A 121,896-nucleotide genomic window follows, 5' to 3' on the forward strand; every position below is an offset into this window, starting at 1 on the left:
TTCAAGCTGGAAACTAGTCATATTTTTGATGTGAAAAGCAAGTGTTTTTGTCTTCTCCTTAAGTCATTTAATTTAATTATACAAATAGAATGGCCTCAAAATGTAATACATCTCCAAGCCGAATGCGAAAGATGATCACTGGATAGTAATAACTTCGCCCTCGCCTGCTTGGGAGACTTAACACCACCCAGAAAGCTTGAACAGTTTTGGGAGAGGCCGTCATTTTGCAAAATGTGCTTTTTGTTCCTTGGCCTATGTGTAGGGCCTTTTAGGGAGTAGCCGTGTTTGCACAGTACGTTTTTTTGTGGAAAGTTGTTTTTGCAAGAGACACTCATTTAGTGTTTTCACATTACTGCATCCCTGTTGGCAGCAAGATGAAATGCCATTAGAAGGTGAAAGTTACCAACTACAGCTATGTGCCAGGAGCTTCAGTGTTAAATCCTAAAAAGGACCAGTACTAATACTGCTCAATTCAAGACACTGCTGCAGACCATGTGTTTTTGTTCCGTGGGATCCAAGAGGATGCTACTGAGGTTATCTTCTTGCTTCCCTAGTGGATCAAGGGAACATCCATGGAGCTGCTTTTCCTCTGCATGTTCCTCCTTTAATTGTCATTCATGTGTGGATCAATCAATTAATTTAAAAACATTCATTAAGCACTCATGTGCAAGGCCTCATCAACACTTTCTTCTGGGCATGGATAGTATAAGAGCCAGGGGTAGGAAGGGTGAGGGATGGGGGTGGAGGGAAGAGAAAGGTTATGAGTCATGCTGAGTGGCTGAAAGGAATGTGCAAACGCAGGATGACCTTTCAGGAAAAGGCCTGAGGAGGGCTGCAGCCTGTGGACAGGTCAGTACCCTTCACCCTCACCTTGAACTGAGTTCTAGGGTGTATCCTCACCCCTGCTGCTTCCTTCCTCTCTCACCGCACCTCCTCTCCCCCGTCTTCTCCACCTCCAGCTCCTTTGGGTGCAGTGGAAAGACTCAGGGTATTGAGTTGTCTTAGCTGTCCCTGAGCCCGTGATGTGACTTTGGCCAAGCTACTCCGCTGCTCTGGTTGGTGGTTTCTTTTTATGTAAAAGAAGGCACCTGACCAGTGGGGCTTTAGGGTTCCTCCTAGTTCCGAGAGTCCTCAGTTCTAGGCTTATGTATGACGTTGGCACATTTTTCAGCTCTCCTACATAACTGTGTGCACTGAAACAAGTGATGTTGGACTTAGCCTGTGTCACTCTCTAAAAATAAGCCAGTCTGTAGATAAAATGAATATCTGAAAGCTTTCTGGGATTGTGTTCAGTTTCTGCAAAATTCCTAGGACTCCTTTTATACTTTTGCAGTGGTTGGGGGAGGCCAGCATCATGATTAAGGGCAGGTTGCCTGGGCCGAATCCCAGCTCAGCTTCTTCCCAGTTGCGTGAATTTAGGCAAGTTATTTAATGTCTTTTGCCTCAGTTTCTTCATGTGTAAAACAGGCAAAATGAGAGTCTCAACATTTTAGAGCTGTTGTGAAGATTAAATTAATTAATATGTATAAAGTTCTTGGTGTGATGCTTGGCAGTGCATGAATGTTCTGTGAATGCTTGCTCTGTTTACTATTATTTCATTCTTATTTGCAGAGGCAAATAGGGCATGGGTAGGAACACTAAGCTGGCAAATCCAAAAGGGAATGTTCAGTGGGACGTAGCCAGTTATAGAGGACATGGTGATTCATTACTTAGATCCCCTTTTTCTTAATCTTCAGATGTTTCTGATCATAGCCAGGCTATCTGTCTTCACCTCCTTACTTCTCGCTCATCCTTGGCAGATGTCCCTGTAGCCTTTTGCTGACACTGCTCCACGGAACTGTCCCTCATGAAAGTGGCCAGCAACCTAGTTGGTAAAGCCTGTGGCTTCTACTCACCCTTCATCTTGGGGTGTCACCTGATCCTTCTCTTAAGTTCTAATGTTCATTTCCTACTCCTGCCAAAAAGCAAATCTCCATGTCTCTTAACAACTCTGTTTCAGTAGAGCCAAAATTGAAGTTACCTTCCTCCTAAACATCTCCTCCACTGTGATCTCTGCTTTGGTTTGGAATGCTCCTATCAGCTCCATCACTGGGCTCAAAATCCCAATGCCACTTTTGTCCTCTTCTCACCTCTTCCCTGAGCTCTTGCTCAGACGATCCCCGCTCCCTCTCCTACCACCCACTGTGCGGGCTGCCACCAGGAGGATCTCCTGACCCACAGCTCTGACTGGCCATTCTGAAAAACATCCCATGACTTCACATTATCTACTGAATACAAAGCCCAAACTCCTTATGTTAGTACCGAAGCCTCCCCCAGCATCTCCCCCTCAAAAAAACTGACCCCAAACCCCAATCTTTCTGTGCAACCTCATTTCTTGCTATATTCCTGCCCTTACCCTGCACTCCAGATAAATTGAAGAGCCATGTTCAATTATGTGTGCTGCGTGGTACTTGATGCCCAGAACACAGTAAATATTTGTTGAACAGGAAAGAAATAGGATGTATAGTCAAATAGCAACTATGGCAAGCGCTAAAATTCACGAGGAAGAAACTTCCTAAATATTTGTTCTCCCCTGCAGAGGCCAAGATGATGACTTTTCCTTTAGTGCTTGGAAGATAAAGAAATTAGCGCATGTACTCTCACTGCAAAGTTGAAGCTTTCACTTGAAAGGAGAAATTATTCCAGGTTGCTGGGCAGAGGGTACTTTCATAATTACAAAAACATTTGACAGACATTAAAGTGTAATGTTTCTTTATAGGAGAGCAATGAAACAATAAATTATAAGGACCATTTGATGATTGGAGGGAAAATTCTTTTTGTTTTTTTTTACTCATCAGATTTCTCTAATAAAAACTCAATTTTCATGTGAGGCAAGTTCTTTTGGGCACTTTCCCAATACAATTCCAATTTATTTTTCCATTAGGTGGGAGCAGTTCTTATATTTTTTCATTATAAGCCCATGGGGCCAAATCCACATCTTGCTAGAAGTTTCAGAGTCCAACTCATCAATATTTCTGAATATCACCCTCTCTTTTATTACTAAATGGCAACATAAATGTGGCCAATGAGGTAGGATTCAGGTTGGAAAATTAGAAAACTGATAAAAAATAATAGCACACAGGCAGTTCCAATGAATGTTGGAATACAAGAGGATTTGTCTGTGTGGTCTCATGTTTAGGGTTTTGGGGAAAGGAATGGAAAAGGAAAATGATGATAATCACTATTAGAAATAGATCATTTTTGCCCTCTGTATGGTGGTTTTAGACTCTGTATCAATTATTCACACATTTAGCAAACTTTGGCCTTGTTGGATCTCTGGCTGCCTTGATGAGATTTGGAAGCTTGGCCTCTCTACTCCTTCAATCCATGCCCAGTTGTCTTAAATTCAAGCTTCACAATGAAAATAAGTATAATTATCTACTTCTTTTTTCAACTAATGGGTGACAGGAGTATGGAATAATAGAGTGCATAATATAAACCGTGGATAATCCAAAAAACCTGGGTATGTCTTTGATTCCAGAATATTTTAGGTTTTGCATTTGAATCTGCATGTGTGATCTTGTAAGAGCTCCCAGCCCTTTGCAGACACAATCAAGTCCTATTTACGAAGACCTGGCAGCCTTCCTCAAACCCCTGACTCCTCTGCTCTGCGCTTCATACAGGGTCGTGTGAGGGCTAAGTTTTGAGGAGAGCAGGAATCCAAACCCGCAGCCTGAGGGACATGTTCAGGTCTGTCTGTCCCTGTCCTGCCAGCAGCAGACACTCCCGTCGTCCCGCAGCAGCTCAGCCCCAAGGGCAGCTCTAGCAACCGCAGCACTGGAGCCTCAACCACTCAGTTTCTGCTTCTCCCTCCGTGTGCTGCTTCTAACAGGTTCATGGACTCACTTCTCTTCTCTCTTCTTTCCTCTCTACCTTTTGGCTTCCTCTTTGCTTGTGGCTTCTGCCTGCTCCATCTTGTCTTTCTGCTTCTGCCCTGACGCTGAATGAGACTGCACCTCTGTTTCAAAGGCCTTCAAAGAAGAGATTTGATGAGTGCTGTTGGTCTCAGTCCAGATTAAATCACCCCTATAGGGCAGGGTCCAAGTGTTAGGGCCCTGCATCCTGTGACACCAGCAAGTCTGTAAAAAGCTCGTATCTTTGAGCGGCCATCTCGTTGTGAATCAGAACTTCTGTCTGTCTGAATATTTATGTATCATTTAATGAATAGTAGGAAAATGATTACTCAACACATTTAGCTTGTTTGGTGTATAAAAGTTTTAGATAACATGGCGTCCTTAAGGGGAAAACCAACAGGAACAAAAGGTTCTCAGTGATGAACGGCTGGCGTTGGTGCAAGAAGTCAACGTCTGAGGAAAGGGGGCTGGCTGGCTGGAAGATGGCTCATGGCTATGGGCCAGGCCTGGGGACCCAGGGGAAAAGGAACAGGAACCCAGCTGGCACAAGACTTGAGTTCCTCTAGAATGAGGCTCTGTGTTTGCAACTCAGCTGTGTTCAGGTTTTTTGCACCTCTCTTAGAATTGTTCTCTTGCCTCCTAACCTGGGAAGGACTTGCTGACATCCCCTCACCTCCAGGATAAGATTTGAACTCCATTCCCTTCCCACACAGAACCAGAGGCAGGTCATTCTCACAATGTGTACCCTCAGTAAGCATTTGTTAAGTACACAAAGCAAATTTCTGTCCAAAAACTTACAAAATTAATTTTACAAAGCACTCTGTAGAGATTGTCTTGGAATATCTTATGGATACTTCCATGCACCAAGATTTTGTATTCAGAGGACATTCTTGATTTCTTATGCTGTTTCTACCTTCCCAATCTCCTTATATAGAGGCTGACAAACAATTCTATTGAATGGAGTGTTCAGAATTCTGGAAGATTCTTTTCTCTGAAGAGACACCTTAGTTCTCACTACAGTTCATTTCTGAAGTGATATGGCATTTCCAGTTGCATCTGAGACACTAAGATTAGAACGTCCATTCACTGAAGAGAACTATCCTTCTAGTCTCTCCTTCATCTTAAGCCTTGTGATTTTGACTACAGACCAATGTAAATTTAAAGTAGGAAGCGAAACCAAAGCAATGGGTAAATATTTACTAAGCGCCTCTAGTAGAGGCATGTAGATGGAGCACATAGTAGCAGCTCAGTAAATATTTGTTTGATGATCATATGACCCATTTTTTTTTCATTCAGGTAAAAATATTACAGCAACTCTTTAGCTGGTATCAATGACAAAAGGACTCCTCTACCCTTGAATATTCGTTATAACATTGCTTTTATATTCAGAAATCTTCAGTGCTTTCCTCTTACCAGAGGCTGGGGTTCAAACTCTCCTGCAGTTTCCATGACCTGCCATATTTCCCATGATGCCTCTGTTCACTCCCTCCTGCCCAGGTGCCATAAACACTGAGTGTGCACTGCCTCCTTTGTGTGTGTGCTCCTTCTCTTATAATGCTTATTTCCTTTTCCCTGCACCTGCCCAAATCCTGCACCTGTCCTTCAAGGCTCAGAGCAACTGCGTCCTCTTCCACAAAGCTGTCCTTCATGCTGTCAACGAATGCTTGCAGAGTGGCTCCCATGTTTCTGCCATACATTGATGAATAAGATGGTCCCTGCCTTCAAGCAGCACAACAGCTGAGTGAATGAGGCAGATAAGTTAGCAATTATATTGGTGCTGCCCAGCTTTTTTCACTTAATAAAACACAGCCCAGGCTGCTTGTTGCTGGAGGGTTCCACCTGCCCCAGTTCTGACCCTTTGCCAAAGCTTGCCCTTCCTCTAACACCAGCTTGGAAACTCAGAGTAATGCTACAGTGTGATAAATCCACTGGAAGGAGTAGGGACAGAGTGCAGTGGGTCCCTCTCCCAGGCTTGGGGGTAAGGGAAAGCTTCCAGGGTAAGTGGTATCAAGCTGAATCTTAAGGGATGATTGTTAGTTAAAGAGGGCTGTGGAGTAGGGATGGGGAGTGAGTTGCCAGAGGCAACTGCATGTGCCACTTTGTGGAAGGGAGGGGGTGGTTCAGGATGGCATGGCTCTTGGCTTGAGGGGCAGAGGCTAGAATGTGGCTCTAGTGGCGAGCAGGCAAGAGATGAGGAGTGTCTTGGGTGTTCCTAAAACCAGACTGAAAACTCCTTGAGTTGAGACCACATTTTACAATTCTGTCTCTTCTAAACTGCTGATTACATAACAGCTCAATACAGCATCATTGTTTGATAGAAAAGTCTTTCTTTACTAGAGGCAGTGTTGTGATGGCTGCCACGAGATATGTGAACAGTCTCTCTTAAGAACGATGTGAATGTGAAAGGTGTTTTCTAGAGTTGGTATAAGCCCACTGGAGTGGAAAGATCTGACAGGCTTACAGTTCTCCATTGCCTCATGTTTCCAGGACAAGCCTCTGGTTTTGCTGTAAAGAACGCCTACCATGGTTTTTTATTCTGACACGGGGTTGGTTATTTACCCCTTGTCTCTAGCCTCACACGCGTTGGCTTTCTCTCCTCTGCTCTGTGATGCTAGAGCTGGGAGTGAGCTAGCTACAGTTCCTGGGCTTCTTGGAGCTGGCTTTCTGTTAGCATCTGCCAGTAGGAGACACTGGTAGGAGATCAGAAGGCAGAAAAAGGGGAGAAGCTTCCTGCTCCTGCCTCTAACAGTGTGGCAGTTGCTGGAGGTTGTTGGCAATAGCTTACAAGAGCAGTGTGGGTGGGTGATTCCTGTCTCCAACCACCCAGAGTGAGGCAGCACCTTTTTGGGGTTCCAGAACCAATAGCAACAGTTCTCCAACAGTGCATCAGCAGATGCAAGCTTGAGGTGTCCACCCCAGGGGCATTGGCAGCCTCTGACCCTTGAGTAACCATCCTGCTTCCTCTTTTCTCTTCATCCCTCTTCTTTCTTCATTCTGCCCTTCCAACACTTTTGCAACCAATCTCCTGTATAATGTTCCCGCTGTCCAAAATACTGAGAATAGTTTCTTTTTTCTTCTCTTTTCTGACTGGACCCTGGCTGATATAGACATCTACTTGTAGGGGCGAGTTCGGTTGCTATAAAAGACAGTAAAGAAACACAGGGGCTATGAAAAAGGTGACATAGATTCTGTTGTCCAGATACGCCTAACTCCAAATGGCCTACTGTTTGTCAGTCATGATCCTGGGTGTATTACTCAAGTAAAGGTTTTTATCCTATCCGAAATGTATTGATAGAGTAGCACAACTGAACTGCCAACTGGTTTTATGCATGGATGGATTTCAGATGCAGGGCTGTTGATCCAGCATCTTTTACATGTACCAAACTCACAGAGGAAGAAAAAGAAAGTAAAAAATCTCCAAAGCTCTGTAAATCTCTGGCACATGGTTCCCTTCTACCGTGCCTTCTGAGTATACATCAAACACAATAAAACCAGTGAGTCAGCTTTAATGGTGTGGCTAAGTCACTTAGAAGAGAAGAGTGAGCCCTCCAAACCTCCTAAATACTCATGGCAGGGACTTTTGCTGCCAAGAGGCATTGCTGATTTTTCTAACAATGCCTGGAAGGGAGCCTGTTCCCAGTAAGACGGTCGGATTATCTTTTGTTTTGAAAAATTTTAGCAATGTCTTGTACACATAATTAGACACCACTGGCCACAACACTTAAGTATGGTAAGGTCTTATATTAGATTTCCATAATTATGTAGCCACAGCAGCCGGGCTTTTGTCTGAATAACCTGATAGGCACATCTACCCGAACAGTGTGAATGTGAATGAATAGGAAAGGCATCTTTCAAGGGTACTCTCACATAGAGATGAGCAAAGGTGTGGAGAGGAAGTGTAAAAATAAAAATAATTTAGTTCTCTGCTGTCTGTCATCTGGATGAACCTTAATGTCCACCTAGAGTTGAACATTAAATGTGATCAGTGGTTCTATTTGTATTCTCTCATTAATTTCTTGGGCCTCATGTGCCTGTCTGTTTACACAACAGGAATAGTGTGTACACTGTGTCTGAAACACTCTGCAGCTAACAAAGAATTAATAAGCTTTTACTGCCCATCCTGGTCCTAGTTCTGCTATATCTTCTAGACTAGAGTTATAGAGCACATGTTTATCAAATAAAATGAGAGGGCCCCTAACACCTCTATAGAAGCCATTTAAAAAGTCCAGGAAGAACCTCCTGATGTGATTCCTCTTGAAGCCTTTACATGTGAAAACAGATCCCATTTGAGCTAGTAGCCAAGAAACGAGACTCACGACATTTATAAGCACTTATAAGTGAAAAGTTTGATTGTTAATGCATGGAGGGGACTGGAGTAGAAGAGAACTAAAGATCTTGTGCTTGATTTCTTAGAAGTTGATGTAGGCATGGCACCACCACCAACTGCTCACTACTAAAGCGATAAAAGGAAAAGATTAGCTTCCTGTGTGTACTCTGCTTTTAGCTCAGATAGATGTCATCTCCAGGAAGGCTTCCCTACCCCAAGAATCTGATTGAGGGCCCCATCCTATCTTCTGTCCTAGTACCTTGAGCTTGTGGCACTGTCTTGTGGTTTAACTCCTTACCTACCTCTCCCATTAGTCTGTGAGCACCCAGTGCGGAGGCCCCAGCTCCTCTGCACATCATCAGCACTCAGAACATGTTTGTGGAAAGGACAACCAGCACATAGCAGTTTTGTTGGGAACAGAATATAGAATGGTGAAGTTACAGGCAGAACTTCTTGCCTAAGCACTTCCCCCATTTCCACTGACTGCGAGAGCTAAAGGCCTGGAGAAGGCAAAAAAAGTCATTGCGGAGTAGAGAAGAAACAAAAAAGGAATGATAGAGAAGGAGAATCATGAAGGAAAAGAAAAAAAGAGAAAAAGAAATAGGACTCAGTAGGGTTTGGAATGACTGCCTTTGATTGTTTATTGAACAGATACCCTAGACATAGTTGGAAAATCCAGGATCGTATACTCTGCAAAGTTAGGATGAATGATCAACTAGTTCTAACCCACACCTTGGAGGTGTATTCTCCATGCCATTCCAATTTCTTAGGACAACGAGCTGAAATCCAGACTTTCTTGAGCTGAAATGTGAAGGGTTTGTGACAAGTGTAACTGTATCGCCAGATTTCTTCTAAAACCTGCCCTTCTCTGCAATAAACAAAAAATTAAAAAAAAAAAAAAAAGAAAGAAAGAAATTTCCCCCCCCAAAAAACAAAAAAACCTGCCCTTCTTCTGCCACATGGAGTAGCAACAAACTCTCAAAAAGGCCCCAAAAGGGAAGCAGTTGTATTTTTTCTGTTTGCTTTTTGTCTTCTGCTGTGGGTTTCCCCAATAACCAGCGTCCAGGGGGAATTCCTGCTGTCTTCCTGAATAAGCCCAGTGAGTCTATAACTGAAGCTTGTCCTTCCTGGCTTTCCTTTCTCCTCTGACATATGCCTCTGCTTATGGAATGTTTGTGAATGCTTTCATTTCCTTCCCTCAACAAGACAAAAGAAAAAAAAATAGAGAAAATGGAGAGAAACATCTTTTTAAATATTCATCCATTCAACAAAACTTTGTCAACTGCTGAGGCATGAGCAGACAGGTAGTGTGGTGGGATGGTTTAGTGGCTCTGGAATCAAACATATCTGGATTTGAATTCTGGTTTGATCATTTACTAGCTGCCTAAATGACTATTTGTGTCTGCCAAATTCATCTCTCAGAGCCTCAGTTTCTTCCTCTGTAAAACAGGGATACCTGTGCAATTTGGTCTTTTGGCCAGTCTTGTGGACAAGGCTTGGTGGCTTTGTCCATCATTTGTCAAATGACAGTGCTTTCTTCACCTGCAAAAAGGAATTTGCTTGTCTGTCGTTAAGAGCATTGTATAACAAGGCCTAGGATTGTCCATTCCCAAGAGATATTTTAGGCAAGATATATCAGTGTATCAAAGGAGGTATTCCAGAATGGTCTCAGTCTTTATTGCTTACATCTGGTCATGAAATCTGTTGCCAACTTGCTACTAGGAAATGTCTTTGTCATAGAATACAGGAAATCTGGTTCTCAGTCCCTCAAAGCAGAAAGAAGTTATCATTTGACATCCTGGCTGTCATGCCTAAGTCATGTTCACGGTCCTGGATAGGGGACAAACCTCTTTTTGTCTGCTGCTCCTAAATCAGTGGGGGACCATGGGAGGAGGGGAATTGGGAATTGTGTATCTCTTCCTGAAACTTTAAAACTGTTCAATAGTCGTGGAGCGAAATCTCACCATGCTGAGAAACCCATGCATGTCATAGCTGATTATTAATTACTGTTATCTTGAGACAAAAATTAAGGAATTTTGCAGAGAAAAAACCCATTCTTATTGATGTTTGTCTCTTATTAGAGTTTTGAATCTTTGAATTACTGTTTCAAAAAAGGAACATATTTATTACTTGGGGAGCTAGGCAGGAACAAGGGTGTCTTCCTGACCTTTGGCCTCCAATTCCCTGTAAATATGATCTTGCAGATTGTCATGAGGATTATTGCAGTGGTTAAAATAACACATCTCTGATGTTTGAATCCAGACCCACCGCTAACCAGCTGTGTGACCTTGGGCAAATTCTTTAACCTCTTTGAGCTCCAGTTTCCTCATGAAAAATGGGGATTAAAATGAGATGATGCAATTAAAATCTTAGCACCTTGCCTGGTATATGCTAAGTACCCAAAAGATGGTGTGCCCTATGGTAGCCACTATTAACGCAAGTCACAGGACCTATGGACACTAAGAAAAACAGGGGCAGAAACCTCAGGCTTTCTATAGATGATTATCTATTTGGTTCTGAAGTTAACCTCAAACCTTACAAAATGCTGATAATTAAGGACACGGGGCACAGGAGAAAGGGGCAGGGCAGCGTGGTGTAGTGGAAAAATCAGAGACTTGAGCACTCAAACGATCTGATTTAAATCCTAGTTATAGTTCTTCTTTCTAGTTGCTTAAGCCAGTCCTTCTCCAGTCCTTTGCCCCGAGTCCCAGTCTCCTCATCGGTAAATTAAATTGGGGATAACGACGCCTATCGCTGGGGATGTCGCGACGGTGAGACACAGTGAGGTGTCCGGAACCGCGGGGCCTCGGAAGCTATTGTCAGATTAGGGCGGGAGCCGCCCCCGGGACCTGTCACCAGGAATACTACCCAGGCAGGACGTGCAGGGAACGGGACCCGCAGCTGGGGGAAGGGGCCGGGCCGGGGCAGTCCGGGGCGGTCGGGTCGCGCGCCCGGGCGGAGGCCGAGGGCTCCCCGGGGCCTTTTGCTGGCAGTCTGAGCTGCCTCTGCACACGTCAGGGAGTATTAAAGCCAGATGCGGCGGCAGAGGGACGCCAAGCTCTCAGAGCCTAGGACCGGAGACGAAGACGCCGCTCCAGACCCCGCGGTGACATTAAACGAAGGGGAGGAGATCTCACGAGAGTTATATAGGCTGCGAGACGGCGCCCCTAAATGACAGCCGGGCGGGCCACTGACGGGAGCGGCTCGGCCGCGTGGGGGCGCCCAGTGGACGGCGCGCGGCACCGGCGGCCAATGGCTGGCGGGGTCGCGGGCGGGGCCGGGGGCGGGGCGGCCGCGGCGCTCCAGTGGCGGGGGCGGAGCCGCGGCGGGGAGGCGGGGCGCCCGGCAGCGACGGCCACAGCAGCCTTGGCGGCGGCCGCGGCAGGACTGGCAGCGCCGGCGGCGGGTGAGGGGCTCGCGGCGGCGGCGGCGGCGCGTGGGCGGCGTCGAGGTGGGGGCGCAGGGCGGCCGCGCGGAGGGGCGCTGGACTGAGGGGCGGCGGCGGCCGCCCGGCTCTGAGGCGGTGGGGGCGCGGGAGATCCACCTGCTGGTAACGGAGCCGCCCGCATCTCGGCCCGTCCGGGAGCTCACGCGCCCCCGGCTGCTGCGGGGTCGGCTCGGGGCGCGGGCCGGGCCTCGGGGCGGGGCGCGGGCCGGGCGCCCTGGCCGCGCCATCACCCCGGCTCCGCCGCCGCCCCTCGGTGCTGCGCGCTCTCCCGGTGGCCCTCCGGGCGCCTGGTGCGTTCTCGGCGTTCCCCCGCGCAGCGGGGCTCATCGACTTTGGGGCAAAGTGGAGGAAAGTGTGCGTTTGGGGGGTGCGGAGAGGGAGGGAGAGTTCCCCGCGGGACCCGGCTGCCGAGGGCCCACGCCCGTCCCGGAGTCGGCGCCCCCAGGGGGCCCAGGGGATCACCGGGCAGGTGGGGCCCGGGCGCGGCGGCCCCGGGCGCAGAGGCAGCGGCGGCTCCGGCCGAGGCGGAGAGGGCGTGCAGCCGTTGTGGCGAATTTTCCTAAGTGAAGACCTGGTGGTCCGGTGTGAAAGTGCACCCCCATCCCCCCAGGCCTCGGTCCCCCCTTAATGAGGAAGCTGCAGGTGGGACCCTTGGGTTGGGTCTAGGTGATTGCACTAAGTCCCAGGTGACATCCCGGAGGCGTGTTTTATGAGCTGGCAGTCATACCACTCTTCGGAGTCCGCTTTTATTTCTCACAGCGTGTGTTTCTCTGAGCCCGTTCATTGCTTAGAATCCAAATTGCGAAATATAAACAGGCACAATGTATGTTTTTAATCCTTCCCATATATTTTACTGTTGTGCTTTTGCTGTCGTACGAATTCTGATAAAAAATAATGACAGCGTCGTTCGTTTGAATTTAGATCTAAATTTAGAATCAAATAATATGCATTTTGTGGTTTGTTTCTTTTTCTGAATGTTTAGAAAGAATAGTTTTATGAACAGGTTATCGTGGCATAGGTTTCTTCAGCCCACACGTGTCAATCCGAAAACGCACTGCAAGATGGAATTATGTAAGCTGTATTAAAAGAAAATTAATCCTTTTATAAATGTAAAATAATAGAATTTTAATATAGTTGCAATGTATAAAGTTATATAGCTTATGTCGTGGATTTCATGATTGTACCTTTCATGCTTTAGGCACCTCTGTCCTGTCTGTGGGATGGTAATTAAGAAATATGCCAAATGTGCAGCAGAGTGTTCTCAGCCAGGGAACATATTGAATATTTCAAAGAACACTTTAAAATAAAGGTTTTCTATCTAATAATGAAATATGGGACTACAGCCCTTAAAGGACTGTTAATAAGACAGATTTTTCAGTCTGAGATCTAGAGTTGAAAGTTCCATTCATCTTTGTCAGGACAGAAAAGATGACTAGTAATTTTAGCCACTACCTTTTTTGTTGTTCAAGATTCAGATGTATTACGTGATAGTCTCAGAGAGTATTAAGGGGTTAGATTAAAATTTTTGCAAATGTGGACACTGATAAAAATATGAAAAATGATAAAAAATCAAAAAAACACATCATTTTGTCTCTTGCTTAGGGAGTCAATCAGTCTAGTCTGTTAACTGCCTCTTCTGGTTTAAGAGCATGGAGATCATTAGTTTTGCTCTTGTCTGGAGTCTTCACTTGTAATGTGCAGTTAAAGTTCATTAGTTTGGAAACCTTAATTTTAAATGTATGACTACATTTTTACTGAGTAAAATGTGTTCATATTTCTCTTGAGGAATTTTTAGGTCTTATTTGTTAGTAGAATTCAAGATAAGTATTTTCTTCAAACCAGAGCTGAATAATCCAATACTTAATGTTCCTTATATTTTTCGTGTGTTATCAATAGTGTATCCATAGTCTACCTTGATTTTAGAGTTCATTCACTTTTTTTTTTTTTTTGGTGAGGAGGATTGGCCCTGAGGTGACATCTGTTGCCAGTCTTCCTCTTTTTGCTTGAGGAAGATTGTCCCTGAGCTAACATCTGTGCCCATCTTCCTCTAGTTTGTATGTGGGACGCAGCCACAGCATGGCTTGATGAGTGGTGTATAGGTCCACGCCCAGGATCCAAACCTGTGAACCCTGGGCCACTGAAGTGGAGCGCATGAACCCACCCACTACCTGGCTGGGCTGGTGCCGAGAGTTCATACTGAATTTTGTCATATGGGCTTTATTTGTATTTAATAAAACTGTATTTTAAAATATTCTTTATTGTATGATTATCTGCTTCTCTGCTTCCCCATGATTATTAATTGAATGTTTACGCTAATAACCTGTATACTTTTAGATTTTTTACTAGACAGAATCTTTCCTGAAGTAAGGTAGGGCTAAGTATATAGCAATAGAAAGTTATATGCGTTTTTATCTAATGCCATAGCAGGATTAAATTCCAAGTTATATAATTCACTGAGTTATCACTTCTTTTTTAATAATCAGAACTCATTATTGGGTGCTTATTAATATCAGACAATATATTAGGCACTTTCTGGAATTTAGTTGAAATTATAGGATTTCACCATGAAGATTTTGAATTGTAGACATGGCATGTTTGATATCAACTTTTCTTAACTATAAAAGGTAAATAACTTTGGTTTTAGAAAACAATGATGATAACTTGTAAGTGAGAATATCTTTGGAGTTCCTTGTTTTCAGATAGTAAGAGGAAGCAAGGAAGTAGGGGAGTTCATTGCTTCTAGAATATTATACCACAGTTAGAGCTGCTGGGCCCGGAGGGTTAACAGGCATGCGTTGGGGGTGTGTGTGGGGAAGAGGAAGCCTTAGCTAAAGGCCACAGGAAGTGAGAAATTTAAGTTAAAACTTTGAAATTTCCTGTGAATTTTGCAGCTTATTCCATAATAGATCCGTGTTCGTTATAGAATATAACATTTTGAAAAATTTACATTTAAACTATTGGGTAGAGTTAACACCCCGGGAAGATTCTCCAGGGTAACCTGAGACTTGGAGAATTCCTGGCCCTTTTCTTCATACTGCCACAGTGCAGGTGGCCTAGTTTGCGAGGCAAAGGGTGGTCGGTAGGAGCTTGGACTTTGAAGTCCAACAAATTAGGGTTATCTGTTTGGGTTCATTTCCTTGTAATGCCTGCCTCGTAGGATTTTGTGAAGATTTAATAACATGTAGTGGACCCAGCACATAGGAAACCCTCAGTGAGTTGTATGTCTGGCATTGTTATTATTAATGCTATGTCCTAATGATCTTTGTTCACTAGGGGAGATTTCTAGTAATGTTCAGTTTTACAAAGTAGCTGAGATGGTTGTTTCTGAATTGCCCACAAATGGCTGCTTTAATTAGCAGTATTCTTCTACTGAGGGAATTGTCCCTTGGGCTTGTTAGGCGTTTCTGGAGGTGCATTAACTCACCCTGCTAGAGTGTCATTTAGTATATTGTGGTCCCCTTGAGGCCACCAGGAATCAGTGCACATCTCAGAGTGCCTGACATGCCCCCAGGGAAGAAGACCCGCTGTGCTTAGAGTGCACTCAACCAGTGGCTGGCTGCAGTTTTTTTGTTTGGTTTTACTTTTTAATACAATTAACATTTATTGAGAATCTGTTATATGCTAGGTGACTGTACTTAAGTACTTCTAATTACTTCATTTCATTCCATTTTCTCAAGAGCTTTATTAGATGGGTGGTGATCTGGATATCCTGAGCTAAAGCAATGCTAAGTGATGGGTCCTAAGTCATACCATATCCTGCATTTTCTAAATGCCTAAATAGTCCCAATTTACACGCTGGGAGTAAGTTAATCACTGGAAAAACTGCGTTCATTCTATGATGATGATAAATAGCAATAATAACTGTAACCTTTTTGTTATTTATGATGACATGTGAAAGAGGAGCCAGGTCAGGGTGTTTTCTCATTTTGTGGCTGAAACCTACGTAAGTGACATACTGGAAGTCATGTAAGTAATGGTGGAGCAGGATCTAGGACCCGGGTCTTTTGACCCTTATATATTGTAGTCTGTCAGTTTTCTTAAAAATTTTTAAACACTGTTATTGTGCAATAGGAAAACTGAGGAGAGTAAAGATTATGTTACTCAGGAACCCTTGTGTGATCATTAGAGTTCTCAGCTTGGAATCTGTGGCTTACTATATGTTTAATGAGTCCCACAACTTCTCCCTTTAAATAAGTAACCATAACTTTCTTTTCACAGACAAAAGAACCAACGAGGAGGGGATATAGTTTGAAGCTTTTTTCCCTGGCAGAGAAGAACCATATAATTCTAGTATATTAAATGACTGGTTTAGATATGGGGATAATCTTTATAGATGCAGTTTAGCCCAGCCAAAAGTCTGTTTATAATGGTGACTGATAAATGCAGAAACCAATATTTTGCATTACTGAACAAGTTTTTCTTTCTCTTTTCCTCTTGAATAGGATGAAAACTTGAGACATCAACCTATGAAGACTGTGAAGACAATCCTGAATAGTAATTGTGAATGGTGTTGCTGCTAGACTGGTTCTGCAGAGCATCTGAAATGAACCTCTCTTATTGATTCTTTTTATTGGCCCAGAGCTAGGAGTACTGCGTTCAGTTGACTTCAGGGTAAAAAGAAAACAATCTTGGTTGTCATCATAAACATATGAACCAGTGTGATGGTGAAATGAGATGAGGCTCCGAAATGGAACTGTAGCCACTGTTGTAGCATTTATCACTTCGTTCCTTACTTTATCTTGGTATACTACATGGCAAAATGGGAAAGGTAAGGAAAATATTTCCAGAAATATGTATAAAACGTAGTAGGCTTTTTGCTTTATAAATGGTGTATAAATGCTTAGAATAAATATCCCAACAATCTGCATGTTGCATGCTGTCTGCTGGTGGCCTGGCAGTTTCTTTCTGATGCAAAAGTGAAACCATTCTTGGACAGAGAAGACAGAGAATTTCTGATTTGAATGGGATTTGTTTTCGAGTTCTTATAATTGCACTTGGAGAAACAGATACTGATCAGCTGTTTATATTATACGTGACAGCCAAGTTGAATAATATTAAAGACTTTTGTTTTGGCGTTTTGTTTTTATTATTAAACATCATAAATGTTTGATAAGCTTCTTGTACTGGATATTATATAAAACGCCTAAAAGGACACAATCAGCGCCTTTATGAAATTTGCATGTTGATTGTACTAATGATTTGGTGCTGTGTAGTTAATGATTTAAACTGCCTGTGTTGACAGATTGCTCTTTAGGCAAAAGTGTTTATGAAGTGGGTGAGGAGAAATTCTGATTAGAAAATTTAAATTTTTAAAAAAAATTAGCTGTGTTTAGACTGTTGAAATGTGTTTTTAAGGAAGGTTATTTGTTCAGTGATTGGAACAATATTCAGGGATAATGCAGTTTTTTGCTTTTTTTGAAGAGAAAATATTTGGAGTAAATTCCTACACATACTTTTTACCTATCTCCTTTCCTTATCTAAGAAATGTTGATGGCAGGGAGGATGGAGGTGTTGAGGGGAGTGCATCTTGGGTTTGTTAGAGTCAAGTTAGTCATCGTCACCTGGTTACTTGAAGATGCAATTGCTGGCATTATTTCATTGACTCCTATGAAGATAACTGAAGAGGTGGATTCATGACTCAACTTTTCTCTGTGTGTGTATGGATATGTATATATAGATATGTATATATCTGAGGACATATATGTGTAAAATAAGCTGATATAAGTGAAAAACATATGCTATGTGCTTTGAGCAAGTATAGTATTCTTTTTCTCTTTCTCTGAGTTGGGCTCTAATTTTAGGGGGAACTCTTTGGGGAAAAATGAATGAAAAACTTTTTGAAGACCTTTCTTCTTTGTGGGCAAATATGTCTACATTTTAGATTTCATTTTTTAATTATACCAAAGGGAGAAGACTTACTTAGGAAGAACTTTGAATATTAATGTAATCAAACTATTGATTGTCCCTGACATGAACAAAACAAATGACTGCCCTGAAAAGTCTACTTATGAAATAAGAGAATTTGGATTGTATGAATTTTTTTTTTTTTTCTTATCAAGAGGTTTTTCTATTCAGAGAGTTATAGTAATGGAGAAGCTTGACACTTCTTCTCACTGCGTCTTATTTAAGGGATTAAAAGTTTTGGAATCTCCATTCCATTTATCCTCTTTTCTTTTTTTTTTTTGAGGAAGATTGGCCCTGAGCTAACATCTGTTGCTAATCTTCCTCCTTTTTTTCCTTTTTTCTCCCCAAAGCCCCAGTAGATAGTTGTATGTCATAGTCATACATCCTTCTAGTTGCCGTATGTGGGATGCCTCCTCAGCATAGCTTGATGAGCAGCACGTAGGTCTATGCCCAGGATCCGAACTGGCAAACCCCAGGCCACCGAAGCAGAGCACGCAAACCCAACCACTGTGCCACCGGCCTGGCCCCTATCCTCTTTTTTATGTAAAGTCATTATAAGCATTATTTTTTTTTATATTAAGCTGTCTTTATAATCAAAGTAATGTAAAAAATATAAAGGTTCTTTCACCATGTAGTATTAGATACATACACCAAAAGTCTGCTCTCTGATTATCCCTCTTTGAACAGCTCTGTAATCCTTTCATGCATACTCCTCTGCTCTCTTTTTCTGCTTTATGTTTTGTCCAGACTCTTTCAGGTATCAACAGAGGTCTCCTGTTATGGTTTATGTAAAATCCTTTGTGCTTTAATACTATCATTTATGTAACCACTCTAACTGCTGAGCCTTTGGATTCTTTCTAGATCATTCTGGCAATCAAACATCTTGGATTTTCCAGAGAAGGCCTGATTTCAGATATTCAGTTCTAGTAAACATGTAAACCATGTGCTCTGATTTATATTTTGAAAGCATGATTTCCATAATCATTGACGTTGCTGGACTAATAGTTTTTATTTTTCATTCATTCATTGGTCCCTTTCATGTACCTGTCCTGTGCCTAGCACTGTATTATATGCTATGAATACGAAAAGGAATAAGAAACGTCACACCTTTGAGAAGCTTAGGGACCAGTAGGGGAAGATGCATGTAAACAAATATGATGCCATCAGAAATATTGAGATAGAAGCAATAAAAGAGTGCAGGGCTTATGCTGTTATAAGCATATTACATGTTATATATTCTCTCATTTAATCCTCATAACAACCCTGGGAAGTATTATTACCCCTTTCTATAGATGAGGAAACCAAGGCAAGTGGAGACAGAATCTACTAATTCTTGAGTCACTTCACAGAGGAAGAATAAATGTGAAGGCAATGCCAGGCAGAGTAGGGGACAGTGGGCATGTCAGGTAGAGGGAGCTGCATATGCAGCCAGAGTTCTGAAAGGGTGTAGAGTATTTGTGCTTTGGAATTATGAGGTGCTCATTGTGATTGGCACGTAGTCAGTCCTAGACCGTCTCAAGGTTTAGCTGATAATCACAGTGCAGCTCCTATCATATTTGTCATAAGTCTTCATTTACCACTTGGAAGAATACATGAGCTGGTCTATAGTATTGGCATAAGTTGGGGAGGATGTCAGGAAACCACCTAGGAAGCCAGAGTTTGGGCCAGGATACCAGTTTCAGCAAAATACACAGGATTCTCACATAAAAATGAGAATTCCAATTCTGTGGAATAAACAAGTTGGGAAAGTTGTAAGTGAGTGTTGTGAGAGTGGGACAAAAGTAATTACATGTCTCACTTGTAGGTAGGGTTCTCCTAAATGAACCTTCTGCTTTGGTCAGGCACAATCCAGAAACTGGGCAATACTGAGCAAGCAGTCATAGATCTCTCTCTATAGGGACGTATAACATTCATGTACATGTTTCTGTGTGGACATATGTTTTTGTTTCTCTTGGGTATTTACCTAGGAGTGGAATGGCTGGGTCATATGGTAACTCTACATTTAATCATTAGAGGAGCTGCCAGACTGTTTTCCAAAGCAGCTGGACCATTATGCATTCCCTCCAGCAGGGTATGAGGGTTCCAATTTCTTCACCTTCTTGACAACACTTATCTGGCTTTTTTTTTTTTTTTTTTTTTTTTTTTTTTGTGAGGAGATCAGCCCTGTGCTAACATCCGCCAATCCTCCTCTTTTTTTGCTGAGGAAGACGGCCCTGGGCTAACATCTGTGCCCATCTTCCTCCACTTTACATGGGACGCCGCCACAGCATGGCTTGCCAAGCAGTGCATCGGTGCGCGCCCAGGATCCGAACCAGCGAACCCCGGGCCGCCGCAGCGGAGCGCGCGCACTTAACCGCTTGCGCCACCGGGCCGGCCCCAACTTATCTGGCTTTTTGATTCTACTAATCCTAGTGATAGTGAAGTAGTATTTCATTGTGGTTTTGATTTGCAGTTCTCTGATGGCCAGTGATGTCTAGCATCTTTTTATGTACTTATTAGCCATTTGTGTATCTTCTTTGGAAAAATGGCTATTCTGATCCTTTGCCTATTTTAAAAAATGTATTATTTGTCTTCTTATTATTAAGTTGTAAGAGTTCTTTATATATTCTAGATACAAGTTCCTTATCAGATATATGATTTGCAAATTTTTTCTCCCATTCCGTGGGTTGTCTTTATAGTGTCCTATGAAGCACAAAAGTTGTTAATTTTGATGAAGTCCAGTTTACTTTTTGCTGTTGCTTGTGCTTTTGGTGTCATAGATATCTAAGAATCCATTGCCAGATCATGAAGATTCTCCTGTGTTTTCTTCTAAGAGTTTTATAGTTTTTACTCTTACTTTTAGGTCTTTGATCCATTTTAAGTGAATTTTTGTATGTGGTGTGAAGTAAAGGTCCAGCTTCATTCTTTTGCATGTGGCAAGGCTATTCAGTTGTCCTTTCACCATTTGTTGAAATGACTGTTTTTTTCCCCATTGAATGGTCTTGGCATTCTTGTTGAAAATTAGTTGATCCTAGCTGTTTGGATTTATTTCTGGACTCTCAATTCTATTCCATCGATCTTCCTTGTGCTCATACCACACTGTCTTGATTATCGTTGCTTTGTAGTAAGATTTGAAATTGGGAAGTGTTAAGTCCTGCTACCTTATTCTTTTTCAGGATTGTTTTGGCTATTTTGCGTCCTTTGCAATTCTATATGAATTTTAGAATCAGCTTGTCAATTTGCTTTAAAGTCAACTGAGATTATAACAGGGATTGCATTGAATCTATTGATCAGGTTGCGTAGTATTGCCATCTTAACAATGTTAGGTCTTCCAGTGCTTGAACATGGGATGTTTTTCGATTTATTTAGATTTCTAATTTCTTTCAACAGTTTTTTTGTGTGTTTACATAGTATAAGTTTTATGCTTTTATTAAATTTATACCTAAGTATTTTATACTTTGTGATGGTATTTTGAATGGAGTTGTTTTCTTAATTTCATTTGTCAGTTTTTCATTGCAAGTGTATAGAAATACAATTCATTTTTGTGTATTGATCTTGTATTCTGCAACCTTGCTGAACAGATTAGTTCTAACAGGTTTTAGTAGATTCCTTAGGATTTTCTGTAAATAAGATTGTGCCATCTGTGAATAGAAATAATTTTATTTCTTCCTTTCCAATCTGGATGCCTTTTACGTCTTTTTCCCTGGCTAGAACCTCCATTGCAGTGTTGAATAGAAGTGGTGCAAGTCAACATCCTTGTCTTGTTCCTAATCTTAACGAGAAAGCAGCCAGTCTTTCGCATTTAAGTCTGATGTTATCTGTGGTTTTTAAGTAGATGCCTTTTTTCAAGTTAAGGAAGTTGCCTTCTATTCATAGTTTGCTGAGTGTTTTCATCATGAAAGAGCTGGATTTGGTCTAATTGTTTTCCTGCATCTATTGAGTGATTTTTGTTTTGTATTCTATTGGTAAGATATATTATATTAATTGATTTTTAGATGTTCCACCAACCCTTCATCCTTAGGATAAATAACACTTGGTCATGGTGTATAATTCTTTTTATTATGTTGCTGGATTTGGTTTGCTAGTATTTTGGGGGGATTTTGCATCCATATTCTTAAGGGATATTGGCCTGTACTTTTCTTGTAATGTGTTTGTCAGATTTTTTTTTTTTTTTTTTGTGAGGAGATCAGCCCTGAGCTAACATCCGCCAATCCTCCTCTTTTTTTTGCTGAGGAAGACGGCCCTGGGCTAACATCTGTGCCTATCTTCCTCCACTTTATATGGGACGCCGCCACAGCATGGCTTACCAAGCAGTGCGTCGGTGCGCGCCTGGGATCCGAACCAGCGAACCCCGGGCTGCTGCAGCGGAGCGCGCGCACTTAACCGCTTGCGCCACCGGGCCGGCCCCTGTCAGATTTTGATATCAGGGTAATATTAGCCTCATAGAATGATAGAGGAAGTGTTCCTCCTCTTCTGTTTTTTGAAAGAGTTTGTGGAAAATTGGTGTTAATTCTTCTTTGAATGGTTGGTAGAATCAGCAGTGAGGTCATCTGGGCCTGGGCTTTTCTTTGTGGGTAGTGTTTTGATGACTGATTCAACTTCACTTGTTGGAGGTCCTTTCAGATTGTATATTTCTTCGCTAGTCAATTTCTGTAGTTCCTGTTTTTCTAGGAATTTGTCCATTTCATCTAAGTTTTCTAATTTGTTGTACAATTGTTCCTAGTATTCCTTTATAATCCTTTCTATTTTTGTAAGATCACTAGTAGTGTCCCCTCTTTCATCTCTATTCTAGTAGTTTTCTAGTACTTTTTTTTCTTGATCAAACTAGCTAGAAGTTTGTCAAAGAACCAGCTTCTGGTTTCTTGATTTTCTGTATTTCTCTGTTCTCTATTTTATTACTTTCTGCTCTAATCTTGATCATTTCCTTCCTTCCTCTTGTTTTAGGCTTAGTTTGCTCTTCCTTTCCTAGTGTCTTAAGGTAGAAGGTAAGATTATGGGTTTGAGATCTTTCTTCTTTCATAATATAAGTGTTTACAGCTATAAATTTCCCTCTAAGCACTGCGTTAGTTGCACCCTGTAAGTTTTGGTATGTTGTTTTGATTTTCATTCATTTCAAAGTATTTTATGATTTCCTTTTTGATTTTTTCTTATGCCAGTTGGTTATTTAGGAGAGTGTTGTTTGATTTCCACATATTTGAGTTTCACAAATTTTTCCCTATTATTGATTCCTAATTCCATTCCATTGTGGTCAGAAGACATACTTTGTATCATTTCTATCCTTTTAAATTTATTTAGATTTGTTTTATGACCTAGCATATGGTGTATCGTATGGAATGTCCCACGCGCACTTGAGAAGAATGTGTCTTCTGTTGTTGTTGGGTGGAGTATTCTATAGATGTCTGTCAGGTCCAGCTGGTTTGTAGTGCTCTTCATGTCTTCTATTTCCTTGTTGACCTTCTGTCTATTATTGAAAGTGGAGTATTGAAGTTTCCAACTATTTTTGTAGAATTGTCTATTTCTTCCTTCATTTCTGTTAATTTTTGCTTCATGTATTTTGGTATTCTGTTATTGGATGTATATATGTTTATAATTATTAAATCTTCCCTCTTTATCTCTAGTAACATTTTTTGTTTTAAAATCTATTTTGTCTGATATTAGTATAGCCACTCCAGCTTTCCTGTGGTTTCTGTTTGTATGGTATGTCTTATTCAATGTTTTTACTTTAATATATTTGTGTGTTTAAATCTACAGTGTGTTACCTGTAAACAACATACAGTTTTTTAAATCCAATCTGACAGTGTCTGCCTTTTGATTGGACTGTTTGTCCATTCATGTCTAATGTTATTGGTATAGTGGATTTACATCTGCCATTTTACTTTTTGTTTTTCATATGTCTCATGTCTTTTTTGTTCCTCTTTTCCTCCTTTACTTTGTTTTTGGAATTAATTGAATATTTTCTAATGTTGCATTTTCATTTCATTAATAACTCTTTTCACTATTTTTTGGGTATATTTTAGTTGTTGTTCTAGCGTTTACCATGTACATCTCAACTTACCAGAATCAGCTTCAGGTTTATACTATCTTAATTCCAGTAACATGTAGAAATGTTACTCTTATATAACTACTCCCTTTCTCCCTTTTTTAATGGTATTATTGTTACACACATTATATCTGTTAATGTTACAAACCCAACGATATATTGTTGTAATTATTATTTTACCATCTGTTATTATTTTCTTAACACAGTACGGCTTTATTCTCACCTGCCTTCTTTGTGCTATTATTGGCAAATATATTACATTTCCACGGGTAATAGACTCTACAATACATTATGTATATTTTATACAATTTCTTTTTAAGTCAATTGAGAGAAAGGAGAAAAAATATGCATTAATAGTGTCTATTATAATTACATAATTACTGGTTCCTTTTGTGTGGATTTGAATCACCACCGTCTAGGCTCGCTTGCTTACAGCCTGATGAACTTCCTTTAGTATTTGTTGTAAGGTAAGTCTCCTAGCAATGAATTCTCTCAATTTTTCTTTATCTTGGAGTGTGTGTGTTTTACCTTCATTTTTGAAAGATAGCTCTGCTGGATGATAAGATTCCTGGTTGACAGGCTTTCTGTTTTTGTTTTTTGAGCTCCTTGTGTTATCCCACTGCCTTCTGGCCTCCTTTATTTCTGATGAGAGGTCAGCTGTTAATTTTATTGGGGTTCCTTTATAAGTGATGCACCATTTTTCTTTTGTTTCTTTTTAGATTTTGTTGTGTTGACTTTTATCATATTTACATGATGTGTCTGTTTGTAGGTCTTGTTTCCTAGATATGTAGGTTATTGTTTTTCAGTAACTTTGGGAAGTATTTAGTCGTTATTTCTTTGATTTTCTTTGTTCACCTTTCTCTCCTCTCCTGCTAGTATTCCCATTACATATATGATGATATGCTTAATGGTATCCCAAATTTCTTTTGTTAATTTTTCTTCATTCTTTTTTCTCTTTCTTCATGTTACATAATCTCTTGATCTCTTTTCAAGTTTGATGATTCTTTCTTTTGCTAGTTCAAATCTATTGTTGAGGCCCTCTAGTGAATTTTTCATTTCTGTTATTGTACTTTTCAACTCCAGAAGTTCCATTTGGTTCTTTCTTAAAATTTCCATCTCTTTATTGATATTCTTTATTTGATGCAACCTTGTCATACCTTCTTTTACTTCTTTAGTGAAGCTTCCCTTTAGTTTTGTGAGTGTATTTATAATGACTGCTTTACCTGTTAAATCCTATAACTAGTCACACTCACAGGCAATTTCTGCTGTCTGCTTTTTTTCTGGTGTATGGGTTATACTTCCCTATTTGCATGTTTCATAATTTTTCGTTGGAAATTGGACACTGTAGATAATATATTTTAGCAACACTGGGTGCTTCTTCCTCCCCAGGGGGCTTGTTATTATTTGCTTGTTTATTTGTTTAGTGACTGGCTGGATTATTTTAGTGAAGTCTGTGTTTCCTGTCACACCGCCCCCTAAGGTTAAGTCTCTGTTGTTGCTCCTCAGGGAGGAACAGTTTTGGATATGCCCACAGTCATCCTGGGATGACCATTGTTACTGGTAGGGTTCTCTTCCACTCTTTCAGTGACCACTACACTAATTGCTGGCTGATTATTCTGTTGTTTACAACAGTGCACTGGAGCATGAATTCTGCTACAAACTAATCTAATCAAATTGTGGTTCATTTGAAGAAATTGTTTCAGAATTCAGCGTTTGATATTTATTCTGACTCCAGGAAGGCTCCTCCTCGCTGTCACTTTCCCCAGTTCTCTCTTGCAAACTAGTCGCAAATGCCTGCAGCCTAGCCTGTATCTTCATTAGATCCACAGTTCTCCCAGTTCCCTTCGCCACAGCCTCCGCTGTTTTTGAAAGGGCTCTTAGTTTAAACTCCTCCATGCTCTGTTGCCAATGAAGCTACTTCCTTTGGGAAGAGATTAGGAACTATACATTTTATGGCCCACTTTTCCCGAGGCTCAATTTCTGAGCCAGGGCTCTGGAGGTGGGGGTGGGGACAATGACAGGCTTCTCTCTGAGTGGTACCCTTGCTGCTCTAGGAGCTGAGCCCTGGATGATGGGAGGGGGCTGGTAGCTGAGGTTCTCTTGGCTCTCCCTCTCCTGGTGTGGAACCATTGCCTCACTAGCCAGTGGAAGGGCCGTTGGGGCCCCAGTATTCTCAGAACGCTGTACCCAAGGTAGAGCTTTGGTGCGTGAAAAGATCGGATGTCATATCCTGTGAGGTGTAAAAATATAGACACCAAATAAAGCATTTTATTTAAAACTATGGCTGTTATTTGTAAACAAAAATAGTGAACAAAAGTTTTTAGATTTTTTAGTTTTTCTTTATGGAATAAGCAAAGCTCCTTTCAAACAGGATATAAGGAAAATTAATAGTCAATTTAGGATTTGGAGTATGCTGTCATGGTTCTCGCTCACAGAATTGTATAATTGTGTTTGTTGAGTGCTTTCTGTATGTTAGGCACCGTTGGAGGTTTGAATTACATTAGTGAACATATCAGAGCACAATCCCTGCTCTAGTGTGGGAGAGGAGGAAGGGAGATAGCTAAAAAACAATAAATAAATTAAACAGTAAGCTGAAGAATAATATTTTTAAACTTTTTATTTTGAAATAATTTTAGATTTACAATAAATTTGCAAAAAAAGTGCACAGAATTCCTTTATACCCCCTAATAGGTACAACTTACATAACCACAGAGTACAATTTTTAAACCAAAAAATTGACTTTGATACAGTCCTATTTACTAATCTACAAACCTTATTTGAATTTCACCAGTTGTTTCACTAATGTCCTTCTTCTGGTCTAGGATTCAATCCAGGATCCCACATTGCATTTAGTTGTCATGTATCTTAGTCTCCTCCATTATGGGAAATTTCCTTAACCTTTCTTTGTCTTTTATGTCCTTGGCAATTTTGAAGACATTTGGCCAGTTATTTTGTAGAATGTTCCTTAATTTGATTTTGTCTGATGATTTCTCATGATTAGATTGAGGTAATGCATTTTTGGCAAGAATACCACAGAAATGACATTGTGTCCTTCTTAGTGCATTATATCAAGAGGTGCGTGGTGTTGACATGTCTTATCACTGGTTATGTTATCTTTGTTCACTTGGTTAGAGTGGTGTCTGCCAGGCTTCTCCACTGTAAAGTTACTATTTTTTTCTTTGTAATTAATAAGCATTTTGTGGAGGCATCTTTAAAACTAAGCAGATATCCTATTTCTCATCATACTTTTGCCCACAAATTTTAACATCCATTGATGATTTTTGTCTGCAACAGTTATTACTGTGGTGTTTCCCAAATGTGATTTTCTATTTCCATCCTTCCTTCTACATTTATTAATTGGAACTCTGCTGAAAGGAAAAGATGTCTCTTCTCCCTCCTTTTTTTATATGAGTATAGACTTATGGATATTTATTTTGTTCTATGGGTTATAATCCATTATTATCATTAATTATTTTGTTGTTTTAATTGTCCCAGAGGTGGCCATTGGGAGTTCCTTCAAGTTGGTTTTTGTGCCTTCAACATTGCCCCTATTGTTTTTTTCCCCAAATTTATTGAGGTGAAATTCACATAACATAAAATTAACCTCGTTAAAGTGAACAACTTAGTGGCATGTAGTACATTCATAATGTTGTACAACCACCACCTTTATCTAGCCCCCATTCATTTTTTGAGCAATTTTTTATTTTTTGGTGCTGTAAGATGCTCCAGGTTCTTCTTGTATTTTTTCCCTGCCCCAGCCCTGGAAGTAATCATTTCTTCAAGGAGCCTCTAGTTCCTTTGGAGAATGGAGTCTTGGTGTGCTCATTCCTACTGTGGTATCAGTACTTTTTGTCCCTCTCAGTGGACAAAAAGGAAGTATATGTGTGTATACACACACATCTGTATCTATTTCTGTACCATCTGTATGTATGAAAAAAAAATCCACCATGAGTGCATGTTGATCCCTCTGATTTTAATCCAGTACTCTAGTGTTCCTTCTAGTCTCCACCTTACTTATTGGTAACCCCTGTCTCCAACAGTAAAAAGATGGCCATTAGTGTCCCAATATAGTTAGTTATTTGCTCAATCCCAGTATATACATAGAGTAGTTACAGAATTGCAAACCTATACGCAAGTGAAAAATAAATTTATTAGGGTACAGTATTTATGCACAGTTCTTCTTGTATTTAGTTTTATAATTATATAGTTAGATGCTGTTTTCCAAAGAATCACGTAACTTATTCCTCGTCTTAGTCACTTCCCCTTCAGTGTGGTTATGGTGTATTCATTTATAATACACTTAGGTCCATTTATTGCTGTTTTTATTCTATTTTGGGTTTCCCCATGTCTTGTTTAATTGCAATCACTTACATTTTGGATATGTGAAACATATCTTGGTTCTGAGACTCAGAACTGTAAAAAAAGGTGTCCTGAGAGAAATGTCCCTCCTCATTACTTCCACCCCATTTCCATTTCTCCCGTTTTTCTGCCCAGTTCCCATCTATGCCTTGTAGGTAGTCAGTCTCATTATTTTCTGTTTTATCCTTCCTCTGTTTCTTTTTTCACATATTCACATATTGAGCAGATAACATGAACATTTCCTGTATCCTCCTCTTCTTACATGAAGGTAGTGTACTATGGATACTCTTTTATACGTTGCTTTTTCCACTTAGCAGTGTATCCTGGAAACCAGACCATATCAGTTTATAGAGTTCTTCCTCATTCCTTATTTATAACTTCATGATACTCCACTCTGTGGATGTACCATAATTTATCCAACCACTCACCTCTCTAGGGGCATTTAGGGTTTTATGCATATACTCATTTATTCAATATTTTTAGTGCATATTTTCTGCCAGACATTGTGCTGGGCTTTGAGTAATGGAAATCTGGTTTAAAGGGGTTTTTTTTTTTTTTTAAATTTAATCTTAGCTTTAATTTTTTATCCAAACCGTGGGAAATCAAGAACTTAATATTTTGGAAGAAAACTGTAGTTGCCACCTATGTTGTAAACATGGAAGCCTGGAGATAGAGTTGTTTTGATTAACATTTAGATTTAAATAACTTATTTGGGAAAAGTAGATGCTCTTTTTTGCTAAAGTATATTTTGTTTGCCTATTAAACTTAATATTTAGTTTTCAAAACCTAAAGATAAAAGGTAGACAATTTTTTAGAAGCTCTATTCTATACCTTTTCATCAGGAAGCTAGACAGTAACTTAAAGCAATTGCAATCAGTATTCATTTTTTAAAGATTATTTTGCCAATTTAAAAAGTAGTAAATATTCACATGCCAGGCTTTTTGTTTCCACAGTTGAGATGATAGGATATGATTTTCTAGCCAAGGAGACAGAGAGTTGGCATGTGTATCCGTCTTCATTCATTTCAACAGGTTTTGATATTGATTGTCTTCAGAGCAGTTTCTTTTCAAACAAATGTTTTAATCGAAGTATGACATACATATAAAAAGTGCACGATCATAAGTGTATAGCTCTATGAATTGTCGCAAAGGAGGCACACCTGTATGAGAAACTCGGGAAGAAGAAGATCTCAGCACTGCATGTCTTTTGGTGTACATTGGTACGTAATTCTTTGGTCGTTTTACCTAGAAGTGCTGGATCAGCAACTTGGTTTTTAAAAGGAGTCTTTCTAATGGTGCTTCTCTGAAAGAACCAGGTCTTGGATTTCATTTCTTTTTTTAATCCTGAGGTTGCCATTTTTTTTTTTGAGGAAGATTGTTCCTGCACTAACATCTGTTGCCAATCTTCCTCTTTTTCTTTTTTTTCTCCCCAAAGCCCCAGTACATAGTTGTATATCACAGTTGTAGAGTTCTAGCTCTTCTATGTGGGACACTGTCTCAGCATGGCTTGATGAGCTGTCAGTAGGTCTGTGCCCAGGATCCCAGCTGGTGAACCCCAGGCCACCGAAGTGGAACACGCGAACTTAACCTCTATGCCACTGGGCCGGTCCCTTGGATTTCATTTCTGTATTGCAGTTTGCATTTAGCCTTCCTACCTGCTGTTTCCCAGCATTTACTGAATGCTCTGTTTGCCTGTCTTTTACTAAGTGATAGGAAGGCAAGGATGATTAACATGCAAAAACTGCCTTTGAAAGAGGTTACTTTCAGGGGCAAGACCAGTGATCAGAATAAGTAGTATTATTCATGCTTTTGTGGAGGTGTGGACACAATGCTATGATAGCATCCAGGTGAAAACAGTTTATTCTGATAAGGGGTTCTGGAAAAGCTTCTCACAAGAAGTAAATTTGGGTTGGTCTCAAAGGTAAATAGGAATTTGATAGGAGGAGAAAGGTATTCCCTGCAGTAATGGAGAAGGTGGATATTGGGTTGAACCAAGGTGTGTACAAGTGGCAGAAGACTTGAAAGGCAGTAGCATTTGACTTCATGGACCAGAGGTCCAGATGCATAAAGGATGGAAGGGAAGCAGGAAGAGACAAGGGGAATAAGAAGGGTCTAGGTACTGGAAGATTTGGTTGGATCAGAAGCAGGTATGATAAGAGCAGGTGTGATGGCAATAAAGGTGGTGAGAGATCTGGATTGTTAGGGAGGAGTTTATGAAGAAGAGTGTCATTGTCTTACTACTTTATCTTAAATTTTACTTTCTGTAAAATATCCTCTTTAGACTCAGGTACATTTTTGGGTAGTTGGTGACATCATGCTTATTCATGTGCATGCACACCTTGTTTTCTCATAATTTTGCTTAAAAGTACAGCTAATTCTTTTGACCTTCAAACACCTCAATCAGTAGACAAGTACAAATATTGCAAAACTTACTACCATGTTTATATTTAAACTTTTCTAAGCTATCAATACCATAGACTTCATTCATTTCTTTATTTCTGAACCTTCCTAAGGTTATTTTTATAACCTTTTTTGTACCTTTCTGAGGTTTTTTTTTTTTAATCTTTCTGAGGGTTTAGAAATCTCACCAGGCTGGGGAAAAAAGTGAACGTCTGCTGAGACCACTCATGCTGAACATGATCAGGAATATTGACTGAGAGAGTCTTTTCAATGGGGCAGGGGACCTGATTGCCTCTACCAAGATGATTTAAATCTGGGCTGCTCCTTATCTACTTGGGTCTTTTTTTGCACTTAAACTTAACTTGTTAGGTTAAGGCGGCCTTTTAAGCTCACGTTGTTCATCTAGACTTTAGTGTTTTCCATGGTGGTATTTTCCCTCTGGAATAGGATTCTTAATTGTCCTCTTCTCATTACCCTGACCTGGTAGAGATATTACAAACTTAAGCATGCCTTATTAGAATCTTCTTTTTTTTTTTTTTTAAAGATTTTATTTATTTATTTTTTCCCCCCAAAGCCCCAGCAGATTGTTGTATGTCATAGCTGCATATCCTTCCAGTTGGTGCACGTGGGACGCAGCCTCAGCATGGCCGGAGAAGCGGTGCGTCGGTGCGCGCCCGGGATCCGAACCCGAGCCGCCAGCAGCGGAGCGCGCGCACCTAACCGCTAAGCCACGGGGCCGGCCCTAGAATCTTCTGATTAGAAGGCCACCTAGAGTTTTCTTCCTCTGAGATAAGGGATCTAGTCTAGAAGCTTGATCATTTTAGGACAGATCACTGAATATTCTTTTTTTGCCAAATTTCTTTGTGTGACCATTGTTCTGATCATTTTTCCAAAGTAAGCACTTCTTACTTTGTTCCAAAACTCTTGGGCTTGCACAGAATTTCTCTTTTCCCCCCATTTCTTGGAATACACAGACACATACAAATTTATATCTATACTTTATAAGCAGACATGCTTATTAGAGGAAACAAATACTCAAGTATATTGACCATATTCTACTTATTTAAATTAACAGAAAATTAACCATATTCTATTCTTTTCGTCTTTTTTGCATTTCAAGCTTTGTTGATTATTTTTCTTTTTAGTACTATTTACCAGATAAATTTATGTCCAATAAATGTAATTGTTTTTTCTCTTTCTTCAAATGTCCACATTGTCACAACTTGTCTACTGGAGGCCCTTTTAGGCTGTTTTCCTTATTTCTTTAGAACTCTCCCTGACGTCTTTGAAAGCATCCTTGCTTTCTTATCCTAATTTTGCTTCCAGACACATCCTGATTTATTTTTCCCCTGTCAGAAGATGTGGAATTAGCTATGCCTTAGGAGTCTTAGTTCCTTTTAGTAGGAATTGTATTAGAGACCCTAATTTGGGTGCCCATGAGACTTAGTGATGGACAACAGTGTTGCTTTTGTTCTTGGAAATGGTCGTTGGTTGGTTTTTCCAGTTTAACAAGCACGTTGCTGTACCCTACTTTCCTTTCTGTATGAGGTTTCATTGATCACTCAAACTTTGTTCTGTGTTGATGAACTCCAGCTCTCTAAAGAGGAGTTCCGATAGGATTGGAGTTTTGTAGGGAAACTGGGCGAGCCTGCAACTTTTTACTTAAAGGAGAATGTTGAAAGTTGTGTGGGATAGGAAAAATTTGCCTCCTAGTTTCTCTCTCTCTTCGCATAGTGGCAAACGGCCACTCGTTCCCTGAATTTACCTCTTTATTGGTCCTGGCAAGCTTCTGTGTAGAGAAACTTCTGTTGGCACGTTGGCTGCTATTTCAAAGTACCAAAAAAAATTTTTAAAGAAATTTCTTCACAAATCCTGTGTATGAGTTATGGAAAAAGGAGATAAATATTCTAGGAAATATAATATTCCTAAACTGGATGTCTAATGGCTTGTGGGTATGATAGATTTTTCCCTGGTACCATGTTGTTCTTTCATTAAGTCAGTGGAGGTTACACTTAAAAACTTGACCTTCAAGACTTGTGGTGTGAAATTTCTTATTTTTGTTGCCTCTCATAATTTGCATTTGTCCCAAATTGTCTCTTTTGCAGTTCTGCAACATTCCCCCAAATTTTATCCATTCTTGTTTTTCCTCTTTTTATTTTTAATCAGTGGGAAGGTCCTATTTGCAAACAATTTTGCAGAGAAATAGTAAGAGTGATTAGACCTCGTTTATTGCTATATGCTGCTGCCATTGCTGCCATTTCAGGAGAAATAAGCCTGCAGTTTCAAAACTGAAGATCAAGCATAGAGTTGATATTTGGAAACAATGGAGAATACCATTTGTTGACTGTCTTTGCATCCATGGTCTCATTTAGTCCTCACAGTAGCTCTAGGAAAGTAGGTGAGTATTAAATCCTTATTTGCCATGAAGACACTCAGGCAATTAGTAAATTACTCCCACTCTGTTATAAAACTGGAGAGTGATAGAGACAGGATCTGAACACAGGTGTGTCTGATGCCATGGCTTGTACTACCTGAAGCAGGTCTAGAGACAGACTGCCCATGCCTCCTGTGCTGTAGAGCAGTGTTGCCTAAACGGGTTCTCCATAGAGGACCTTCTGAAGTCTCATTTTGTTGGTCACCTAATGTGCCTTCCTCATATGCTTTTTCTAGAATGGTGTTTTCTTTCGTAGTATTTAATCATATTCTAGCCCAATTCATTTAGGTTGCAAATTTTTTTTAAGTATGAAGTTTCAGTTTTTAAGAAATTTAGCAAATATCTAATTTAACTTGCTTGTTTTTAGGTTAGAAAGTCAGTTCAGTTAACTAACTGCCCTTAGTTAAAGGGTCCTTAAGTCATGCAAATAATCTATTGTATACTCTAGCAAAGTTCCCTTTAAATTGAAATGTTTGTATTATCCGTTGCTGGTATTTCTGGAAGAAATGTGTGTTAACTTGAGTGATGAGGTGGATTTTTGTTTTGTTACTGAATACAGTCATTAAAGTGCCTCCCAGCAAAATATTTGCCATAGTTTAGGACAGATATAAACTTTTTTCTTTGCCCCCAGAAATAATTACATAGAATATTAGACTTTAGGAGTTCAGGTTTATTGCTTTGTTGCAGAGGAGGACACATAAATCTGGTGGCTTTTAATTAAAATAAAACACAAATTATCAATGACTATTTCAAATGTAGTGTGTTCCCCTTTTGTTATGTACCAAGCAGACCGTTGTCAGTTGTGCTCACTGAAATAACCTTGACATTGAGTAAATCACGGAGGAGGATGTCATAGGCTTGATTTATATATTTTGGTCTATAACAGAGTTGATTAAGGTAGATCTAAGGCAGATGGCAAAAAATTTATAGGTAGTTAGAAAATGTAGGTTTGCAGTTTGGAACTTAAGTTGCTTTGAAACCATTTTTTATGAGTGAGTCATATTGAGGGCCAGGTATATCATGGAATGTGTGGAAGTTTTGACTTCTAACAGGTTTTTTTTTTTTTGGTGAAGAAGGTTGGCCTTGAGCTAACATCTGTGCCCATCTTCCTCTATTTTGTATGTTGGATGCCACCACAGCATGGCTTGATGAGCGGTGTGTAGGTCCACGCTCAAGATCCGAACCCACGACCCCTGGGCTGCCAAGTGGAGCATGCTAACTTAACCACTATGCCACTGGGCTGGCCCGCTAACAGATTTTTAAATATTTGGATTAAGTCATAGAGAACATTGAGAAAGAACTCCAGAGATTACAAATGACCAGGCTTGCTCTGGCATAGTAGGATTTGATCCCTCTTCAGAAGGGAAAGGCAGGGTGGGTGTAGGGGTTATTAAACTCTTCAGATGCTGTTCAGGGTTTTCTTTTCCTGAGGAATAATGGCAGTGTTATCACTGGGGAGAAATAAGAGTCTAGAGACCTTGGTTCTCCTGTAGTTTTGAGCTTTGATTTTGGAAAAGTCACTTTAGCTCTCTTTAGACTTTTTTTTTTTTTTTGGTTTATGTTTTTATTTTTTTTTGCCTGTCATTCCACTGTTAATGATTATAGAGAGATTTTAAAGAGTGGGAGAAGTGCTAGAGACAAGATGTAGGCAAACAGGGTTATTGTATGTTTTTTTTTAAAAGGACAAGAAAGTGGATACTGCAAATTACCGACCTTACAGTTGGGGACAGACATTAATTGAGTACTTTGTGAGCATGAATACTTATGAAAAGAAGCAGTGATTACTAGAGACCAGCAAAAATGAACTAGAATTGAGTCTAGACAATGAGTGTCTCATGGACGGAGTGCATGTCCCCACCCCACCCTATCCCATTTTTAAAAATTTTAAAGTATACAGAAAAATATAGTGAATAATATAGAAATATTCCCCCTAGATTTTCATATTTACTTCTAATCTTTTCATTTTTAATAAACAAAGCATGGCAGATCTACCTAAAATCTGCCACCCATTTTTCACCTCTGCCCCCTTACCTGACTGAGGCAAGTCACATCATATTTGTGTACTCTTCTAGTCCGTTTTTTAATGCAGTGATTTATGTATGTAAATATCCATAAATTGTATGTATGTATATATGTATATATATATACATTTTGTGTGTTTTAAAACATTTACACAAATAGTATTATGCTCTATATAATAGTACTATGCAATTCTTATTCTATATGTATAAAAATATGTTGCTTTTTTTTTTAGTCACATCATTTCAGTGTTTCTGGGGAGGGACACACCCTGAAGAGAGAGATCACCTGCCGTTTTCGCTGATCTCACTTTATAGCCACGTTTTACACCATTCTTTTTGCTAGTTCTTAGCAAGATTCTGGTCCAAGTTCTTCTTAACTGGCCGTATAACATTTTCATCCTTGTTTATTCAAAGGCTTGTCTTTTAGGGTTGAGGTCATGGCATGGTAGACGTGACTTTTTGTCCCTACATACATGGTAGATAATGTTTAGGACATGATATCAAGACTTCTGTATTATTATTTTTATCAGTCTCTTCAACATCCACATTGTATTCCTCATTTTCAGTGCCTGGATACATTTAGTTCTTGGTGTCTAGTAATAGGAATTTTATTGTTAGTTGATTTTCATTAAGTTCAGACTGCTTCATGATCCTCTAATCAGTTGTGTGACTATAGATAATGTTTTTAATGGACATTATTTGTTTCCTCTACAGTTAGGGTGATCATATAATTTATTGTCCAAACTGGGGCACTTGAGAGTAAAGAGAGTGCTATTATTAACAGTTATGCTGGGGTGACAATTGTAAATAGGAACTATCCTAAGCAAAGATAAGTATGTAGTCACCTTGTTAATGAAGTGAAGGACAATTGTAGAAAATGATTGGCCATGTTCAGACAGAACAGGGAAACTGATTTAGTCGTGCAGGGAAATGAAGCTCTCAGTGATCTCGAACCGTCCTTCCAAATCATTGTGAACCTATGTACTGGAGAGATTGCATGGTCCAGTGCATTAATCAAACACGTGAAACTGGCACAGTATTGCAATTAATGCTTTAAGAAGGAAGTATAAACAGTGAGGAGAGGCGGACACGTTTCCTGAGGTGGTGGCAAGCATTTGCTGAATCACTAATGAAAGGTTACCTTTTACTGTACCGTTTAAGATCTAGAAGGTTAATAAACCTTCTTCTTGAGAGAAATGAGTTTTGCCCTTTCTGACCTGATTGGATGAAAGAATAAAGATAACTTGGGTTTCCTTATCAGAAAACTAAGATTAAAGATAAAGTAGAAATAGGACACTCCAGATGTCCTTCTGTCACCTTTCTGAAGGGAAGTTTCTTGTGAATTGTGCCTCTTGGGTTCTTTTGGTGTACTCTCCAGAAGTTAATATGCTAAACTATAGTGGAGTAATTGAACAATGACTTTATTAGTCTTAATGCTTAAACTACTGGAATAGTGAATTAGATCTTGAGGGAAATTTGCTAATCCTAGTTACAGGATATTAGTGTGCTTTGATTTTTAAGTAGCTTTCTTCATATTGCTCCTTTTTCTCTGTCCAGCTCAGTTAATTTATTCATTCACCTAGTGTTTATTGAGCATGTACAAGGTACTCTTCCACTAGGCATTGGCAAGATAGTGGTAAACAAAATAGGTGACATCTTTGCTGTCATAGAGCCTATTTATAGAGATGCTAAGGGGGGAGAGGGAGTTACACGATAATAGTTGAGCAACTGAAAAGACTAGATTATTTCAGATGAATAATGACAATAAAACAAGCTGATGTGATGAAGAATGACAGAGGTGGGAATGAAGGCTATTTAGATAGAGATAACTATCTACCCTGAGGAGGTGACTGTTGAATTGAGGCCTAAATGATAAGAAGCCGGAAAAGTAGAGAGAAGAGAAGTGCCTGCAGTAGAAATAGCAAGTATAAGAGTCCTGAGGCACGAATGAGCTTGGCTTATTGAAAGCACATAAAGAAAGTCAATGTGAATAAAGCATAGTAAGAGATAGAGAGTGTAGGGAGTATGGTAGAGATGGGCATGTGAGAGTTCTGTGATAGGGGATAGCCCTATGGCGTAGTGGTTAAGTTCAGTGTGCTCCTCTTTGGTGGCCCAGGTTCACGGGTTTGGATCCCAGGTATGGACCTACACCACTCGTCAGCCATGCTGTGGTGGCAACCCACATAGAAAATAGAGGAACATGGGCACAGGTGGTTAGCTCAGGGCGAATCTTCCTCAAGCAAAAAGAGGATTGGCAACAGATCTTAGCTTAGGGCAAATCTTCCTCAACAACAACAACAAAAGAGTTTGGTGATAAATTAGAGATGCTTAGGCTAGAGATAGAAATTTTGGTGTTATTGGCATATAGATGAAATTTACAGTCATGGGAATGGATGAGATAACTTAGAGGATTGAGCCCTGTCACACTCCATCAATAAGGTCAAGTAGAGGAGGAGAAGCAATTAGGTAGGAAGGCTATTAGGAAATTGTGATGCCAAGGAAGTCAACTGGGGCAAGTGTTTCAAGAAGGAGAAACGTGGTCAATTATGTAGAATGCTGCTGAGAGGTTGTGTAAGATGAGGACAGACCAATTTTGTGTACAACTCTGTTTCTCATCTTGACATCTCTGTGGTCTCTAGGATCTAGCTCGTCATCTTCTAAGTTATCACCATCCTGAGTACTTAATATTAACCCAAAATTGTTGGCCTTCTTTACTCTTGCAAATGTTCCTCCCCTAACCCTCTTTGCCACAGCCTTACCTGGTCTGTAGGTTCTAGCTTAAATTTCTCAGCACTCCCATAATCTCTAGCTGTCCCTTTGATCCTTCATGGCACATTCCTGCTAGCATGTCACCCGTGCACCAGGATGGTCAAGAACTGGTCTTGGAACTCAGTACAGAAGTACGCTCAGCCTTCTATCACTATCTCCCAGGGTGTGGCATCTTGGTACCTCTTCATTCTCCTCTTCCCAATACACTCAGTTCCCCTGAGTTCTATGATCATGGCTTTTTCATGTTTGTTTCTTCTGGTACCTCTATTAGGCAGAGTGGGTTTTCTGGTTCTGTTTTCTATGTCCTCCAGTTACATCGATATTATTGCCATCTGTTTGTGTGTTATATACTTTTAAGTAAAATAAAACTTTTATTAAATTAAAATATGCTCATAGTTAAAAAAAAAACTAACACTGAAAAGTTATAGTGAAAGAATAGAGGAGAGAAGTCAAGATGGTGGCGTAAGCAGGCTCTGAACTCACCTCCTCCCACGGACACAGCCAATTTACAACTACTCGTGGAAAATTTACCTCTGAGATAGAACTGAAAACTGAATAAGAGGAACTCCTGCAACAAACAACAATCCTAATTGAGGTGGAAGAGGCAGAAATTCCCTTCTGGAGAGAAAAAAACACCACCTTCACAAGCCACCAGCTTCACAGCTGCCCAGGAGCAGCCCAAAGGTACGCAGCCCTCCCTGGAGGAGCCAGGCCCTGAGCTGGAGAGTGCTCCCGCTGTAGGCGTTTTGTGGAGCCAGCACAATGGAGATGAGTGGCATAATATGTGACTTTGCCTGCTACTAAAACATTGGGGAGTACCCCCAGAATAGCTGATTCACAAAGAAATTAAAACTGGCTCTCAAAAGGATCCACGCACAAATTCACCCATTTCAGAAAGAAACCTGAAATCACCAGAAAGAAAGGTGCATAGTGCTTTGGTGAAAAGAGATTCACCTGATAGGCTCTGAGTACATCTCAGTGAGAGGTGAGACCTTTCCAGGCACTGGGACATTGGCAGCGGCCATTGTTGTGCCCTGGTAGTGGGCATGCTGACACAGACGCTGGCAGACGCCATTGGGGTTCTCCCTGGGGCCTGCTGGCCCAGGGTCTGCCCCACCCACTAGAGCACCGACTTACTCCAGCTCAGCCAGGGCAGGCAGCCCACCCTAGGGACTGACCCCACCCAACAACAAGCCTTCAGGCAACTTGTGGGCCTGCATAGATTGGTGACTGGATTATCTGCAGCCTGGCAACTGGGCCCACTTCAGTGGGGCAGGGTGTGCACAAGGAGCAGGTGGAGAGTGTGGGGCGGTGGTGGAGTGTGTGGGGCTCCTGCCTTGCAGAGACTGGGTCCACTTCAGGAGGTTGGGGCGCGCACACGGGGCAGGACTGTGTTGACTGTGTGTGTGGACCTGTGGGCGATGGGGCTTGTCAGCTGCAGAAGACTTGTGCTTCTTAAAGACCCACTTATGGGGTTTTCCCCACCTCCCAAAGCCTGAAACAATTGGGTGCTCCTGTGCCTGAGGCAAGCCCACCCAGCTGCAATCTTCAGAGATCTGACGAGAGACCTAAAGGCTAGAGGCTTATAGCAATTGTAAGCCCTTGAGCCTAACAACCTGCCACGCTGGGGGCCTACTCACTTAAATGAAATACTGCAGCACAAATGTGCTATTTATCGCAGCCAACTGTGCTGGGGCTCCCCACACCCGATGAAGAGACTGAAGGGCCCACAACAACTACAAGCAACTGAGTATTACAACAGCTGGCCAGGAGCATAGCTCAGCCTCCCTGGGCACCTACAGGGAGAGCAAACACGCCACAACAGAAAGACACACATAGCCCACGTAGGGGTCACTCCTGGAACATTCAGAACTGAGGGAAGCACACTGCGGGCCTCATAAGGCATCACTTATATAAGGTCACCTATCGAAGAGCAGGAGACGTAGCTGACCTACCTAATACATAGACACAAGCACAGGGAAAGAGGCAAAATGAGGAGGCAAAGGAATACACTCCAAGTAAGGGAACAGGACAAAACCCCAGAAAAGGAACTAAGTGAAACAGAAATGAGCAACCTACCTGACAGAGAGTTCAAACAAAGAGTGTTAAAGATGCTCACTGATCGTGGGAGAAGAATGGATGAACTCAGTGAGAATGTCAACAAAGAAATGGAAGATATAAAAAAGAACCAATCAGAATGAAGAATACAATACTGGAAATGAACAATTCACTAGAGGGACTGAAAAGCAGAGTAGAGGATACAGAAGAATGGATCTGCGAGCTGGAAGAAAGACTAGAAGAAATCACCAAGCTGAACAGGTAAAAGAGAAAAGAATTAAAAAGAATGAGGACAGTCTAAGGGACCTCTGGGACAACATCAAGCGCACTAATATCTGTGTTATAGGTGTTCCAGAAGGAGAAGAGCGAGACAAAGGGGCAGAGAATCTATTTGAAGAAATAATAGATGAAAGCTTCGCTAACCTAAGGAAGGAAACAGACATCCAGGTACAGGAAGCACAGAGAGCACCAAACAAGATAAACCCAAAGAGGCCCACACCAAGACACATCATAATTAAAATGTCCGGAATTAAAGAGAGAATCCTAAAAGCCGCAAGAGAAAGACAAGTTACATGCAAAGGAAACCCCATAAGGCTACCAGCTGACTTCTCAGCAGAAACCTGACAGGCTAGAAGAGAGTTGCATGATATACTTAAAGTGCTAAAAGGAAAAAACTTACAGCCAAGAGTACTCTACCCAGCAAGCTTATCATTCAAAATGGAAGGAGAGATAAAAAGTTTCCCAGACGAGCAAAAATTAAAGGAGTTTGTCACCAAGAAACTAGTACTACAAGAAATGCTAAAGGGACTTATTTAAGGGGAAAAGAGAAGACCACAAACAGGAAAAATTATCTATTCCCATGATAAGAGGGTAATGGATACAAATGCATAAAAAAGAGGTTAAATTTGACATCAAAAACATAAAATGTGGGAGGAGGGGTGTTAAAGAGTAGAGCTTTCAGACAGAGGTCAAACTAAAGAGACCATCAATTCTGTATATGGACCCCATGGTAATCACAAACCAGAAACCTATAATAAATACACAAATAACTAAGAGAAAGGAACCCAAACATAATACTAAAGAAGACCATCAAACCACACGGGAAGAGAGCAAGCGAAGAAGAAAGGAACAGAGAAGGACTACTAAAACACTAAGAACAAAAAAAGTTAAAAAATGGCAGTGAGTACATACTTATCAATAGCTACTTTAAACATCAATGGACTAAATGCTCCAATTAAAAGGCATAGGGTGGCTGATTGGATAAAACAACAAGACCCGTATATATGCTCCGTACAAGAGACACACTTCAGACATAAAGACACTCGCGAACTGAAAGTGAAGGGACGGAAAAAGATACTCCACGCAAATGGCAATGAAAAGACAGCTGGGGTAGCAATACTCATATCAGACAAAATAGACTTTAAAACAAAAACTGTAAAAAGAGACAAAGAAGGGCATTACATAATGATCAAGGGAACAGCCAACAAGATGATATAACACTTGTAAAAATCCATGCACCCAGTGTAGGAGCACCTAAATATATAAAGCAATTATTAACAGACATAAAAAGAGAAATAGTAACACAATATTAGTAGGGGACTTTAACACTCCACTTACACCAAGGGATAGATCATCCAAACAGAAGATCAATAAGGAAACATTGGCCTTAAATGACACACTAGAACAGATGGACCTAGTGGATATATACAGAACATTCCATCCAAAAACCAAAGAATACACATTCTTTTCAAATGCACATGGAACATTCTCCAGGATTGATCACATATTAGGCCACAAAACAAGTCTCCATAAATTTAAGAAGATTGAAATAATACCAAGCATCTTTTCTGACCACAACGGTATGAAACTAGAAATCAACTATAGGAAGAAAATCAGAAAAGCCACAAATACCTGGAGATTAAACAAAATGCTACTGAACAATGATTGGATCAACGAAGAAATCAAAGGATAAATAAAAAAATACCTGGAGACAAATCAAAATGAAAATACGACATGCCAGAATTTATGGGATACAGCAAAAGTGGTTCTAAGAGGGAAGTTTATAGCAACACAGGCCTATCTCAACAAACAAGAAAAATCTCGAATAAACAATCTGACAATGCACCTAAAGGAACTGGAAAAAGAAGAACAAACAAAGCCCAAAATCAGTAGAACAAGGGAAATAATAAAAATCAGAGCAGAAATCAATGAAATAGAGACTAAGAAAACAATAGAAAAAATTAATGAAACCAAGAGCTCGTTCTTTGAAAAGATAAACAAAATTGACAAATCTTTAGATAGACTCACCAAGAAAAAAAGAGAGAAGGCTCAAATAAGTAAAATCAGAAATGAAAGAGGAGAAATTACAATGGACACCTCAGAAATACAAAAGATTGTAAGAGAATACTATGAAAAGCTATATGGCAACCAATTCGACAATCTGGAAGAAATGGATAAATTCTTAGAATCATACAACCTTCCAAAACTGGATCAAGAAGAAGTAGAGAATTTGAATAGACCAGTCACCAGTAAGGAGATCGAAACAGTCATCAAAAACCTCCCCAAAAATAAAAGTCCAGGACCCGATGGCTTCCCTGGTGAATTCTACCAAACATTCAAAGAAGAATTAATACCTGTCCTTCTCCAACTCTTCCAAAAAGTTGAGGAGGGGGGAAGCTCCCTAACTCATTCTACAAAGCTGACATTACCCTGATACCAAAACCAGACAAGGACAACACAAAAAAAAAATTACAGGCCAATATCACTGATGAACACTGATGCTAAAATCCTCAACAAAATACTAGCAAATCGCATACAACAACACATTAAAAAGATTATACACCATGATCAAGTGGGATTTATTCCAGGTTTGCAGGGATGGTTCAACATTCGCAAACCAATCAACGTAATACACCATATTAATAAAATGAAGCATAAATATCACATGATCATCTCAATGGATGCAGAGAAAGCATTTGACAAGATACAGCATCCATTTATGATAAAAACTCTGAATAAAATGGGTATAGAAGGAAAGTACCTCAACATAATAAAGGCCATATATGAGAAACCCACAGCTAATATCCTCAATGGTGACAAACTGAAAGCTATCCCTCTAAGAACAGGAACCAGACAAGGATGCCTGCTCTCACCACTCCTATTTAACATAGATTGGAAATCCTAGCCAGAGCAATCAGGCAAGAGAAAGAAATAAAAGAGATCCAAATTGGAAAGGAAGAAGTGAAACTGTCACTATTTGTGGATGACATGATTTTATATATAGAATACTCTAAAGAACCCACTAAAAAACTTTTAGAATTAATAAACGAATATGGTAAAGTTGCACAATACAAAATCAACATATGAAAATCAGTTGCATTTCTATACACTAACAATGAAGTAGCAGAAAGAGAAATTAAGAATACAATCCTATTTACAATTGCAATGAAAAGAATAAAATACCTAGAAATAAACTTAACCAAAGAGGTGAAAGATCTCTACACCGAAAACTATAAAACATTGCTGAAAGAAATTTCAGAAGACACAAAGAAATGGAAAGATATTCCGTGCTCTTGGATTGGAAGAATTAACATAGTTAAGGTGTCCATACTTCCTAAAGCAATCTGTAGATGCAATGCAATCCCTATCAAAGTTCCAACAACATTTTTCACAGAAATAGAACAAAGAATCCTAAAATTTATATGGAACAACAAAAGACCCCGAATAGCTAAAGGAATCCTGAGAAAAAAGAACAAAGCTGGAGGTATCACACTCCCTGATTTCAAAATATACGACAAAGCTATAGCAACCAAAACAACATGGTACTGGCACAAAAACAGACACAGATCAATGGAATAGAATCAAAAGCCCAGAAATAAACCCACACATCTATGGACAGCTAATCTTTGACACAGGAGCCAAGAACATACAATGGAGAAAGGAAAGTCTCTTCAACAAATGGTGTTGGGAAAACTGGACAGCCACATGCAAAAAATGAAAGTAGACCCTTACCTTACACCATACACAACAATTAACTCCAAATGGATTAAAGACTTGAATGTATGACCTGAAACTGTGAGACTTCTAGAAGAAAACATAGGCAGTACACTCTTCGACATCAGTCTTAGCAACATATCTTCAAGCACCATGTCTGACCGGGCAAGAGAAACAATAGAAAAAATAAACAAATGGGACTACATCACACTAAAAACCTTCTGCACAGCAAAGGAAACCACCAACAAAACGAAAAGACAACCTAAAAATTGGGAGAAGATATTTGCAAGCCATATATCTGATACGGGGTTAATCTCCAAAATATATAAAGAACTCATGCATCTCAACAACAAAAAAACTAACACCCAATTAAAAAATAGGCAAAAGACCTGAACAGACATTTCTCCAAAGAAGATATACAGATGGCCATCAGGCACATGAAAAGATGTTCAGCATCATTAACTATCATGGAAATGCAAATCAAAACTACAATGAGATATCACCTCACGACCATCAGAATGGCTATAATTAACAAGACAGGAAACAATGTGTTGGAGAGGATGTGAAGAGAAGGGAACTCTCATACACTGTTGGTGGGAGTGCAAACTGGTTCAGCCACTGTGGAAAACAGTTTGGAGATTCCTCAAAAAATTAAGGATAGAACTACCATACGATCCAGCTATTCCACTGCTGGGTATTTATCCAAAGAACTTGAAAACACCAATTCGTAAAGATACATGCACCCGTGTGTTCATTGCAGCGTTATTCACAATAGCCAAGACTTGGAATCAACCTAAGTGCCCATCAAGGGACAAATGTATAAAGAAGATGTGGTACATATACACAATGGAATACTACTCAGCCATAAGAAATGATGAAATCCAGCCATTTATGACAACATGGATGGACATTGAGGGTATTATGCAAAGTGAAATAAGTCAGAGGGAGGTCAAATACCATATTATCTCACTCATTAAGTAGTAGATAATAACAACAAACAAACACATAGAGACAGAGATTGGATTGGTGGTTACCAGAGGGGAAGGGGGGAGGGAGGAGGGTAAAAGGGATAATTCGGCACATGTGTGTGGTGATGGATTGTAATTAGTATTTGGGTGGTGAACATGATGTAATCTATGCAGAAATAGAAGTATAATGATGTACACCTGAAATGTATACAATGTTATAAACAAGTGTTACTGCAATAAACAAAAAATTAAAAAAAAAAGAAGTATGTATTGAGCACCTGTGCTTGACAACATTGTGTGTGCTAGGCATACCGCACTAAACATCATGTACTAGTCTCCGCCCAGTGGAGCTTTCATCCATAGTCATAGGCAGTGGATATCAACAGAGTGTAGCCATGGCTATTCTGTTATTTAATATTATTATTATTACTGTTATAAGCTTTCAAGAGCAGTTGAGAATTAGAACTCAGAATTGCAAATATAGCTAGAGTTAGATGGACTAGTAAGCAGATGCCTCAATTTAGGTCTTAACCAGAGAAACAAGCAAACCAACAAAAATAGCTGAATGTACCAAGCGCAATGTCAAAACTGCTGTGGAATCTCAATGCAAAGTTAGAGCTTTAGGTCTACAATGAGTTGATCTGACGCTAAGAGAAAAAATCTCAGGATGAGGTACTACCGGGCGCCGGTAGAAAGAAAAGTTGGGTTAATTAGGATTAGGCTGTGATTATTCATAGTTGACATTGAGGGGGTGGGGAAAGTGCCACGTTGTAGCCAAGGTGCTTGTATTTCTCTAAATGTTGCCCCAAATGGCATAAATGTTTATTATGTATGTAAATATTTTTAACAGTTAATAAACTGACTTTTTAAAAAATAAAATGAAAACAAAACAAAATTAAAAAAAAGAAAGAATAGTGTCCACCTTCATCTCTCTCTACTCTCCCAGGCTCGTTTCCCAGAAGGAGCTATTTTCAGTTCTTTTAGCTGTTCTTTTCGGTATTTCCATATTTATAAATTACATATAACTTTTAATTAAAATTATGTTTCTTCTGAATTTGTAAGACATGCCTTCACTGTCTTCTAGCAGCCAGTGTGGCTAGGGAAATGAGGCCTGTATTTTTGGTATATTACCTGTTCCCCCTACCCTTTTAGAAATTTTAAAAATTTATTTTATATTCCTCTTTCTCTCTCCCCCCTACCCTTTTCTTTATTGTAGTGGCTAGAAACTCCAGTGCAACATTAAATAAAAGTGACATGAGTGGACATCCTTGCCTTGTTCCCATTAAGTATGATGTGAATTACAGGTTTTTTAAAATCATAAGTGTTGAATTTTGTCAGATGCTTTTAATGCATCTGTTGAAAATCATGGTTTTTTGTCCTTTATTCTATTAATGTGGTGTATTACATTAATTGATTTCTGATGTTGAACCAACCATGCATTCACTACCATCTAAGCCTGGATTTTTTTCTTTGGGAAGATTTTTACAAAGAACTAACTTCTGGCTTTATCGATGTTTTTCTATAGATTAAGTTGGAAAGAACTGACATCTTAATCTATACATTACATTGGGAAGAACTGCCATCGTGAAATGTCTTTGTTTAGATCTTTGTTGATTTTTTTCAGCAGACTTTTGTAGTTTTCTGCATATATATTTTGTACGTGTTTTATTAGATTCTGTAAGTATTTAATTTTTGGGAGTGCTGAGTAATTGGTATGTGTTTTAAATTTCAAATCTCAGTTGTTTATTGATGATATATAAGAAAGCAAGTGATTTTGTATATTAACCTTGTATCCTGAAACCTTGCTGTAGTTGCTTATTAGTTCCAGGTGTGTTTTTGTTGACCTTTGGGATTTCCTACGTAGACAGTTATGTCATCTGCAAACAATGACAGTTTTATTTCTTTCTTCCCAATCTGTACACTTTTTATTTCCTTTTCCTGTTTTATTGCATTGTCTAGGACTTCCAGTGTGATTTGAATAGGAGTGGTGAGAGCAGACATCCTTGCCTTGTTGCTTATCTTAGTGGGAAAGCGTTTAGTTTCTCACCATTAAGTGCAATGTTAGCTGTAGATTTTTTGTAGATATTCTTTCTCAAGTTGAGGTTCCCCTCTATTCCTAGTCTGTGGAAAGTCATTACTTTTTCTATATATTTTTTCTACCACTTTTTCTCTCTTCTCTCCTTCTGGGTATACTTGATGATAGCTCACACTCTGAGGCTCCGTTCAGGTTTCTTAAATCTTTTTTTCTCTATTTAGATTGGATAATTTCTACTGATGTAACTTCAAGTTCACTGATTTTTTCTTTTGCCATCAGAAATCTGCTGGTGAGCCTCTCCAGTGAATTTTTTATTTTAGTTTCTATAACTTTCAACTCCAGAATTGCCATTGTGTTTTATTTTCTCTGTTTGTTGCATCTGTTTAATCACACTTTCCTTTAATTCTTTAAACTTGATTTTATTTACTTCTTTTATAGTAGCTGTTTTGAAGTCTTCATCTGTGAAATCCAACATCTGGGAGCACTCAGAGACCATTTCTATTGACTGCTTTTTATTTTTTTTCCTCCTGAATATGGGTCACACTTGCTTTTTTCTTTGTGTGTCTTGTAAATTTCTGTTGACTACTATATATTTTACATAACATATTGATGCAACTCTAGGTTCTTACTTTTTACCCCTGAAGGTGGTTTTGGTTGTTTTGTTTGCTCATTTGTTTAGTGACTTAATAGTTGGACTAAATCTCCCAAGTCTTTCTCTCCCACATTATATGACTACTGAGGTCTGTGCACTTCTGTTTTGATTTGTTTTTATATTCAAGCCTGGTTTCCTAGAGGGTTTGCACCTGTGTTTGCACAGTATAGTGTTCAGCCCAAGATTGGTCAGAGGTTGTAGTCAAACACTTTGAGCCAGTGAGGCTCCATTTTCTGCTGATGGGCACATGTGGACTGTGGAGCACAGTCATACTTCAGGCTGTTTTCAAGTCTGCCCCAGCTTTACTTTCCTCTGACCTCTTTTTCAGTTCCTCTGTGTGTGTGCATGAGTTCTGTCAGCCAGGCATGTGTGGGTGGCTTGGGCCCACTCTGGTCTCTGCTGTGCATGCCCATAGCCTTCAGTCAACCTGGGATATGCGAAGAGCTTTTTAAGCCCCCTATAGCTGTCTCACTCCCTGGTACTCCCTGTTAGGTCTCTGGCTGGTCTGCCAGTCCATTGCTTGTCCTAAATAGAACAGCAGCCTCGGGCGGGCAGAGGTGCTGGCGCCCACCCTGTTCATTTGCTTCTGAGATTGCCACTTTGACCAACAACACCCCAAATCAAATGAGTCCCCTCTGTGGCAGCAGCGGCTCGGCCGGTCTCAAGACCTGGCCCCACCTTTTGAACTTCTGAAGTGATTGAGCTGGGAGGGATGAGGGCAGCTCCTGGCAAGAGAGTGACAAACTTATGCTCTTTTTACCCGAAGTGCAGTAGTTTTTAAGAATAAACACTTCTCAGTTTGTTGCATGTCTTTGGTTGATTTCTAGAGCACTGAAATGGTTGTTTTTGACTCCTTTGCCCAGCTTTATAGTTGCTTTTTGAGAAGATTTGTGGGCCTCCTGAATTTGTTATGCCAGGAGTTAGAAGTCCCCTGGGCATTTTTTTTTTGGTGAGGAAGATCAGCCCTGAGCTAACATCCGTGCCAATCCTCCTCTTTTTGCTGAGGAAGACCGGCCCTGGGCTAACATCTGTGCCCATCTTCCTGCACTTTATATGGGACGCCGCCACAGCATGGCCTGACAAGTGGTGCATCAGTGTGTGCCCACCATCCGAACTTGGGCCGCCAGCAGTAGAGCGTGCACTTAACCACTACGCCACGGGGCCGGCCCCACCTGGGCGTTTTTTTGTGTTCCCTCAGGTGATTCTGATATGCGGCCAGAGTTGAGAACTATTACACCTAAGATTCTTCAAGCTCTAAATACGTTCACGCAAAACCATAGCATAGTAAAGCTTTGTCATATTGAATTTCTAAAAAAATAGTCTTTAATATCTGAGGTATTATATAAGGACCTAATTTTAAAACAGGACCTGCAGAGGGGCTAGAATGTAGACCTAGATTCTGCCAAGTTGGCCAGCGGCCTTTCTTGTTTGTATATTAAAGTTGGCAGATTTAACCCGTGGACTTGGTGTGGTATTATTTTATGTTCAGCTTAGTTGGCTAGCATCCATTTCCTAAAACACTTTCCTAATCTAATTTTTCCAGGTTGGAAAGCTTCTTAAGCAGTACATGTGCTGTGGTCAGAGGTTGTCTGGAATCTATGCTTGATGTATTCTTAACTCTGAAAAATATTATTCATGGCTGACTTATTAGAGGAGACTAAATTGAGAACATTGGGTTATTACAGAACATTAGCTAACTGAATTTTCTGTGCTGCTTTAGAAAGACTACCAGTCAGGCGATATGAGTAACTGTCCAGTTCTAGACTCCATTGTTTAATGAAGTACATGAATAAAGGTACACTGGACCTTTAAACCAGTAGTGGACAAGAGTAGCATAAAAAAAGAGACTAATAGATCAGTCTTACATAATAGAATGTAAATGCTTGGAAATATTAAGTAAAGTGCTATTTAATGAAATCTAGCAGATAGAGCAATGTTAACATTTTTGATATATTTTCTTTCATTTTTCTGGACTAGTGGTTCTCAAAGTATGGTCTAAGGAGCCATGAAGATTCTTGAGACCCTTTCAGGAGGTTCATGATGTCAGGACTATTTTTATAATAATACTCATATGTTATTTGGTTATTTGCCTTTTTCACTCTCGTAAGATACAGCAGAAGCAGATATGAGAGTTCACCTGTATTTTATTAAGCCAGACATTAAAGAGATTTGAGCAAATGTCACTCTACTAAATTTTTTGTTTTAGAAATTAGTTATTTTTGATAAAATATTTATGTTAACATGTAATCGGTTTATTGTTTTTAAATGAATTTTAAATATTTTATGTTTGGTTTTAATTTTTAATATGGTAAATATTGATAGATACAAGTCACATAAACAAAAGGTCTTTGGGGTCCTCTGAGTTTGAAGAGTGTAAAGGGGTTCTGAGAAAAAGTTAGAGCACTGCTGTACGAAATATAAATAAAATGTAATTGACATCACATTTTGCATGTTATATAACCTGTGTTTTTGCTTAATATATCACAGATGTTTCCCATGTCATGATTTTTAGTGGGTACATATTCCATTATGTTTTACTATTATTAGCTTAACCTTATAAATAGTGCTATGACAAATTTTGCACATATTATTGATCAATTTCTTATGATAATTTTTTTTTTTAATTTAAGAGGATTTGCCTCAGTTCATTGGTATTGCTACAAATTACCTGGCATTTTACAAGGCATTGGCATTTAGGAGAAACCTAAAATATGATTCTTGCTATAAGGAAGAAAGTTAACAACAGACCTGAGATTGCTTATCGTTAGGAGGGCCTACTTGCAAGGTTGGCCCTTGGCTGACATCTGTGAACTTGGCTGGTAAACACTGATATAAAACTTTCCCTACATGATAAGAGTGGCTTGTTGTGCCTAAACTGTTTGTACAAGCTATTCGGTTTATGCTGAACACCTTTGTTTCTTATTAGAGTCTGGAAATTTGGTATGTGCTAGGCAGAGGCTGCCTACCTGACCAACCTCAAGTAACAGCCTTGGGCACTGAGTCTCTAATGAACTTCCTTGGTAGACAGCACTTTGCATGTGTTGTCAAAACTCATTGCTGGACGAATTGTGTGTATCCTGTACCACACCACTGGGAGAAGACTTGGAAGCTTATGCCTGGTTTCCTCCAGACTTCAACCCACGTGCCTTTTCCCTTTGCTGATACAACTGTATGCTGAGTCCTGTGATTCCTCTAGCGAACCACTGAACCTGGGTGTAGTGTTGGGAATTCCTGACATCCCTGCATCACAGAACTCACAGTTAATTTAGTAGGGAAAAAGAGTTATGTATGTAATTACAATACAGTGTAGTAGATACAAAATAGGAGTGTAGTTAAGATAAAGAGGAGCTAAACAGAGGACAGAGGTGAGAGAGAGCTTCGTAGGGGAGACAACCAAAGAGAATTTTGAAGGACGAATGAAATTTCATCCATTGAAGAAAGAGAAGGGTGGGTCTGGTAAGTAGCTAGCATGAGTTGGGAGGGATAAAACTCAGTGTTTGGAGAGCTCCAAACAGTTTGGTAATGTTGAAGCAGAAAATGATCCTGGGTAACATGAAGAGGTAACATTGGAGAGTTAAGCGTTTTAACTTAAGGATCATTTAAGGGTTTCCAGTTTAGAAAATAAGCTAGGTGATAGTCCAGAGAATAGGTGGAGGGGAGTTCAAGAAGGCATGGAAAACGCTTATGTTCTAATCCAGGTGAGGGATGAAGTGAGGGCTTACAGTGGCATCTGTGTGAAGATGAGGATGGATGAGGACCAAGGTAAGCAAATGTGATGAAATTTCAGAGTGTATGAAAACCTTCACCATTCAGAAAGGTGGGTGGATGGGGCATAAGGAATTTTTGAGAATTTCTTATATATATATATAAATGAGAACTTCAGGGTGTGTGTTTTTTGTAGCAACTGCGAACTCTGGTATCTATATGAGTAGGACAATCCTCTCTGTCCCCTTAATCTCACTAGATGGAGGAGATGTAGAGTTGGCTTAACAGTGTAGATGACCTCTTAGGAGCTATTAGAGCAGACTAAATTGTGAGATGCTTGTTGAACTCATTGATCCTTCTACCCTTATGCAGCATGGTTCTAAAGATTAGAAACCCCAGACATCGAGGTTTGCTTTAGATAGTGTGAGAAGGGATGAATTGTGGATGGAAGGAAGTGGCAGTTTCCCTAAACTCGGTCTAAAAGCCCTCATTATACCAGGAAAAATAGACATCAATGTTTACCAACTGGGTCCAGATTTTTTTATTTTTATTGTAAGTGATTTTACAAATAGTACAGAAATAAGAATAAAAGGATAGTGAAAAAAACTTACTTGTAAATTTTAATAAGAATTTAAACATAGCAAAGCCAAAGTTTTATTCCACATACTTCTGGTTTGGTAGGTATATAGACTAAAATGGACAATGTCCTTTGAATACAACTAACTGCTTATCAACTGTCCTTCATGAACCTTGGACACCTCCTGCTTATAAATTCTAATTCCAGATTTCAAGTACATCTGTAATAGGTTCTCATTATTACTCATCATTACTTCTAGTTCTGCACTTGTATCATCAAAATACAAAACTTTTAAAAACTTTTGCAGCTCATAATTTTGTTGAAGAGAGAATGGCCATCTTCTTTGCTCTTTAATTGCAAAACATTTTCATATTAAATTTATAAATACTGATTAGAATGATCAATCCAGTGACATTTTTTCATTTCTATGTCATCTCTCTCTGATCACTTTTCCGTGCATACCAGCCTTTATCATTTGTCTACTTAGAAACTTATCCAGTAAATCCTGTCGCACAAATACGTAATAGACAAAAGAATACTGTTAACCGTCCTTTTAGCAAAACAGGATATTCTGGGTTCTGTGGCAAACATTGTGATGAAGTACTTCTAGTTGAATGACTGGATGAAAATGCTGTACTTCCTTTTTGTCCTTAGAAATTATTGTTTTTTTTTTTTGCTTTTTAAAAAACTTTGTTTAAAATAATTATAGAATTACAGGAAACTGCAGACAGTACAGAGCGATGCAGTGTAACCTTCACCCATTTTCCCCTAATGGTAACTTCTTGTGATAAGATACATATGTATAATGTACAATGTCAAAATCAGGAAATTGAGGGGCTGGCCCCATGGTGTAGTGGTTAAGTACAGCATGCTCCGCTTTGGTGGCTCAGGTTCTCGGGTTCGGATCCTGGGCACGGACCTACACCACTCGTCAGCCATGCTGAGGTGGTGACCCACATACAAAATAGAGGAAGATTGGCATAGTTGTTAGCTCAGGACTAATCTTCCTCAAACGAAGAAAAAAAAAGGAAGATTGGCAACAGATGTTAGCTCAGGACAAATCTTCCTTAGCAAAAAAAAAAAAAAAAATCAGGAAAATGGCACTGGCACTACGGGTGTTTGTAAATTCTATGTGACTTCTCCTATGCCATATTATCACATGTGCAGATTCTTGTAACCATCACCACTAACAAGATATAGAACAATTTTATCACCACAAAGGCCTCCTTTGTGCTGCTCCTTTATAGTTACACCTGCTACTCCATCCCCCACCATCCGTGACTCCTGGAAGCCACTAATCTGTTACCCATCACTATAACTTTTGGAAATGTTATATAAATGGAATCATACAGTATGTGACCTGTTGAAATTGGCATTTTTCACTCAGCATAATTGAGGTCCATCTGAGTTGTTGGGTGTTTCAGTAGTTCACTCCTTTTTATTGCTGAGTCAGATCCCATGGTAGGGTTGTTAGCCTTGGAGACAGCATATAATTAGATCATGTGTTTTAATTCACTCAGCCAATCTCTCTTTTAATTGGTATTTTTAGACTGTTTACAATTAATGTGATTATAGCTTATCACTGTCTCCTGCTGTTGACATTTTATCAGTTTGAGTGAAATGTAGAAACCTTATCCCCTTTAAAGTCCCTTACCTTCCCCAGTTTATAATTGTTTTAAATATTTCCTCTACATTGAGAACCACATCGGACAATGTTATGCTTTTTGCTTCAACCATCAAACACGATTTGGAAAACTCAAAAAGAGAAAGAACGTTTCATGTTTACCCATTTTTTTAGTTCATTCTTCATTCCTGATGTTCCAGGATTCCTTCTTTTATCATTTCCTTTCTATACCTGTTGCCAGTCTTCCTCTTTTTGCTTGAGAAGGATTGTTGCTGAGGTAACATCTGTGGCAATCTTCCTCTATTTTGTATGTAGGACGCTGCCACGGCATGGCTTGATGAGCGGTGTGTAGGTCTGCGCCTGGGATCCGAACCCATGAACCCCCGCTGCCTAAGCGGAGCGCATGACCTTAACCACTACACTGCCGGGCGGGCCCCTCCTTTCTATTTCAAGAACTCCTTTAGTCATTCTTTTATTGTAGGTTTGCTGATGACAAATTCCATTCATTTTCCTTTGTCTGAAAATAGCTTATTTTCCCCTTCATTCCTTAAGGCTAATTTTGCCAGATATGGAATTTGGGGTTGATAGTTCTTTTTTTTCAGTACTTGGAAAATGTCCTCCCGCTTCTTTATGGCTGCCGTTGTTTCTGGTGAGAAATCTACACTGATTCAGTGGGTAATGTGTCACTTCTCTCTGGCTGCTTTCAAGGTTTTCTCTTTGTCTCTAGTTTTCTAAAGTTCATTTATAGTGTTTCTTGGCATGGCTTTCTTTAGGTTTGTCCTGCTGAGGTTTTCTCAGCTTCTTGAATCTTGATGTAGGTTTATATCTTTTGCCAAATTTGGGAAATTCTAGCCATTATTTCTTCTAATACTTTATCCATCCCACTCTCTTTCACTTTTCATTCTGGGACTCTGATGACAGAAATGTTAGATCTTAGATCTTTTGTTATAGTTCCAAAGGTCTCTGAGGCTCTGTTGAATTTTTTGTCCAGTCTGTTTTCTCTCTGTTGTTCAGATTGGGTAATTTTGTTGTCTTTCTCAAAATTCACTGATGCTTTCTTCTGTCCTCTCCATTCTGCTATGGAGCCCATCCATTAAGTTTTTTGTTTCAATTATTGTGTTTTGTGTTCTAAAATTTTCATTTGTTTCTATAATTTATATCTTCCATTTCTTTGTTTAGGGTTTCTTTTTTTCTTTTCATGTGTTTAGTTTGCCCATTGAATCAATTTTATTATGACTACTTTAAAATTCTTAGATAATTCCAACATCTGTGTCATCTTGTTCTTGGTGCATGTTGATTGTCTTTTCTCATTATCTTAGTATGATGAGTGATTTTCAGTTGTATCTAGAGCATTTTGGGTATTATGTTATGAGTCTCTGGGTATTACTTAGGTTGTCTGTCTTAGCTGGCATTTTCTGACACCATTCTGGGAGGGCAAGGGGGAGTGCCACCTCATGACTTCCAGGTGGGGATAGAAGTCCAGGCTCCTCCTTTGGCCTCTGTTGATACCCAGCAGGGAGGGGCTCCTCATTACTGCTGTGCAGAAGTAGCAGATGGATTCCCCCTTAGGCCTCTACTGACACCACTCTGGCTGGTAGGGAGGGAGGTATCCTGTTACTGCTTTCCATGTAGCCTCCACTGACAACCCATTGTGGGTGCTCATTACTGCTGGAGGGTAGTGAAAGTCCTGGCTCCTCATTCAGTCTTTTCTGACACCACCCAGGTGTGTGTATATGTGTTTGAGTGTGTGTGGCCTTGTTACAGTTGGGCAGGGGTGGAAGTCTAGACTCCTTGCTTGGCTTTTACCAGTGGGGTCAGGGTGGGACCATGGTTTTTTTCATGGTGTTTGGCTGGAATAGAGCAATTATTGTTTAAAAGTTTTCTGCATTGCTGGGTTGCCCCATCTTTAGTCTTTTGGCTAGAGAGAGCAGGCTTTTCTTGGGGCGTTTTGAGTGCTCCTGTTGGTGTTTCTAGGATGCTGGCTTCTCCAGTACCCAGTCTGGGATATATGAAGCAAAAAAGAAAATAAAGAGAACTCGTTGTGTCTTTCCTTGGGTCCCAAAGTCTCTTCTGTCTACCTTCTTCTCTCCACCTTTCAGGGTCTTCTATATATTTGTTTAAAATGTAATGTCTGGGGGTTTTATTGTATTTATTAGGAAGAATAGGGAGAAGTGTGTCTACTCCATTTTGGTCTGTAACTGGAAGTCCTGATTTTGAACTCGAGAAAATTCATTTAGAATTTTGTCATCTGAAGACTCATAGTCTGATATTTCACTTTTATTTATTTATTTATTTTTATTTTTATTTTTTTATGTGTGTGAGGAGATCAGCCCCGTGCTAACATCTGCCAATCCTCCTCTTTTTTTGCTGAGGAAGACTGGCCCTGGGCTAACATCCATGCCCATCTTCCTCCACTTTATATGGGACTCCGCCACAGCATGGCTTGCCAAGCAGTGCGTCAGTGCGTGCCCAGGATCTGAACCGGCGAACCACAGGCCACCGCAGCAGAGCGCGCGCACTTAACCACTTGGGCCACCGGGCCGGCCCCTGATAGTTCACTTTTATGATCAATTTCACCAACATTATTAGGGTTTAGAGTGATTCTACCTTTCTTTCTACGTTCATTTTCTGATTCATCTAATAATTGTGAAGTGTTTTTCTCTGTCAGTTTCCTTCTCTTTGCCATTATGGGTACAAGAAAGAAAAATCCTAAATTTTCAATTGTTTTCAGTGAAGTTTACAAAAGACTAGAAAGTTAGTGTATCCAGGTGAGTGGAATATTTACATTAATTGGAGGAAAAAGTCCTCAGTGATTCGAAACAAAGACAACAGAGAAGATGGGCATGTTGCGGGGTGGATGGGGAAGTGTGAACAATAGGAAAGAAGAAAGAGGTGAGAGATGTGAAGTCTGTAGTTGAAAATAAAGTCTAGAAAGAAACAGAAAAATTTGAAAAGGATTTTGCAGAAGAATATTAGGAGAAAAAGGTGGAAAATAAGGAACAAGAGGAAAGTAAGGAGAAGGAAGAAGAAAGCATGAATTAGGTCATAAAAGGAATAACCAGATCTAGCTAGGGAGATGCAATAAGAGGACACTACCTTTGTTGGTAGAGATAGTTCATAGTGTAAGATTGGTTGTCAGTATTCTGTTACTTATTTATTTATGTATTTATTTTGCCGAGGAAGATTGGCCCTGAGCTAACATCTGTGCCATCTTCGTCTATTTTGTATGCGGGATGCTGCCACAGCAGGGCTTGATGAGTGGTGCGTATGTCCGTGCCCGGGATCCAAACCCATGAACCTCTGGCCGCCGAAGCAGAGTGTGCAAACTTAACCACTATGCCACCGGGCTGGCCCAGTATTCTGCTTTTTAAATAAAAATGATCCTAATGTAGAATGAAGTGCTCTGTCTTGAGGGGTTCTTCATAGGAAAATACATACTGGTATATCTTTTAGAATACAAAATGGTTTTTTTCTTTTGAGAATGAAGCAACACTTTTATGGAAAAATGTCTGCCAATAAGTTTAAGTACTTAAGGAAAATAGTTTATAACCATCTGATAATTTTTACTCCAAGCTCCTTATGACTTGTTGAGTTTCAAAAAATTAGGTTTAATAAAATCATTGTCAATATTTTTTAAAAGTAAAGAACTGCTATAAACATATGGCATTATCTGAAGGTATGCAATTTATTGTTTTTTCTTCTCATTTCACTATGATAATGCAATTTGGGACTTTATGATAAGATTACTAAAAAGAGATTGCCCTGTCCTCAAGGGAAATGAAGGAAAATGATTGTAGCTATTTAGATTAAGAAAATATTTCTAAGAAAGTGTGTTATAGGGATATGCAGCATTTGATTATCTTAAGTATGTGCTTTAGAAGGTCAGTGGATAGATTTTAACTTATTAAACCTCCACCTGGAAGTTTGTTTTGAATGACATTGTTAATGATTATATTACTTAGGGGGCAACTTGCACATAGTGATTGTGTTCCAGAAAACTTTTCAACCATAGCATATCTGGTATTCACTAGTTAGGATCCTGTTTTGTAAGCATAGTGAAAACATCATGTAAGGGAATACATGGAATTATATTCTTTATTTTAATTTAAATAAAGTATATGATTCTATGCATCTATGAGCCCCATTTTCCCTTTTGAGTTTAGAAAGGTGCAGGTCTTTTCATAATCCATGCTTATATGGTAGATTCTGATTGGAATACTCCAAAAACAGAGAATGATCTTGTTAATTTTACGTAACTCTTGAAAGAGACCTTGGAAATAGGTGTCCACTGGATATTTTGAAACCTTTCTCTGCTCCAGGTATAATCCTGAGGATTATGGCCCTAAACAGTTTAATGAACCCCTCCTGTCCCTGGATCCCTGAACGTGTAGGCCAGAGGAGAGGAGAAGGAGCTAGTAGAGCAGAACTACATACATTTCCAGGCTGCTAGAGTCTCAGCCTACTTTGAGGACCATATTGGCTACCTCACTACTACTCAGTGAGTGGTCCAGCATCACTGTGGAACTTGTTAGAAATTCTTAGGCCCCATGTCAGACCTACTGAATCAGAATCTCTGGAGGTGGGGTCCAGAATTCTGGTGTTTTAAGAAGCTCTTCCAGGTGGTTCTTATGTACGATAAAGTTAGAGAAACAATGAGATACCTAGTCTTGTTTGTAATTTTTAGCTATTCATTCTAATTAGAATTATCTGTTCAAATTCTTTCAACCTATTTCATTTTGACCCCTGCTCACTTTGTCTTTTGGCTTTTCTAGGATTCAGTTCTCCTAAACTACCTTCTAAATCCAGTTCTTTTATTTTTTCTTTAAGAGATTTGTAAGTGGGAAATTGCCTATAATTTCATCTAGGCCTTTTTCTTTCAATGTAAAAATGATTATAGAAGAATGATGAATGTGAAATAAAATGTTTTTCAAAGGCAATAATTTCCTGAAAAGTCAAGCTTGTTGAATTTTGGAATCTATTACTGAGGGAGTTCCTCAGTCTTATTTTATAAAAAAATTTATTTGTGTGAAATAGTTCAGTGAAGTACTAAAGCATAGAGGGATGGACCAGATGGCTTATCGCTGTTCTCTCTAATGCCAGAATTTTATTGTTTAATAAACATTAAATTAAATTTAAAAGTGGGTTTAATTTTTGGTAATTTTAATTTCAACATAAAAAGCCGATTTTTAATGTTAGCTCATAGAATTCAGTAGTATTCCTCACATCTTGTTAGTAAGAAAGAAGGTACTGCTGTTTGAAAAATGAAGTTTTCTGTTCTTGTTTTTATGTGCTGCACATTGGGTGTTAGTTATTAGTGCCTTTTTGTTTGTGTTAATTTTTCATCTGTATTATTTACACATTTTAAAATTAAATTGTTGAGTCCAAAGCTGTTATTTAAATTGTTGAACTTTTTCACATGTTGAACCATAAAAATGATCAAATATCAGCAATTTCACATGGTTCAACCTAATATGTCTTTGAAAGCCTAAAGATACCCTTTTTACTGAAAACTGACTTGATTATTTGATTTGAAGGAATTAAAGTGGGTTCTTTGGAAATTTTGTATGTTTCATAATCTTAGGTTCATAGAACATGATTTGTACTTGCATTGTCTAATCTGGATATATAGTTTTCTACAATTAAAAAAAGTTAGATTCTAGCTACAATAAAAAACAAAACAATAAACAAAACCAGGCACTTCCCAATAAGATGATAGTGTAAGAATCCCCTCACAGTTTTCTGCCATGTCCCCCACAGAAACTGAATGAAATGATTCAAAGAAGAGCAAAAATAAGACTTTTGCTGCTAATGTTAAAAATAGGAAATTGTCAAACATATATCACTAATTTGAAGGAGTTTTTTGTCTATTATGTTAAAGTTTAAACTTCTGGGAGCTGATACACCACTCTCCTCAAGAGCAGTATAATACTATGGGAAATATAAATGGAGAAAATTCTGAAAGTCACTAGTAACCCTATGTTTGGGTAGATGATGGAGGATAGACTGCAAAGGAGGGCTTTGGGAAGATCATATGTAACTCCCTTCTACTTTGAAGAGACAACAGTGTTCTGTGGTATTCTTAGCAGGACTAGCTGAGGGCTTTACCACAGATAGTCTTTTTCACTGACTTGGCTTTTTAGATGGAGTAGGGACTTGCTCTGATGTCATGGAGCGATCTCTTTTAACACCGAAGAATGGAGTTAGAAACAAAGGACGATGTGAGAGGGATAGGAAATGACCCACTTTGAGCCCTTGCAGAGCTATGGGCTTTGAACTAAGAGCAGTAATAGCATCTGGGCCTGAAAGAAAATACTTATGACTTTGTCAGGCAGTCCAGTGGGATCTTTTCAAAAACATAGCCAGTTCATCTCAAAGCAGAGGAGCATTTTGGAATTAGGGGTAAGGGTATTTCTCCATGGTACTGGTTACTGTCCCTACTTGGTGAAGCTGACCTCTGGGAAGGTGGTTTCAAAAAGTACCGAGAAAATGCATGTAGGGACAGAGACTGCCCTAGATCCATATCCCTCGCTACCACTCAAGAGCTGCTGAAAAACTGAACTTGTATCCATTCAATCCTCCTGCTTCCTTTTTTATAAAGTTTCAAAAGAAGAAATGAGGAGTTAGCAGGATAGTATAAATCACTTCTCTGTACATTTCACCTATTGTGAACATTTTGCCTCTATCATCTTTCTATCTGTAGATAGTTTCTTTTCAGAACCATTTGAGAGTAATTACAGAAATCATGTCTTTTTATCCCTAAATAATTTAATGTTTATTTCCTAAGAACAAGGAATTCTCTTACATTATCTCTACAATTATCAATACAAGTGTCAAATTTAGGAAATTTAACATTGGCACAATGTTATCTACTTTATAGTCTATATTCTGTATATTATTTTTTCCAGTAATGTTCTTTTTTGTGTGTGTGTGAGAAAGATCGGCCCTGAGCTAACATCCATGCCAAGCCTCCTCTTTTTGCTGAGGAAGACTGGCCGTGAGCTGACATCTGTGCCCATCTTCCTCTACTTTGTATGGGACGCCGCCACAGCATGGCCTGACAAGTGGTGCCTTGGTGTGCGCCCGGGACCTGAACCCGGACCGCCAGCAGCGGAGCATGCGCACTTAACTGCTACGCCACGGGGCTGGACCCTGGTAATGTTCTTTATAGCATTTATGTTTTCTGGTCCAGGATCCAACCCAGGATTGTGCTTTGCATTTAGTTGTCGTATCTCCTTTAGTCCCTTAATCTGGGGCATTGCCTAAGGCTTTGTCTTTGATGACCTTGACATTTTTTTTTACAGTACAAGCTTTTTGTTTTGTACATTGTCCATCAGTTTGGATGTATCTGATGTTTCCATGAGATTAGGTTCAGATTATGCATTTTTGGCAGGAATACCACAGAAATGAGGTGTGTCCTCTATGCATCACATCAGGAGGCACATGATGTCTATTCCATTATTGCTGATGAGAACTTTGATGACTTGATTAAGATGATATCTACCAGCTTTCTCCACGGTAAAATTAGCATTTTTCCCCTTGTAAATTAATAAGTACTTTGTGGGGAGATACTCTGAGATGATATACATAGCCTGTTCCTCAGCAAACTTTCACCTATTAGTTTTAGCATCCATTTTTGGTTCTTGCCTGAATTAGTTCTTGCTATGATAGTTGCAAAATGGTGGTTTTCCAACATTCATCATTCCTTCTACATTTATAAGTTGGTATTCCACTGTAGGAAACACTTTTCTCTCATCTGTTAATTTTTATTTATTGTTGATATGGACTCATGGATTCTTATTTTGTTCAATGGGTTATAATCCGTTACCATCAGTATTTGTTTTGGTACTTCACTTGTCCTGAATTCGGCCAGTGGGAGCCCCTCAAGTAGCTTCCTGTGCCCTTTTGACATGTCCTATCCTTTTAAAAATAATATTTTCTTACTTGACACAAGAATACTTGGGGTCATCTTTATTTCTCCAAAGAGTTCTAATTCTTTTTAGTTGCAGATGTTTAGAAACCACTGTCTTGGCACTGTGTAGGCGTTAAGAGAAGGATTCTGACGTTGCTCACTTAAAAAGGGAAGAACTCAGAGGACAGTTCATTCATGCCAATTTTGGACACTGCCTGCTCGGCATAATTGTCCTTTGTCCACAGTATCTGGACCTGGAAGTCCACACTGTTTTAATTTCAGTAGCCTTATAGTATGCTCTGATCTCGGAACAAGTTTCCCATTATTAGTTCTAGATTTTGGAGGGCCCTTTAAAAACATTCTCTCTTCTAGATGAATTTTAGAATCACATATCAAAAGTCAACGTCCAAAAAAATGTCCTTGTTATCTTGAAAGGTGTTGAATTGAATTTATTATTTAGCTTAGGGTAGAATTTATTTTTTTACAAGATTGAGTCTTCCCACTTAGGATTGAGTTGACTTCATTTATTCTTCCATTATAGGCTTCAGAAATTTATTTATTCATCACATAAATCTTGTGTCTCTTGTTATAATTGTTATAGTTTTTGTTATAGTATAGTTATTTATAGTTTTATGTTTGTGAATAGTATCTTTTTAACGTTTCTTTTATTGTGAATTTATATTTACAGAAAAGTGCCTAAACCATGAATGTATAGTAATGAATTTGATTTAACCACCCAGGTCAATAAATAGAACCTTTGCTGGCACCTTGAAGCTCCCCGTTATGCCCTTTCCTAATCGTGGCCCTCTTTCTCCTTTCCTGCTTCCTAAAGCCAAATGAAGGGAAATACAGCTGCTTACATTATTCAGTATAGGGAAGCATGTCAGTTAAGCAGGAGAGACTTTTTTTTCCTGCCACAGAATTCTTAAGAGGTATTTACTCTGTGGACCTTTATGTAACAGACAGGGAACAGTATAATTGACTGTTTTTAAGACTAGCTTTATGAAACATGCAGTTTTATTTTTCATAGGTCTGTTTCTTATTGAGTCTATCCTTGAATAAAGCAGATATGATAATATTAAATAAAAAATAGTCTTTCTAAGGTTTGTTAAGTGTAGATGTCAAAATAATAGCCTTAGCTTATCTAGCTTATCAGAAGTTGAAAACCATTGTTCTGATTTCTCTTAGTTTAATGAGGTGGTGGAAATTGCTCATTCTTCTCCCACAGCCTCAACTACCTTTCAGCACTGCTGAACAAGATAAATGAATGGTTTCTCTTCTACCATCTCTTAGATTTTGGTGTCCAGTTCTGTCCTTGGGTCTCTCCTCACTGTGTGCTTTGTATCTGAGCTGTCTCATACTATTGTTTCACTGCCTACATTTATCCTTGTAAAAATACACTTTTATTTCTCAGACCAGGTTTTCCTGACCTGTGATTCGTCTTACATTTACCTGATTGAGTTTTTAGGGATCAAGCATTTGATCGATGTCTGGCCTAGGAAAATCTTTGCAGAATATGAAGTACAGTAGGAAACTTTTATCCTATGGAAATTAATGATTATGCTATAAAGTGTTATATTAATTATATTAATAGATATATTATCATCAGTTTCAATGCCTCATCTGTCTTCTTCATACAAATATGGTCTTTATAGTTGTTTGCACCTTTTGAGAAATGATGTTAGTATTATGCTTGAAGTGTTAATTCTAAAAACTTTTGTCTTTTTCTCCCCATCTTTAAATTTTTGAAGTGCTAAGTAGAAATTGCTCACATTCTTACACATATTAAGAGCACTAAGTTAGTGATGGCTTTGTTATATAATTAGCCAGGGCTCTTGTTTATTTTCAGTCCTGTATCAATGAATACATAAATGAATGTCTGTTTCTGAAAAACAAAATGACTTTAAAATTTCTAATCTTACGGTTCTGTTTTGATTATGTTGTTTGGTGTTTTTTGTTTTAGAAATATACTAATAACTTTTGATTTTGCTTCTAGAAAAACTGATTGCTTATCAACGAGAATTTCTTGCTTTGAAAGAACGTCTTCGAATAGCTGAACATAGAATCTCACAGCGCTCTTCTGAATTAAATGCCATTGTACAGCAGTTCAGGCGTGTAGGAGCAGAAACAAATGGAAGTAAGGATGCAGTGAGTAAATTTTCAGGTACAAAGTATATTTTTGGTTTTATAAAGATTATATTTTCAAAGGGTTATGTGAAATATTTTATTTGAAAGTTGTAGAGAGTAGCTTATCAACCAGCGTTTGTTACCCTTTTGAAAAAGAAAAATCTCCACACAAAACTTTCTATTATGGTAAATTATAAAGCAGTTTTATTAACTGCTAAATTTGATTTAAAGAGAGTAATCATAAGTTCAATTTCAATTGTATAAATTTCATTGAGAATAGTGAAGAACTGACATCTTTTAAAAAACATTCAAAATGAGATTAAAATTTAACTTTGTGTTTATATGTTTATGTTCTAACTTGTGTGGACTTCAGATGGACTCTGGAGATTCTCTGAGCTATTTGAAGCAATTTAGTGCTCTTAAATCTGACTTGTAAGAAAAGAAATACACAGTTTTGTAATGGGTACTTTTGAGGATGTCTGACCTGTTCCTTCGCTGAGAACCTCTGGTCCGAGTCAGATGAATGCCAATCATCTTCTCTCTGTTTCTGTGCTATTCTTATTCTAATAATTAAATTGATATATGTGTATAATCATTTGCCTTCAGATTGTCATAATCTTTCATGATTCATATACATTTTCATTTAGCATCCCCTGTTCTAATCCTTTACCATTAATTCCTCTCATCTTGAGATTCACTACTTTATGTTATTTTTAAAGTTTCACGCTCCTTGCTTCCCTTGCTGATTATAAAATTTGTACTATGGCACATTAACATTTAAAATTATAGAATGGTATAGATCATAAAGAAATAAATCATCCATAAGTCTGCTGCCAAGTGATTTCTATTAACATTTTTTGTTTCCTTCTAGTCTTTTTTCCATGCATATTTTCCTTTAAAATTGTGATTGTCTGTTATAGCCTTAGTTTTACTCTTGGAATTATACTATTAGCATTTTACTATGTCATTGAATATTTTTTAAAAATACTATTTTTAATGACCCTATGTCAGCTAATCATATGCCATAATATATTAAATATTTTTCTACAATTAGGCAAATAGGATTTTTCTGAGTTGTTTTTTCCCCCAATTTTTAACTCTGTGAAGAACATCTTTGTATATAAATCAGTTACATTTCTGTTAGTCCTTAAGTTATTTTCATTAGATTATGACTTTCTTAAAAACAAGGATTTGTGTTTTGATAATTATTGATTTCCAAACACATGGCACAGTGGCTGGAACAAAATAGATAATCAGTAAATATTTATTGAATGCATAAAAGTTAAATTCCTGAAAGAGGAATAACTGAGTAATAGGACAGAATTGTTTTAGGGTTTTTGATGCTGTTCTGAATAGCTGAAACATTTATCACATTATCACCAAAATTTAATATTATTGTTTAATCTGCTAAGTTGATAGGTGGAAATGAGTGTCTTATAACTTCTTTATATTTCTTTATTCATGAGATAAACTTTAATGTCATGTATGACAGTCATTTGCATTTCTTTTGTGAATTTTTGGCTCTTGTCATTTTTAATGGAGTTTTCATATTGTTCTGTATGAAATTGTTATTGAGGCTGCAAGTTCTTACTACTAACTTTCTTATTTAAAAGATTAAGTTCTAGTTTAATGGAATTTTAAAACAATATTGCTTATCCTACCGAATTTTTATTTCATATTAAATGATTCATTGGTTCCTCTAATAAAAACTGAAGAACTTTTTGAAAGTTATGATCTGTACTGAACATTCTCAACTTGTGCTGTTTAAATTATTGTACTTGAATTACAAAAAAACAATCTTCCATGTGAAATTTTGGTAAAATGTAATAGCATAAAAAAGTGAAAGTTATTGGTGGTCAATGTACTTATTATTATTACATTTTCATAAATGGATAGCATGTTTAGAGTCTATTCCATAGGGCTTGAGTTCTGACACATTATAAAGGTGAGTAATTAACATTCCACCTTCTCCTGGTACTTTGGCTGACCTTTTTATTTTTAGCTTCATTCAGACTGTTATTAACATAATGGCTCTGTGAGACTCTGGTTGCAAAAGCCTTTTTCATTTTAAATGGAAATCTCATTCACCAAAGTATGAAATTAGGAAAGAAAATTCTTCAGTTCTAGTTCTCATAAATTTTTACTGCTATATTTGTAAAATCAGTAACTTCTATAAGTAATATGTTCCTGTGGATTGATTACACTTCTGTGTTTCAGATAATACCCTAAAGCTATTAAAGGAGTTAACAAGCAAAAAATCTCTTCAAGTGCCAAGTATTTATCATCATTTGCCTCATTTGTTGCAAAATGAAGGAAGCCTTCAACCTGCTGTGCAGATTGGTAATGGAAGAAAAGGAGGTATGTTTATTTTGTTTCTTACTGTGGTTGTACTGTTGGTCTTAATTGTGTCTTGGAGTATTATGTTGACCATTGGAAGCTGGCAGATCTAAGAATAAAAATTCTTTGTACATATTAACTTAGGACTCATTCTAAAGTCCACGTTGAAAGGAGCTGGACATTTTTCTCTGTAGACCAGAGTAATAGAGCTGAAAAGGATCATGAGACATCTAGTTCAGGTCCCATCTCCAGGCAAAAAAAGTGTTTAAACTTTTGTAATTTTTGTATTTTAAAAATATGGGAGGTAGAGGATGACTTTTTTTTCCCCTCGTATCTTATTTCAACATTAATAGCTCTCATAGTCATGTCAAGAAAGTTTTTCTTATGTCTGCTCCCACTTTTTCTTATGGAGATATAAGTATAGAGTCACTGATGTTTAACCTTTCATGCAATAATAAAAATATTTTGGTTTGCTTTTTTTTTCTAATATACCTAAAAGATAATTTAGCATTTTTTCTCCTCTTGTTAGAGCCACCAGAGCCTCTTGAATTTCCTTGTGGTACTTATTTACCATTCTTTTATACTTTTTATTCCTCCATTTTGACTTTGTTAACCTTTTCTTTGTAGATTTTAAAATATAGAGACCAAAATAGTATTTTGCTCCTCTATAAGTCTTTAACAAATGACAAAATCATTACTTCATAGATATTGAAATTCATCTTTGTGTTAATGTTTTTGAAAACCTGATTTAGTCTGCTTTTAGTTCAGTAGGCTTCTTACGTATTTTACTGTTTATTTGGTCACATTTTTGTCATTATGTTATTTGATCTATAACTTTAGGCTTTTGCATTCATCTTTTTTTAGTTCTGCCATCTTTCTATTTTATGAATCATTTAAAATTATACACTCTCTTCCTAAGGAGGTAATAACTCTTGACTTATCATGTTCAGACTAACTCATTCTTCCATTTCTTTATTGAATCAAGAAATATTTATTTATCCAGCAGGTGCTGGATGTACAAAGACTAACAAGATATGTAGCGTACTCTAAATTATTTTCTTTAGGACATTGATCATTAATTATTTCAGAAGTTGATATTGTATCTCTCCCTTTAAAATTCACCATTTGGGTAAGATGCCTTAGCAATTTAGTGCACTTGTTGGTTTAGACTAGATCTTCATTAATAAGAGTCAAATGAGAAGAAAGTAGCAGTAAAAAGTAGAAAAGAAAGAAGAAGTCATTTAAAACTTCCAGGGTCTCCCATAGGTTCTTTTATATTAGCCTGTTCTTATTTTATGAATGTGACATTCTCTTTCTTCTTTGAAGACACTTATTCCATCCCGCTTGTTTATGACTTTATCCATCATAAATATAATAAAACTTTTGTCAACCACCTTTTCAGTAGTTAATGTTCTTATTAAGCTGACACTATTTTTGAAAGGCAGAAAAAGCAGATAACTTGGGGAAAAAAACAAGAAAACCCTCAGATTTACATTAATAATCTTCCCTCCTAAATCCTTAGGCAATGGTCCTTAACATTTTTAGAGTCATAGAACCCTTTGAATATCCTAGGAAAGCTGTCAACCTTCTACTTAGAAAAATGCACATAGAGAAAGTAATTTTGTATGTCATTTCTGCGATTTTTGTGGAACCCTAATAACCTATCTAGGAACTTTATATTAAGAACATCTGTTTTTTAGGTCAGAGAAAACTACTGCTTGCTAAAAATTCTGTTCTTCAGTGGTTAGTCTAATTAATTAAGGAACAGCACTCAGATAGCTAAGCCTTCCTGAGGTTAAGGAAGAACAGTGCTTGAGGTAGCTCTGACCCTCAAGAGAGGGGCTGGAATACTTACATCCAGAACAAAAAACTGCCAGCCTACCCCACTCACACCTCATCCAGATCCTCCACAGAATTTACAGAGGCAGGCTGCAGTAAATAGACACAGCAACTATAGATGGGTAGAAGGGCATCTCATACAACTAGGGTTACCATATATTTAAGGAAATCATCATCTGAATAACTTAATACTCAAGAAAATTGAATTTGTAGAGAAAGCAGAATATAATTCAAAAATAAAACATAATTTATATATTTTTAGAGGGATGAGAGAGAACAACTCCTAAGTGACTATTATAAAAGGATCAATTAGAAGTCTTTGTGTTTTTATTTCAATGATTATAGTTAAAATTTCTATATAGATGTATTGATAAGCAGAGTAGACAGCTGAAGATCAAATTAGTGATCAGAAATACTTAGCTGTGTAGTTCTTCCAGAATGCAGCATAAAGGGCACAAAGAATTGGGGTAGACGAAAGTTTTAACATCTACCTAATAGGAGTTTCAGAAGGAGAGAACAAAGAGAGTGATTGGAGGAAATAATCAAATAAATAATAAGAGAAAATTTCTTTGAGTTGAAGAAACACATAGGTCTTCAGATTAAGGGCCCATTCAGTACTGAGCAGGAGGTCTGAGAAAAGACCCTGCACAGGTTACCTACCAAAATGGCATTACTGATTGGTAGAGGACAGCAGGTAATTCTTTAAGCATTTGCTGAAGTACAAAATCCATGAACACCTGCTATGTGCCAGGCACTTTGTGCTTTCATACACAAAATTAGACATGGTTCCTAGTCTTGTGGAGCTTCAGTCTACTAAAGGTGAAAGCATTAGTCAAATAATCAATTTTATAAATAATTGTACAGCTACAGCTTTCATTAGTGATATAAAGGATGGTTTGAGAATGAATAAAAGGGACATTTGACTTAATTAAGAAGTTTAGGGAAGTTTTAAAAAAATACTTTTGACCTGAGATCAGTAGAATATATAGTTTACTGGTAAAGATGGGTGTATTAGTTTCCTATTGCTGCTATAACAAATTACCACAAACCCAGTGACTTAAAACAATACAGATTTATCATCTTATAGTTTTGGAGGTCAGAAGTCCTAAAATCAGTATGTCGACAGGGGTGTGCCTTCTGGAAGCTCTAGGGGAGAGTCTGTTTCCCTGCCTTTTCCAGCTTCTAGAGGCCACCAACATTCTTCAGTTTGTGGCCTCTTCTTTCATCTTCAAAGCATAGCATCTTCAAATCTCTCTCTGACTCTCACCCTCTTACTTCCATTGTCACATCTCCTTCTCTCACTCTGACTTTCCTGCCTTCCTCTCGTAAGGACCCTTGTGAGTACATTAGGCTTACCTGGGTAATCCAGGATCATCTTCCCATCTCAAGATCCTTAATCACATCTGAAAAGTCCCTTTTGCCATGTAAGGTAATATAATCATAAGTTCTAGGAACTAGGGCATGGACATCTTTGAGGGGTCACTATTGTGTCTACCACATGAGAGAAAAGAGTATTTCAGAAAATGAGACAAGCACCACAAAAGCCTTGTGATGGAAGGGAGCATGGAATGTTCTAGAAAATGAAAGAAGGCCACTGTAGTTGAAGTGTAGAGTGAGGAGAAGCATGGTACAAGAAGAGGTTAGAGATGTGTTGGGGCAAGACAGTGCAGGGCCTTGCAGGGCATTTATAGGATTTGGGCTTTTATCCTAAAAGCAGAAAGAGACAATGAAGGGTTTTAAGCAGGAATTATTAAGAATGACTTTATAAGGTTTAAAACTTGCAAAGATCACATTTGCTGCAATGGGAGGAATGATTGAGGATGTGAGAAGAGTAGATGTGAAAGGACCTGATAAGAGGATCTTGTAGTCATCCGCTTGAGAGAGGATGAGCTTGGGCTAGGTAGTGATAGTAGTAGAGATGGAAAGAAGATGGATTTGAGTTGTTTGGAATGTATGGGGACACATATGGGAGGACACAGTGATGGACTGTTTTGTGGGCTGAGGTAGACGGAGTGGTCAAGGATAAGTCCTAGGTTTCTGGATCATGTAACTGGATGGATGATGGGTGCTATTCACTGAGATAGGAGAGAATAGAGAACGTTTTGCAGCATTAGTGTTCAGAGAAGGTCATAAAGTATATTTGGATATGTTAGGAGGTGATTTTGAGATATTATAGTGGAAGAGAGGCAGTTGGATACATAGATCTGGGAGTCAAAGGAGAGATCTGAGTTAGATTTAATTTTATGAGTCATCGTTTGTAAGTAACTGGTTGTTGAAGATACGGAGATGGATGAGGTCACCTTGGGCCTAGGACTGAGCCTTGAAGGTTCTCCAGCAGTTAATTTTCAAGAAAGAGAAAGAGGAACCCAAGGAAGACAGAGACAGAGATGATGCAACTAGACAGTAGGAGAAGAAAATATATTGTCATAGAATATAAGGGAAGAAATGAGGAGTAAGTGACTAAAAGCATAAGGAAGGGTGATAGACTAAAAATATTTGACTAGCAATGAATATTTAAAAAAGAAAGTAATTTAGTTTTAATTGAAGGTAGACTGAGTAATTGAATATTGAGAATATCAAGTTGAGATTGTCCCTAAATTTTTCTTGATTTTGAAGGAAATAAGTACTAGAATTTGAAAACTTCCCAGGAGAGTTGAAGAAAACTGAAATAATAACAGTCGAAAGCTCTGTCAAATTGTAAACACCATGAGTTAGCAGCCTTACCTATCTTATGACTGTACTTTAGATTGTCTAGTACATAATAGTTGTTTTATAGATGTACGATTAATACTTGAATAAGAGATACTGGACATTTAATCAGTGGAACAAAGTACTTAGTCCAACACTTTGGCTCTGTCTCTGTTTGGATCCTTGGCCCACCTTGTTCCTTCTGAAAGGACGATATGGCCATATTGTTTACGTTGTTGACATACTTCTTCTGAACTCTTAACTCCTTAGAATATGTACATTTTCTAGATTGTAAACCATGGAAGAACACTGTGCCAAACAGAGCTGGCTGAATTATGCTGTGGTAACTAACAACCCCCAAATCGCAGTAGTTTAAGTAAAAAGGTTTATTTTTTTTGCTCAAAGTACATGTTCATCAGGGCTAGCATGGGGCTTTGTGCATCAGTGATCACTTAGAGATCCTGGCTGACAGAGCATTTGCCATCTTGAATGTTACTGGCTGCTCTGCTGAGGAGAAAAGACAGCTCTGAAGAGTTTCACACTGTAGTTACAAGTGTTCAGCCGTGAGTTACACATGGGGTTGACTCATTGTCTGTCCCCTCCCCCTACCTCCCCCAACCCTAAGGGAACCAGGAAGTGCAGTCTTACCATGTGCCCAGAAGGCAGGAAAAACTGTCTTTTTTGTGATATTTTGTGAATTACCTCAAGCGTGGATACTCTAATTCTGTAGATTTAGCTGAAATTAGTACTTTCATTTTTAATGCTTTTGGAGTCTTTGAGTGCCTTGGTTTAAACTAAAGAATTTAAATTTCAGCCCAAAAACAGTATTTTGGGAAAAATGGCTTCTCTAAACATGCCATATAAACTTAAAACAAAACAGAAACAAAACAAGCTAAGACCGTGGTGGGGAATAGAGAATTTGAATTATTGCTTTATACCATTTTTGTTCACATACTCTGGGTCAGGATATATTTTGCTTTTTCCATAAACAAAGTCTTTGAACTCTATATGAGTTAATAGTTCTTAGGAATACTTCACATCATAGTTGTTACATTTTAAGTCTGTATTCTAAATATTTAAAATATTTTTTATTTAAATTCTGAAGTAAATTAAAGTATATGTTTCCAGGGTGTTTGCTTCTGGGGTAACTCATCCTGTCTCTAGGTATCTCAGAGTAACGTGGTCAAAACAGAAATCTTGATTCGGAGCACTTTCCCCCTCAAGTGTGTTGTTCTCAGTAAAAGATCCCCCATTCACTTACTCAAGTCATCCTCATTCCTCCTCTTCCCTTGTCTCTCCCAGTCTTAAGCCCCACTGGTGAGAGTCTCCAAAATCTATCCCAAATCCATCCATTCGTCTCCATCTTCAAAGACCCTAATTCAGACCACCATCTTTTCCTTTAATTACTACAATAACTTTCTAACTGATCTCCCTAAAGTGCTTTTCCTCTTAACACTTTGTGTCCGTACTCCACAAATTTTGGTAATCTTTTAAAATTACACATTGGATATTGTCACTCCTCTGCTTGCAACTTTACAATGGCTTTCTCTCGCACTCACAATTATAACTAAATTTAAGGTTATATGTGATCTGATTCCTAACTAATTCTCTGAATCTAGGCTCATTCTGCTTTACATATATTCCAAATAGTTCTTGCTATTTCTTGACTATCTTAAGATCGTTCTCTCTTCAGGGCATTGCTGTTTCCTCTTCTGGAATGGTCTTCCTCCGATCTTTCTTATCATTAATTACCAGCTCAATTGATATCAAAGAGCCCTTCCACAACTGCGCTATCTATAGAGGTGCCCCTCCCTCCCCCTTCTCCCCACTTTTTCTAATATTGCCACATTTTAGTTTGTATAGTACATATCACCCTCTAAGATTATATTATTTATTTATCTTTCCTCCTCTTCTAGAATGTAAGTTCCATGAAGGCAGAGACTTTATCTATATTGTTCACTATTATATCCCTAGCACCTAGAATAATGCCTTGCATTTAATAGGTGTTCAATATATATGTTCTGAACAAATATAGCAAATCTCTTTTTGATCCCTTGAAAACTTTTCAACCCAAAATGGAAGAGAGGAACGTGGCATGGAACCTTGGGGAAATTCCTTAAACTGTTTGGACCTTAGTATTCTTATCTGCAGAATCATGGTGGTAGACTTGTTGATCCATGATCTTTAAGCTTCCTTCTAGCTTTGGAATTCTATGAATTCTAAGTATTTTGTAGCATCTCCAATACATTGTTATGTAATTCAGACTTTTTTATTATTATTATTATTATTATTATTATTATCTGAGGAAGGTTGGCCCTGAGCTAACGTCTATGCCAGTCTTCCTCTGTTTTGTATGTGGGACGCTGCCATGGCATGGCTTGATGAGCAGTGTGTAGGTCCGTGCCCAGGATCTGAACCCACGAACACTGGGCCGCCGAAGCAGAGCATGTGAACTCAACCACTACGCCACTGGGCCGGCCCCAAGACTTAATTATTTCTAACATTTGCAAAATATTTCTCTACTGATATATAACACTTAGGATACTAAGACTTTTTTAAAGATATTATTGTTAAAAACTTACTGTGAAATACAGTCCTAATGTAACACAATATACATGTTCCTAAAAATTATTGTGCCGTGCAATAAAATGAGAAAAATGAAGTTAGGATCACAACAGTCAAAAACTTTGTCAGTTACACATAAAAAAAAGATAAGAGCCTAATAAAAATTGTAGCACAGTTTTACACCTGTTTAAATGATTGAGAATTATATAAATGCTACAGTAACTATGGTACTAGACCTTGAAAAAGACTTGAGGTTTGCCTGTTAAAATGGGCTTCAGAAGGACGGCAGCTTGGGAGCTGCTTGGGAGTTTCTGTGAAGTGGTGCAAGGCAGGTTATCTGAAATCTGGTGGAAAGTTGTAACACCAGATGTGGATAGGTGTGGTTCATAGCGTGCAGTGAGCTGAGGCAGCTGGTAAATGTTGGAGGTGTGTGCATTTTGTGTATTTCTACATGGCTCAGTTCAGTTTTCTGAACTCAGTTCAAATGGATACAATTTTCTGCATTCACCTAGTGAGTGTCTCAGAGGAGAAATTACACATAAGCAAATGTGAAATCCACATTGTGCTCAAATTTTTCCGTAATATTTTAGTCAAAACAGGCATTATACTAGAGCTGACTGTAATTTTAGACTTAAAAAAAGTTGCACGAGTAGTACACACAGTTTCCATATACCTCACCCAGTTTCCCTAAATGTTCAGGTCTTATGTAATTATAATACAATGATCAAAACAAGGAAATTGACATTGATGCTATACTATTAACCTTAGAGCTTATTCAGATTTTGTCATTTTTTCATTATCCTTTTTTTTGGTTCCAGGATGCAACTCGGTGTCTCATATTTAATTTAATTGTCATGTCTCCTTAGTCTTTTCCAATCTGGGACAGTTCCTCATTCTTTCTTTGTCTTTCTTGATCTTGACACTTCAGAGAGTATAGGCCAATTATTTTGTGGAGTATCCCCCTAATTTGGATTTGTCTGATGTTTCTTCATGGTCAGATTGAGTTTACGCATTTTTGACAAGAAAACCACAGAAGGGATGTTGTGTTCTTCTCAGTGCATCATATACATTACATGTGAGACATTAATTTTTAAGATGTATTTAGTGTTTCTATTTTTTAGTTGTATAATAAAATTTGTTGTTTACCCTTTACAGCCGTTCATTTTTAATGTGAGGTTTAATGTCTTTTGTTTTTATCAGTTCTGTGACATTATTTCTTTTCTTATGGATAAACCATGTGGAAAAGAATTACAGGATTATGGGTATGCCTTTGTATCCTTTGATTATTTTTCTTTCTGAAACGTAGTGTATTTTGATCCCTCAATTATTTCTATCAATTTGAGAGGGTATAATACTTTTGAAATAGTAGTGTTTTTCTATATTGTCTTTGTAAAATCTTTCTATATAATTACTATCATTATTTTGTTTCAGTTTCAATAGTAATGGGAATTCCCACAGTGAAGAGAGAAGTTAAATCTTACCTCATAGAAACTCTTCATTCCCTTATTGATAATCTGTATCCTGAAGAGAAGTTGGACTGTGTTATAGTAGTCTTCATAGGAGAGGTAATTATTTAATTGTTGTTATTTTTTACCACATGTGATCTATAAGAGTGGAAACCACATTTGAATATGCTTTTATAAGCATTTTTTTAAAAATGTGATGAGTAAAGTTTAGGTAATCTATTCCATCTGATAGTTAAATGTAAGTCTAACTTGCTGTGATTGCTACTTCTTTCCTGCAGTTATAATCCAAGAATAGTAATCTGTGTCAATAGGATAATATTATAGACATAGATCTTTAAGAACAGTGAGTCCCCATTTCTAGCTCTAGGACCTAAATTTGGAGATTTGCACTGATGTTTTTTGGGAGTTTTGAAATCTGAGAAAGGTTTAGCCTAGTTTGGGGTGTTATCCTCTCTTTATTCTCTCCACCCCTTCTCTGTACTCCCAAGATGCAGCCGTCATTATTATTTAAAAAGTCAAAATATCATGTGAATGAGGAATATTATGTTTCCTGTATTTTAGTCTCCTCAAAAGATCTAGGGAAAGAATAAATCTTGAGCAAGTTTTTCATAAATAATGAGGAAAAAGTGCCTTGGAATAAATATTTCCTTAATTATTAAGTAGAATTTCAGAATGTGAAAGGTTTTAGAACATCATCTGATTCTGGCCCGCTGATTCCCGGCTTTTCAGTGTTTCCTGTCTCTTTTTAAATGAAAATACTCGTAATGTTTTCCTTAATATGAAAGTAAACACATGTATACTGTTCAAAACAATTACAGAAATGTATAATGAAAAATTTTCTGTAATTTCTCCATATAGATATAACTACTATTGATATCCTGAAATATATCTTAAGAAATTTTTCCTATGGCTTGTATACATATATATAAATGGGATTGGTCTGTATATTTTTTAATATCATGGGTATTTCTCCATGCTAAAAAGAATAACTATCACAGCATCATTTTTTATGGCTACAAAATATTCCATTGTATGGTTTTAACATAGTTTATTTAATTTCTGATTGATAGACATTTAGACTGTTTCCAAGTTTTTACTGTTATTTTCAACACTGCATTGAGCATTACTGTAAATGAATTGTGCACTTGTATAGTTACTAACATGGGATCCATTCCTAAATGTGGAATTGCTGGGTCAGGGTCCTATACATTAAAATGTTCATACCTGGGCAAAATGTCCTACACAAGCTGAGCTGGTTTATTCCTCTTCCAGCAATCTGTGAGAGGGCTTGTTTCCCTGTCTCCGTGCTCTGCTAGATAATATGAGTCTTCAGATTTTTTTTTGCCAGTTTGATGGGTAAAAAATAATACATTGCTTTTGTTTAATTTTGATTTCTTTACTGAGTGGGATTAAATGTTAGTTTGTTTTTTGACCATTTGTATTTATAATTATTTTTATAGCCTTTGCTCATTTTTCATTTGTAATTTTTTATTTTTAAGAAATTTTCATGAGAAGAATTAACTCTTTGACATATTTTGTCCAGTTTATCCTTTGCATGAACTTTGTTTATGATGTTTTTTGTCTTTTGTAGAAATTTTACATTTTAAGTAATCAAATTTGTCAGTCACTTATTGTATATCAGTAGAAACTGGTACAACCTCTTTGGAAAGCAATTTGGCAATAGCTATTAAAATTTAAAGTTTACTCTGTGACCCAATGTTCTGATTCTAAATATTGATCCAGTAGAAACATTTGAGAGTATGGAAATATATTCAAGCATACATACACACATTTATACAGCTCTTACATGTGCATTAATAAAATGAATAGAGAAAATGCTCTTGTGGAATACACTCCAAACTATTAGTAGCAGATATCTTGAGAGTTGAGATTATGGGGAGATGCCACTTTCAATTTATACAGTTTTGTGAAATTATAATTTTTTTTACAATGACATGTGTTGATTTTTAATCAGAAAAAAAGCCTTAAAACTATAAAATCAAAAACTGTCCTTATACACTTTAAAAGTAATATTGAGTCTATAGACAGAGGTTCGTGTATGTAAAGGTTCAAGACCTTCTTGCCATAGCCATTCTTCTGATCACCAAGATGTAATAATGCTGGGTTTGGAGTCAGACGACCTGTGTTCAGGGTCTGGATTCTACCACTTACTGACACTTGAGCAGGTCATTTTTTCTTTCAGTCTCAGTTTCTCCATCTCTAAAATGAGAATAATGCTATAGAGCTTTTTGAGCTCAACCTTGTTGCAGGGAGGTACAATGAGATTGCATGTGGAGAGGTGTTGTAAAGTGAAAATGCAGTACAAGTGTCAGCATTATTCTGATCTCTGCAGACTCCCCTCCTGAATTGCAGTATTTGTGTGTATATGTATATAGAATTTCAATATTTGGAAGAAAATCTATTCTGAACAGAAGAGTTAATGTACACAGTTCATTGAATTGCTTTTAGGCAGTTTAAAATTATTAATCACTGTATTTGCTTCTGCCTTGATTTGTTGTTTTAACCTAAGTGTCTGGTAGCCTGGGGCTCATTTAATACTAGTGACAAGTACATATTCTGTGGCTTTGACCATGATCTGCATGTGGGATGGTTCCTAGATCTAGATCTCTCACCTCTTCCTGAGCCTATATTTCCAACTGCGTACTTAATAACATTATTTGAATTGTTTTATGGACAACTCTTAATCTGTCCATAACTAAATTAATCTGGCTTCTCCAAACTGCTTCTCCTCCAGGTTTCCCATCTGTTTATTGAAAGTTCTTTATATCATAGTCTTAATAGGTCTGTGCTCGAGTCATTCTACTCCCAGGTCATTATGTGGACCTTGTGTGTTCTCAGTTCTACGTGTGTTATTCCTTAGCCTGAAACATTGCCTCTTGCCTTCTCTTTCTTATTCATCCTTCAGGTTCCAGCTCATCCCTTTTATGAAACTGTCCCCAGTCTTCCATTTGAAATTAATTTAGAGTAAGTAGGCAAAAGTAAATCTATCTTTTGCAAACATTTTCAATTTTTGTAAAGGTATGAATTATCTCTGGTCCACTTTAACATATGAGGAGAAAATTAAGAAGGAAAAAGAACTGGAGAAGAATACACATAGACAGTAAAGGCTATCATACTCTTTTCATGCCTATTTGACTTTCTGTTCTTCATATTCTTTTTTTCTTGAAGGGAGGGACCATAAAATGCCCCTCGGGGAATAGAGGAGAGACAGAAAAGTAATTATTAGCTTTATTTTTGTTCTTTGTTCCTCTCTGGTGATTTCTCCCTTAGGGGTCCATTGTGCCTATATGATGAGACATTTATAGAACATGCAAAGTTTTGAACAGTTGACTGTTGATGCGTTATTTGAAAGTTCACTGACTGCAGTCTGCAAGTGCAGAAGGAGTTGCTCTGAAAGATCCATGATGTGGTCCAAGTGTGGTGTTCGTATTTTAAGATTGTATCATTCTTGTGTTTACTTTGACTTAGAATTTAGTTATAATTTTTTTATATATATATTTTTTGTTGTCTGTATGCCTCATTTTTTATGTTATATATTTATGCTATTATTTGTGATTTATAATATTTCTTATTATAGTATATTATTATTTATATTATCTCTATCACTCATTATCATTTCTGACAAAACATTTTCCTACAGTGTACTCCGGATTTTAGCAAAAATAGTTTTTCCCGCTCCATTCTTCTATTTGGAGAAATCCCCATTTTATGAATCTTGGTGGGAGGAAGTGCCTGCCTCCTACCGTGGAAACTAAAAATGCCAGATATTTGCTTTACCAGTTCAGGCGTGTGACCTGGGCTCAGCTGCTTGGATATTACTATCCTGGACTTTGAGTGGAGCTTCATTATTTTCGGAGGACACAGAAAACCCAAAAGAATAAACAGACAAATTGTTAGAAATAATAGGAGAATTTATCAAGATGGCTGGATATAGGATCAATTTATATTCTGTATGCCAGTAACATAAAATAAGAAAATATATTTAGAAGAAATTTATTTTCTAGAGAAGCAGAGCCTGTGGACAGTCCATTCTGGTGATAGACGGTGGTGGTGTCAGTGGTGTCTTTCCAGGGGGCACAAGGGCAGAGTCCAGAAGCTGATGGTGAGGGCTTTGAAAGCTGTGGCACTGGGAGCATTCTGTGATTTTTGGCTGTGGTCCAGCCTTATTTCTGATACTTTTCTAGCCTGATTCCTCAGCCTAACTGGAGGTTCTATGAGTTCTAACCAGTCATCTTTCAGTAAATTATTTTTCTGACTACTCTGCCAGAGTCAGTTTCTGTTGGTTGCCACTAAGTTCCTAATGGACACAGCTTGTATCTTGTTCAAAAATACCTGAATTGCTATACAGGCATATGTTGTTTTATTGTGCTTCGCAGATGTTGTGTTTTTTACAAATTGAAGGTTTGTGGTAATCTTCTGTCAAGCAAGTCTATCGGTGCCATGTTTCCAACAGCATTTGCTCACTTCGTGTCTCTGTGCCACATTTTGGTGATTCTTGCAATATTTCAAACTTTTTCATTATTATTGTATTTGTTATGGTGATCTGTGATCAGTGATCTTGGATGTTACTGTTGTAATTGTTTTGGGGTGCCATGAAGTGTGCCCACACAAGACCAGTGAACTTAATTGATAAATGTTGTGTGTGTTCTGACTACTCCACCAACTGGCTGTTCTCCCATCTCTCACCCTCTCCTTGGAACTCCCTATTCCCTGAGACACAATATTGAAATTAGGCCAATTAATAACCGTACAATGGCATCTAAGTGTTCAAGTGAAAGGAAGTGTCCCATGTCTCTCACTTTAAATCAAAAGCTAGAAAAGATTCAAATTAGTGAGGAAGGCATGTCAAAAGCTGAGACAGGCTGAAAGCTAGGCCTCTCGCACCAAACAGTTAGCCAAGTTGTGAATGCAAAGGAAAAATTATTGAAGGAGAGTAAAAGTGCTACTCCAGTGAACACATGAATGATAAGAAAGCAAAACAGCCTTATTGCTGATATGGAGAAAGTTTTAGTGGTCTGGGTAGAAGATCAAACCAGCTACAACATATCCTTAAGCCAAAGCCTAATCCAGAGCAAGGCCCTAGCTCTCTCCAATTCTGTGAAGACTGAGAGAGATGAGGAAGCTGCAGAAGAAAAGTTTGAAGCTAGCAGGGGTTAGTTCATGAGGTTTAAGGAAAGAAGTTGTCTCCATAACACAGAAGTGCAAGGTGAAGCAGCAAGTGCTAATGTAGAAGCTGTAGCAAGTCATCCCGAAGATCTAACTAAGGTAATTAAGGAAGGTGGCTACCCTAAACAACAGATTTTCAATGTAGACGAAGCAACCTTATATTGGAAGATGATGCCATCTAGGACTTTCATAGCTAGAGAGGAGAAGTCAATGCCTGGCTTCAAAGCTTCAAAGGACAGTCCCTCATGTTAGGGACTAATGCAGCTGGTGACTTTAAGTTGAAGCCAGTGCTCACTTATCATTATGAAAATCCTAGGGCCCTTAAGAATTATGCTAAATCTACTCTGTCAGTGCTCTGTAAATGGAACAACAAATCCTAGATGACAGCACATCTTTTTTTAACATGGATTACTGAATATTTTAAGCCCACTGTTGAGACCTACTGCTCAGAAAAAAAGATTTCTCTCAGAATATTACTGCTCATTGACAATGCACCTGGTCACTAAGAGCTCTGATGGAGGTGTACAACAAGATTAATGTTGTTTTCACGCCTGCTAATACAACATCCATTCTGCAGCCTATGGATCAAGGAGTAATTTCATCTCTCAAGTCTTATTATTTAAGAAGTACATTTCGTATGGCTTTAGATGCCATAGATAGTGATTCCTCTCATGGATCTGGGCTAAGTAAATTGAAAACCTTCTGGAAAGAATTCACCATTCTAGATGTCCTTAAGAACATTCGTGATTCATGGGAAGAGGTCAAAATATCACATTAACAGGAGTTTGGAAGAAGTTAATTCCAATCCTCATGGATGACTTTGAGGGATTCAAGACTTCAGTGGAGGAAATAACTGCTGATGTGGTAGACATAGCAAGAGAACTAGAATTAGAAGTGGAGGCTGAAGATGTGACTGAATTGCTGCAATCTCACAATCAAACTTTAATGAATGAGGAGTTGCTTCTTATGGATGAGCAAAGAAAATGGTTTCTTGAAATGGAACCTACTCTTGATGAAGATGCTGTGAAGGTAGTTGAAATGACAACAAAGGATTTAGAGTATTACATAAACTCAGCTGATAAAGCAGTGGCAAGGTTTGAGAGGATTGACTCCAATTTGGAAAGAAGTTCTACTGTGAGTAAAATGCTATCAAACAGCATCTCATGCTACAGAAAGAAATCGTTTGTGAAAGGAAGAGTCAATTGATGCGGCACACTTCATTGTTGTCTTATTTTAAGAAATTGCCACAGCCACCCCAGCCTTCAGCAACCACTACCCTGATCAGTCAGCAGCCATCAACATCAAGGCAAGACCCTCCACCAGCAAAAAGATGATGACTTGCTGAAGGCTCAAATGATGATTTTTTTTTAGCAGTAAAGTATTTTTTAATTAAGGTATGTATGTTGTTTTTTAGACATAATGCTATTGAACACTTAATAGACTGCAGTTTAGTGTAGATATAACTTTTATATGTGCTGGGAAACCAAAAAATTCTTGTGATTCACTGTATTGCAATATTCGCTTTATTGTGGTGGTCTGGAAGTGAACCCCGCAATATCTCTGAGGTATGCCTGTGTAACCACCACCTAAACAGAACAGGCAATCAACATGAATGTTCAGACATAGATGGTTAAATGCTATTCCAAGTGAAAGAAAAAGATGAGATGAGTTTTTGAGGTGGGATTCAGGCAGAATATTGTCTAAACCGTTAACAACTAGATTATGTTGGTCATAGCCTTAAAGATTGCTGAGAAATTGGAAAGAGAACTTTAGATGGCACATCTTTTATATTGTTCCGTTTATTTACATTGTTTCTACAATTTGCCTAGAAACAGTCCAAAGGCCATGTTTAGTTTTTAAGTTTCTAAACTAGAATTTGAGTTGAGATTCTATAATGAAATAACAAATTCATCATGTTGGAAAATCACCTCAAGATAGTCTCTGAAAAACTGAGTTTAGAGAATTTCCAGCTTCATAGAGTGTTTATTGTATGAAAACAGTTTTGCTTATTATTCAGTTTTCTGGTTTTACTCGTGTACACATTCTAGTTTGTGAGTGCCTGAGGCCTTTACTATGCCTTCTTTAAATTCTTTGATTTAAATTGGGTTAACAGTACTGGTTAGTTAGCTGCCTATGGGCAGAAATTTACAAAGCAGGTAAATTTATAAATGAATACAGAGATTGAATAACCAAAGAGAATTGATCAAATTGATGTAGAGCTTTTATTTTTTATTTTTATTTTCTGTTACATATTTTCTTTACTAGGAAACATTATTTCCTATTTATTTAAATTAATTTTTTGAATGGGTAATATGATCATATGGTTTAAAAATTATAAATGTGTGTGTTATATACCTTAAAAAGTGTCCCTTCCAGTGCCATTCCCTAGCCACCAATTTACCTCTCCACAGGCAACAGCTGTTAATGGTTGTTGTACCCATTCAGAGATATTTAATGGATGTATATGTGAATATATTCTTTTTCTCCCCGTTTCTACATAGATGGTATAATGTTAACTTTTCATATTAAAGCATAAAGAGCTATTTAGATTTCTTGTCAGTTTTGATAAAATATTTTCCTAGAAAATTATCCATTTCATCGAAGTTTTAAAATTTGCTTTATCCAGAGTGGAGTAAAGTAGACTCTTGTTTTTTTTGAGGTTATTTACCCCTGATTTCTTGTGTGTGTGTTTGTATTTGCGCCCTCTCCTCCTTTTTTGATTGGTTAGCTAGTGGATCTGTTTTTATTTTTTATTCCAAAACCCTCATTTGGGTTTATTTATTATTTCTCTTTGTTTTTCAGCTCATTAATATCTGCTTTTAACATTACTAATTTTTTCTGCTTTTGTTAGCTCCATTGTATACTTTTCAAACATCTTGACCCAGATGCTAAATTGATTTGTTTTAATAATTCTTTTTGTTAATATAAGAATTAATATGAATTTTCTTTTGAGCACTGTGTTAGCTGTATCTCATAGGTTCTCATGTGTAATGTTTTATTCTTGTTAGTCCATGATTTTGGTTTGTATTTCCTCTTTGACCAAGGAGATGATCAAGAGAGTTTTTAAACTTTCTAATTGGTAAGGGCTTTTTGTTTTCTAGATTGGTTATTTATTTTTTGAGAAAGTTTCACATTTCATTTTTTAAAACTATTTTGACTTGCAAAAATTGTACAGAGTTCCCAAATACCCTTCAGCCACTCTCCCCAGATTTTAGCTTTTTGCATAACCATAAAGTAATTATCAACAGCAGAAAGTTGACATTGATACTATACTATTAACTAATCAATAAAACTTACACAGATTTCTCTAAATATCCAGCTAATGTCCTTTCATGACGTTAATACTTTTGAAGAATACTGATTATTTTGTGGAATGTCTCTCAGTTTGGGATTTGTCTGATGTTTCCTTATGATTAAATTCATTTTTAGCAAGAATACCATGGAAGTGATGTGGTCTTTTTCACAGCCTCGTATTAAGATGATTTGATATATTTCATAACCATCAATGTTAGCTTTCATATCTTGATTGAGATGGTGTTTGACAGCTTTCTCTACTGTAAATATATTCTTTATCCATATGTACTTAGTAAGCTGTCTTGTGGAGTTATATTTTGAGATCATGGAAATACCCTGTTTCTTGTTAGAACTTTTTGCCAACTAATTTAACATCTTTGATGATTCTTGCCTGCAACAACTATTGTTGTGGTGTTTACTGAATGGTGATTTTTCTAGTTCCTTCTACATTTATTAATTGAAATTCTACTCTAAGGAAGGGCTATCCTTTTCCCAATTTTATTTATTTTGTCAGTTATTCATATCAGTGTGGAGTTGTGGATATTACTATAATTTTTTTACTTTGTTGCTCAAATTATCCCAAATTTGGCCATTGGGAGCTCTTTGAAGTTGGCCACTCTGTCCTTTTAATATATCCCCATTGTTTTTCCTTCTTTTCTAGCGGTGTGAGATGTTCTAGGCTTGTATTTTCCCTGCCCCAGCCGTGGAATCAGCCATGTCCCCAAAGAACCTGGTTCCTTTTATTGGAGAATAGTATTAGAAACTAAGACCTGGGTTCTAAATGTGCTCATTGCTCCTGAGGGATCATTGCTTCTGGCCCTTTCAGTGGACAGAGCTAGAAAATACATGTATGCATATGTACACATGCATACACACGTATGTACATCTGTATAAGTACTATGTGCATTTATCTGTATATATTAAAAATCATGAGTTTATAGTGATACTTTTGATTCCAATCCACTACCACAAGGTTCATTCTAGCCTCCCGCATTCCTTAGTTTTAACTTTTTTCTCCAACAGTGAGAAACTTGGCTTTCAAGATCCACAAGATATGTACTTATTTGCTTAATCCTAAATAAACATAAAGTTCTTTGTAAATTGCTAACCTATTGATTAAAATTTATATTCTAATTTCATCAAGAAAGGTCCATGTGAGCAATTTTCCTTGAGGTCCTGTTTGGTCAAAAATGTTATCTTCTGCCTTTATACTTTGCTTGGGTATAGAAACCTTCAGTCATATTTTCTTTTTGGCGGGGAGAGGCGGGGGTGTGCTATTGCTGAAGCTAGCCAGGTGGGCTTTCATATTTCTCACTTCTTGCTTTAAGGAACTCATGTTTTGCCTGGTTGCCCACATGATTCTTTTTCTGTCTTTAAAGCCTAGTAGTTTTTCTATAATATGTCTTGATTTCAACCATTGTGGGTCATTTTTCCCTGGCACATAATATATTCTTTAGGTATATAGAGTCAAGTCTCCTTTAATTTCAGGGGAGAACTTTTGAGTGGTATGTTTTTATTATGAAAATATTAAGACGTGCAACAAAGTTGAAAGAGTTTTAAAGTGAACACCTGTATACATACCACCTAGATTCTACTATTAAGGTTTTAGTATTTTCACTTATCACATCTCTGTTTACCTATCCATCCTTTATCCATCATTAATCCTTTTTTTGTGTGTGTGTGTGAGGAAGATTCAGCCTGAGCTAACATTGCCAATCCTCCTCTTTTTGCTGAGGAAAATTGGCCCTGGGCTAACATCTGTGCCCATCTTCCTTCACTTTGTATGTGGGATGCCTGCCACAGCATGGCTTAATAAGTGGCGCATAGGTCCACGCCCAGGATCCGAACCTGCAAACCTTGGGCCACCAAAGCAGGGTGCGCAAACCTAACCACTACGCCACTGAGCCAGCCTCCATCATTAATCCATTTTATTGGTGTATCTCCTTTCATGAAGTGTCTTCAAATCTTTTGCCCATTTTTAAAAGTTGGGTTGTTGTTGTTTAGTTATCAGAGTTCTTTATGTATACTGGATACCATTCCTTTGTCAAATATGTATTTTATGAATATTTTCTCTGAATCTGTGGAATTCTATTTTTTTTTCCGCATTGTCTTGGTGAGCGGAAGTTTTTAATTTAGATGAAGTCTAATTTATCAGTGTTTTCTTTTATAATTATTGCTCTCCATGACCTAAGAAATAAGAAACCCTTGCTTACCCCCAAATCATGAAGATTTTCTCCTCTGAAAACTTTATGTTTTAACTTTAAATTAGGTCTGTGATCTATCTTAAGTTAATTTTTGTTATGGTTTAAAATAGTGTTAAAGTTCATTGTTTTTCCTGTGGATGTCAGTTTACTCCAGTACCAGTTATTGAAAACAAGTTCCTTTCCCCATTGTATTGCTTTGGTCCCTTTGTTGAAAATCTAGTGACCCTATAAGTGTGGATCTTTTTTCTATTCTGTTCCATTGGTCTGTGGGTTGATCCTTATGCAAATACCTCACTATCTTGATTACTATAGCTTTGAATTAAGTATTGAAGTCAGGTATGATTAAGTCCTCCAATTTTGTTTTCAAGATTGCTTTAGATATTTTAGGTCCTTTGCGTTTCCGTGTATATTTTAGAATCATTACAATGATTTCTAATATCTGGTATTGCTTCATAGTGGCAGCTGCTTCAATTTGGTGTTCTTTTCTTTTAAATCAGTAGGGAAATATTTGGTCACAATTTTTCATCTGTTTTGATATATATATTTTTGACATGTTGATATATCTTTTTGATATTTTTTTGTTTTTATTCATAGGTTTTGCTGAATTTCTCCTTTTTTTCATAAATTTTTGTGTAGTTGCTGTGCTGGTTCCTTTTTTGTGAATCGTCACTGCAGGAAATGGCTTTTTTTCCTAGCCACTGGTTACAGAGAAAGGAGGGGATAGAGTAGTAATCGAGACTAGTTGGTTTTTTTAACCAAAGACTATGTCTTTGTAGCTGCCACAGAGTCCAGCTGTTTCCTGCAAATATAGCTAGTCTGTGGAATTCTTCACGTTACCTCTGATTGTTGGAACCAAACTGAATCTTCTTTGAGCCTGAGAATTCTGGTTATTAGTATTGTTCTTACCAAAAATAGAGTTTGCAGGTTTTGTATCTGTTTCTCATTGATAATTGTGTATAATGTCAATGCTATATTCCTAGGCAAGCTCTGTGTAAGTGGTTTAGTCTTTTCTAGTTAGACAGTTTAGTGTGCTTTCACCCAGGGTTTAGTTACCTGAATGCTTTGGAACTTTTTTCCACCCAAAGCACCTCAGGAGTATAGTAGCCTTAGAAACAGCAGCCCTCTCTATAGTCATGTTTTCTCAAGCTCTAATAATTACTTTAGTGATCTTTTTTAATAAACAAAAATGAGGAAGGTACTGGAGGAGATTAAAAATCTTTTAAAAATCCATTAGACAATAGATCATGCCCTTAACTTGTAGTCAAGGATTACACAGGAATTTTTTTTTTCTGTACCTTTGTCTGTATATATTTTTTTGCTTTTTGAAAAAAATATTAGTTATACACACACATGGCTAAAGAGTACAATAATTCTACAAAGTTCGTTACACTAAACAGCAGTCTCCTGTCTTCATTCTTCCTACACTCCCCTCCCATTTCCTTTTCTTTTCCCTTCCCTGTTTCCTCCCCCTCTCAGACCTTTTAGGTCTTTTAAGCTCTAGTGGGCTGGCCGTCAGGTAAAGCAGAAAAACTCCCCATGATGCTATTCAGTTAATGTTATTCTTTGATCTTTTCAAAGAACACACTTTTAGTTTTATTGACTTTATCATTTCTCTATTTTCTGTTTCATTAATTTTTACTCTTTATTATTTCCTTCCTTTTGCTTACTTTTAGTTTGGTTTACTATTCTTTTTCTAGATTTTTAAGGTGAGTGCTTAGATTATTGGTTGGAAAGCTTCTTTTCTAATATATGCAATTTAAAGCTATAAATTTCCCTCTAAGTGTCACTTTAGCTGTATACCATAAATTTTGATATGTCAAGGTTTTATTTTCATTCAGATCAAAATACTTTCTAAATCCCCTGTAATTACTTCTTTCACCCATGTTGTTTAATTTTTACCTATTTGTGGATTTTTCAAATTTCCTTCTGTTGTTTGATTTCTAATTCAACTCCATTGTAGCAGAGAACAGATTTTGTATGATTTCAGACCTTTTAAATTTATCAATACTTGTTCATAGGCTAGCACATGGCCTATCACTGGCAAGGTTCCATGTATGCTTAAAAAGTATGGATTCTGCTGTTGTTAAGAGGAGTGTTTTATAGATGTCTGTGAGGTCAAGCTAGTTGATAGTGGTGTTCAAGTATTCTGTAGACTTACATATTATCTGTCTAGTTGTTAGTTATTTCTATTCTTGATTTTAAATTACAGATTACTATATTGGTACATCAGTAGTATTTTTGGCCTGTAATTTTTTAGCAGGTATATTTTAAGATGTTTACTTATACATTGGTTATAAATCATACAAATATTGATTGGGAATAAATTGTATATATGTATAATATCCCGTAAAATTTGCTTGTAATTCAACAAATTTTACTGAAACAGTGGTAAGTGCTAGGCATATCATTGAATAAAACAAAGCTTCTTCCCAATGAAGCTTACATTATAGCGAAGGACAGATAAAAAACAAATATATAATATGTTAGGTAGTAGTGAGTGTTGTGGAGAATAAATCAGAGTAAATAGGAAAGGGAGTACAGGGTTGCCAGGGGATGGTTAATCCGAGTGGTTTATTAGACCTATGGCCTCTACTTGCCTCTCCCCCACTCTTAAATGTTGGCAAAAAGACAGGCAGTGTCTGAGATCTTGGGGCTTGCTTACTTTAAGTTAAGAGAGCACTTTTTCCTGAAATATTTTTTAAAGGCATGTGGAGACTTTTTAAAAGGTAGTATCATCATCCAATTCTGAGAATGTATCTGTGAATCTAAAAATGAAGTATGTATATTCTAGAGGTATGTGAACAGTATGCTTGGGATAGGTGAGAAGGAAAGTGGGCATACATAGAAAAAGAAGAAAGAGCATTTTTTTTCCTGGAGAATCAAGTGTGCTTCATGGTTAAGTAAAATTAAATATGTTTATATTAATGCTAAGAGATACTGTTGCTACATACTGCAACATGGATGAACCTTGAAAACATTATGCGAAGTGAAAGAAGCCAGTCACAAAGGACCACATGTTATATGATGCACTTACATAAAATGTCCAGATTATAAAAATCTATAGCGACAGAAAGTAGATTAGTAGTTGCCTAGGGCTGGGGGAGAAGGGTATTAATGGGCGATGGCTAAGGTGTGCAGAGTTTCTTTTGGGGGTGATGAAAATGATCTAAAATTGAATGAGATGATGGCTGCACAATTCTGACTTTAAATAGGTGAATTGTATGTTATGTGAATTACACACACACACACACACACAAACTAAGAGAGAGAAAAAAGTTAGATGTAAAAAACAAGCATTTCGGATTGTGCGTGTGGAACTGTGAGAGTACAAGGTCATGTAGCTTCTCTTAGGGATATATTAAGAAAGTTTAAGAAGCATAAAAGTGAGTTCAAATAAGCCACTAATATTGACAACAATTCACCAACATATACTCATATACACATAATAATTCATCAACATATATACTTGACTTTAGAATCAGTTTACCAGTAGTGTATAAATTAAGTGAAACGATAGTAGTAAATTCCAATCTTGTTATTATAAATCAGTGATTTATAGAGTCCCATTTGAAAAGAAATACGTCTTTGTGAAATGTCATGGCAGTCAGTAAATTGCAACAAAGTCAATTGATTTCAGGGAAACTTTTAATTAAAATCAATCAATATATGAAATAACATCATTTTTGAATATGCTGTAGCTATTGTGTTCTGTAATACTGCAAAGAGAAAATATGTGAAATAGAAATCTGAGTGAAAAGATACTTTTTAAAATAGATTATAGAAATTTCCCTTTTTTTTGTTTTTTCCTAAGGAAGATTTGCCCTGAGCTAACATGTGTGCCCATCTTCCTCTACTTTATATGTGAGACACCTCCACAGCATGGTTGGTGAGTGGAGTAGGTCCACGCCTGAGATCCGAACCCACAAACCTGGGCCGCTGAAGTGGAGCGTGTGGAACTTTAACCACTTGGCTACGGGGCCGGGCCCTGGAAGTTTATTTCTAATGGTCCAGAGAATAAAACAGAAAGTTAGAAGCAAGCTCCTATGAAAGATAAATAAATGTTACAAATGTCAGGGACTTGAGACTGCTGTAAAACAGTTACCCACATGAAAAGAAGAAATTTTAAGCACCAGATCAAAAGAGAACATAAAATTAAAAGGACTGAATTTTAAATAACTTGAAGGAAGGTAAAAATTGGTTTTAAAAAATGTCTTTTAGGGGCCGGCCCAGTGGCATAGTGGTTAAGTTCACGCACTCCGCTTCGGCAGCCTGGGGTTCACAGATTTGAATCCCGGACATGGACTTACGCACTGTTCATCAAGCTATGCTGTGGTGGCGTCCCACATACAAAATAGAGAAAGATGGGCACAGATGTTAGCTCAGGGACAATCTTCCTCAACAACAAAAAAAAAATGTCTTTTCTACGTAAATTTACAGTCTTCTTTCTAGTCGTTTCATTCCACCAATATTTACTTGGTGCCTATATCATAAGCTGAGATATAAATATCTATATCATGTCCATGTTGTCAAGCTCAGAGTATAGATTAATAAATAAAATTGACAAGATCTCTGCCTTGTGAAATTTAAAACTAGTGTAAAGTGCAATCCATAAAAACCCAAAAATAATATATACAAATATATATATAAATAACTGAATATTTAGTAAGTGCTATAAAAATAGTATGCAGTAAAAGACAAAAAACAAAGGTGACTTTTTAAACAAGATAGTCAAAGTGTCTCTGAAGATTTGACATTTGAGCCTAAATCTGATACAAAAATAAACAGAAAACACTAAAAGGAATATTGTAAGTTAATTGATGTTAATTAGAGCTTTGCCTCTGCCCGTAGACAGGGTATGTGTAAGATAATCCACTGGAATGTGTCATACTGTGAAATTTTCTACTTTTGATATATTTTAGGGCGTATAATATGCTATCAATAGTACACGTGTAAGTCACAGATACCTATGTACAAATTGGGAATGCATGATCAATGGGATGCTGAGCGGAAAAGCTTAGATCACACTGCTGTCCTGGATGAGTCCTGGTAAGACAGAGAGGTTGAATTAGCCAAACAGGCCATAGGTGGTCTCTGGAAAGAGGCCATCAAAATAAAGATGATAGCCAGTACCTCGATGGTTACCTTGTAAGTAACCTCTTATGACTTTGTATCATTGAGTTGATAGCATTGTTCAAGTCTTCTCTATCCTTACTCATTTTCTGTTTACCCGTTCTATCAAGTACTGAAAGATTACACTTGAAATCTCAAACAAAGATTGTGAAAGGCCAGTTATACGTTTAGCTTTCTTCAGAGGTGTCCCAGAACAATCCCCTTAGCTGATACGAGAAAGGATTGATTCTCTTGTAAATGACACCAATTTCAGTCATTTAAGCGAATCTTTTGCTAGTCACGTCAGTTAGCATTTAACATAAGAATTACATGTGGTATTAGAAATGGATCACTTGTATTTTATAAATTTTATCACACATTACATAATAAATCTATGTTCACATAAGCTTATTCTTTCTGCGCCCCACCCCCCCGACAGCCTTCTGGGAACAGGGAGCTGTTCCCTTTGTATTCCTGTTTCCTTGGATAGGCACATCACTGGCACTCAATAAATGCTCATCAAATTGAATTTCAGGTTGTTGGTAAACTCTTTAAAGTTTATATAAATCAGCCTTGATCATATTCTCCAAAACTATAGACTGATTTATAGTAAGATACTCATTGGTTGGTTAAACATGTGGATGATAATTTATTCAAAAAGAGATCACTGTTTGGATTTATGTAGCGGAAGTAGAGGGTTTTGAGCTGTGTGCCAGTTGTATCTCCATAGTTCTTTGTTAAGAGTTTGAAGGATGTGGTCTTAATAAGATATCTTACTTCTAAGTCTTTAAATTTAACAGTAAAAATAGGAATTACTTTCAATTAACAGAAATTAAAGTTAAAGTGCTTTTACAGAAAAACTTTTATAAAACAACTTTTTATAATTCAATAGTTTTGTAGTTTCAAGGTTAAGCTTTATCTTTTTTTTTTTTTTTGAGGAAGATTGGCCCTGAGCTAACATCTGTTGCTAGTCTTCCTCTTTTTCTTTTTTCTCCCCAAAGCCACAGCACATAGTTGTATATCCTAGTTGAGGGTCCTTCTGGTTCTTCTATGTGGGACGCCGCCTCAGCATGGCTTGATGAGCGGTGAGTAGGTGTGCGCCCAGGATCCAAACTGGTGAACCCCAGGCCGCCGAAGCAGAACACGAGAACTTAACCACTATGCCACTGGGCCGGCCTCAAGCTTTATCTTTTTTTTTTTTTTTTTTTTTTTTTTGTGAGGAGGACTAGCCCTGAGCTAACATTCGATGCCAATCCTCCCCTTTTTTCTTGAGGAAGACTGGCCCTGGGCTAACATGCATGCCCATCTTCCTCTACTTTATATGGGACGCCGCCACAGCATGGCTTAACAAGTGGTGCGTCGGTGCGCGCCCGGGATCCGAACCTGCGAATCCCGGGCCGCCGCAGCGGAGCGCGCACACTTAACCGCTGCGCCACCGGGCGGCCCCTTTATCTTTTTGTATCTCAGCTTTTAAGCTTTATCTTTTTTATCTTTGTTTTCCTCAAGTATTAAGTGTTTTGGCAGTCTTTATAATATAGATGATATTTGATGTATCGTTGATTCCTTTTAACAATCGAGCATTTTAATATAAGCTGTCACTGTATTTAAAATTGAGAGAGAGTATTGGATCTTCACTGGTATATAATTTAAAAGTACATAGGTCTGATCAACGTTTATTTCTAACTGTGATTAAAGTGCTCTGGACTTGGGTTCTCATTATCAGCCTAATAATAATAGTACAGAATAATAACACAGCTTTTTATTACATAGTTTTATCATTTAATGTCATAGTCTCTGAGATAACATTTCCTCCCAACTTTTTTTTTTTGATAGGATAGGAAACGGAGTCTCAGAGGAGTGACCTGCTTTAGATTGTACATGCCAGTGGCTACAGAGGCAAATCTTGAACCTAGGTTATATGATTCCAAGTGGAAAAATCTTTCCCTATAGTATGCTGCATCTGTTTTCTATTCACTACTTATAGTTTGGCTTTTTCAGAAGAGTAGAAATAGTTGCTGTGCTCAGTTTTTTCTAGTGAATTGAACATAGACAATTGAAAATAATAAAAACTTACAAATCTGCTTATTGTATTAGTAAGTACTCAATGATATATACTAGTGCAGCAAAGTAAAATACAGAAATGCAAATCCTGTAAGTTGTCTGGAAATTTAATGTGATGTTTTCAATGAATGTTTTAATCGTTTATTTTATTTTGAGTTCAGTATTAAAATTTAAATAAAAATATAAAAACATGAATGTAGATACAATGTTTTTTTCTTTCCTAGACAGATATCGATTATGTACACGGTGTTGTAGCCAACCTGGAGAAAGAGTAAGTTCTTCTTAATTATGGAAATGAAAATATTTTAGTTACTATTATCTCTTGGCTTTTGGTAAAAGAAAATGCCTTCTTTTATAGTTCGTTTCTCTGTGGAGTTCAGTGTTCATTGGACCACCTATCATTGGTCTTTTACATTGTCATAAAGAAGGTGCATGTATATCCAGTTATCTGATGGGATAAATTGGTGTGTTTCATTAAGAAAAGACTTGAATATTGTATATATGTAACACTATCACATAACAGTCTTTAATCTTGAAGACCGTGAATATAGAGAGTCCTGTGAGATTACTTAAATCGTTCACCGTCTGTTTACCAAGAAAAAAAATTTCTGCTGTCAGGGCAGATAGTCATGTAGCAGTTTCAAACCTCAATGTTAAACTATGTCTAAATCTTTTCTTCTATTCTGCAAAGATTGAGTAACCACTTACTGTGAGCAAGGCACATTGTAGGTAACAGATGGAAAGCTTAATGTTTCAGGTATCATTAGTTTTTATAATATTGCCTTCATAGTTTTAATAGTGATATCATAAAAATTAGTCTTGATATGGGTTTCTTCATTGAATTGTATCTATTTTTGCCCCCAAAAGATATATCTTCTGCTTAAAAAGAAAAGCAAAAGAGAAATCATTATTTGGCAAGTCTAGATTTAAAATAATGTGGCTCTATCTTTGTTTATCAAAAAGCTAAAACAAGAGATTTTAAAAATATATGCATAGTTCAGGATTAAATTGTGCATTTGTTAGATTTTTCCTCAAGTGCTCAATTTCTTGGCAGCCTTTCTATAAGCACAGTTTAGTATAGACTCCTTAAATATAGGAACAGGGCAATCATTATTGGTCCCCCTTCCCATAGAACACGTGGGCAGATCTGTGGGGCTTATGCAGTAATTCTGTTGATTCTCTTCTTCCTTAGTGTGTAGGAAAACCAAGCCCAGAAAAAAGTGCAGTTCAGCGCTAAGGACATTTGTGCGAAGGCAGGTTGTTGCATGAGCATTTTGTAGAGGTTTGCAAAAATGAAATAAGGGAGAATGCAAATGTGAAAGCAATTACATTTGAGTCAGTAAAGACTGATTAAAAACACTTTAGAACAGAGCCAGCCCTGATGGCCTAGTAGTTAAAATTTAGCGCTCTCACCACATCGGCGGCCTGGGTTACTTTCCAGGTCACAGAACCACACCACCTGTCTGTCAGTTGCCATGCTGTGGCAGTGGCTCACCTAGAAGTACTAGAAGGACTTACAACTAGGATATACAACAATGCACTGGGGCTTTGGGGTGGAAAAAAAAGGAGGGGCAAAGATTGGCAACAGATGTTAGCTCAGGGCAAATCTTTCCCTGAAAAAAAACGAAAAAGAAAAACAAAACTTTAGAATGAAGTTTCTCAACCTTGGCATTATTGACATTTTGGGCTAGATAATTCTTTATTGTGAGGACTGTCATAAGCATTGTAGGATGTTTAAGCAGCATCCCTGGTGTGTACCCACTAGATGTCCGTAGTACTCCCCCAGTTATGACAATCGAATGTCTCCAGACATTGCTCAGTGTGCCCTCAGGGGACAAGATCACCCCCTGAGGAACACTAGTTTAGAATGACATACAGTCTATAAGGCACAAATAAACCTTCCTGAGAATTGAAGAACTTTGATTTGTGTATAAATATATGTATATAGATACACACGCATCCATTAGTTTGTTTTTCTTCAATTCCCTATTTTCTGTGACAGCTTGATTTGATTTTTTTAAAATTCTAATACTTTTTAGGAATGTAATACCTATAGTTGGCCTAGGATTTCTATGCTACTCTAAGGATAGTGGCATTTTACATTGTTTTTTAAGCATTATTTTTTTTAAAAAACTTCCTGCTATTGGAAAAGCCTGTGTTTTCTGACAAGTAAAATCAATGATAAGCTACTTCACTGAACACACTGTGACCATAACAGTATATCTTACTGATGTGTATTGTGTTAAACACAGTAAGTTGAGCATATCTTTAAGATAAATAAAATCCCAAAGAACTTAAATAACTCAGCTAACCTTTCTCACGATAGATTTTCTAAAGAAATCAGTTCTGGCTTGGTGGAAATAATATCACCTCCTGAAAGCTATTATCCTGACCTGACAAATTTAAAGGAGACATTTGGAGACTCTAAAGAAAGAGTAAGGTGAGCTTGTGTTGTTTAAAATCCCCCACCCTTGTGAGAATAACATATAATGAATGTAGTTCTTGTTCATTGAAGGTTAACATGTTTTAGGATTGAACTAATTAGTGAGAGCTAATAATTTTTGGTTATTTTATTGGAAATTTTATGGCGTCTCAGGTGACAGGTTGAATTTGGTTAACTTATTAATTTATATAACTGTGCTGCTCTCTGTTAGAACTTTTCTCAGGTATATTCAATGTAACATAATATAATTCAATATAACACAAAAGTTAGTCCAGGTAGAAATCTTGTGTCTGCATGCAACATAAATGAGAACTGATTTAATAAAAGTGATAAAAACAGTAATACTGTTCTGCAAAATTATATTGCAATAGTGTAACTAGTCGATTGGATTTATTTGTCTCTGAATCTCTAAAATTGAAGGACTTAACTTTCATTGTGTTGTTATTAAAAACAAAGTAATCTAAGAGATATTGGCATTAATTTTGGGTTAACCAGAAAAAAAAAGAAAAAAAAGTATTTTGGGAGGAGATTTATTATATTTCTTGAGTTGTTAATTTGTCCCAAAGATAGATATGTTCACATAATTGTTTAATTGCCTCTCAATAAATATAATTTTATTTTTAAAAAGTTTTAGGTTGAATTTGGTAAAAAATTGTGGATAGTCTCATTAAATTCAGAACAGCTTATGAGGTATATTCTGGAGAAATTTACTTAGTATGATTCAAAGCTTTAATTTTATCGCGTTGTAACCACTTCTGTTGTTCAGAATTAGTCAGTGTGTTTCTGTAGGCTACCAAGAATTCACTGAAAAGACTTAATATTGTAAATTTTAATATGATATTTTGGGTTTTTAGGCATTCACTACATATTTATCAGTTTCTACCTGTATGCAAAACATAGCCCTAAGCACCAGAGTAGTGATCCACAGCGTATAATTTTTGAAGCACTAGTTCCCAGAACCATTCAGATATTACTGAAAAAAGGGCCTGTGGTCAAGGAAGTTTGGCAAATATTGGATTAAAAATTTTTTTCAACAAATGTATTTACTGCTGGATGTTTCAATGCCTCTGATATACTAATGTGTAACCAGAAGGGGAATATGTGTGCTTCCCAAACTTATTTGACATTAGACTCCTTTTTTCCTCAGGATGTCTTGAAGATTAGTGTTTTGGGGAATATTGATAAAGACTTCATTAGAGAAAAGTGAATTCTCTTTCATTCTCTCTTAGGTGGATATATCATGTATTTGTGTATATCTATATCTATATCTATATGTCATATCCGTATATCTATATATCATATATACATCATGTCTATATAAAATATAGTATATATATAATATATTTATAAAATATTATACGTCTAATCTTATTCTGTTAAATTTGAGTCTGATTCCTAACTTATTTTTGAAAATTTTTATTTCAGGTGGAGAACAAAGCAAAACCTAGATTATTGTTTTCTAATGATGTATGCTCAGGAAAAGGGCATATATTACCTTCAGGTAAGTGTGGTTTTTCCTTTAATGTTTTTCACACTTTTAAAGAAAAGTAATATCAATGGTGTATTTTCATGAAAACAGGAAGTTTTAAAAGCATAAACCCTCTAAGATCTATGAGATCATAACCGTGTATCAGAGCAGAAGGGTCTGTCTTAGTCATTGGAAACGTGGGCTCTGCGGTTCTGTCTTCTGGGTTAGTACAAACTGTAGCTCTCCACTCAGTGTTGTGACAGTGGACAGACAGGGCACCATCTCCTCCTTCCTGTTCTCCCATCCCTCCGTCTTCTCTCTCATCCTCCTCTCTCCACTGTTAAAAAGAACTAAGATTTAATTATTTGGCAAATTTTACAGAAGGATTTCCATATAAGTTTTTAGAGGTCTTATGGTAGGCTAGTTTTTTGTATGCTACAATATATTTACATTTATATTGAAGATAATAAAACTGACATTTAATTCTAATGGTCCCACTTTTAGCAACATAGCTAAAAGAATGTCTATAATGATATGGATTTTAAGGTAGTCAGGTAGGCAACAACTTAAAAATTCTAAGAAGCTCTTATTTCTTCCAAATCTCAATCTCGTTAATGACTTAAGCTTGAATTTCACAATTGGAATTTCATTTCTTTAACCAAAGGTCTTTATCCTTTGTTCAAAATGCAAATACTCCTGAGAGTTATAGCACACTAAGCCTGTCAGTTATTTTTTTCAGTATAAACAGTTTGTTAGATCCTTTCCTGGGAGGATGTTTTGATGAGAGTGGCAAGAAGAGGCTGTGAGTCCCCATATCAGAAAGAAAATGGTTGAGCAGCCGCTGGCAGGGGTTGGGGAGGGGAAGAAAGAAGGAAAAAAGCCTGGCATCACGTGGGAAGGCGGACCTATTGAGGACAGACTTGGTCTCCTTTAACATTTTACCTCCAACCAGCTGCATTCAAATGTGCGTGAACCCTTCCTTGGTTCACAGGATGGGGAATGTGAATGATGTAGGGTCAGAATATAACACTGTGTATAACAGTCAACAACAGTTGTGCGTATAAAAACACAATATCCTAGATTTAGATAGTACATTTCCTTTAAATACGTTGGAGAAGTCTTATGTTAATTTCATAATAGTAATAATTTCAAAACATTTTATTTTAACATATCTCAAATATTATAGTTGAACCTTGCTGTTTGTTCTAGGGCCAGTATATAAATATTTACATTATGATCAAGAACTTTATAGGGAGAATTTAAAAGTGTAGCTAGATCGCTTTTAAAATTTGTTTTAAATTTCTCTCCAAGGAGGGAATTAATGGAAGCTTGAAGCTTTTTTGTGGAGTATAGAAAAAGTAAATATTTAGGAAATTAAGGAAAGGATGAGGTTAAGAAAGAGGATGGTAAGGAGAACTTCCCCCAAGCAGGGTCAGTACATGAGATACTGTAACAGCAGCAGCTATGAACTAACAGTTATTGCATGCTTATCATGTGTCAGGCATTGTTCTTGACAATTTATGCTTTATACATCTTAACTCATTTAATGCAACCCTTTTTTATAAGAACAGAATCGTATTGTACATACTTTCTTTAGCCTGTTTTGCTGTCACTTAACATAGTGTTGACACCTTTATATGCCAGTAATTATAAATTGGTATAATTTTTAATTGCTTCTTGAAGTGATTCAGATTATTCAGATATCATAATGACTTTGTTGTTGGTCATTTAAATTGTTTCCAACTTTTTACCTGTTTCAAAGATGAATCCAATGGACATTCTTAAAATTACTCTATTTTCCAAAAACTTATGCCTCAGAAAAGAGAGAATTGCTTTACATTCAAGACTTTACGTAATCTCATATTATACAGAATTCTATCAGTGAGTTCATTATGATCTACAAAGTATTGGTGTGCAAAACACATTTGCCTGAAAAGTCCTCAGTTTAATGCTGGTTTTGAGTGTTTGTGAAGGATAGAAATCACTTGGGAAATTTGGGGAAAATCAGGATGAGGGGTGAAGAAGCAAAGGAATTTAGCCCAGACTTCATGATTATCCTAGGAATGTGACTTCATGGTTGCATTTGTTGGGGGTGTGTTACCCAAGACTTTTAAAGAGTGCCTTTAAAAAGGCAGTAGAGGGGGCCGGCCCCGTGGCTTAGCAGTTAAGTGCCCGCGCTCTGCTGCTGGCGGCCTGGGTTCGGATCCCGGGCGCGCACCGACGCACAGCTTCTCCGGCCACGCTGAGGCCGCGTCCCACATACAGCAACTAGAAGGATGTGCAACTGTGACATACAACTATCCACTGGGGCTTTGGGGAAAAAAAGAGGAGGAGGATTGGCAGTAGATGTTAGCTCAGAGCCGGTCTTCCTCAGCAAAAAGAGGAGGATTGGCATGGATGTTAGCTCGGGGCTGATCTTCCTCACAAAATATATAAATAAATAAAATGAAAAATAAAAATAAAAAGGGAGTAGAGCCAGAGGTTACTCTGTGGTCATCACAGACATAAACAAGGGAAGAAGAAAACGTCAGTTGTCCTAGTGCTATGCTCATGGCTTGGAATGAAGCTTCCAGTGACAGCATCATACACAGTTTCATAAAGTGCTGTATCACGAATAACTTGGGATTGAAGACAGTGTCTTCTGGAAAACTGACGATTCAAGTGCTTCGTAGGCGGTGCTGTGTAATTCTTCCTGTGTCACGTAATGAAGCACTGCATGTCTCATTGTGCCGCTTTTAGTGATGCTGAGGCGAGTCAGTGGGTTAGCGGTGTCAGCCTCATCCCTGCTTTATAAGGCTCCCCAGCAGCCACTCCTCCTGTGGTTTCAGCATCTGCTCATTACTTTTCTGCAGACCAATCATTTCATTAGAGGGCGCCAAGTGGTAATTTCCTAATTCTATAATTTCTAATTTTCTTATAAGATGAGTTCTATAAAAAACTTTCCCTCCTTAACTATTTGGTTACCTTGAAAAATAGTTCACAGAGGAAAGACAGAATAAATGCTTGATTTTCTCTTTATTAATTTTTTAGTCTCTTTTTTTTTTTTGGTGAGGAAGACTGCCCCTGAGCTAACACCAGTTGCCAATCTTCCTCTTTTTGCTTGTGGAAGATTGGCCCTGAGCTAACATCTGTGCCCATCTTCCTCCATTTTGTATGTGGGACACCGCCACAGCACGGCGTGATGAGCAGTACAGGTTCGTGCCTGGGATCCGAACCTGCAAACCCCGGGCTGCTGAAGTGAAGTGCACCAAACTTAGCCACTGTGCCGCCTGGCTGGCTCCTCTTTATTAAGTTTTAAAGTTGGTACCCTAGCACTCTCCAGTGGTGGCTATTTCTCAAGTATCGTTATGAACTCATGGATTTTTAAAATATATTTGATTTGCCTCAATCCTTGCAATCATTATTCATGTTGATGCTTATATTGGTACATCATAAGCCAGTGGGAATCTCTTCAAACTGGCTCTTGTATTCTTTCCATATAAGTCTAATAAGCTTTGATCACTTCTTTGCTCACTGATGCATCTTGCATGTTTCCTATTCCAGATCTGGAATCAGCTATTTCTCTAAGGATCCTGTTCCTTCTGTAAAGATCCTGTTCCTTTTAGAGGCGTATGGTATTTAAGACACAAGCTGGGTGCTTGAGATGCTCCTTGCTATTCTAGTGTCTTTGCTTGTAGTCCTTTCAGCAAGGAAAAGGGATTTTACTTTTCAGAGAAAAAAATCACAAGTTTATATTGATATTCCCAATTGAAATTGGGAATAAACCCTAAGGGTTTTTACTTAACTTTTTTGAATTTATACATATATTTATTTTCTCTTGGTTTTTAATAACATTATCCTAATAACAGTTCTTTTATTCTATAATATACCTACAATAGTTTCAAAATAACAATACCAATATCACTACTAACAATTAGACTACTGAATGCAATTTAAATATTCTTTGTTCTTTTTTTCCCCTTAGGATATATCCTGGTATGGATATATAGTCAAAATTTTGTTTGAAAATCACTTGCAGTAATTCTTTATATTGTGTGACTGTACTGTCAACTTGATGTGAAACTAGGTTCGTTTCATTTTGTATTCAGTTTTTAGGATTTTGTTTTTCTTTTTAGTTGTACAAAACATAACATTCCAAAATCAAAACTTACAAAAAACAAGATACATTCACAGAAGTCTCACTTTTAGGGCTGTCCACTTCACCCTGTTTCCTCTTTCCCCCATGGGTAACCACCATTAGTTTTTGGTTTCTCCTAATACTTTTAAAAAATTTAAGCAAAAGTGTATATATAATATTCCACCTCTTCTTGATACTATATTTGCATACTGTAAAAACAGTATTTTGCATCTTGTTTTTTAGCTTCCCTCTGTAAACTAGCGATCACTAATGAAATATGTGTTAGATTTTTCAAAAAGTGGCTCTTGCCATGACGAAACACTGATGTCAGAGAAGCACGTATATTCACTAAAAAACCTGTACATAAGGTTCATGGCAGCTTTATTCATAATAGCCAAAATCTGGAAACAACTCAAATATTCTTCAGCAGGTGAATGGTTAAACAAACTGTGGTACATCCATACCATGGAATACTAAATAATGAAAAGAAACAAACTATTGATACATACAACTTCTTGGATCTTAGGGAGATTATGCTGAGTTTAAAAAGCCAATCTTAAAAGGTTACATAGTGTATGATTCCATTTATGTAGCATTCTTGAAATAACAAAATTGCAGTCGTGTGCCATATAAGGACGTTTCAGTCAACGATGGCCCGCATATATGACAGAGGTCTCATAAGATTAGTACCATATAGCCTGGGTGTGTAGTAGGCTATACTATCTAGATTTGTGTAAGGACACTGTGATGTTCGCTCAATGATGAAATCACCTAACGACGCATTTCTCAGAACATATCCCCATTGTTATGCAACACATGACTGTGTAGAGATGGAGAACAGACTGTTGGTTACTAGAGTCTAGGAAGGGAGAGGAAAGGAGGGAGATGCCTGTGGATATAAAGGGTAACTCAAGAATCCTTGTGATGAAACTGTTCTGTCTCCTAACTGTAGTGGTGGTCACACAAATCTACACATGATAAAATTGCATGGAACTAAATACACACGCACGCACATGCGCACACACACACCACTGACTGCATGTAAAACTGGTGAAATTAAATAAGGTCACTGGGGGCTGGCCCCGTGGCTTAGCGGTTAAGTGCGTGCGCTCCGCTGCTGGCGACCCGGGTTTGGATCTTGGGCGCGCACCGACGCACCGCTTCTCCGGCCATGCTGAGGCCGCGTCCCACATACAGCAACTAGAAGCATGTGCAGCTATGACATACAACTATATACTGGGGCTTTGGGGGAAAAAAATAAATAAAATTAAATAAATAAATAAGGTCAATGAATTGTATCAAAGTCAATTTACTGGTGATATTGTACTGTAGTTATATTGGAGTATGTTATATTGAGGGAAACTGAGTGAAAGGTCTTTGGGATCTCTCTGTATTATTTCTTACAGCTGCATATGAATCTACAATTATCTTAAAATAAAAAGTCTTTTGAAAAGTGAAGTTGCTTGATGATATGTGCGAGGAACAAAGTAATTTTTCTAATTTAATATAAAAAAATGTGAATTTATGTGTGGTAACCAAAATTAGTGTACTAAATTTTTTTTTTTTTTTTTTTTTTTGTGAGGAGATCATTCCTGTGCTAACACCCGCCAATCCTCCTCTTTTTTTGCTGAGGAAGACGGCCCTGGGCTAACATCTGTGCCCATCTTCCTCCACTTTATATGGGATGCCGCCACAGCATGGCTTGCCAAGCAGTGCGTCGGTGCGCGCCCGGGATCCGAACCAGCGAACCCCGGGCCGCCGCAGCGGAGCGCGCGCACTTAACCGCTTGTGCCACCGGGCCGGCCCCTAGTGTACTAAATTTTAAGTAGGCATTTGACTATTTCATCTATATCTCTGTATATTTAAATTAGTCCCCAATTTGTTTTTTAATTTACTTATTGGAAAAATGTGTAATTGCCTGATAGTAGGGATCATCTTTCCTTTGGGCATATATGGGAAACGTTTAGGTTTGAGCTTGGGCGTCTGTTCTTTCAGAACGCAAGGGTAGGTGCCACCATAGCTCTTTGCTTTGTCTAGTTTTCCCTCCAGCTTCCCTAAAAGCTCTGAGCGCATAAAACATGTCTTTTTTGTTCACTGAAATATTCCCAGGGTTTAGTATAGTGTCTGGAACATAATAGAAGCTCAATACATATTTGGTGATTCAGTGTCATTTTTCCAAGTACTACTCCTGTTTCTTCAAAGGTAGGAAGGAGAAAGGTTATAGGACTTAAAGACATGAAAAATCTAAGTACTAAAATAAGTGAAAATTACTTAGCAGGTAACTAGAAATGATAACATGAAATTAAGAAAAGGAAAAGTTTTCTTAGGATATTAAAATCATCTGTGACTTTAAAATTTTATGAAAGGAGATTCTGGGGAGGAAGTCTTTGTAGACACTCATGATCCCTGATCTCTGTCACCTCCCCATGGAACTGGTAAAAATTCCAAGTGTAGATAACACGTGGTGCTGGCAGAGCACATGGGGTTAACTGGCACTCTGAATTGCTACAGCTTCTTAAGTATTTTGAAGATATCTTTTAAATTATGAAAAGGGAACTTTTAGGAATCTGTCCTACAGAAGTGAAAAGCGCTAATATGTACGTATAAGGCTATTTATTGCAGCATTTGTTTGCATTGACAAAAAATGAGAAACAACCTGGATGTCTGCCTATGAGCGGGGACGAGTTGTATGAATTGTTATACATTGATACCATGGTACATTATGCATCTACTAAAAGGATGGACTAAATATATATTTGTTAACCTGGAAAGATATTCATGATATACTAAGAGAAAAAAGCCAATTTCACAATATGGTCCTTTTTTTATAAAAATGTAAAGGTGGATGGGAACCTTAAGTATGTATGGGTCTATGTGTGATGTATGTCCCTACAGAAGGTGTCGAATGAGTGCACACCCAGCTTTTAACATTAGTCACCTCAACTAGCAGGATGGAGGGCAGAGAAGGAAAACCGCTAGCTCTTTCTTTGATTTTCTCTTTGACTTGGTACATATATTATGTGAAAAGCAAAAAAATTTAAAAGGCCTATAAAAATTCTTTTCCTTTGAAAAGAAGGAAAGATGGTGTGAAGTCATGTTGGGCACTATGAAAGGACCAAAAAGGGGTAATTCATGGAGTGGTATTGTTATTTCCCACAGGGAGGGAGTGGGTTAGTTGACTTGCCATGTGCATCTTCCATTTTGTTTTCCTCATTTTCTTTTAATAAAATTTTTGTTTATGTTTTCATCCTTTATGACCATCGTTTTCTTGATTTTCATTATAAAATGTGCTTGAGTTTTTCCATAATAAAGAACATCCTTATGTCTAAATCTTTCCTTCTCTTTCTGATTTATTAATATGATTGCTCAATTTTCTGTAGCTTGAAGATGATATTATTGTCAAACAGAATTACTTTAACACTATAAAAAATTTTGCACTTCAACTTTCTTCTGAGGAATGGATGATACTCGAGTTCTCCCAGCTGGGCTTCATTGGTAAGAAAAGTGTCAGATTTATCTACTTTTCAGAAATAACTGTGACTCTTGGAATCTTAAACTAATTGATTTTTAAACTTAAATTTGTCTTTTTTCTTTGGACATGGATTGCTTTTGAGGAAATTTAACTTAGGTAAACTTCCATGTATGAAATGGTGCAAGTCAACTCAAAATAGTATTTGGAGACTCTTCTAAGATTGTGATGTTGACTCTAGAGTTGTTCTTCTCTGACTCCTCCAGTTCCTCTCTTATAGCCCAGTGCTTTTGCAAATTGGGGTCATTTTAAAAAGAATGCCGCACTAACAGTTTTATAGTATGAATTCGTGGTGTTTGATGTAGTATATGATGTTCTTGTTCAGTGATTAATTTGTATTCATATGTTGCTTTCATTGACTAGTCAGGGTGCTCATTTTAAAAGTTATTTTTCACTAAAATTCCTAAATTATCCTACTAAAGAGAATATGTTTAAAGTTGAAGAATTCAAGGAAATTTACAGGTTTTAAAAAACACCCAGAGGATAACATTTCACTTCCTATGGTACTTTAAAACTTGAACTATTAGAGGCTGGGGGCTTTGACCTTGTTGATCATTTATCTCAAAACTGAAGAGTCAAAAAACATCTTTACTTGTGAAGGTTTCAGTGAAGACAGAATTAGGAGTCCTTGTTTTTTTGCATTTATTGATTTAATTAAAATTTTTTTACCTAAACTTCTTAAGTTTCTTTTTTTATGGGAAGAATCTTAATAAGACATAAAGGAGAAATCTTTGACTTACTTCCTGACTCCTTTGAGCCAGTAGTTGTCTGATAGATTTTGTAATAGAGAAAGTCAGGAGTTCAGTATTTCCATTTATACCCAGGTGACAACTCGGAATGTTTAGCTAATGCAAGTTTGTTTGTTTTTGATAAGACAAGTGGGGAAATTATTCATAGTGATTTATAGTTGAAAGCATAGCTTTTATGTATTTGTTGTATAGATTTCACTTATTTAAGCCATTTTTTTTTAAAGCTGGTGTTGTCCTGATTTAATTGAGGTTAAGAGACAACTTAATAATGGATACTTGATTTTTTTTTTTTAATGAGATTTTTGTTTTTTTGGGGGGGGGAAGATTGGCCCTGAGCTAACATCTGTTGCCAATCTTCCTCTTTTTCTCTTTTTTTTTCTCCCTAAAGCCCCCAGTACATAGTTGTATATCCTAGTTGTAGGTCCTAGTTCTTCTGTGTGGGATGCCACCTCAGCATGGCTTGATGAGCGGTGAGTAGATCCGCACCTGGGATCTGAACAGGCGAACCCTGGGCTGCCAAAGCAGAGCGTGCGAACTTAACCACTGCGCCACCAGGCCTGCCCCTATTTAAGCCATTTTGATGCTTGGTTTCTTTATTACAGCTATTGACTGGAAATATCTTTTCAGGTAAAATGTTTCAAGCGCCAGACCTCACTCTGATTGTAGAATTCATATTTATGTTCTATAAGGAGAAACCCATTGATTGGCTTTTGGACCATATTCTCTGGGTGAAAGTCTGCAACCCTGAAAAAGATGCAGTAAGTTAATTTCTTATGAAGGTGAACGAGGCTTCTTTTCTATATTTTGTGAAAATGACTTTTAGGGAGCCAGATTTTATAAATGAACAATTAATAGGTAGCTGAAAGAAAACAATGTTTCCACTTAACATTTCAAGTGCTTGACTTCTTTCTTGAACTGACAAAAGGTTCCTATAGTAGAGAGACTTTTAAATAGCAGAGGAAAATCCTGTAAATCAGTGAAGCTCACTCTTTAAATTGCTGGTAAATGTTTATAGTGTCTTCAGGCTCTGGTATTTCGTTCCTGTTGGCTCTAGATGTTGATCATATCTGTCCTCTATGGGGTGTTGTTTCAGTTTTCTTCATATTCTTCATATTCTCTGTCAGCTTTCTTTTTTCAAATACTTTTTGGGGACAGTATCAGACCCCAACACATCCAGAAATAAGGAATAAAATAGAAGTAATATTTTTTATACTAAAATATGTTTTATACTAAACATGTTTTATACTAAACATACTAATATGTTTTACACTAAAACAATGGCAAGTCAAAAAAGTACCTTTCCCTGTGTTACTTGCAAGAAACCAATGGCCATACTAAAGTGACCTTTGGGATGATGGTGGCAAGTAAGTAGGTAAACGATGATTTTTGCTTTGATTATTCAAATATCAAGTTGTTTCCACAGAAATCTTATTATAAAGGTAATTAGATATGTTTTCCTTGTCCAATTTGATATACCTCTGAAAAGAAAAACAAATTTTATTTATTTGGTGTAAGCATAAATAAAATATGAATGTACACATTCTTAAAAGTGAATGTCAATTTTGACGTGTAATAACAAGGAAATATTTATTATAAGCATATGTCATTATAAGGTTGATTTAACATTCATTCTAACAAATAAACATTTAATTTTACTTCATGAATTTATATTCCATAGAATAGTTTGATCATCCTACTTGGCAGTTAGTTTTTAGGACTCTATCCTCTGGTGTCTGTAAGCTATTGTTGCATTCTCTTTGTTTTTTTTAAAAAATAACCACTTTCATAGAACAAAACATGGAATATAGCAAAATAGCAGAGTATCTACTTTCCAACAATGATTAAACGTATAAATTGATTTGAACAGCTCATTTTTATGATGTAAGCCCTTGCCTGTATTTTCTTTGTGATTTATAAGAATTTTTATTGTAGGACAAAAAAGTTAATGTCATCTTTACGCTCCTACAATATACTTGCATTTAATTGGTCCTGTGCAGTTTTATCTAATATATAGTTAGGTTCTAAAATGGTCCTGTGAGGTGAAAATCTCTAATAGTAAAAATGAAAACCCTTTAAATCATCTATATCTTTCAGTACATAACCCTTTGGACAGTTGTATCTGTTCTTTCACTCTTCCTCAGGCCATATTTGTCTGTGGCCCGTAATTCTTCGGTTGCTTCCACTAGGATGCCGAGGAAGCTGTCACCATAGACTTGCTGGCCTCCGGAACCATATCGCTTTGACAGTGGTCTGGGGAACCCCTCAGAGCATTTGCACATTCTCCCAAAGGCTGTCAACCTACTTTCACTCTTCAGGCCCCAGTGTGTCCATTGCCTGTTGGGTGGTGGGCTCTGTCTCAGTCGCTGTTTGTTCTTTTCTTCTCACCCTCTTTGTCCTCCACTTTGCTCTTCCCCTTTAGTCTCCTTCCCTCCCCTTCCCTCTCCCTCTCCTTCCACTTGACTAGTTGAATTTGTGTAAATAAAATATACCATTTCACCTCTATTCTACTGTTAGTAATAATGTCAATGAAGTAAAACCTCTTGAGAAAAATCAGGCATTTTAACACCCAGTAAATTATTGGAGGTCTTTCAAAGTGGAAATGTCTTATAAATATGTCTTTTTCAATATGTTCTTAGCTCAAAACTTAAAAAAGTCGTTGAAAATGAAGAGAGTTTGTAAAAGCATGACAGGATAGCCATGACTGTCTTGAAGCACTGCACTAACACACAGCGAGAGCCCTGCTAGTGTTATGGATTTCACACGGTACAATCAAGCGTGAGGACAGGTTGTCGTCTGAAGTCTGGGCCATGAGGCGCTTGGAGTCGAAGCATAGGTGTCCCTTAACTGTGCTGAGATAGATTTGTCTGTGGAATGCTTAATGTCGTTTACTTGCTTGTAATCAAGTTATTGCCTTGCATTTTCAAATTGCTTTCATGCAACAAAATGTGCCTTTTAGTATTTACAAATTCTTTATTATATTATCTGATTAAAGATATTTTGTTATTTGAACCAAACTTCTAGTTTATGGTTTGTGCATTTTCATATTAAAAGTCAAATAAATATTGACATATCTTGAAAGATGGTTGAAATTAAATCCTTAACTCTTCCCTTATATGTGGTTATTTTAAATTTCAACATCATGTTTCTTTATCAGGTAGGTAGTAAATCTATTAATGCCTCAAAGCAGACCCTAAAAAAACATATGACTTGGAATTATGAGATGAAGTATTTTCTTTTCAGTATTCTTATAAAGGACTTCTCATTTTTCAGATGACAAGATTTTACTTGATAATGTAACACTAATATGATTTCTTTTTTTAATATTTAGAAACATTGTGATAGACAGAAAGCAAATCTGCGAATTCGCTTCAGACCTTCCCTTTTCCAACATGTTGGTCTGCATTCTTCACTAACAGGAAAAATTCAGAAACTCACGGTTGGTGATTTTATTTTATTTTTCTCATGCACATACAATTTGTTTTTCACTGTATAATCATTTCTCGTCTTCTTAAGTATAAATAAGCTATATGTTATTTAATAGCATATGTGTCTTTCCTCCTAGGATAAAGATTATATGAAACCCTTACTTCTTAAAATCCATGTAAACCCACCTGCAGAAGTTTCTACTTCTTTGAAGGTCTACCAAGGACATACACTGGAGAAAACTTATATGGGCGAGGATTTCTTCTGGGCTATAACCCCGATAGCTGGAGACTACATCTTGTTTAAATTTGATAAGCCAGTCAATGTAGAAAGGTTGGTGACTATTGAAATATATTTGGTCTTACAGTTCAGACCTCTTATTTCATAACGTGATTTATGATGGAATTTTTTTGTGTATAACAGATGTAAGGAGACAGTGGGTCCCAAATGTTGGGTTATAAATTACATTTCCTAAAACTCAGTAATAAAATGAGTATGTTGTTTTCAGATATAATGTTACGTTTAGCATGTTTGATAAATTCTATTGGTATTTCTGAACATATATTTAGTATAGTTTTTTAATACTTTTATGTAGAACTCTCCCTCAAAATCTCACATTAGTTTTCATGTCCTTATCCTAGAATTGCCCTTAAGATTTGACTGAGAGCTAGTTGATTACCCAGCAATTTGGTTGACATGATAAATTTGACAGACTAGGACTCTTCCTGGTCAGTGGCTTTGCAAACGCTGGATTCTTTTTAGTACACCATGGAGGAATTGACAGTCTTTTTGTGTTTTTCAGCATTTATGTTCGTTTTACAGTATTTAGGACTTTTTCTCCCCATTTTTCATTTAACAGTGATGATTCTTTCAACCTCTCCTGTTTTGGGTGTGTTCCCCAGACTGTCTGTGGCGTACTTAAATGTAATCCCCAGAATAGAATAGAATTTTCTAGCCTGTGGCATATTATGTTATGTGTTCTTGTGTGAGGGCCATTTAGTTTTTAGAATCCACCAAAAATCATTTGGAATAATTCTATTTAAAATGGTCAAAAACAATGCATAGCTATAATGTGATGTTATTAATTTTCTTTTGTTACTCTTAATTGATTCTAAAGAGGAATTTAAGTGTAAAAATACTTTAAGCAAAGGAACATCACTGGAAAACATAAAAATACTTTTGAGTAATATTTTGCGTGTTAATGAGTATATAATATTTATTATTTAATTTTCACTTTTATACTATATAGTGATACTCTGCACTTTGAAGTGTTGTTTACCACACTTAAAGAATCATCAGAGAAATAGAAACGATAGTTTTCTTTCACATCATAAACAAGAATAGCCTTAAACCATGTTTGTTGGTTTATTTTTAGTAAATGAAAATAATTCCATCAAAGAATCTGCTAAAGAACTCATATATTGGAGATAAAATTTCTTAACAACAAATACATTTACAATACACTTCTATAAAGTAATACTTACATGCCCCTACTGAGGGCACATTTCTAGTAAAACACAGTTCTTCTAAAACCATAGTATATGTGAACTTTCTTAGAGTTCATGGCTAGACCCACCCTTCCTAGGACAGAGAAAAGGAATCACTTTTGGATTTCCATAATAACTTATTTGCTGAGAGGGGAAAATGGAGAAGTTGTATTTATCAATACAGAAATGAAGTGTTAGGAAATATTTTCTGACTCTGTAACATGATATGTGTTCATTATGCAAAAATTTTAAAAGTACGAAGAATGAGGGAAAAAATGACAACTCCAAAGACACCATTTTATTGGCACGTTTTTTTCTTGGTAATTCTGTGCACTTTCTACTTTGAGATCATGGTCTATAATTTTATATCTTATGTTTTCCATTATGCTCTATCATAAATGATTCATAAACATTTTAATGGCTGCACAGTATCCCATTGCATGGCTCTACCATCATTTACTTCTTCTAATGTTAAACTTTTTAGGTGGTATTGAGTTTTTCACTAGAGGAATCACATGGTGAACACCTCTGAATCAATCTGTCTAAATCCCAGATTATATCATAATGTGGGCTCTTTTCTTAAAAGTGGCTTCCCCCATCCCATGTTTTTGCATCTGTAGCTGAGATATTGAATAGGCCATGGTAATATGAAGCAGCATTCCAAGTCAAAGAAGCCTTAAAAAAAAAAAAGAGTGTCTCTCATCTGAAAATGCTGGAAGTAATTTTTGGCGTAGCTTAGAAGGAGCTTCTTATTAGGGTCCCCTGACCTGTGTAACATTTAAAAACCAATTCTTTATTACAGGTGATTTTTTTCCCACAAGTACCATCCTATAACTGTATCATAACCATACTGTAACTATTACTTGCTAAGTATTTTTGATATGCAAGGTACTTTTTGTGAGTTCTCATAAACTCCCTTGTTCAGGCACATGAGGTAAGTGGAAACATCTACATTGTATAGAGGAACCTCAGGCTCAGAAAGCTCATGTGACTTGCTAATGGTGAAAATTCTAGTAAATGAGAGGCACGGGATTTGGATCCAGGTCTTTCTGACTCTTAAGCATAAACTTTTAACCATTTAACTTATGTAAAACTTAAGGTTTAAATTTAGATATACTTTGTATGCTGTACACATCTAGTCTCCACCCTCCCCCACACAATTTACACACTAGTTTTCAGAGTGTCAAAGCATGAGACCATTATACTCATACCCAGAGAGTATTTTAGATTTATCACAGTATATCATGTAATCAGTCATAATTCAAATATGTGTTAATATTGACAAATGGAATTGTTCAGATATTTTGAATCAGTTAATTTAGTTTCAGTCTTCTAATACTAAAATTATTTGTATTGGAGAAAACTAGTCTTTGAACTTGCCATGACTCATGGCTGTCCTGGTGAAAATTTTCTCTGATGCAAGATACAGTAGTAATATATAGCCGCTACAATTTTGATTGTTCCTGTCAAGAGGATCATATATTTAAAGGAGTGTAAACAGCAACATAAAACTCATCATTTTTTTTATATGTTAAGTGTGTTATTATATTAAGCAGCAAACATGCCCCTTCTGACAGCAAGAATTAACACGTCACCTAAGGGCTGCACCCCTAAGTTTTTAAATTCCTACAGACTGCTCAGAACACATAATGTGCAGTTACTCCACATTCTTGTGTTGTCAACTTTGTGGTTAGAGTCTTGTTTAGAAAGCTTCCCTGAGCCAGGGCCATCTTCCTGAACCTTTGTGAAGTCCAGTCTGCCTAATATTTTTATTTTGATATCTGTCTTTTCAGTTATTTGTTCCATAGTGGCAACCAAGAACATCCAGGAGATATCCTGCTAAACACAACTGTGGAAGTTTTGCCTTTTAAGGTATGACTATTTTTTCCCCTTACTTTTCCTTAAGAACTAGTGCCAACAGACTTGATTTGAGGCTGTTCTTGTTTATGAGGTGAAAGAAAATTCTCATGATTGCAGGAACACAGTGGTGAGTAATATTAATTTTTTTTGAAATATGGAACACCTAGTATCTTGTCCCATTTGCCTTATTCATACAAAGAGCCTTCATTTTGTTTCCTATTGGAAAGTAACTTGGAAATTTTACTAGGAAAATAAATGAATCATTATTTTACTTTAATGTTTACCTGCTGTTTGTCTTTTGAGTCCCCAAATACAATGTATTTTTGTGTGTGTGTGTGTGTGTGTGTGTGTGTGTGAGGAAGATCAGCCCTATGCTAACATCTGCCAGTCCTCCTCTTTTTTTGGCTGAGGAAGACTGGCCCTGGGCTAACATCCATGCCCGTCTTCCTCCACTTTATATGGGACGCCACCACAACACGGCTTGCCAGGCAGTGTGTCGGTGCGCGCCCGGGATCCGAACCGGCGAACCCCGGGCTGCCGCAGCAGAGCGAGCGCACTTAACCGCTTGCACCACCGGGCCAGCCCCAATACCATGTATTTTTAATGCCTGTTGATTAATACACAAAATTAATTTATTGATCTCTAAGGAATGCTTAGATTTCTTTCAAGTTAACACACAGTTCTTTACTTCTGTATATTTTTAATAGAAAATAGTGTTCTATTAAATTGATTTAAAGTTAAAATTAATTAAAATTAAAATTTTCTACCCACCAATATATTATATACAGATTCAGATGATAGTTAAAAAAGAACACTTGTGTTGATAAGCCTTTAAGGTTCAAGACTGAGATGACATTTTCTCTTTTTAAAGATAGCTATGCCGGGGCCGGCCCGGTGGCGCAAGCGGTTAAGTGCGCGCGCTCCGCTGCGGCGGCCCGGGGTTCGCTGGTTCGGATCCCGGGCGCGCACCGACGCACTGCTTGGTAAGCCATGCTGTGGCGGCGTCCCATATAAAGTGGAGGAAGATGGGCACAGATGTTAGCCCAGGGCCGTCTTCCTCAGCAAAAAAAGAGGAGGATTGGCGGGTGTTAGCTCAGGGCTGATCTCCTCACAAAAAAAAAAAAAAAAAAGATAGCTATGCCACAAATATCACTATTATATTTATTGACTATGTTAATAACTTAGCTTTGTTTTAAATGGAAGTAATTATTTTTAAAATTAATTGTTTTGTTCTGTTTTAGAGTGAAGGTTTGGAAATAAGCAAAGAAACCAAAGACAAACGATTAGAAGATGGTTATTTCAGAATAGGTAATACCTACTTTAAACCAGTAAAATGTCTTTTACTTTTCTGGACTTACTCCTAAAGTAGTTTTAAATTCTTTCAGATGTTAAGTAGCTTTAGGATTACAGTTACTAATATACTGCAAGTTTTATTTGTTCTCGAGTTTTAGTACATACTTTTATTGTCTTGACCCAACTAGGATTTCAGATTAAAGGTTTATTTACTGATTCCTCTTTCTTTCTCCATCTGCCATTTCATTGTTGATATTCACTGAGATAATCTGCCTTCAGCTGCCTTTTGCTGTCTCTTACTGGGTGCCTTTAGCTATTCCCCTGCTCTCAGCAACATCCATATGCAGAATCTGTGCCTTTAGCCCCTCCCTCCCTCCTGAGCTTGAGATCTGTAATGTGAGCCCACGGCCATAGCCACCTGGAGGCCACATAGTCTTCTACTCTGAGCATCTGTAATATAGACCTTTGTTTTTGGTCACCACAGTTGTTGCTGTCACTGTTCATCTAGTTGGCTAAGCCTAACCTTGGGAGACACCCTGAACACCCCCACTTTACTGTCCATTAGCATAAAATATGTCTGTTGTATGTGACTGTACAGTCACCCTATCTGCCACTGTGCTATAGGCCCCTGCCTCTGTTTCCGAGCCAAAGAAGGACTGTCCTACCTGTGTCCTCTCATTGGCTTTCCACAAAGCACTGCACTAAGCTTCTACAACACAGGTATTATAATGAGATTAACCTGGGTAAAAGCCTTAGTGACTTTCCGTGATCAGATTCCTTAGCTCCCGCCCCCTTTCACATCTTGTAACTTTCCTCTTATTCTTTATTTCTCCAGTCCTAAGACTGTTATTCCTCTCATGCCCCGTGCTCTTAGTACAGCCAGCTCTCTGGCCATTTTCTCCACCTGAAATGATTGATTGATATTTCTCCTCCTAATGAATGCTTTCTCATCCTGTATTAACCAGTTTACTTACCCCTCTTCTCTGCTCTTCCTCTCACATCGTGTATACCTTTGCTGCATAATTATATGGTTTCATAGCTCAGTTTTGTGTTCTCACCATAAAAGAGGAGGGGTGTCGTCTCCATGTGTCTCCTGCAGTTAACATAGGGCCTGTCACTTGATGGGTATCAACTCAGTGAATGATTATATATTTTCCTTTACTTAAAACAAATTAATGCTTTTCTTAGTGGTAGGCAAAAGAGAATATTGGTAAATTAATATCATAGGTATACAGGACAGATACATTCTTATAATTCTCTCTAGAGCAGTTTTACATTTGGTGAGTGTCATTCAGTTTTTGCTACAAGGCTTGTACAATAACCCTGACTAATTTCTATGTAGTTGTGGTGGATAGATGAGTTTAATTATTTTCATATTTGGGTTATATCTTAGCTCACCTCTAGAAATGTACGTAAAATTAGCCGAGTTTACAAGGCATTTATTAACCTGTCAATTACTGAATTTCTGAGAATGTTGTGTTCTAGATTATGAAAGTAGCGTAGGAAATAGAGACATCTATATCTGCACTAATTTGAAGATAATGACCATCTAAAACATCAACTCATATGTATTTAGAACCAGAAGAGAACTTATGGATCGTCAAACTTAGGACCTTGTGTAACAAAAGCGTGCAACAGAAACAAAGAGCAACTGAATATAAAATATTCTGCTCACTTAAGAAGTATGCTTTAGTGGAATGGTGTATGAGGGGCTTCATGGACCTTCTCCCTAGCAAAAAAACCATAACTGATGAAAATTATTTTTAAAAAAATACAGCAAATGGAGAAACATTTACTCATGAAAATGTAAATCTCAGTAAGAACATTAAGAGTCTGTGGCATTTGAGCCTTGACCTGCTCCATTGCTCACACTGTCCAAGCTCAGTGAGATGGAAGCTCGACTCTCTGTAGGTGCAGCCAGGAATGCTGGCCTCCCTCTGCTGCCAGCTCTCCCTCTAGGGCTGTGCTGTCTCACTGGGAAGGGCAGGTTGCCAGCATCTGTCATCATCCCCAGCTCCATGTTCCAGATAAGAGCAGCTAACAGATCTGAGGCTCCCTTCTTCCACCTAACCTCCATTCGTAGGGTGGAAGCTCCACCCCCAGACGTGGCAGGGTGAGAATACTTGGCCCTGATCCTCCCTCACTCCAGCTCACTTGCCCGAGCACACTGGGAGAGGTAAGCCCAGAAAACACAGGGCTACTGCTGCACCCAGTGCTCTGCTCATAAAGCGGGGGTGTCACTCCAAGGGAAGTGGGCTACAGTCCCTGCCAAAGATCCTGAGCAGTGGTGCAGAGATTGTATCCAGGGGAGAGGCAGGCCATAAGAACAGAGAGCGCTGTAGCTCTCCCTAAGGGGACTGACTTATTAGAGACAGAGCTTGGGAAAGTTCAAGCCTAAGGGTTCTGTAGAGTACAATGGAGATTTTGGTGTAAGCACTTAAGAGGAGGCTAGTAACTACATTCAAGCTAAACTGTAGCCCATCCGGAAGTTTGACAGAACCAGAGAAAGAGACAGCTAATAAGAGCCCTCTTGTGTGGAAATAAGCCACAAAGACTGGCCCTGCAAAGGGGCCGGAATTTAATTGGATCAGACTTGTGCAGCAGTTTATGCTCAAAAGTGTTGTCGAAAACAATAGACAGTCAGCTGTCAATTAGTGGAGACCCGATGCTCAAAGGTGGGGTAGGTTAGATGAGTGTGGCATGATAGCTAAGGACAGTCTTGTGAAAAAAATCCTAGTTTTATTAGTAGGTTAAAGTTCTGAGAAAGCAGAAGAGCCTTTCACAGAGAAACACAGGAAGAAGGAGTGGACCACTGTGAGGGTGTGGCAGGACCTTGGAAGTCCTCTCAATGCCAGGATTTGGAGATTCTAATCACTCTTTAGGAATTTCCTCCTTCATTTTTCCCTCCTTTCCTGTCTTTTAATGCTTATCTACCAGAACAGTCAGTTAAGGACAAAAGTTAAATTTGTTGTTTGGAAAGATAGTGAGTGCACATGGTAGCAAATATAAGTTTAAAAGGGTAAACTTAAGTCTCCTTCCTTCTTCTTTCGCCTCCTACCCAGTGCTTCCCAGAGGCAATTCCTATAATGATTTGTGTCCTTCCAAAAGTATTCTAGTCACAAATAAAAATATATGAGTTTATTCCTTAAAAACACACAATCACACACAAATGATAACATACTCTACACTCTTGTTCTGCATCTTTTTTTTTCAATGAACAAAATACATATGTACATGTGGAAGATGTACATTTGAAAAAATGTTAAGTATTTCTCAGATGCAAAAAGATACAAATAATAATATAATGACTATTTGTGTTTCAACTTAAGACCTGCCAATTTGGTCGTTCTTCCCTAATATCTTCTTTTCCCCTTCCACCCAAGGGTAACTACTATCCTAAATTTTGTGGTTACCATTTCCATGTACACCTTTACTACATATGTGTAATATATCGCTGAACATGCAGTGTTATTTTGCTTGTTGTAAAATGTGATATAAATGATACCATTCTGTAGTCTACAGTTTGTTTTTTTCTCTCACCTTTGTGAGATTCATCCCTGTGGATGCGTGTATCTGTGGCTCATTCATTTTCACTGCTGTGTAGATTTCCATGGATGAATATATCAGTATCTCTTCTCCTGTTTGGGCATAAAATTTGTTTCCGTCTTTTTGCTGTTATAAACAGCGGTGACCTGAACACTTATGCACACATATGAGAGTTTCTCTACAATATATACTTATGAATGGAAGTAAGTCTTCAATTGCATTATCTTCAACTTTACTTCATTCTTTTTGTTCCTTCTCCATTCTTTTAATTGGCTGCCTAGTAATCCCTTGTATTAGCATTTCATAATTCAGTTAGCCAGTCTCCTAGTGATGGATACCTAGGTTGTTTGCAGTTTTTGCTGCAATATATATATTCTTTTTGCACACATGAGGCTATATCTGCAGGCTAAAATTGTGGGTCAAAGTGTTTTAATGAAACCAGTTATATCATTTTGTAATTATTTTTCTAATTAAATGAGCTCATCAGGTGACAGTATCAGATATCTCATTAGGTAAAATGTTTCAAGTTTCACAGTATTTTTCAGCCCTGAATCCCCTGCCTAACTCAATATTCAGTAATACTTTTTTGTAGCATGTACTCCCTTTCCCAGTCCAGCCCCAAGTATGGACATACTTTTATGAAATAGGTTTATTAATAATTTTTGAATAAAAACATTACTTTGGAAGTTCATAAGTTTAATATTTCCTATACAAATGAATATAAGCCTTCTCTGATATGGTTTTCAATTTGAATGTATCTTACCTTACTATAGGATATATACTAATCAATATATTGTAAGACTAGAATAGACTGCATAAGTTAGCAGCACAAGGGTCTGCAAACTACAGCCCATGAGCCAAATCTGGCCCATTGCCTGTTTTTGAATGGACTGTGAGCTAAGAATGTTTTAAAATTTTTTTTCATTTTTTATTTTCACTTTTAAATGGTTGAAAAAATGAAAAGAAGAATATATTGTGACATGTAAAAATTATAAAAAATTCAAATTTCAGTGTCCATAAATAAAGTTTTATTGGAACACAGTCATGCTCATTTGTTTATGTATTGTCTGTGTGCTTTTATGCTACAATAGCAGAGATGAGTGAGTAGTTGCAGTATAAATTGAGGTGATGCTCTCATTGCTTCGAATTGGTGCTCCATGCGCTACACATAGCAGTGATCCATTTATAATTGGACAGCATTTCGAGTGCCACACACATCACCATAATGTAACATTTAAAAAAAAATTACCATTGCTTACCCATCATATCAAAATAAGAAAAGTAAGGTGGACTTTGAATGTCATACTTTTTAACACAATGGAAATTGGATTATTTTACACAATTTGATGGCCGATCATCGTGGTTATTATGCAGTGATGCAGTAGCTGTGCTAAAGCACTCATAACAATATTCCCAACTCACAGGAAAGCAGTGGTCAGAAAAATTAGAAAATTTAAAATAGAATATCTCATCACAGCAGAATTTCTTCACAAAAATAAAAAATTCAACTGAGGCCGTAACCAAAGTGAGTTTCCAGGTGGCTCATGTGTTAGCCAAGCAAGTAAAATCATTTACCAATAGTGAGTTAATTAAATCATGTTTGATTGCAGCAGCCAAAGGTGTGTTTGCAGAGAAAATAAACTTACTTAAGACCATTAGGCTTTCAGTAACCACAGTTGCTTGAAGAGTTGAGGACGTTGGGAACAATATTAATAAGCAAAAAAGTAAAGCAAATTATTTGAGTAGTTTTCCTTGGCTCTTGATGAGTTGACAGATGTTACTGATACTGCTCAGTTGTTATTTGGAGTCAATGCCAAGTCTGAAGTGACTGAAGAATTGACCTCTGTGAATAGTCTGCAGAACAAGTACAGACAGTGTTTTCAAACAAGTTGAGAAAACACAAATTTAGTACAACCTGAAGTGGAATCTGCTGAGATGTGTTATAGTGAATGGTGATAAAAATATATGTGGAGGAGAAGGCTTAGTTGGGTAAATTTACAAAGCTTGTGAAAATGTAAGGTGTTTAAAGCCTGCGGTTATTTATGTTATTATTCCTCAGCAGGTGCTTTACAGAAAACATTTGAATCTGTCATGTATCATTATTTTATTGAACCAGTAGTGTCAACAGGGAACTTGATTCACTCTCATAGACTTCACCATCGTCAGTTCTGTGAATTTTTGTCAGAAATAGGAACTGAATATCCTGACTTGCCCTACCACACAGCAGTTCTGGGGCTTAGCAGTGCTAAAATTTCGTTGTATTTTTTTTGTTCAGCTCAGGAACAAAATTGAAATTTTTCCAAGTGAGAACTGCCCTCAACCACTATTATCTCTTTGAAAATTAGTTTTTGCTGCAGACTTGATAATGTTTCTTAATGAATTCAACCTAAAATTACAAGACAAAACAATGTTTATATGTAAGACTTATATTGCAGTCGAGTCACTTTGATGACATTATTCGAACTACAAGTAACATCAAGCTGATGGAGGAGCCTCCACCTAACCTTTGATTGAAAGTGATGTATCTGCAATGTAATGATACACTATAAGGCAAATATCAATGGGAAGAATCTAATAGAATTCCATAAATACCTTCCAAGTGATGAATATGCTCCATTAAAATTATGTGTTTGTGGATTGATACCAATGTTAGGCAGTGTGTAGGCAGTGTGAAAGGAAATATTCAAGATAAAATATGTAAAATATCATTATAGATCCACATTAACAAATGAATATTTGCAATTGATTTTGATGATAAGGAATACTGACTTTGAATCCCAGTTAATTGAAATGCTATCCTCAAAAAAGGAAGTACATTCTCTTTAGTACACTTGTATTAGCAAAAAAAAAAAAAGTACTCAGTTATTGTTATTACAGTTTGAATTTCATCAAAAAAATTTTGTGGAAATTTGTTTTCTCTCTTTCTATATATAAGTACCTACGTGGTATCTTCAATTTTCCTTTTGGCCCTCAAAGCCCAAAATATTTAATGTCTGCCCTTTATACAAAAAGTTTTCTAATCCCTGGCTTAGAGAAGTATGGCTCAGAACAAACCATTTTCCTGTCACTTTTTCAACAGCTTTTTGTTTTGTTTTAAGAGTAATAGCCCTCACAGCAAGAAAAACTGGGTACAGAGCATGTTACCTTTTAGAAGGTCTTGGTCATGATCCTTACAGAAGAGCATTTTTAGCCTGTCATTTATAATGGAGTTTTACGTTGGAACTGCCTAGAGGAGGTTTCACGTCTCAGTTCCTTCTAGATGTGGCCTTGGAAAGAATACACATAGGCTGAGACCCTGCTGAAGGCCAACGTTGTATGTATGTCTGGTTAAAGCATTGAAATTTTTTAGTATTGCCTTAACCCTCAAAGTGGTCAGACTGAGTGATGGTACAGAGTATATTTTGGTAAGGTTTGGGTAAGTTACATTTTGCTAAAAACCTCTATGTTAAAACATTGATGCAAGAACAAATATATTTTTGCTTTTTTTTCAAATGTGCAATAATGAAAAGTTTAGCTCTGCCTCTTTAAATGGGTTGCTTCTAATGCTTTTAGAAGCATTAAAAATTAAAAGTCGAATGAAAGTAGAAAGAAGGAAAAAAATTCACCCGTGCCCTGTCTAAAGATCTCCACTAGAAATATTTTGGTGTTTTCCTTTCCTGCTTTGTCGGTGATATTTTATGTGTGCTGTGTCAGTCTATCCAACAAGTGTTGATTTTTATTTTGAAGGAAAATTTGAGAATGGTGTTGCAGAAGGAATGGTGGATCCCAATCTAAACCCCATTGCAGCCTTTCGACTTACAGTTATTCAGAATTCTGCTGTTTGGGCCATTCTTAATGAGGTAAGACAATATATTAAATCAGTGAAACACCTTAGATTCTACCTTTTTTACAACATTTTGATTTCATATGTAAGGCCTTTCTGGAATTGAAAATTAATTGCCTTATCATGTTCTTCACTATTTTGTGTTTCAGATTCATATTAAAAAAGCCACCAACTGATCATCTCCTAAGAAACCAGTACACTTTTTTCCTGTGAATTTGTTAATTAAAGATAGTTAAGCATGTACCTTTTTTTTTTTTTTACTTGAACACTACCTCTTGTGAAATCTACTGTAGATAAGATGATTGTCATTTCCACTCGGAAAGTGAATCTCCCGTGGATAATTGTGTTCATTTGAACCTAAGCTGTCCTCCAATTTTAACTTGACTCAAACATTTTACGGTTATGACAGCCTGTTAATATGACTTGTACTATTTTGGTATTATACTAATACATAAGAGTTGTACATATTGTTACATTCCTTAAATTTGAGAAAAATTAATGTTAAATACATTTTATGAAGGGGGTACTTTTGAAGTTCATTTATTTTATGATTATAGACCCTCTTTTATAGATTATCAGGGATTATATATATATAAATATATAAATATACATAAAAATGTTATGGAGTTAATTTATTAGAAACACTTAAGAAGTACATATTTTTGTGTAGTAAATTTTTGAATCAATACTTTTTTTGAAAACCAGTTACCTTGCTTTTTTAAGTTCTTTCTATATTTTTCTTTGGAAATGCAAACATTACAAATGAATGCCATTTTTCAAATGCACTGCCATTTAAGAATGATTCTAGATTGATTTCCTAACTGAAGTACTTTTATAATCACAGTGATTGTGAACAAAATATTTTCAAAGGCATTTGCCATTCCTTAAAGCCAAGATTTTAAAGACCAATGTCCTTCTTGAGGGTTATTTTACTATACTGTGTATGGTGTGTAGCCAAAAAAATGTCTGATAAATTTTAATGTGCAGGGGTGATGCTTTCAACCCAAATTATCATAGACTCAGCTCATTACATTTCCTCTGCTATGTATGGTGACAGACTCTTCTTTCCTAATCTTGATCTTTAGTTGATGAGATAGATACATTATTTCTTTTCTTGTTGATTCTTTTATGTCTGCACTCATTGTCTGAGTTGTGACAAAATGTTTTCTAGGTAGTGCTATTGTATGAGTCATAATTCGTTTAATTTTAAAGAAAAACAAAATTGTGATACTGGTTTTTGTTGAAAGGTATTGTAGCAGTTGTATGTTTTTCCACAATGATTTATTCTATTGCATTTATGAACTTACAAGTAAATTTGTATCCGAAAAGAGTAATTATTACTCTTAAACATGCAATTCCGTATGATATTACTACTATAAACAAAAATATTATCAGCCTTAGCAATCAGTGATCTTTGCAAAAGTATTTTACTTCTAAAAAATTATGTGTTATCAGCCTCAATTCCCAACCAATCTGGTGCGCACTCGGTGGGTTGCAGGTGGCTTATGTACGCTCGGAGAGTGATCCTATGAGCTTTCAGAGTAGCCAATGGTGAGGCCTTGGGCGGCTGGAGATTCTAGCTGGCTGCCTTTAGCCTGGAGGGGCTTCCCCTGGATGCCCAGGATGCTGAACAAAGAGCTTCCAAACAGCATTGTTTTCTGTGCAGTGTTATGAAGTGGAAAGATCGGGAAATACTGATAGGGTACAGTTATTTCCATTACTCCATATTGGAATAATGTTTAGTTGCTTTTCTTGATCAGAAAGTTAGATGTTTCCAATAATGATTTTTATGTTAAAGTCCAGTTAAAATTTTTAATTGGGGTTTTTAAATTTGCTTTTAATTTTCTTTAGTTTACTTTTTATTTTCTTCTCAAATTTCCTTGACCCAGTGCCTACAGCCACATTTCATTTGAAAAGAGTAACCTTCCATTTTAAAATTTTGGCACCAGCTTAACATACTAAATTACTGTTATAACAACTAAGTATCAGGAGGTAAAAATCTGGAGGTGGGTTTAGAAGTCCCCTGTCTCCCTGCTTCCTGAGTAGCCAACTCTGATTGCAGGAAGAAAAGCCATGCTCTGAAAGTCTAGGGAGGTGACAGTCACTGCAGCTCCGTGCCGTTTGTTGGGCCTCTCCGTCTTTAGACTGAGCCTTATCTAGCCAGCTTTTTCCTGTGTTCATGCTCAG

General features: G+C 37.4%; 1 protein-coding gene across 4 annotated transcripts; it reads left to right on the forward strand.

Annotated features, from left to right (window-relative positions):
• The first annotated feature begins 11,562 nt into the window (after positions 1 to 11,562).
• On the forward strand, positions 11,563 to 120,176 carry MGAT4A (alpha-1,3-mannosyl-glycoprotein 4-beta-N-acetylglucosaminyltransferase A). Of its 4 annotated transcripts, XM_058534491.1 has the most exons (16): positions 11,563 to 11,626; positions 16,111 to 16,436; positions 63,091 to 63,258; positions 65,439 to 65,579; positions 74,082 to 74,215; positions 92,196 to 92,242; positions 94,298 to 94,411; positions 95,840 to 95,915; positions 103,380 to 103,494; positions 104,905 to 105,035; positions 107,606 to 107,713; positions 107,840 to 108,033; positions 110,981 to 111,059; positions 112,289 to 112,355; positions 119,613 to 119,725; positions 119,859 to 120,176. In XM_058534491.1, the coding sequence occupies exons 2-16, from the start codon at positions 16,343 to 16,345 to the stop codon at positions 119,883 to 119,885; spliced, it is 1,608 nt and encodes a 535-aa protein (XP_058390474.1). In that variant the 5' UTR covers positions 11,563 to 11,626; positions 16,111 to 16,342; the 3' UTR covers positions 119,886 to 120,176. The 4 variants fall into 4 exon arrangements, with proteins under 4 accessions (XP_058390474.1, XP_058390475.1, XP_058390476.1 ...); XM_058534492.1 differs by lacking the exon at positions 11,563 to 11,626 and having other exon boundaries at positions 63,091 to 63,231; XM_058534493.1 differs by lacking the exons at positions 11,563 to 11,626; positions 74,082 to 74,215 and having other exon boundaries at positions 92,200 to 92,242.
• Positions 120,177 to 121,896: the final 1,720 nt, after the last annotated feature.

This window comes from Diceros bicornis, chromosome 40 (genome assembly GCF_020826845.1).
Source record: "Diceros bicornis minor isolate mBicDic1 chromosome 40, mDicBic1.mat.cur, whole genome shotgun sequence".
Classification (NCBI taxonomy): domain Eukaryota; kingdom Metazoa; phylum Chordata; class Mammalia; order Perissodactyla; family Rhinocerotidae; genus Diceros; species Diceros bicornis.

Coding starts and splice junctions, on each gene's coding strand:
- MGAT4A (XM_058534491.1), top strand. CDS start 16,343: ATGAGGCTCCGAAATGGAACTGTAGCCACTGTTGTAGCATTTATCACT. Junction 111,060..112,288: donor TGGAAGTTTTGCCTTTTAAG/GTATGACTATTT, acceptor GTTCTGTTTTAG/AGTGAAGGTTTGGAAATAAG. Junction 119,726..119,858: donor TTTGGGCCATTCTTAATGAG/GTAAGACAATAT, acceptor TTTGTGTTTCAG/ATTCATATTAAAAAAGCCAC.